A 127626-nucleotide genomic window follows, 5' to 3' on the forward strand; every position below is an offset into this window, starting at 1 on the left:
TCTGCCTCCAGTGGGGTCTTTGAGCTCCATAGCCTTTTTTAACTCCTTTCCAGCCATTCTGTGTCCTCTTTGAAGTGTGGAGTGTGACCCGAGAGCTAATATCAGTACTTAAGATGGGAATAAAATGACGTTGTAAGCATTCTGAACCGCCCCTTGGGGCTGCCCAGTGTCCTGACATCATTTTACGGAGAAGCCTCCTTTAAGGAAAAACCCCTCCCTTCTTCTTTCTCTTTTCCTTCCTCCTTTTCTCGCCATGAGGTGTGCACACCTCCGCTTTCCCTCTTCCCTCCCTTTCTCTTTCTCTCTCTCTCTTCTCTCTCTCTCCATCCCTCTATTCCTTCTATCCTCCCCCCAAAATAAACTTTCCACATGGATGCCATGTCTGCAAGGTGTGAATAAACTTTCCAATGCTCCACCCGTCGCTGCGTCTTCCTGGCATGTCTCCCTCACCCACCAGGGCACTTTGGCCCAACCCTCCAAGACCTCCTGCACCCTGTATCGTAACACCCATGATGGCCAATGGCCATGCTACCAGGGGAAATTAGGATTACTTGGTATACTACAGATAACGAACCCAACGCATGCTAATGTTGCTTGTGGACTGTGGCTTGTGAATCTACCATGGAAAGACACACATGTGTCTGTGTTTGTGACACTGTGACTCTCTACCAAGGGGCTGTCAGTGTCCCAGAAGACAAGTGGCTGACAGAATCAGGATAGTAGGGGCTGCTGCCAGAGTGACAAGCCTGAGCACTGAGATGTGCTAATGGGAAGACAAGGCATGCCGCGGAGCTGTGCTTCCCTTGCAGCTATATGATTACTGCGCAGGTGAAGACATGGGACTCAGGACTGCTATAGGGAGATGGAGCCTCAGGCAGCCACATCTGTGGACCCCAAGGCAAGAGGAGACCTACATGTCCGAGACTTCTTCTGAACAAATTTTCTATTACTGAAACTGGGCAAGAAGCAGAAAAGAGGGAGAGACTCCCAGGGTGTCCTCTGCTCATCTCTCCTTCAGGAGGAAGTATCTCTTAGGCTCCCAGATCCCTCCAGTCCAGGTCTACCAAGGAATGCCCTGTGGGGAAGGGGTGGGAAGCTCTGTACACCTATCAAACACCCAGGAGCCCTGTCCTTCCCCTCTGCCTCAGACTTAGGTGTTGTTCCCTGCACTACAGAAACTTCAGGAATGAATCAGCTGTTTAGCTGGAATTTGAACCCTGAGCTTCCTGGCTGCAGGGCCCTGTCCCACCCTTACTCCTACACTCTTAACTGGGACAGCTTCTGATTCAGTCCAAATATTCCTCCAGGGGATTAGCCATTCCCACAGACCTTGCTGTGAGCATGGGGTTGAGTAACCCAAGGGACCAGGAGAAATGGTTCTAATCACACAATGGCGATAATGGTGTTCAAGCCAAGCCCGGTGGCAATGGGCTTGTAATCCAGGTTCCTGAAAAGACTGGGGGAAGAAGGTTCCAAATGCAAGGACAGTGTGGGATAGAGAGTGAGTTCAAAGCCAGGCTGAGACATTAAGTGGGACCCTGTCTCAAGATGAAAAGTTCCGGCGTTGAAAACACAGCTCAGCAGCTAAGAGCCTTTGTTGCACAGTTATGAGGACCAGAGTTAGGGTCCCCGGAACCACATAACAAGCAAATGACCTGTGCATGCCTAGAGTCCCAGCTCTGAGAGGAATGGGGACTGGAGGATCACTGGAGCTTTCCAGCCTAGCAGAGAAAATGGAGCCCCCAGGTTCAGGGGGAGACCCTGCCTCAAAGGAATAGAAGATTGATGGAGGTAACCTGATGCCCTCTTCCAGCCTCTGCTTGCACTCCCAAACATACATGTTCATGCATGCATGTGTACACACACACACACACACACACACACACACACACACACACACACACACACGGGTGAGGCTTAGAGGTACAAAGTTTGCCTAACATGAGCAAGGCCCTGGACTCTATCTCCAACACTGCCAAACACAAGAAGTGGGGGGACTTTCATTGGAACCCTGCTTTATCTCACACTTTGGCCCCTTCCCAGCCCTTGGCTGATGCAGCCCTCTGGCCTTGTGGATTCAGGGTTCTGCCTCCATGGACCAGATCAAGGTGAGGTGCCTGGCAATGGTTTGACCTGTCCCTGCCTGTTTTTCCAGCTGCATCCTGCCCCGAATACCTGTGTGCCTGCCATCCATCAGACCCTCCTTCTGACATGCTTATGTGTGGCCGGGCTCCTGCTCTCCCACACCGTGCCAGTGTCCCCTTGAGGGAGACTGGGGTGTAGGGACATTTTCGCTTAGAATTTCTGCCATCCTCCCTCATTCCTGGGAGTTGGCAAATAACTCTGTCTCCCAGACAGCCTAGACAGGCCAGAGCCAGGGGCCTGGTGTGGGCGCCATGGGCCCTGGCCCCCGACTGGGAGTGGCTGTGGCCTTGCTTGCTTGACCTTGATCAGAATTCCTCCCTATTCGGATTCCCTGCCGGTATCCACCCTTCTGAATGCTTAAGGGAAGTTCCTTGTTGTGTATCCTGTATTTTGGGCGTTAACTACTTAGATGCTAGATGGTCGAACATTGAGTCTGGAATGTAGACCATTGACAGCGAACTTCTGCCCTCCGGGGGTTCCTCCATTTGTGCTGTAAGCCTGTACGTATTTAAGGTTTCTCCCCTCTTTCAATAAACGGCATTCGACATCCAAACGTACGAATGACTCGCTGTCTCTTGTCTCTATTTTTTAATCCGCAGCCCTTCGCTCAGACGTGGTGAACGGTTAGCGGTAACGCGGGCGTTACCGCTACAGCCTGGCTGATGGATAGCCCAGCTTGTTTTCTCTAGAATCCTGTGGGTTGTTCATTTGTTAGTTTATTTGTGACAGGGTCTCAGGGAGCCTCCACTGGCTTCGATGTTGCTGTGCTGAACTTCAAATCCTCCTGCCTCCACTCTCTGAGGACTGGAATTACTGGTGTGTTCCACTATACCAGTTTATGCCTAGGGTGATGGGGACTGATCTCAGGGCTTCCTGTGTGCTGGGCAAGGACTCTACAGACTGACCTGGGTCACCAGCACTTCCTCTGAGATTTTTTAAAAATGAAAATAAAGAAGGTATTTTGAGAAAGCTAACAGCTGGCCAGGGGAAGCAGGCTAGGCTTCCTCTTGGTTCTTTTCCAGCTTCAGCTTCCTCTGTGAGGGCTTAAGTTATGTTTTAGGTTTAAATTACTGTGCTTAAGAGAGCTATAAAAAAAAAATGCCTCTAACCCGTGAGCCCCACTTCCCAAGGACAGAGAACTTCCTGGAATGCTGAGGACTGTTGTTCCTGTAAGATAACAAGCCATGTGTTTTCACTTCTGTAAACAAGGTTGGTTGCCCCAACTGCACAGGATGTGCTTGATCACACATAGGTGGGAGGTATGTAGGCAGGAAGTATGTCAGGATGTATGCTTGCCCCTGATTGGATGAAGGCAGGAAGTACTAATCTTGTGAGGTTTGCCTTTAATAAGCCTCTGACTAATGTAATTCCAGGTGTGTACCTGGCCTGTGCTCATCATTCTGGCCAGTATTTAATAAAGCATTCTCCAACTTGGGCTAAAAAACTGTGGGAGTGGTCTTGTTCTCTAGTGTTGGGATTAACACTCTATCTCAGCACCTCTTAGGGAAGTGCTTCCAACTTAACCTGCTCAGCCTTCATCCCAACAACCCCTGACCTCCGTCCTCCTCCTCCCAGTCCTGGGGTGCTCCCCTCTCAACTGCTCCTCTGCCTCGCTCTCTTCTTTCTCCCCTCCCTGTCTCCCTTCATCTATTCCTGCTTTTTTCTCTCCCCACCTCTCCATTCTCATCTTTCCTTCATCTTCTTATCTACCAACTATCTAACCCCAGGTTAGATAGTTCTGGTCTAGAACTCACCTTGGAGCCAGGCTGACCTTGAACTTGCTGAGACACACACACACCCTTCTGCTTTGCTCTATCTGTTCTTAATCTCTCACTCATTCAGCCTCCCCATCCCATCCTCAGCTGGGGGATGTGTAAAGGCAGGCAAGGCAAGGGTGGGCTGCAACCTTTCCATCATCCACACCAATGCTGGGGGTCGGGGGGAGGGGGTCAGGTAAGAAATTCTTCTGACTAGATGAGTAAGTGAATGAATGAAGTCGCACAGCCTGCTAGGAAAGCTCATGCTATTCCTCCCAACGGGGCCACTTCCTAGATGTGTGAGCTTGAGTTACTGGCTTTTCTTCCCTGGTCCTCAGTTTGTGATCTGAAAGATGGCGTGTCTAGCTGAGAGGGACTTTTTGAGTGAATCCTCTCTCTCTTCCGGTGAGCACATCTCACTGATGGGAAGGTAGGAGGAGGCTGAGGGCAAGCTCTGCTCAGTTCTAAGTTACTCAGGTTGCCTAGAACAGTGGCTTTCTTCAGGCTGTGCTGAGGGGCTGGCGGGGTGGTCAGACAGACAGGCTCCAGGTAGATCAATGTACTTTTCCCTTAAACACCATGGCTGGCTTCTGGCATCTTCTCCGTCTCCAAGACAGACTTGGTGGGTGACCCCCTCCTCACCAGAGGAAACTGTTCTGTGGGACTTTCAAATTCCCCACTCGTGGGGCAGGCTCCTGTGGTGGGAACCCATTAGCTTCCCTTTCTCTGTGTAGATTATGCAATCCCCTTCAATAGGCCAAACCAGCAGATTCTGAGGGAGGGGATCCCCCAGCCCCCAAACATATGACAGTTTTGGCTTTCCAGATGGAGTCAGTGCTGAGACCTTGCCTTCCCTGCCTTGTTATTCTTTAAGTTGGTGGAGAAAACGAGCCCACATCTGCAACCCCAAAGAGCGAACGGCGTCACCCTGACGGCCTCCATGCCTTACCCTGAGAGACTCCATTTACAAGCAACTGTGACTCTGTTTTGAGGGTGGAGGATGACTAGGCTCCTGGGTGGACCAAGTAAACAACACCATTTCTGTCACCACCCATGCAGCAGACTGATAAGTGACTTATTCCTGGGAGTAGAAACAGAGCCACCCTATACATTTACAGGGATGAATTGAGACTGTAGGGGCACGTGGGTGTATTAAAATCATATCAGGGAAATCAGGCCCAAGAATTCATTTAATATATCAGGCTAGGGGAAGGGTGTAACTCCCTCACCTGGACCCCATAAAGTGGTGGACACCTAGCACTGCCAATTTGTGTTCTGTGTGTGTGTGTGTGTGTGTGTGTGTGTGTGTGTGTGTGTGTGTATCAAGGACCAACAGGCAGAAAACTCCCCATTGTTCCTGGAGCTTCAGTTCAACTTACCCCCCACTTTATCTCCACGATATTTTCTTAGTTTTGGTTTTTTATTGCTGTGAAGAGACACCATGATCATGGCAATTCTTATAAAGGAAAACATTGAATTGAGGTGGCTTGATTACAGTTTCAGAGGTTCGGTTCATTATCATCATGGCTGGGAGCATGGAGGCGTGCAGGCAGACATGGTGCTGGAGCTGAGAGTGCTACATCTTGACCAGAAGGCATCAGGAAGTTGACTGACTGTCATACTGAGGGAAACTTGAGCAAAAGAGACCTTAAAGCCTGCTCCCACAGTGACACACTTCCTTCAGCAAGGCCACACCTCCTAATAGTGCCACTCCTTTGGGGGGCCATTTTCTTTCAAACCACCACAGATATTGACAAAGGCCTACTCATCTGCAGTGCCCGTCCACCTGCCTGCCCACCTGGACCTGGACCCTCTGGCCACACTCCTTTTCTTGGCTACTTTGGGGTTCATTGTATCTTATCAATCCAGACTCTACTTATATTTCTGAGTCCCCTATACTCTGTTGTAGCCTCTGTAACTTGTATTCAATCTATAAACCACATATATCCAGATAGACAGCTAGACAGACAGAAGGATGATAGATAATATATTTCTGTGGAAGAATCTTTTTGTACACTGTGAATATTTGTTGCTCTCATTGGTTTAATAAATGGTTAATAGCTAGGCAGGTTAGTGGTTACCAGCCAGACACAGAGGAAGCAAGAGATGAACATACCGTGCTGAAAAAAAGGTACCACCACTGGGTAGAGTGTAGATAAGAAATATGGGTTAATCTAAGATTTAAGAGCTAGTTAGTAATGAGCCTAAGCTATCGGCCAAGCATTTATAATTAATAATAAGTCTCTGTGTGGTTATTTGGGAGCCAGCGATCCTGACAAAAAACTCCACCTACAATATATAGGTAGATAATATATAGATAGATAATAAATGATAGATAGATAGATAGATAGATAGATAGATAGATAGATAGATAGATGATTGACTGAGTGCTGTGGGCTGTGTGATTTGAGACTTAATATTAGTTATTAAAATTGGAATAAAAGTACCTGCATTTGCATCATCCAGTCACCAGAGTAGGTGGGATTATATGACAAATTGCTGTCTTTGGAACCTTCGCACCTTGTGAATTCATTGTTGATCAATCAATTCTGGGATTGTGGTAAGACACAAATGTGCTTATCCTGTGTTTATGGCATAGTGCACTCATGACAGACAGGGTGGCAGAGGTGGGGGGCACATTGGAAAGGGCTGTGTTTTGTCACCTCCCAACCTGCTTCCTCCATGAGGCATGTGAGGTGATGGCACACCTATAATCCCAGAACGGGGAGGTAAAAGAAGGAAGGTCAGTAATTCAAGGTCATTCTGAAATACACAAGTTTGAAGATAAACTCAGCTACAGGAGACCCTGCCTCAACAAAACAAACCAACAAACAAAAAACCAAAAATAGCCCTCTGCCTTTGTGGAGAACCGCCCCCTGTTTCCCGGAGGCCACTAAGTGGCAGTCTCCAGCTCGGCTGCCTCTGCCCGATTCACTTCTCAGAGAATGGGACTGAGGATGGGGTGACGTCCCATCCTGAGACGGAGCCACGATGGTCCTTGCTCAGCTGATGGACAGAGTGGCCACTTCACTTCCCCCGTGAAGCTTGAAGGGAGACTCAAGCCTGTTTCTCAGCATCCCCAGCCTTATTTCCTAAACCTCTTCCAGGCTGGCGAGAAGGCTCAGCAGGTAAGGGTGCTTGCCTTCAAGTCTGAAGACCTGAGTTCAGTCTCTGGGACCCACAGCAACAGGTAGAAAAGGAGAACTGACTCCCACAAGTTGTCCTGTGACCGCTACACATGTCCTGTCATGTGAGTGCCCCCTGATAATTAATCAATGAATTATTTAGTAACAAAACGGCTCATGTTGCTTCTGTTAGGAATGTCCCTTTTCATTTCCACAACCTCAGGATCCTCATCTCCTAGATGACAAGAAACATCCTCCCTCCCTCCCTCCTCCCCTTCCCTCTTACCTCCTTCCCCCTCCTTCTTCCCTCCCCCTCCCTTCCTCTCTTCCCCCTCCCTCCTTCCTCCCTCCCCCTCCCTCCGCTGTCCCTTCTTCCTCCCTTCCTGGTTTCTGCCTTGCTCTCCTGTACTAGGGATCAAACACAGAGCCTCATAACGCTAGACAATCACTTTACCGCTGAGTTACACCACATCCTCTATCTTTGAGCGGGTAAGTGTCAAGACAGGGCCTCAGACAGTCCATGCCTCGAACTTGATACATAGTTGAGGCTTGAATTCCTGATCCTTCTACCTCCCTCTCCCACGTGCTGAGACTTCAGGCACGTACCATCATGCCTGGCTTCCCAGTCCTTCCTGTAAGCTTTATTTTAAGATAAATTTTTGCTCAATTGCCCAGTTGTGTCTTAAACTTAGAGTCCTCCTGCCTCAGCTGAGTTCAGGAAACTGCAGTGCATATGTATGTGCTGCGTTACAGGTGTGGTATTATATGTATATGTGTGATGGATGTGTGTGTTTCTGTGTGTACATAGGTATGAGTGTGCAGGTGCAAGCACACAGGTGTGTGCATGCTCACAGAGGCCAGAAGTCAATGTTGAGTGTCTTTCTTGATCGCTCTCCACCTAGCTTCTGAGGCAGTCTGTTACTGACCTTGGAGCTCACCTAGTTGACTAGACTGGCTGGCTGGAAAGCCCCAAAGATCCTCTCCTCTCTACCTCCTCAATGCTGGGACTACAGACACACACTACAGTGCCGGGCTCTTTATATGGCTGCTGGGATTCAAACCTGGGTCCTTGTGCTTGCATGGCCAAGCACTTTATCAACTGAGACATCTCAGCCCCAGAAGCTGGACTTTGAACAGTACATACTGGAGATTCAGCTGTATCTGGCCAGGGTCACTCTCTGAAGAAGCCTTTCTCCTCTAACTCTGTACCCAACCAGCACTCACTCCACCTTCCTCCTCTGGACACCCCATCACCAGCCTGGACTGACCACATCTATCCCTGGAGCCAGGGCACAGTCACAGAGCCAAAAGACAAGATACATTGTAGCCTAAACTCCAGGCCAGTGGACTCTGTGGGCTCCTACCCCTCACCGACAGCTCACCTTGCAAGCCTCGGCCTATTGTAGGACCCTCACGGGGCCACTGAGTATTTGCCTCCTTTGTTTTATTTAAAGCCCCATCCATGCAGGGACCAGTCGTCTACAGTGGGCTGTAGCCCACCTCTCTTCCCTTTCCACTTTTGTTAATCTAAATAATTCAGTTAAGAGTTGTCGAAAGACTTGTCCAGCCCTCTCTGGTTCCTTGGTTCAAAGACTCCAGGAAATGATCCACACTTACCAGCCACCTTTGTCTTTTTTGTTGTTGCTGTGATCAAATACATTGCCAAAACTAACTCCTGGAAGAGCAAGGATTTGTTTTAGCACAGTTCAAGGGTGCAGTCCATCGTGGCGGGGAAGTCAAGGCAGCAGGCACTCGAAGCAGCTGCTCACATGCCACCCACAAGCAGGAAATGAGAGGGGTGAACGTGTGCTTGCTAACCAGCTAGCTTCCTCCATTTTATGCAGCCCAGGATCCCCAGCCTGGGGAAGAAATGGTTGCAGCCACAAACAAAATGGGTTTTCCCACACCAGTCTATGTGATCCAGATAATCACGGGCATGATCAGAAGTCCATCTTCCAGGTGATCCTAGATTCCATCGGGTTGACAACCAACATCACAGCAATGAAGGGGAACAGAGCACGTTACCCCAAAAACGTGCTGCTCTGATGTAAGGACTGTTTAACGCTAACAGCAACCGAGAATCGATAGATGTAGAAAGAGTGCTCTTGGGCTCCCCTTATCACACCAGCAAGGTATCAATTTCCCTTTGAGGAAGGAGACCCCTTTTCTCTTGTACTAGTGAAGCCAGGCATGAACATCAAGATGATTTTGCACAAATAGACCTTACAGTAGAAGCCCTTATCTTTCTTATACTTCCTAGTAACTTCCTTATACTTCCTAGTAACTTCCTCCTCAATTCATTATCCCTTGAAGCCCAAAGTTCTCTTTATTAAAGTGATATAAAAGTTAAACTTCATTTTACACTTCCATGAACGTACATGCACACACGCACACTTTATACGTGTGTGTGTGTGTGTGTGTGTGTGTGTGTGTGTGTGTGTGTGCGCGCGCGCGCTAATCTGACCTTTGCTAGTTCAATTTGCTGGTCCCACGGTGTCTGAACATAAGAGGGTAGAAAACATTTTCTCTCCAACCTTGGCCTGCAATTTCCCATCAACATTCAAGTGACTAAGGAAAAAAAAAAAAAACAAAACCCCAAACCTCGTACTAATAGAAAAATGACTAGATAATCCCGAACACACTACACAATCCTGGGGAGATGTGCTGCATGGAAGGCTGGCAGGGAAGACTGATGTCATGGTCATGTATGGAGGCTCTGAGTCCCATGAGCAGGACTGTCAGTACTGGGCTCTCTGATTTCCAGGCTGTAGAATCTTGGGTACAAGTTGTTGGCACTCCCTGGGCCTCAGTTATTACCCAGGAAGAGGAATCACGGTCCTGTCCCCACCAGTTTCGAAGTGTGATGAATTGAAGTGTGCTTTGTGGCACAGAGGCCAGTGTGGAACCCAGCAGCTGTGATCGTCATTGTTAGCATCAGCAATGGAGGCCATGGGTGATGCGTTTTATTGACACTTTTTATGGCTGTGTCCTTCTGTCCTTCCCCAGGGCTCCTTGCCACCCAGGGCAGCTCATTTGAGCTCTATGAAATGATGCAACAAGCCACAGAGAAGTGACCTCTCTGCTGTCACTGTGAGTTGGGGAGCCAAGGGTAGTTCATAGATGCCACCAATATGTAGCGCTCCTCCTGGGACAGCAGCTGCACTGTCCTGGTCCCTCGAGTTGTCCCCTGAATCAGCTACAGGGAGCCAACTTGGATTGCTTGGACTGCCCCAGACTCCAGGGTCAGAGACCCTGTTTTGGGTCCCACCTCCATCACAAATTCAAGTGCAGCCTTCCCCCAGGACACTTTCTTTCATCTCTCAGCTTCCTTCTCAATCAAGTGGGCTTCTGGGAGATTCAGCTCGGATCAGAACACTTGGAAAAGGACAATCCAGCGGTCCACACTGGACCGAATCTTTAGAATTCCCGATGTTCCACAAGGTGGCAGGCCTGTCTAGACCGAGCTATGATCTGGAAGGTAATGACAGGGTCACAGTTTGCAGCCCACAGGTTTATTGGAAACCTGAGTAAGTCCGGCGCCCAACAGCTGACTTGCTTTGATTCATGGGAAACCAGTCATGCAACATTCTGAATTTCCAGATCAGCAGTTCAGGACTGATGACTCAACGAATTTTAGACACGGAGAAAAACAATCTTCAGAGGCTCAGGGCTGGGTGCTCAGACTTGACAAGTGGCTTGGCAGGTTCCCAGAAATTCTGCAGAGAGGAATTCGTGACTTTAAAAAGCAACTGTTCTCTCTCTAAGAGTCATCTCGTGTTCTCCTAAGCTCCTTGCTAGGTTAGGGAAAGATCAGTAGGTCAGTAGCTGTAGGTAGGTGCAGGGGGATTGACCTGATGACCCGGAACCATTTAGAAAGGGTAAGAAAAAGCTAGTGAGAAGACTTACTCTGTAAGTGGCTTGCTGCAGCTGCATGAAGGAAATGAATGTCTGATACCCTAGGACCTACGTAAAATAACCCTCATGGCAGCAAACGTCTGTAAGCCCGGCTGAGGCAGGGATGAGTAGATACCTGGTGCAGGCTGTTGGTATAGTTGGTATAGCTGAATTGATAAGCTCCAGTGTAGCTGGAGTTAGTTTTCCTGCCTGGCCCACACTCCAGATTCAATGAGTGCCTCCCAGCATTACCTTCTGGCTTCGTATGCAAATGTATGCGTCGGAATATGCACATGTACACACACACACACACACACACACACACACACACACACACACACGAGGAGGTAAGGCAGTTGTTACAGTCTTATACTCTGTTTTAAAAGCAAAGAAGTGAAGATTTCGATGTAAGAAATTGTTCTATCATAACAGATGAAGAAAGTTATAAATAAACCCTTAAAAGATAAAAAAACAATGAAGTGTACCCCAAGTGGTGGATGCTTTGTCATGGTGTCTCCTGTATTCATGACCAGGATATATGCCTCCTGGGCCACCATCCCAGCTTCAGAGATCTGGAAAATTAGTGCCAGAAATTCAAGTTGTCCCAGACTCTAGATGTCTATAGCACATCCCTTGGATAATGTGAGCAACAGATGAGCTCTGTCCACCTTTTTGACTGGGAATACGAAACAGTATGCCATGTGTGTGACCTGTTTAGCTTCCTAGGACTTGTCCCTCCCCAGTGTCTCCACACTTGACCACAGGTTTCCAGTCTCTGGATCACCAGCTCTGATCACTTGGGCATCTGGTCATTCTGAAATGGACTTTCTGCCTGTGCATCCCAAGGCCACAGGATCTTAGAATATCCCTAGGGCATAGTCTTAGAATCCCCTAGGCGCCACATGGGCTGAGCTTTCTCCTCTCTGCTAGGTGAAGGGGGCTGAGCTCTGCCCCTGAACAAGTCAAATTTCCTGATCCAGAGTCACGGCTCCTCGTCGGAGGCTGCTATGGCTCTGCTTAGGTGGACGTGAGGCCCAGGGGTCCTTGGCAGGCCCCGCCTTCCTGCCCTGTCTCTTGGTTTAAGCTGACTCTTCTTCCCTTGTTCCCTCACAAAGCTAGTGTCTTTTCAAGTCACTCCCTGCCCCAACATGAATCTCCAGGGGGACAGACTGGCAGGTGTGAGTCCAGCCGAGCCTGGCACAGGTAGATGTTTAGTAAGCATGTGTTATGGGATTAACCATGGGTGCTCAAGATACAGGGGGGGGGGGGAGGGAGGGAGGGAAGGGGAAGCAGGAGGAGAAGAGAGGGAGGGAGGGGAGAAGAGAGAGGGAGGGAGGGAGGGAGGAAGAGAGAGAGAGAGAGAGAGAGAGAGAGAGAGAGAGAGAGAGAGAGAGAGAGAGAGAGAGGGAGACCAGAAGAGGAAGGAGGACCCCTGGTGGGGAAGACGGAGATGACACACTTTTCTAGAGGAAGCATTGGAGCAGAGGCTTGTGCAGAAGCCTTTGCCTGGTGAGGTGGAGCTGGAGCATCCATACAACCTGATGAACCACACAGGCAAAGGGTGGACGTGGGAATGGATAGCCTTTGGGACCGGCTGCAGGCCTGTTTACCCGGTGTTCAACTAGGGTCTCCTTGCAGGTGCTGCCTCTCTCACAACTGTGGCTTCTTCCTCCTAGGAGCTCACTAGTGCTCCCCTAAGGAGAACTACACCATTTGAGCATCACCCGTAGTCACATCCAAGAAGATGGGGTCTTGGAAAGAGAAGAGGGGTCCCCACACACACACACACCTATGGCTCATAGCTACCTCAGCTCTCCTTTCTTGTGTTTAGGGACTGGCATTGCAGTTGGAGTGCTCAGGCTTGGTTTGGTGCTCCACTCCCATGACATGCACCATTTATTGAGTGCTGACTCCATGCCAGGCAATATAAGGTATGCTTTGTACCCCACTTTATCATCTAGACACCCCCAGCAAGCTATGAAGAAGGCATATAGTAGCCCACTGGACAGCTACAGAACAAAGGCATAGAGAACAGAAATCAAAGGCCTGAGGTCACCTTGGGAGGATGTAAGCCCAATTCTGTTTTGTTTGGTTTTTTTAAGGCTGGTATTTTTAAGTGTGTATACGTGTATGTCTGTGTGTATGTGCACATGAGTCCAGGTGGCTGATGAGTCCAGAGCAGGGCAGGCATTGGATCTCCTGGAGCTGGAGTTCCAGACAGTTGTGAGTTGCCCATTGTGGGCACTGGGAACGGAACCCAGGTCATCCAGAAGAGCGCTGCAAAGCCGTTTCTCTGGCTCTTTCTTTGAGACATAGACTCAAGTAGCCCAGGCTGTCATTGAACTCTGTGTAGCCAAGGATGACCTTGAACCTGAGCCTCCTGCCTCCACATCCCAAGTACTGGGATTACAGGTATGCACCACCATGTCCAGCCACTGTCCCCTTTTGTTAATGGAAGCACCAAAGGCCAACCACATTAACACATCCAAACCAAACAGCCAGGCCCTGAGGTCCCCCGGCAAGACCTGTCAGTGAATGTCAGCAAGATGGGCCTGGATCTTCTTGCACAGCCCACCCAACACAGGAAACTCACTCCTTAAGTGCTGCCCCAGGGGTGGGGTCAAGGCATCCATGCTCCCTACGGACACTCTCAGCTCCATCTCCTGGGGGTCACTGCCCTTTGTGGGTGGAATCGCATGTGACTCCAGGACTTGGTAGATCCAACGACCAACCAGTGGTGCCTCTCAAAAGAAGGTTCTCAGCAGACTCCAGGCCACAAGGCCCCTCTAGAAGCCCCTGAGACAGCAGACCCTGTGTTGAGATGGGGTTTGCTGTTATCTAAGGCATCCTTGTGTCTTAGTGTAAAGCACCTTTCAGTTGGGCATGGTGGCACACACCTGTAATCCCTGCTTGGTCTACATAGCAAATTCCAGGCCAGCCAGGCCTATATATCAAGACCCTATCCACACAACTAGCCAAGACAGAAAGGATTAAAAGAAGGAAAGACAAGACAAATGGGCAGGTGGGAGGAAGGGAGGGAGGGAGGGAGGAAGAACAAGACAAAAAAAAGAAGAAAGAGAGAGAGAGGGAGGGAGGGAGGGGGAGAGAGGGAGGAAGGAAGGAATGAAGGCATTTTCTTCCCAGAAACCTGGTCCACCCAGCCCAATATGGGATGTAGGATGCAGTATGCAATCCTGTGGATTGAGAGATGATCCAGTTCAGGTCCCTCTGGCCAGGTCCCTCTGGCCAGGTCACGACCAGGACGGAGAGCTCCTGCTGCTGGGCCATTGCAAAGCAAGGGAGCAGTGCCATTCTGACAGCTAAAGCCAGTCTGTGACAGCTCCATGACAGGACAAGTCATGCAGCAAACATCTGTCAACAGGAGCCAGGGGACAGAGCTGGTCTGCTCTAACCGCTTCAGAACAGCCCTTCCATCTGCAGGCTCCGGGGCCCTCCCACCCCAGCCTCTCTATGGGTACCTGTGCCCTGCCCAGGCAGCAAGAAAACACTCGTGTCCCTTCTGCAGGTCTTGAGTGGGAATTTAGAGCCTCGAACTCATGGTTTCTTCCTATAAGCTCTCCTACCCCAGTTTTTATCTCACTAAAATATTCTGCCCCACCAATTACTTGGCCATCCCAGGACTCCGTGCTTGAATGGGGTATGCATAGTAACCAGTGAGGTCACTGATTGAGCCCTTGCAGGCTGTGGGAAATGCATGTCCTCTTTATCACTAAAATCCAGTCACAAATGCCTTTCAATCAAGAAGAAAAACCAATCCCAGATAATTCCAAAGCAAGCCAGAAAACCTTCCTTCGGGTTCTGTTCCTCCGGAACTACAGCTAGGAACACATTCTATGGCGTCCCGGGACTGGGCTGAGGCAGGATACCACACGGCAGCGATACACCGATCCTGGGATCTGGCTGGCTTCACATGGTGTGGGAGGGAGGCTGTTTTCCTTGTGCCTGAAGCTACTGCATCAGGGAATTAGCAGGGCAGAGAGTCAAGAAGGGAGGAGGATGCAGTGGATGAAGAGGTCCGATTGGAAACCAGGAGGGTGAGGGTGAGAGGTGCCCACAGAGTAGGCTGGAACCATGTGAGCCTCAGAGTCCTCAGCTCAGCTTGCTGTTGTTCCAGCCTGCAGAAAACCTCCTCCTCCTCCTCCTCCTCCTCCTCCTCCTCCTCCTCCTCCTCCTCCTCCTCCTCCTCCTCCTCCCTCTCTCACTGAGTTAAAAACACACCTGGGCCAGTGCAGAAGGAGAGACCCGGCAGATTCCCACCTGCCAGGCGAGAGCGAATTTGACTTCGTGCTAGGCTCAGACCTTCTAGGTGCAAAGTGAGAATGTCTGTGACGTCCCTTCTGCTTTCTAGACAAACTACACAGAACACCCCCTTCTCTTGCAAACCCAGGGCTCTGCATGGAAAGGAGCCCTGGGAAGCACAGCTTAGGTTCAGCTTACCACAGTCACCCTGGCAGAGACATGAGTCTTCCTCCAGACTTGTTGCAAGACCTGGCCCTCCCTCCCAGCTTCTGAGGCAAGCGGATACCATCTGCTCCAGCTTGAACATCAGGCAGCTGGCTGCTTCCTTCCTACCTGCCTTCCTCGGAACCTGTGTGGCCTCAGGCAAAGCACTCCGCCACCCTAAGCTTCTGGTGGCACTCTCGCTGTGGGGTGAGAACATCTGCCTAACATGTGGGTGCTCGGGGCTGGGCAGCCTCCTGCATGTACAATGCGGAGCTCAATGCACCTGCTACCACACTAGCTTGCTCAGCTTTCTTCTCCCTGCTCACTCACCACTAGGCTTCCCTTTTGTCTCCTGTTCAGTCTGGAGACAGCTATGAGCATGTACACGCACACACGTGCACGCACGCACGCACGCACGCACACACGCACTGACATCCATGTGTTCATATATTTGGCCCGTGTTGCTGCCCCATTTGAGCCCAAAGCACAATTTCAGATGCTGGCATGGATCCTGTGGTCACCGGGGCCTGCTGAGTGTGAATTCACGTTCTCCACTGACTTTTACACACGGAGCATTTCCATATCTCTTAAAGGGCAGCCATGAAATCTCAAGGAAGATGACTTATCTGATGGTGTTTCTGCTCAGGAGTGGGCAGACCAAACACGAAGAGGTTTCTTCACAGGTTTGGGGGTTCACTCAGCTCTCTGTTTCCTCAGATCTGTTTGTTTTTTTTTTTTTTAAGCTGAGGATCAAACCCAGGGCCTTGTGCTTGCTAGGCAAGCGCTCTACCACTAAGCTAAATCCCCAGTCCCCTCAGATCTGTTCAGAGCCCTGCAGGCGGACCCAAGGTGGCAATGACCATGTGCCGCTCCACAGAGTCAGGATGAATCCTAGAGCCCTGCCAGACTAACCACCCAGGGGAGAATTCAAAGGGGCATTTAGAACAGAGAAAAAAAGGGGCTAGCTTTTGCTTTGAGTGCAGGGCATCTCTTGGGAACCCCCTAGTGTGGTAGTCACTGAATTCTACTCTATTCTGTTCCTCCTTCATTGGGAGTGTGTGATGATGGGCAAAGTGAAGGCTTAGCTTATCCTCAGATCTGACCTGGGATCAGTCTCCCAGCCTCTCCTGGCCCCAGTAGATAAATAGAGGTTCCTCGTGGTCCCATCCAGCCCAAAAGCCTCCATGTTGTGTTGCTGTTTTTCTAACCTCACAGCATTCCTGGCCTGGCTAAGCATCTTTGGATAATGGGACTCAGAGCTAGGAGGCCCAGAAAGAAGGATCTGACCATCTGACCATCTGCCCTTCTATAGAACTTACCAGCAACATGACACCCAGCCTGCCACCTGACCCTGACAGGAGAAGCAGGGTCCAGGTCTCTTCATGCCATCGAAACAGACACAAACCCACTCAAGGCTGTGCTTGGGAAATGGTTCTGATTTTGAAAAAAAAAAAAAATTAATGTGTGTAGGTATACGTGTTGGTGTGTGTGTGTGTGTGTGTGTGTGTGTGTGTGTGTGTGTACTTCAATTGTCAATCTCCGTGGCTGGCTATTGAGCTAGGAATCTGCCTGTCTCACCTCCACACTACTGAGATTACAAGCACACACCACCATGCCCAGCTTTTTTTTTTTTTTTTTAAATGAGTCCTGGTGATCCAATCCAGGTCTTCATGCTTGCTCAAAGCAGACTCTTTACCAACTGCACCATCTCTCCCTAGCCTCCCCCTCCCCGATTTTCATGTGTGAAATCAGCATGTGAGACCCACTCTGGTATTGTTTAAATATAGTCACTAGCGTATGCCAAAATGTGTGAATTTGGGGTGATCTCATATAATTAACTTTATTTAGAAAATGTTCGAACACTGGAGTTCTCTAAATAGAGACCTCATGTGTCCTGCACATTTTGGAGATGTGAGTGAAGGAGCCTGGGCCCTTCCTTGGGAAGAACCCTCTTGTCATATTAGCATGAGAAAGCGCCATCTTTTACAAGGTGATAGATGAGTTGGGATTTTCAACGCCCCTGGTAAAAACTAGGTAGTCACTCCGCCACTAACCTTACTTCCAGCCCCCTTGAATCTTATTTAAACCATTTCTCCCCACTCAGTGACACCTCAGAACTCCTGCATCCCTGGATCTGCACCAGGTGAGCATTGGAGTCTCATTTTAATTAATTAATTGGTTCTCTATGAGACACAGTCTCTTGTAGTCTAGGCTAAACTCAAAACTCACTCGCTATGGAGCAGAGGCTAGCCTTGAACTTCTGACTCTCCTGCCTCCTCCACCTCCCAGGTGCTGGGATTGGGGGTGTGCACCCGTATGCTCCTAGAAGGAGTCTCATTTTATATTTTGAGGAAAATCAGAGAGATTTAGACTACCCAGAGGTTCGAGACCACACAGCCGCGGAAGCCAGGACTGGGAGCCGGATGCTGCCCTCTCTAGCCAGGGGCCCAAGGTGGCGCAGGACTGTGTCTCATCTTCCTCTAGAAGAAGCATGAGCCCCAGGTCTGGCTTGAAGGATGCCAAGGTTTAAGAAAATGAACTCAGACAAAACTCAAAAGGCATCTAAGATTTGTTTCCACTTTCATCCCTGAGGGGATGCAGGTGTCTCAGGCGTTAGAAAGGTTTAGGCAATCCTACCCCAGCCCCATCAGAGGAAATGCTGGGTGGTGTTTACTAGCCTTGAGAATGGGTTTTATTTAATATCTACATAACAGATTTATAGAGTTAATTTGGCTTCTACTCGAGTAAAAGGTCTCTGGAGGGTGGTAATGACAATTCAGTTCCAAAAATTGAAAGAAAAGTCAACATGGCGCTGGCCTGGAGCTGGGGGAGCTTCCGGGCCCAGATCCAACTTCACAAGTGCAGACTCAGCCATCCTGGGAGTTTGCCAAGCATGGATCAGAATTCCCTCTCTGGGACTCTGGAAAACCAAGTGTAGTCCTGGGGTTCTGTCCAGCCCAATGGAGCACAGAGGAAGACAGATCCAGGACCTTGGGGGCGTGCATCAGGGATACAGCAGAGGGGGGCCTCGACTGTGAGGGGCACCCCTGGAGCAGAGCCCACCCAGGGCATTAGCAGAGGAAGTTGGGGTAATACTGGTAAAGAGGATTGTAGCTCCAGAGGTTTCTCCGCAGGCAGTAGACCAGCTTCCGGTCACAGTCACAAAGCTTCCCGGGACAGTAGGACGTGTATTCTACAAAAGGGATGTCAAGGGCAGAATGAGCCTGGGAAAATTGTGCTCCCCCAACACTGACTTGCTCAAAGTCACATCAGGAGGTGGCTTTTAGTCTGCACAGACCCCCATCTGTGTCCTGCTCTGAGGGATCTCACAGTGTGGGGAGGAGGAATCTGCACCGGGGTGATACTTAAACTGATGGGAGAGCTTCAGTTCCTGAACTAGGGAGATGTGTAATCTGATGGAGGAGGCTCGGCTGCTGAGCTAGAGGCCAAGATCTTGATCAGGATGAGGTTTCCATTCAGGGAGTCCCCCATCTGGTGGAACAGACACATCCCCTTTGGGTGGAGAGCCTAGCTTAAAGGTGGAGACAGTTTCTGTGGGAGGCATTCAATACAGATGCACCTGAGGCCTGGCTTTGAACTCAGGGGCCTGGACATGAGTCCCGCTGCACACTGGCAAAGCGTTGAGCTTCCGTTACACATGTGAAATAAGGAGATGAAACCTCTACTCAGGGAGAGGACATCTGCTAGTCCACAGTACCTAGTGAATAGGGGGTCTAAACTGGGCCCACCCTTCCCTGGAAACCCAAAAAGGCTGCCAACAGTCCCATGCCCCTCACCCTCACACTGCCTCACAAGACACAGGCCAGCCCATCTCTTAGGCAGCATAACTCCCAGCCTGGATGGGAGGTCACCCTTACCGCAGACGACCAGCCCCTGTATGAATCTGTAGTCATAGGATTGGGTCCAGATGCTGCAGCCATTCTCCTCCAGTTCCCCGTAACAGCGGTCATGCATCCGACAGCACCTGTCAAAAGGAGAGATGGGGGTGCTGAGCGGAGAGGCACCCCCCTGACCTCCTGACCTCCTGACCTCCGGACCTGGGAGAGTTCAAGCCAAATGTAAACAGAATTAGAGCCAGAGGGGTGTGTGTGTGTGTGTGTGTGTGTGTGTGTGTGTGTGTGTGTGTGTGTGTGTGTGTGTGTGTGTTTGGGGGGAGCATGATGACACTGTGCTTGGCTGTTTAAGCTAAGTTCTCTCTGAAGGACTTTCTAACCCTCTCCCCCACCACCACCTACGAGAGGTTCTCTCTTTGTCCTGCATGCACCCCAAACTTTATGCAGCTTGCTGGAGAGGACAGATGCCTGAGACAAAGTTTGACTTTCTAAGACCGTGGCAGTTCAGCCAAGATGCTCTACATCAAAGGCCGGCCCAGTAACAGCACCTCCACCAATGAGCCGATGCCAACTCCTGCCTCTGGTCTCCACAACCAATGAGCTTGGTATCTGAGCAGCTTATGTAAAAGTGCTGGCTCTTGGGCTAATTAAAACTTCCCCTTACCTCACCCTCCTTGAATAGGACCGTGGTTTCTAGGGTAGCATGCATATTCTCACTGCAGTGCACCACTGTTCCAAATCAATGGCCATTCTTTGAAGATTCTCTCTGCATGTTATTTAGGCTAACGTCCCTAGCAGGTGGGCAACTGTAATCACGTCCCTCTGGCAGAAGCTGTGGCAGTGGATGTGAGCTGGCAGGGAGAGTGTCTGGTAAGCTAGTCCCAGTCACCCACTAGAACTGTCACTGGTCAGAAGTTCAGTGACCTGTTTTTGACTCCTAATAGCTAGATGGAGCGTAGGTGTGATAATGTGAATGAAAATGCTCCCCCCATAGGCTCACTGGAGCTAGCACTATTAGGAGGTGTGTTCTTGCTGGAGTAGGCATGGCTTGTTGGAGGAAGTGTGTCACTGGGGGTGGCCTTTGAGGTTTCAGATGCTCAAGTCAGCCCAGTGTTGCTCCCTGCAGATCCAGATGTAGAACTCTCAGCTACCTCTCCAGCACTGACTCTGCCTGCATGCTGCCATGCTTCCTGTCATGACGATAATGGACTGAACCTCTGAACTGTAAGCCCAAATATTTCCTTTAGAAGAGTTGCCGTGGTTAAAGTGTCTCTTCGCAGCAACAAAACCCTAACTATGACACAGAAGTTGGTACCAGGGACTGTGGTTTGCTGTGACAGGCTGAACCATGCTTTTGTCTGGAGGAACGTGGAACACTTTGGGACTTTGGACTAGAAAAGCGACAGAACACTTTAAGCGGGGCTTAATGGGCCATCCTAAGTAGGAGAATGGAAGACAGTGGTAGTGAGGGTGATTTGAACTGTGGGAGCCTGGCTTAAGAGGCTTCAGAGGAGAGGAATATCAATATGTGGCCTAGAGACTGTTCTTGTGATACTTTGGCAAAGAATGTGGCCGATTTCTGCCCTTGTCAAAAAAAAAAAAAAAAAAAAAAATCTCCCTGAAGCTAAATTGAACAGCTATGGATTAACAGCTTTGGCAGAGGCCTTTTAAAAAACCTAGTATTGACTGTGTGGCTTGGTTATTAGTGGCCAGTCTTATGAAGATCTAGAATGAAAAGGAGCAAGCTGAGTAAGGAAAAAAAAAGCACAGTTTAAGGAGAAAAGGAGCACCTGGAAGTATAATGGAGCTAAGTCCCGTGTTCAAGGAGATAAAAAGATTGAAGAAAAGCCTGATGCCAAATGGAATAAAGGGAGTGGTGACCTCAGGGCGAGACCCCACCCTGCTAAGCTTCCAACTTGTGAGAAGGAATTTAAAAAAAAAAAAAAAAGGTTTAGGGCTGGGCATGGTGGCACACACCTTTAATTCCAGCCCTGGGGAGGAAGAGGTAGGTGGACTTCAGAGTTCAAGGCCAGCCTAGTCTACAGATCCAGTTACAGGACAGCCAAGCTTAAGCAGCAAAGGAGGCCATCAAAAACCGAAAACTGGTGGAAATGTATTTGAACAAGGGGGCCATGTTCCAGCCCCAGCAAGCAGCAGAACTTGGCAGCTTCAGCCTTGTGGTTCTGTCTTTAAAGTTAAGGATACAAGAAATGGGCTATGCATTCTCCCTCCACGACTAAGGAAAGCTGCTGAGGCCAGGCATGTGTCAGGGGTGTCCCTGCATGGAGGCCTCCTAGAGGGGCCATTGCACGAAGATGTAAAGGCGAAGCCAGGATTGCCTTGGAGAATCTAAGATGTTGGAGATGCTGGAGCTGTGGGACACCTGTCAAGGAGAGCTGCTAACAGGGAGTGGAGCCAGCCCAAAAGAAAGAAGTGTGTTGCAGTCAACAAAGCTGAAATGAATTGGGGATCTGAAGAGCATTTCAACATTGGACATGGAGATGCAGAGTTTGGAGTTTGCCCAGCTGGTTTTCAGTGTTGCTTTGGTCCAGTATTTCCTCACTATGCTCCCTTCCTCTCTTTTGGAATGGTAATGTATATCCTGTGCCATGATATGTTGGAAGTATGTGATCTGCTTCCTTATGTTGATTTTACAGGGGATTACAGTTAAGAGACTGCATGAATCTCAGAAGACTTTGAACTTTGGACTTTTAAACAATGTTGAGACTGTAATAGACTATGAGGACTTATTAAGTAAGAATGCAATTCTGCGTTATTATATGACTACAAGCCTATGAGGGCCATGGAGTAGAATGTGGTAGTTTGAATGAAAATGGCCCCCTATAGGGCTCATAGGTAGTAGCACTATTAGAAGGTATATTCTTGTTGGAGTAGGTATGGCCTTATTGGACAAAGTGTGTTATAGGGGGTGGGCTTTGAGGTTTCAAATGCCCAAGCCAGGCCCAGGGTCACTCTCTGTCTGCTGATTCAGATGCAGAACTTTCAGCTATCTTTCCAACACTATGTCTGCCTGTAGTGGGTAGCTGTTCTAGCTATGACCCTGAAGCACCACCCCTAGTGAGGTAGCAGGTAACTATTACACCTGCCTACGACCTTGAAGTACATGCCCTTGGGGCATGGCCGCTCAGGACCCTTAAGACCTGAGATGCATGTATGTGCCTCTTTCTTGGCTCCCCCATGGTTTTGGATGCTGGAGACAGACCAGGCAAAAGAACAGCGTGGGACTGTGCCTCAGCCTTCCAGGACCCTGCAGTAATTCCTCTGCTCTGTACGGTGAGTTTTCCTTCTCTAATAAATTCCTTTGCCCTTTAAGAAGACTCCATGGACTGCTAGCAATATTTGGCCCATTATCTGGTACCCAACATGGGGCACGAACCCACGACCCTGAGATTAAGAGTCTCATGCTCTACCGGAAGTGCTGTGGGATGTCTTTCTGTACACTGTGAATATGTGTTGCTCTGATTGGTTGATAAATAAAGCTGTTTGGCCAATGGTGAGGCAGAATAAGGTTAGGTGTTACATTTGAACTGAAGAGAAAAGAAGAAAGAGAGTGGGGGAGAGGCTGTGAGCCGCCGCCAGGAGAAGCAAGGTCTGAAAGTACTTGTAAGCCACGAAGCCACACGGCAAGACATAGATTAATAGAAATGGGATGAGTTAAGTTCTAAGAGTTAGCTAGCAAGAAGCTTGAGCCACAGGCCATACAGTTTGTAATTAATATAAGCCTCTGAGTAATTATTTTATAAGCGGCTGTGGGACTGTGGGTGGGAGAGATTTGTCTGGACCTTGGGGCCAGGCAGAACCAGAGAAACATCTGGCTACATCTGCCTGCCTGCTTCCAAGCTCCCCTCATGATGATAATGGACTAAAGCTCTGAACTGTAAGTCAGCCCCAATGAAATGTTTTCCTTTATTGGAATTGCTGTGGTCACAGTGTCTCTTCACATCAATAAAACCCTAACTATAACAGTAAGGCAATGGTTAGACTACATTTCCCAGTTTCCCCCTGAAGGTGGGTATGATGACTGCATGGTCAAGTTCTAGCCAGAAAGAGTTGTACACGGCTTCCACACCTGCCACGAAAACCTCCTACGTATCTTCCCCTTCTCTTTCTCCCTCTTTAGATGGTGGAGATGACTCAGCAGAGGACGGCTGAACCATAAGAGGGGATGTGCTTCAGGTTTGTTAATCAGTATGAGTTACATAATACGACTGAACAAAAACTTAACTTCTAGTATGTTGTATGTGGTGGCTTTATTTGAGTATTTGTAATTTTATTATTTTATATGTGACATATGTGACGGTGCTTTGCCTACATGTGTGTTTGTACAGAACACATGTGTCTGAGGCTCAAGGAGGCCAGAAGAGGGTGTGATATGCCCTGGAACTGGAGTTGCAGACAGTTGTGTGATGTCATGTGGGTGCTGGGCATTGAACCCAGGTCCCTTGAAAAAGCAACTAACTCCTAACTGCTGGGCCACCTCACCAGCCCTGGATTTATTTATTTATTTATTTATTTATTTATTTGATTAACAGAAAACTTGAGGCCAAACAAGGAAACTCCTGGTTCCTTCTATTACTAACACCTGATTTATATGCTGCATTTGCTATAATTAATGAATTGATATGGATATATTCTAAACTAAGTAACCAATTCTGGAATTGATAATATATTATTAGTTTCATTAATTGTAAAAAATATCCACAGTTTATTTTAATTTCCTTAGTGTATTAATTACTTCTCCCTGACAAGAAAAGACCTGAGGGAGGCAGGGTTTGCTTTGGCTAGCAGTTTGAGGCAGCCCGTCATGGCGAGAAAGGCAGGATGGCTGGAGCATGGGGCAGCTGCTCACATTGCATCTACAGTCAGGAAGCAGAGTGGAGACAGAGAGTGGATTTGGCTAAGACACTTCAAGGCCCACCAAAGTGACCCTCTTCTCCCAGCTAAGTCTCACCTCTTCTTCCAGCTAGGCCCCACTTTAGGGTCCACCCCAAAGTATTCAAACACTTGAGCTTATGGAGGCCATTTTCCATTCAAACTACAATGTGTGTGTGTGTGTGTGTGTGTGTGTGTGTGTGTGTGTGTGTGTGTGTGTACACATGAAGGCTAGATAGTCATGTCGTGTGTCTCCATCAACCACTCTCCACTTTTTTTTTTTTTGAGGCAGGGTCTCTCCCTGGAATCTGAGACTCACTGATTCAGCTAGACTGGCTGGCCAGCAAGCCCCAGGAATCTGCCAGTCTCCACCTCCTCTCGAAGGAGCATCCAGCTTTTTAATGTAGATTCTGGGGAGCCAAACTCAGGTCCTCTCATGCTTGTACAGCAAGGACTTTACTGACATATTAAGCTAGACAGGAGTTTATAATGATGTGTTCAACTATAATCCATTACCACACAGGTCATTCCAGCTTTCTCCATAGAGTCCCAGTTCAACTCGGCCCCAACTCCCTGATGTCCATTTGGTGCCATCCATCATGGCACCCACTGGCGTCAGAACTGCTAACTCTGTACACTGATTTTTCCAAAGAACAACATCTCCTGTCTCACACAGTCTTCTAGAATGGCAACACTCCCTTATCAAAAGATAGAATCCAGATCCTCCCTTTCTCTTTTCAAGTTGACACTGGTACTGTACATCATCCCACTGAAACTGTTCATCATGCCGGGCGGTGGTGGCACACACCTTTAATCCCAGCACTTGGGAGGCAGAGGTAAGTAGATCTCTGTGATTTCGAGGCCAGCCTGTTCTACAAAGGGAGTTCCAGGACAGCCAGGACTGTTACACAGAGAAACCTTGTCTCAGAAAAAGAAAGAAAGAAAGAAAGAAAGAAAGAAAGAGAGAGAGAGAGAGAGAGAGAGAGAGAGAGAGAGAAGAAAGAAAGAAAGAAAGAAAGAAAGAAAGAAAGAAAGAAAGAAAGAAAGAAAGAAAGAAAGAAAGAAAGAAAGAGAGGAGGGAGGGAGGGAGGGAGAGAGAGAGAGAGAGAGAAGAAAGAAAGAAAGAGGGAGGGAGGGAGGGAGGGAGAGAGAGAGAGAGAGAGAGAGAGAGAGAGAGGAGGGAGGGAGGGAGGGAGAGAGAGAGAGAGAGAGAGAGAGAGAGAGAGAGAGAGAGAAAGAAAGAAAGAAAGAAAGAAAGAAAGAAAGAAAGAAAGAAAGAAAGAAAGAAAGAAAGAAAGAAAGAAAGAAACTGTTCATCTTGACTGTCAACTTGATTGGGTTAATAGCTGCCTAGGAGATTATAGAATCCCACCCTTGGACGTGTCTATGAGGGATTCTCTAGATTAAATTGTGTGGGCTAATGAATGGCTTCATCTACTTATGGATTCATAATACAATGGCATGTTGGGCCCTGGCCCCCCCTGTTTTGGGGTAGCTGTTGCCTTGCTTGCTGACCTTGACCAGATGTCCTCCATATGCTGATTCCCTGCCGGTTTCCTTCCTCCTGAATGGAGGTTCCTTGTTTGTGTAGCCTGCATTTGGCATAAACAGCTAGGATGCAAGTATATAAAACATCTGTAGCGAACTTCTGCCCTCGGGGTTCTCCCACTGTGCTGTAAGCCTGTATTTAAGGTCTCTTCCCTCCTTCAATAAACGACATTCGGCATTCTGCTGAGACAAATAACCCGCTGTCTTGTCTCTGTTTTTAATCCTCAGCATTACCGCTATAATGGCATTATTAGGACGTGGTAAAAGGTGGAAGTAGGACCTAGTTGGAGGAAGTGGGCCACTGGAAGTGTGTCCCTGGCGATGATAACCTTGCCCTGTCATCTTTCTGTATCCTTCTCTCTGCTTCCTGTTCACCGCGAAGGAGCTCCAGTGCCACACATTCCCACCATCATATCCTGCCTTAAAACAGGCCCAGAAACATGGATCCAAGTGGCCATGGGCTGAACCCTTTGAAACTGTGAGCCAAAATAGCTGATCACACTTTAAAGTTGTTCTGACAGTTATTTTGTCACAGTGAGAGAGAGAGGAATAACTAAGTTAACCATAACATTGTACAACCATTGTAGGGATGCAAATCACTTATCCATCACCTCAAACCTGCATTTCTTTGTGGTGAGACCATCTGAGATCTCTCTTGAGCTGCCCATCTCCTGAGCTGGTCTTCACATTGACAGCAGTCATAGAACATCCCCCGCTGCATCTGTGTACTCTTTGGCTAGCCTAGGTCTCTTTTCTTTTGAGCTTTTGTGCTGGACCAATTAAGAGAGCTATGTAGGCAACATTGTGGAGTTTTGGAGGTCTATGATAAAAATACTATCTTTTATTGTTTTTGAGACAAGATCTTGCCATGCAGCTAAGGCTGACCTAGAACTTGCTATATAGCCCACATCAACCTCAAACTCTTGCTCTTCCTGACTCTTCTTCCTCAGTACTGGGATTGCCCACACTCCCACCTCCAACTAGCCATCCTGCCTCTACCTGCCCAGTACTGGGATCACAGGCTCACGCTTCCACATCCAACTAGCCATTCTCTTTTGCCTTGTAGTTTGGCAATGTTTGTTCATACCCCCCAAGTGTCACCATGCTGTTAGAAAGTCGAGACAGCCCTGCAAAGAACATATAGAATGGGCCTGAGGCTCCACCCACAGACAGTGACAACCCTAGCCACAGCCATGAGCGGCCTGTGGTGTGGATCATCATCCAGCCCCAGACAGGCTTTGCAAAAGAAAACTGAGCAGATAGGAGCCATCCTGCCAGCCATCCCCAGATGGCAGGTGGATGAGCAAAGTAAACAATCATGGTTGCATTAAGCCAACACGTAAGGATCATCTGTTTGTTACATTTCAATAAACCAAGTGACACATTAGGCCATCGAGATCTTGGAACTCTTGGGAGTTACGTGGCATATCTTTAAAAGCTGATTAATTCATCTGACTCTTAGTTTCACTTATTTAAAAGATTTATTTTAGAAGCCGGGTATAGTGGAGCGCACTTTTAATCCCAGCACTTGGGAGGCAGAAGTAGGGGGATCTCTGTGAGTTTAAGGTCAACCTGGTCTAAAGAGTGAGTTCCAGGACAGCCTGGGCTACATAGGGAGACCCTGTCTCAAAAAAAAAAAATCTATTTTAGTTTCAAGTGTGTGTGTGTGTGTGTGTGTGTGTGTGTGTGTGTGCACATGTGAACACTGGTGCCTGAAGAGGCCTGAGGCATCAGGTTCTCTGCAGCTGGAGTTACAGGTGGTTGTGAGCTGACTAACGTGGATGCTGAGAACCGAACTCAGGTCGCCTGCAAGAGAAGTGTGCACGCCTAACCACTGAGCCATCTCTCTAGTCCCGGGCCTCGGTTGTACTTCTCATTTAGAGTAGACACGTGGAATCAGGGGAGGCGATGAGGGCAGAGCCAGAGCACTACATGTTGTGATGACATCAGCTCACCAGTCAGTACCATCCTTGGGGGTCCCTTTGCCGCCCCAGCCACAGTAGCAGCCATAGAAGCCATAATTCATTATTGGATCCTTCCCAGTCACCTTCGCAATCATGGACTTCAGTTGCAGCAAGCCCCCGGGCACTGCAGGCACACCTGGAAAACAGCCCAGCCCCCCGTGACACTGAGCACTTTGCAGCAACCCCCCCACCTGCCCCCCCACCCTCTCTTAGCCTCCCAGTTAATGGGAGGAGGGCCAGGCCGACGACATAACCTGGACTAGAGGTTAAACGTCTATCAGCCGGGCAGCACCGGTGCAGGCAGACCTCTGTGAGTTTGAGGCCAGCCTGGTCTACAGAGCTAGTTCCAGGGTAGCCAGGGCTACACAAAGAAACCCTATCTTAAAACCCACCCCCCCAAAAAACAGTTTGCACTTGGGGGCCAGGGGATGTGGCTCAGTTGACAAAGTGCTCACCTAGCATGCATGAAGACCTAGTTTTGGTCAGCAGTACTTTGTAAAGTGGGTGTGGAGCATGATTGTAATCCTAGCACCTACGAGGTGGAAGCAGGAGGTTCAGAAGTTCATGGTCATCCTTTGCTGCATAGCAAGTTCAAGGCCAGCCTTGGCTACAAGAGATGCTTTCTAAAAAACAATTTTTTTAAAAATTGAATTTAGAAGCAGAGTAGGTCATAGCTTGGAGCCAACTCCTTTGTGTTATAAATTGGGAAACCGAGCAGGAACACTCAGAAAGTCTAGAAGGAAGCATCTTGCCTAGGGTTTTCAACTTAAGGAACTAGGGGCACTTTTCCTGCCTTGGGTCTCAAGTTCCTCCTAGGACCTCCAAATAGCTGGCATGACATCAAAGAGCAGAATTACCCACCAGGTAACCTGTATGAGGGCCTATGGGGCTGCAGTGAAGCCTAAAGCCAGATGTGTTGTACCAGGCCCCGAGACCTTAGCATGACTGACTCCATGATGGAAGTACCATTCCATAAAACTCAGCACGCATGCAGCACCATCAGCCAAAACAAAAACAAAGGCCCAATCCATCAAAGTCCATCATAGTTCTGGGAAAGTCTCTAAGTGCACTAACCCTGCTCCTTGGTTTCTGTAGTTCCGCTTCTGGCTAACTGTTCTTGTTAAGTGAAGTATGTCAAACCAGAATACAGTGTTTGTACTTAAAAGCTCACGCTGAGAAAGGTTCACCCAGTGTAGCCGCCAGCCAGCTAATAAACTTTCTATTGGCTTAAACCCATGTCCAAGCAGTCTTCTCTAGTGGCTGCCCCACAACTTTTCAGAATCTCCCAGATGGGGTGGGATGCAAAAATACTGAGCAGAGAATGACTCCGGAATCAACTGGAGTCTGTCTGTCTCTCTATTCTCTCTCTATTCTCTCTCTCTCTCTCTCTATTCTCTCTCTCTCTCTCTCTCTCTCTCTCTCTCTCTCTCTCTCTCTCTCTCTCTCTCTCTCTCTCTCTCTCTGTTGTTCATTGAACCTAATGTACTGCTACGTCATAAGTGCTCTGCTTCTGAGCTGGCCCCCAGCCCGGAGCTGGGATATTTCCTAAGGATTTTGTGCTCTACTCTGTTCTTGCCATTTGTCCTTACTCTATTTTTACACGTCAGGGAAAATGTCTGCCTCCCGCATTCTTCACCTTCCCAGTCTTCGCACCCTGACCCACAGCATCCAAATCCCGCCACAGCCCCACGTCATCCAGCACAGAAGCAGGGCCCAGGGAGACCAAGGCCTTTGCTGATATCTTCGTCCGCCCCAGAAGGGTGGGGCTGAGACTCAGACACAGGTCTCTGAACCTCATCTTCCTTTCCACTACCCAGTCACTCCAAAGATTGGGGTAGGGGGCATTCAGAGGTCACGGAGCAAGCCAGGAACACTTACTGCAAGCCAGGAACCAAGTCAGTATGAGGAGGACCTTCATCTCTTGGGTTCTGGAAAACAAAACACATCCCATGGTGTCTTTGAAGTCATCACCGCCAAGGCCTGTTCAGACCCCACCCAGCACCTAACTAGGTCTGAGTGTTCCCTCCCTCGTTGGGTAATCCACGGACTGCTCCAGCCAGAAAAGACGAGGCAAAGCCTCCGGGCCTTGATCTACCGAACTCTCTGGAGACAGAGGGTCATTATTGACTCCACCAGAAAGTGGCAGTGATAAGTGGCCCCTACATTTGTCCCCCAGCAGATGTGTAAATGGATGCTAGGGGCACAAGGTTAAGGGCAGGAATTGATGGCCCTAGACACAGCTAAGAATCAGTGTGGAGGGCTGCTGGTGGGGTGGCTCAGTGGGAGAGGAGCCCGCTGACAAGCCGGTGACCCGAGTTTGATCCCGGGGACCTACACGGTGGAAGGAGAGAACTGATTCCCGCAAATTGTCTTCTGATCTCCAGGTGCACACCTTTACATATACGCACCATACACCAAATAAAATGTAAATAAAGGGTGGAGGGACCTGAAGCACTGATAAGCAGAAGGAGCTGGAGCACTGAGGGAGGAGGGAGCTGGATCACTGAGGGAGGAGGGAGCTGGAGCATTGATGGTAGATGGAGCTGGATCACTGAGGTTGGAAGGAGCTGGAGCACTGAGGGCGGAGGGAGTTAGAATCCTGAGGGAGGAGGGAGTTAGAATCCTGAGGGAGGAGGGAGTTAGAATCCTGAGGGAGGAGGGAGTTAGAATCCTGAGGGAGGAGGGAGCTGGAGCATTCGTGAGCAGAAGGAGCTGGAGCACTGAGGGCGGAGGGGGCTGACGCTTGTATCTTGTTCCTGTTGTTCATGGGGCTGACATCTCTGGGTTCTCTGAGTTATTTGAGGGCTGTAGCTGTTTCTCCCCACAATTCCCGCACTGAGAATGGCGACTAGCCAGAACTGGTGCTCTGGAATGGAGTCCAGCACCCATCCTGGCCACTGGGGACTTCACTGTGGCTTTGTGGCCCCAAAGCACACTGGAGGTCTTCTGACAGTCCTAGAGGTGTCCCTGTCCCCATGGGCCAATGGGAAGATGAGGCTCAGGCTCTGAGTGGAGTCAGAATGTGAACCCAGGTGGGCAAATTCTCTCACCCTAGGGTTCTGTCTTCCATGAAGTTCATCCTCTAGGGCTCCCACCTTAGTGTCTTTCTTGAGCAAAAACACGACTCCTGGCTGGAAGTTTGCAAGCCGTCGTAGCCATAGGCAGAGGAAACGCAAGGTTTCCAAGTGGCCTCTAGAAGATTCCTCTGCTGGCAGCTGCCTGCTCTTCTCCCCTCCCAGGATCCCTGAATCCCTGAGTGTTCCCAGCTATTCAGCTGGCCTGTGGTCAGCTAGGACTTCCTCTTGGGTGCCACACTGTCTCCAAGCCCCCAAGTGGCTGGGTCTCCGTGCTAGTGCTCTCTGCCCAGGTCCCTGGCATCCCCAAAGGCATGGCCTGCAAACACAGCATAACTCTCCTGGCTACTGAGATGGCCTTTGTTCAGGAGCACCTCTGAGTTCCAAGAACATTCCTGAGAGTTCTGTCCCCACACAGCCTCTGCTCTGAGGGCTCCAAGCACCCAGATCCAAGCGCACTAGACGATCCTTTCCACAGCAGTCTCCTCTGCTGCCTTTCTGAAGCTGTTCTGAAGCAGAGACACCAGAGACTACACACTGGGCATCTTCCATGTGCCAGACACCATCCATGTCGCCCCCAAACCACCCATGGCCTTGACAGGTACACCCTGGCAAGCCGCTGTCTCTCCCCTTCAACAGGGACTTGTCGGATGAATGGATGAACAGGCGACAGTTGTTGATTTTGCAGATTCAGGAACTGCAAGGCTCAGGCAAGGGGCTGGGGAGATAGCTCCGTGAGTTAAAGCCCTTGCTGTGCAAGCACGCACCCTCATAAAGCGAGCTGGGTGTGTTTTCACCTGCCTCTAACCCTAATGCTGTGGGGCACAGACAGGAGGGTCACTGGGATTGGCTGATGTCAGCCCGACTCCAGAGGCTCCAGATTCAGTGAGTGAGTGACCCTGTCTCAAGGGAGTAAGTGTGTGTGGGGGGGGGGCAGTAGAACAGGTCACCCAATGCTCCTCTCCAACCGCTATGCTCACATTTAGCACAGGCGCGAGCACACACACACACACACACACACACACACACACACACACACACACACACGAAAGAGAGAGACAGAGACAGAGAGCCCTCGCAGGGGTGAAAACAGTTGCCCAAAGGTTTAACCCAGACTGGTGAGTCCCCTTCTTCTACTCACTCTCCCCCCTTCTCTGAGCTACCCTGTGGTTAGCTCTGCCTTTCTTTTCCTGTTTCCTTTTTGTCTTTCTTCCCCCTCCCCCTTTCTTTTTTCTTTTGTCAGGGTGTCCTGGAGGCCAGACTGACCTTGAACTAGGTAGCCAAGGTTGATTTGAAGTCCTGATCCCACTTCCTCCACGCACCAACCATCACAGCCAGTTTATGCAGTGCCGGGTCGAACCCGGGGCCTCATACATGCTAGGCTTGCGCTCTGCCAACCGAGCTCCATTCCCAGCCCATATGTTTTATTTCATAAAGCTCTGACATCTCAATGATCTCGATAAACAGAACGTGCCCCCTTGGAGGCTGGCCAATTCCTACAGTTAGGACCTGGCTCTCCTGCGGGCATGCTTTTCACACACCAGTCAAGCAAGTCAAAAGCTTCAACCCCAGCACCCACACACTTAACTCTCTCAGGCCAGTCCAATCAGTGTCAGGCCAACTGTCCCTCGAGGGAAGCCCGGGGCTGCTGAGGCGAATCTCACCAGCTAATCCACTCTGCTCCCTTTCTTCTCATCAGACTCACTTGAACCAGTGACAACCCCACCCAGTGTGACTCAGCTTGGCATTGTAGCCCTCTTCTCCTGTGGACTGTAAACAGAAGACTCTCACATTGTCATCCTTTTTCTGACCTGCTGTCCCCACCCAGGACTCTACAGAGCTCCCTGGACCACACCATAGCTGTGGGGGTACAGCGGGAGTCCCTACAAAAGAGTTGTAAAGATAAGAGGAGGAGCTGGCGGTAGGACCTGGAGACAGCTGTCCATCATGGCTGGAGCCCAAGGCAGCCCTGGGACAAGGCTACGGCTTGTCTGTTTTTATCGATGACCACGGGGCACAGGGGCACTGTGGGATAATTTCAGAGTGGAGCAGGGCTGCGATAATGGAAGGTGGGGAAGGCCGAGGCAGACTAGAGGGACGGACGCAGAGAGGAGGAATGTGGATGTGGCAGCCAGGGTACTGCCAAGGTCATGTGAGGAACAGGTCCTTCAAGGCCACATGAGGGAGCCCCATACGCCCAGGACCCCCATTCCCATATCCTTCCTGGAAAAGAATACAATGGTCCAGGCAGCTCTGAGATGCCAGCACCCCGGGGCGGCCTCTCTCTGCTCCCCGACAGAGGGGCAGGCCCCCACTCACCCCTTTTGGGCAGCCCCAGGAATGAGAGTCTCACCTGAGGGCCCCTCTCTGTCCTCCGTTCCAGAGAATAGGCAGCAGCTGGGTCTGCTTGGTTTTAAGCCTGTCCTGACGCCTCCCACGCGCTGCCTGGGCCACCTCCAAGATTCCTGGGAACCCAGGGAGGCTCCACTTCAAGACCCCCTGCCGCTTTGCCCTCTAGATCCCTGAGGCAGGCCTCAGGGCTGGGCAGCTTTCAGGAGAGATACCCAGAGGAGTCTGGCTTGATTGACCTGGGTCCAAGGCTGTTCCCCACCAGAGATGGAGCCCCGGATCCCTCCCCAGGCACACTTCCTCTGCTACAGTAGGCCTTTGTGGAGTGACCCAGTCTCTGGTTCCTTGTGGTTTCCCAGCCCACAGCAACAGCTTCTATTTTGTTCTGTCTTCTTCAGCCTCAGCTCAGGAGCAGCCATGGGAGTGGGGTTACTCACAACCCTATCCTTCTCTTCTTCAGCCCCAACTTTCTCTGGAGCCTGTAAAGTCCCCTCTGGGGACACTGCAAGATGCCACTTCCCTAGCCCAGCTGTTGATATCTGGCTCACTCACTATTGAATCCCTATACCCAGCTTGTCCCCAGGAGCCACTTAGTAGCTGTGTGACCCTAGGAAAGTAACTATACCTCTCTGTTTCTTCATGTGAAACAAGAACACAATGACACTCCCCCCAAGCCCAGTGAGGTGGTTACTGGACAAACTATTGAATAATGTCACACAGAAAAGCATGTGGCTCCATGGGTAATGTCACAGATTCTACATCCTGGGTTCAAATCTAGACATTCTCACTAACTGAAAACATCAACTCAGGTAGTCCACCTGCTTGGGAGAGCTGTCATGAGCCTTAAATGAATCAGTCCATGTATTAACACTTGTAACAATGGTAAAGGATGAATAGTGAAGGGATGATGGAATGTTCTAGAAATGGGACATTGTGCACTTGTCCTCAAACTCATTCTCTCCCCCCCCCCTCTCTCTCTCACACACACACACACACACACACACACACACACACACACACACACATGAGTATCTCTCTCTCTCTCTCTCTCTCTCTCTCTCTCTCACACACACACACACACACACACACACACACACACACACACACACACACGAGTATCTCTCTCTCTCTCTCTCTCTCTCACACACACACACACACACACACACACACACACACACACACACACACTGCCCTCTTCACTTTTTGGAGCGGGGTTTCGGACTTGCTCTGGAGCTCCTCGGTGCAGCTCAGCTGCCTAGCCATCAAGCCCCAGAGATACCGGGATTACCAGTGCACGCCGCCATTCCTGGCTTTACTTTAACTGTAGGGATCAAAGTTGGAGCCTCGTACAAGTATGGCGGGCACTCTGCTGCCTGAGCTACCTCCCCAGCCCTCTTGGCTCTCCACCCTCCGCCCTCCCATCTCTCACAGCAGCGTCGAGGAACACTCATGACTACTTCTCTCCCTAGGACCTAACCACAGGATCTTTCACATAGCCCTCGGAACACAACTCCACACAAAAACACTTGTCTGCTGTGTGCCAGACACCGACGGGGACCCAGTGGTGAAGGAGACAGAGCCCCTGCCTTCCGGCGGGAGAGACCCTCAGTAAAGGCCCATGATCGGCAGTGACAGGTGCTGCGGCCAGGACTGTCTATTCTGCCTTCTCATTTCTCCTTCTTGACCAAGTCTTCTCCTTGGGGAAGGCTGGGCGGGGTGTGTGGCCATGGGACACGCGGAGGTCAGAGAAGAGCTTGCAGGAGTTGGCTCTCTCCTACTGGGTGGGCTCAGAGATAGACGTGACGGAAGCAGGCTTGGCAGCAAGCCTTTACCTGCTGAGCCAACTTGCCAGCCCCTCAAATTACTTCCTCTGTCACAAACCCCTGCTGGGCTTGCCATTCTAAATGAGATAAAAACTGACTAGGAAGACAAGGAGACGTGGATGCACACTCTTATATAAAACACTTATAACAGTGGTAAAGGCAGAAGAACACTGTTAATAAATGACTGATGGAACGTTCTAGAAAAAGGACATTGTGTACCTGTATGAACTATGTGTGTGTGTGTGTGTGTGGTGTTGTAGTAGTAGTAGTAGTAGTAGTAGAAGTAGTAGTAGAATGCTTGCCTGGCCTACAGGAAACTCTATGTTCAATTCTCAGCACCAGTATAAACTGGGTGTGGTGGTGCACACCTGTATCTCCAGCATTCAGGAGGTGGAGGCCAAGAGGGTCATCCTCAGCTACATATCAAGTTCAAGGCCAGCCCAAAATATTGAAACTGTGTCTCAAAAAAAAAAAAAAAAAAAAAAAAAAAAAAACAAGTGCCACCTCCCTTTGCCTCTGACGGCCTTCTCTGGCTTTCATTTTTCCTCTAAAAGTCCCATTTCTGGGTAGACGCCTCCATGCCACCTGATCTTCAACCCTCCTGGCCTGGATTCTGCAGCACCCCAACCCTGGCAGCCTGTGCTTGAGGTTCACCCCTGAGTCTCCCAGGCTCTCCCTCTGCTGGCACAAGCCCCACTGGATCAACCCCCTTCAAGATCTCCCCCAGCCTGCTGCTCCCCCCTCCCCCCAGAGACACAGGTAGACTCCCCACCACACATACACACCCTGACCTGCTCTCAGGAATGTCTCTCCACCCATCCCTGGGTGGACCCATCAGCGTTCAGGGACTCACTCTTAGTTGGTGACAGGTGTCTAGGTGGGTGTGGGGGCTGGGCAGAGTTTGGTAGGAATTCTGACTCGGCAAGACAGACTTAATGACCAAAGGACAGACTGTGGGAATGAGAGGACAGACACACTGCCAGCCAGAGAACCCAAGCTTCAGGTCACACACTCCAATTCCAATCTGCATGTCCTCACCCCAGCAGGGAGTTTAGCTGCTCCGGACCATAGTGTTCTCATAGAAACTGTAGTGAAGCTACAACCGTCTTCAGCAGTGGCAGAAAAAGCCTGGGAGATGGGTGGGGCTCACGAGGGCAGAATTCCTGCGTGATCATGTCTGATCACTCCCAAGAACAGTTTCTCACACTAAAAGGGCCCCAGGAAATCCCCCATGGGATGAATGAAGCATCTCACAACATATTCACTCTCTGGAGTTTTCTGGATCTAAGAACACCAGACCAAAGCAGGGACACCTGGCCACTCCTGCTCCGAGAACCCATGCTTCCACAATAACCCTGGCTGTGGAATATGGTTTGTGGCCCCCAGGACAGTTCATCCAGGGATCCCTGGCAGAAAAATCTGCTTGGAGCCTTCCTCCTGCAGGATGTCTTCTAGGATTCCTCCTTCTTCAGGGAACTGATGGGTCTCAGCATGCTGGATCTCACCATGTGTAACTGTCCTCTTGGGTGCTTCCTGTTGGAGGGGTTCCTGCAGATAGCGGCTCAGGAAGGAAGGTGAGGATTTAGGATTCACTGAGCGCCCACTAGGTCCAAGGGCACACCAGCATTTCCAGTCTTCTGAACCCCTCTTAGGGTCCTGGAATGCACGGTGATTCCACCCTCATAAGTAAGAATATGGAAACTGCAGGACAGATGTTAGAGAGCTTACCGAGGTCATACAGCTAGTGAAAAGGCTTCAGAACCATGAATCTGACCTGTCACCCAAATACCCAGTGCTTTCCTCTGAGACAAATGGGGAATGGAAAACTGAGCCCCCCCGTTAGTCACAAGAGCTCAAGACTCCAGGGGATGCCGAGTGACTAGCCCAGGACCTTTGCTTATTCATTTTCAGCCTGGAGTTATTGTGGAAGTTTGGATTCTCAGAGCAGGAGTAGCCAGGCATCCTTGCTTTGGTCCAGGTACCAGCCTGCTCCTTTTAGACCCAGCAAGCTCCAGAAAGCAAACGTATTGTGTGTTCTCCTAAAAGGGGCCAGGCTTAGCCTACACGGTGCTTTTTCAAAACACGCAACCAGGACGGGAGACAGCTCAGTCAGTAAATTGCTTGCAATGCAGTCATGAGGATATGAGTTCGATCCTCAGAACCCACATTTAAAAAAATAGACTGATGGCATGTCCTTGCAATCCTAGCATTAGGGAGGCAGAGGCAGGGGGTCCCTGGGGTTTGCTGGCCGCCCAGCCTATCCCACTTGGTAGTTCCAGATCAGTGGAAGAGCCTGTCTCAACAGAGAAAGGGTGGATGGAGTTTTAGGACCAACAGCCAGGGTTGTCCTCTGGTCTCCACATGTGCAGCCCTCATGTACCCATCCACACATGAACACACAAGCACACACACACACACACACACACACAAACGAAAAGATATGTAGTAGGCTGCCAATATACCAGTGCTGAAATCCTAAACAGAACTCTAAATTTCTGACCTCTCTTAAGGCATCTGACATCCTGTGTTGGCCCCAGTCTCCTTTACGGCAAATCCTCATCAATCCTTACTGCCTTTAGCCCAACTTGACTCGTAGGGTCTCACTGCTGGGGGGCATGGAGGTTCTCTAGTGATCTGTCTCAGAGTTCAAAGAGCAAAGATCATCTCTTGGGCTGTCTCACAGTTCAAGTGCTGAGCTCTGAGCCCCACAGACCGGAGTTGCTCAGTCAGCGCATAGTGCAATACGTAAGGGTATCCACTGCGGGAGGAAGAGGAGACACCTGTATGGAAACCTACAGGCCGAGTTGGTCAGTTGGCCGAGCTTTCCTACCATGCTTGAAGCCCTGAGTTCAATCCCCAGCACTTCGTAAACCAGGCCTCACCCTCACGGCACATTCTGGCATTCCCAGCACCTGAGATAGAACCAGGAAGATCCAAAGTTCAAGGTCACCCTCAGCCACGTCAAGTTCTAGGCTAGCCAAGAATCCCTATTTCTAAGGGCATGAACTCGGTGAAGGGCAGTTAAATTGAAGGGTATTCGAAGTAGAAGGAACAGCCAGACCCACAGGCACCTTCAGGGAACCGAAAATAGCTGTGGCAGACCAGGTGTTTAACTAACTGTAAAGGAAGAAAATGCTCCTTTAACACCTTCCAGGTTCTGGAGCCAAACATGTGTTCCCACAGTGGACCATCCCCTGCCACCAGCACAAGGTACCTGAATGTAGAGCTGAGAAGACATGTGATCTTGGACAAGTTACCTAATGGCTCTGTGTCTGGGTTTACCATCCGGAGTAATGGGGGCCAGCGATTTTTTCCCTGTTCTGAGATGACACAAACCAGATGTTTAGGCACACGGGAAGGTGTCGATAAATGTTGACTATTTTCAGTAGGAGGGAGGAGCACACTCCCAGTTCACTTTATCACAGAAAATTATAAGTATCTTTAAATAGTGAGTAGGGATCCCTAAAGAGATTTGGGGAGGACAGGCCCAGAATGCAGCTGCGGCATCAGAAGAGACCTAGGAGAGCAGGCAGAGAAGTTCAGTCTGCTGTCTTTTGTTGAAGAAGACCTTGGTCCAGTCTATAAGAAGTGACTCTGATTGTTCTAGGCTTGAAATGCACAAGGGGAGGGAGGGGGTGACGCAGCTCAGCCATCACAGATGTGACACCACCCCCAAGTCGGTTTCCATGACATCACCTGCAAAGGGTACCTTGAACGTGATTGGCAGAAGGACAAACTCGCAGGAACTCCAGCAGACCACAGACCACCCCTGCGGGCAGGAGGAAACCCAGGGCCCAGCCTAGGACTGAACAGGCTTCTGGAAGAGCAGGGGTCATCTGGGTCATAGGACACAGGTTAGAGGAAGTGGCTGCCTGGCCTTGTGAAGGTGGCTCAGGGAACCACTGTCTTCAAGTCTCTCAAGGGCTGAGGGCATCAAGAAGATCACAGATACACCATGGGGCTCCAATGGATGAACCGGCACCAGATTCCTCGATTTACAGAGTTGGAGTTCGGCTTAGGCCAAGACATCTCATGTGTCTGGGGAAAAGAATGAGCCATCATGGGAGACTTACTTGTCCCTATAGTGTTGTGGGACATTTGTACACTGTGTGAAGACGTATTGCTGTGATTGGTGTCATAAAAAGCTGAGTGGCCAATAGCTAGGCAGGAGGTATAGGCGGGACTTCCAGGCACAGAGAGAACTCTGGGAAAAAGAAAGGCGGAGTTAGGAGCCAGACAGAGAGAAGAAACAGGAGGTGCAGGATGGAAGAGAGGTAATGCCATGTAGCAGAACATAGATTAATATAACTGGGTTAATTTACATTATAAGAACTAGTTGAGACAAGCCCAAACTGAAGGCCAAGCTTTCATAATTAATAATGTCTCCATGTCATTACTGGGGAGCTGGCAATCCCACAAAAAACAGTCTGGCAAGAAAGTTTGCTACACTACAGGGCACTTCCTACCCGCCATCTGTCAGGAAAAGCAGTAAAGACTGGAATGTAGGGACTGAGGGAGTGGGACTCACCCCACTTCACTTTTCAAGCAAATCAAGTTTTTTCCCAGGGTTAGAAACACAGTGCTCTGTCAAATCAGCCATTGCAACGCCTCCATGCTACTCTGTAAAACTGTCAGAGAGAGACCCAGGGCTGTGGCTCGACTGGTAGAGCACTGACCTAGCACACACAAAGGCCCCTCTCCAGCGCCGCATGGATGAGATGTGGTAGTGCACACCCGTGACCCCGGCACTTGGGACATGGAGGCAGGAGGATGGGAAGTTTAAGTTGATTAGCGGACATACCTCAAGTTAAGTCCAGCCTGGGTTCTAGGATACAATGTCTCAAAGAAACAAAAACAAAAACAAAAACAAAAACAAAAAAGGAAGGAGGGGAGAATAAAACAAAAAACCTTTAAGCATTTTTGTCGCTGTTTGCTTGCTTTTCTTTCAGTATTGTGTTGCTATTGTTGTTGTTTTGTGTTTTTGCTTTTATGATCCAGGCTGGCAATCCTGTTTGAGGCTCTTGAGCATGGGAACACGAGCCTGTGCCACAACACGAGTATTAGTATATTTTATTGATATCCATGTATTTTATTATTTTATTTTAAATGTATGGATGTTCTGCCTGCACGTATAGCATGTGTAGTGCCCACCAAGACCATTAAGAAGGTGTCAGATCCTCTGGAACTGGAGTCACAGAGGTTGTGAGCCACCATGTGGGTGCTGGGAATCAAACCCAGGTCCTCTAGAAGAGCAGCCAGTGCTCCTAACCGCTGAGCCATCTCTCCAGCCTCAAGATTTATTTTAAAGAAGAAAAATCATGCACCAGTCATATGCCCTGGAGGGGGCTATTGAGCTTCATTCCCTCTGTACCCTGGGCCCCTCCCCTGCTTTTTCCTCAGGCCAGAGTCCTGTTCGGTGATGTGGAGAAGAGCGGACAAAGCAACATCCATGAAGTGGGAGCCAGATTGGGCAGCAGGAGCCCACCAGGTCTGCTGTTCACCAGTGGGGCAATTGGTTCGCTCTAGAACCTTCGAGGGCTTTTTACTCAGATTTCCTCACAGAACACCCTCTAGAATACTTAGCAGTCACAGCGCTCCTGATTTATTAACCTCCAGGCCTCATCTTAAATGCCACCTCATCCCAGATGTGTGAGAGCCGAAGTTACATTTTAAGTTTTAATTACTATGCCTAAGAGATCTACGAAACAAAAATGCCTCTGATCTGCAAGCCCCTTGCCCAAGGACAGGTAGTTCCTGAAATGATGGAGGCTGTTGTTTATGGGAGATAACAAGCCATATGTTTTTCTCTCCCTGAACAAGTTTGTTTAACCCATCTGCACCAGATGCGCTTGGTCACATGTGGGCAGGAGGTTCACAGGCAGGAAATACATCAGGAGGTGTGTTTGCCCCTAGTTGGATGGAGGCTGAGGATGTATGTGTATCCCTGATTGCTTCCGTCATGGGAAATATTTAAGCTGCTGCAAAACTTGATTCAGGGCCATTTTTCCTGGGGAACCAGGGATGGACCTGGCCAGAGTGCATCCACCTGGATAGCATTTAATCAAGTTTGCCTCAAATTTGGCTTTGATTTGTGGTCGTGGTCTTACTCTCGATCGGTGGGATTCACAGTTGCCTTCTTAGATTACCTACCTAAGGTCACCATGCTTATTTTCTTACCTTCAAACACTATGTGCTGCTTTGGTCACGACATTGCCCGAGAAGCCCTTCCTCCAGAACGCGAGTGTCACAGGACAAAGGTACATCTGTCTCCTCTACTGCATGAAGAATTTGTTGGAGTCTGGAGGAAACAGCGGCTCCACCAGGGCTGGAGCCCCGTGCGGGCCTGGCAGCCAGTCTTACAGACACACATGGCTAGTCCTCCCTCCCCCGGTATTCGTGGCTTGTCACAGTTCGGATGGGTGTCACAGCCACCGCTCGGTCGCTGGCTCAAGTACAGCTTAGCAAACATCCTGGGGTGGAATGGGTAGCCATTCACACCCTTCCCTTTGGTTATCAGGCTGCTGGAGCAATGGATCCCACAAAATTGAAATGTCCCCAGAAATCAAGGTGGGGGGGGCCTTAGCTCCAGCTGGAGGTTTCACAGTTATGACTGAAGCCCAGACAGTGGTGAGGGGCGGGGCCACACCTTGGCCAGGATGGCTTAGCTAAGCATATGTGTGTCCACCATTGAAAGCTAAACCTCATGTTAGGACCCTGAACATGGACACAGAGGACGCTCACTGGACATCTTTTTCTGATTTCCATTATCAATCATGTCAATAACTGGACTACAGAGGAGGGATGGCAAGCCTGGCTTGTTGCCAGCAGAGGCTTTCAGGGTCTAGGTTCTGACCCTAAACACAGTAACTTCCCCAACACCTTGGCCAGAGTGGCCGACTTCAACATCAGCGCGTGCTTTATCTCTGAGAAGCCTATCAGTGAAAACATCGACAGGAAATACACCAGGAATGGGCTCTACCTACAGTGTCCCCATCCCCGTGCCCTCTCCAGAGATTTGCTATGTAGCCCCAGCTGCCCTGGAACTCACTATGTAGACCAGGCTGGCCTGGAACTCACTATGTAGATCAGACTCACAGAGATCTGCCTACCTGCACCCCTGTCTCTCAAGTGCTGGGATTAAAGGAGTGTGCCCCTACAACTGGCTTATGTTGTCTTTTTCTTTTTCTTTTTTTCCCCGGAGCTGAGGACTGAACCCAGGGCCTTGCGCTTGCTAGGCAAGTGCTCTACCACAGAGCTAAATTCCCAGCCCCTACAACTGGCTTTCATTGTCTTTTTCTACAAAGATTTTTTTTTGACAAAGCCCACTTACCTTTCCCTTGTCCCTTTTCGGAGGAGGGACAGTCTTAAGAGTGAGCTTCTGCTCTTGACTACTGGTGTCCTAGATGGCACCTAGGGGTCTGGATCTCTATACCTGAGCAGCTCCGGTCCATTCCATTCAGCTCTACCCATTCCAAGCAGCAAGCAGTCCCCATGGGAGCAGCTGTGGCCAAGCCCTATCATCCTGATCCAGCAGCCCCACATCACATTTATAAGCAATGTCTGCCCTTGAGAAGGGCAGGTGAAAAGAGCCCTTCAGAACGCCTGCAGCCCCTGGAGTGACATGGACTCCTTCCCAGAACCCCTGCTCTTCTGAGAGTCCCACCTGGCCACCCAAGGTCATCCTTCAACCTCTCCCACCTCCATGACAGCACACAGCATGTCCTGCCTCCATTTTTTCTCTCCCCACTTCTAATCCTTTTTTGTCTCTCTCTCCTCAACCCCCTCTTCACCTGTTTGGCTCCTGGCTGTCTTCCATCCTCCTGCTCCTTTCGTCTTCCTAGATACAACCTACTCACTCCTCAATAACTACTTCGTAAGCACCTGAACACAGCTATGAAGGAAGCAAGCATGGGCCATCTTAAGAATGCTCCATGCCGGGGGAACAAGGGCAAAGGCCTGGGGTAGGAGTCGGTCTGTGAGCTGGAGAGACAGGCAAACCAGGTTTCCCTTTGGAGAAACCTTCCTGTGACTCTACCTTACCCTGAGCTGCAAAGTCCCCAACTCTGAGTCCTCTGGGTACCCTGGAACTATTGAGGGCTAAAGTTATATTTTGAGTTTAAACTTCTGTGCTTATGAGAACTATAAAACAAAAGGCCTCTAACCCGTGAGCCCCACCTGCCCAAGGACAGAGAACTTCCTGGAATGCTGGCAACTGTTGTTCCTGTAAGATAACAAGCCACGCGTTTTCACTTCTATGAACAAGGTTGGTTGCCCAAAACTGCACAGGATGTACTTGATCACATGTAGGTGGGAGGTACATAGGCAGGAAGTACATCAGGATGTATTCTTGCCCTTGATTGGACGAAGGCAGGAAGTATGTAGTCTTGTGGACTTTTGCCTTTATACCTGACCAACGTAACTTGTGGTCATTCTCTGGGAATCTCAGATAAGGTCTTGGCTAGTGTCCATCATCCTGGCCAGCATTTAAGAAAGCTTGCTTCAAATTTGACTCAAAAACTATGGTAGCGGTCTTCTTATTCTCGTCCAGTGGGATTAACAGAACCTCATCATACCGTGATGCCCACTCCACCAAAATCCCTAGAGACAGGAATTGTGCCTTGTTTTGACATCTTCAAGCCCAGTGTGGGGCAAATCCTTTTTTCTATAAGATAGATTCTATTGTATTGTTAAATCAAATATTTTGTCTAACGCCACCTCCATAAAGTTTTGTTCAAAGACTTCTCTGTAAATAGTAAACTAAAGCTTAACTTGACGCATAAATAAAACATATCTACAAAAAATAGTCATCCACCCAACAAGTTACAGAGCCCACCTAGATGCTCATCAATAGAGGAGTGGCAGGTATGCACAATGGAGAATTATTCAGTAATAAAGGACGTTACTCATCTGCAGGAAAATTGACAGAATTGGAGGTTATCCTGTTAAATGAAAGGACAGAGACACAAAGATAAATATCATGTTTTCTCTTGTATGTGAAATCTATCTATCCATCTACCCATCTGTCCATCAGTACTCGCCTATAATTATCCATATTACATGAAAGGAGAAGGCATTATTGAGACAAGATATAGGACCAGTAGAGGTGGGGAGGAGAAACAGAATGGGTAATGAGTGGTGAATATGAGCAGAGAGTGTGATACACGCATATAAAAATGTCATAGTGAGAGCCGGCAAGATGGTTCAGTGAGTGAGCCATCCTGGCGCTTGCCACCAAACCCGACGACCTGAGTTCAAACCCCAGGACCCACATGGTAGAAGGAAAGAACTGACTCCCACACACATTGTCTTCTGACCTCCACACACACACCACACACATACACACATACCACACCCCCCCACACACACACACACAGTGTGGCTTGTGCAGGTCTCCACATTCCCACAAAATAAATAAATAAGGAAATAAATAAGTGTCCTGATGAAATTCACCACTTTGCACAGTGAATACAATAGTGAAAAAGTAAAGAAGCAGGAAGCCAGAAAACACTGCCTATGTGAATACTTGGGCTGAAGGGCTGGGCTTTTGGTTGGTTGGGTTTTTTTGTTTTGTTTGTTTTGTTTTGAATAATCCAGTACTCGGGCCATCACAAGCTCCCTACTGTTCAAACCAGGTGCTCACAACACGATGAATTCTAGCCAGCCAGGCCTCTCTCTCTCTCTCCACACCACTTCCTTTCCTCTGGCTATAAATACAACCTGTCCCTGAGAGGGTGGGGCATCCGGAATCACTTTTGGTCTGGAGTGTAGCCTGACTCCAGTCACCACCACAGTGAAGGCCTATGGCAAGCCACTAAACTAGGCTTGTCTCTTTCCCCTATAGCAACATGCCCCTTGCAGATGAGAACAGTGGGAGATGTGAGGACCAGGAGCTGGCTCCCCCTCGATGACTCCAATGTCAAGGCCAAATACCTTCCTGAGGGGAGTGCTCAGGGAATGGAGGAAGAGGCCTGGAGGATGCGGGAGGGAGGAGAAAGGGCTCCATGTATGAGCCAGCAATCATGTGGCATCTTTCCCTGGACTGTTTGGGTTGTGTCCTCGGTGGCCGGCACACAGAAGTTAAGAGGGTGTTAACTAGATGTGGATGAACCCTTTCCCCAAAGGGGAATGTTTCCTGTGGTTTGGATTAAAAAGAAACCCAGGGGCGGAGGTGGTGGTTCATCCATACAAACATGTAAGCGTATAGACCTGAGCTTGCTCCCGAGAACCCATGTAAAGAAAACCAAACAAAAGACCGGCAGCGGGTGTGTGCCTGCCATCCCGGCACTGGAGAGACAAGGGTCTTGCAAAACGGCCAGTGTATTCAGTCAGTGAGTTCCAGGTTCAGTGAGAGCCCCTGCCTCCCCAAATGAGTTGAAGACATGATAGAGTAAGGCATCTGAGGTAAACCTCTGACCTCCACATGCATACACATATATGTGCATATGTGCCTGTACATATGTATGTATATATACATATATACATACACACAAGCATGTACATACACATACACACCTGAGAAAGTTGGACAAGCCTTCAGGCAAATACAAGCACGAGCCGTAACCCACCCTGCTCATAACCCTGCCTACCCTGGCTTTGTTCATTTCAGGAATGACCATCTGAGTACCCTTACTTCAGACATGACCTGCCTCAGGAACATCTCCAGCCCTGGTCTGACAAAGACTCACAGAAAGGATCCTGAAGCCCTAGGAGCTTCCTCTGGCAGAAACTGTGCCTACCCTTTCTCGGGCCTCTCTTGGGGTCTTCAGACCCCACCTGCCCAGATTCTCTCTCCCCAGCCCGTGGCCCCTCCCTGTCTGGGGATCTTCTCTCCCCATAACTGACCTCTTTGGCCTGGTCTCAGCTCCTGCTCCCAGGACCTGTGCCCATGAGCAGTCACAGTAGTCAGAGTCTGGATCCCCAAGTTTATGGCCTGCAGCCCAGGCGTTAGGGCCAACACGACATGCTGTGAAATAAGAGGGACAGACTCTGGGAGGTTGTTTGTGGGAGCCCACAGTGAACACTGGCCTGTAAGCACCCTGCTCAGCCCCCAGCAGCCTTCGTGATGGCAGAAAATCCAGCAAAAGCAGAGGCGGGCACCTCACTGGCCCTTCTGCCACAGGGCCCTGGATAGATACCCAGCACATTCCAGCGGGGAGGGGAGTGGCCAGGTTATCCAGGTCACTGCCTTATCCTTGTCACAAGCCTTTGCTAATCCCTTCAGTCCTGACTAACCCCCATGAGCTTGCACTGGAACTTTCTTAATTACCTGAGAGACTGCTAAGTGCCTTGACTGTCTGAGGACCCGGTGCCGTGATATGGTCCTGGCCAGGAGCGTGAGGATGGCTCCCAGGACCGTGGAGGAGAAATAGATGATGCTGCAGCCACTGGTGAGGCAAGAGTGGCTCTGGATGCTGGGCCTGAGTCCAAAAAGCAAAGGCAGAGAAGCATCAGTTTCAGTTTCGATTGCTCCGAAATTCTTTTCTGTTTAACAAGGGGAAACCCTTGTGGGAGCCTTTGGCTAGGGCTCAGATTCACAAGGGAGAGCCATGGCCCCTGGGGAACCCGGGAGTTCAGTCCTGGACACTGAACACAGCAGGCATGTCACCAAAAACATCAGCCAAGTGAGTGACAGATAAACTTAGAATGAGAGAGGGAGCTGGCAGCCACTCCTTGCCCAGCCAAAACAACAAGGAAAAGGAAGGACAGACAGACAGACAAATGAGCAAACAGAATGCTGGGTCTTCAAGGAGCCACATCTCTCCCCAAGTTTCATTTTGAAAAATTTGAAATCTGCTGTAAGTTATGAGATTTATCCATAGAGCCTTAATTATTAATATTTACTCTTCTCTCTCTCTCTCTCTCTCTCTCTCTCTCTCTCTCTCTCTCTCTCTCTCTCTTTCACACACACACGCACACGCACACACACACACACACACACACACACACACACACACACACACACACACACACACCTATTTGAGAGCAAATCGCAGAAACTTACCTGGAATCATTCCCCATCTCTCCACTAATGAGAAGACTGTATTTTACACAAACAAGAAAAACTGTGACCATGGAGAAATTTACACTAACACATGTTGTTATCTGGTGCCCATCAACTATCCAACAATCAAAGATTTTCTATTATAAGGACAGGAGCACCCTTATATATCATCTTCTTTATTTTGTCTCTGTTTTCCCCCCCAACAGAATTCACACACTGGCCATTCACTCGTTGTGACTGGTTTGTCTCCTTCAACCTGGAACTCCTCCTTGGTTCTGTACCTGACACTGGACGTTTGAAGGCAGGACATTTGTTCTGCAGAACCCCTCCACCTGGACTTGTTAGTTTCCTCACAAGAATAAAGCTAAACCTTTTTTTAGTAAGACTATCATGTGGGTCAACGTCGGGGGACCTGTGTGTTTTCAACCTTGCTAATCATTCTCTGTCTTGGTTATTTCTTATCACCGTGGTACAAATACCTGACAGAACCAACTTATTGGGGGGAAGCTGAGTCCACTGTGGAGGAAGAGGCATGGTGGAGCAGCTTCCTGGCAGCTGGAGTGCGTCACAGCAGCTTCCTAGGTCTTGATGAGTTAGGAAGCAAAATCTCATACAAGAACCAGATATTGGCAGCAGTTTCAAGGCCACCCCCAGTGACTACTTATAACTAGGCTGCTATATCCCCCAGACTCCACAAATTCCCCCAACAGCGCCACCCTCTGGAGATCAAGTGTTCGAATCTGTGGGGAACATTTCAGATTTAAATTGTAACAGTCTTCCAATATTTTTCTCAAGGGACCTGACTGTTTTCTGTTGCCGTGATATAAACACCATAACTGAAAAACAACTTGGGGAGAAAGGGTTTGTTTCATCTCACAGCTTACGGTCCATTATGGAGGGAAAGTGAAGACAGGAACTCAAGGCAGGAACCTAGAGACAGGAACTGAAGCCGAGGCCGTGGAGGAACACTACTTACGGGCTTGTTCCAGTGACGTGCTCAGCTCACTTCCTTTTATAACCTGGGACCACCTGCCCCAGGGTGGCACCCTCCACAGTGGGCCGGGGCTCCCAGATCAATCATTGATCAAGAACGTATCCCACAGATATGCTCACGGCCAATCTGATGGAGGAGGCAGTTCCTCGGTTGACATTCTCTCTTCCCAGGTGACTGCAGTTTGTAGCAAGTTGACAAAAACTAGCCAGCACACCCTCCAAGCTTACACTTCTAGCAGCAGCAACTGTAGTACTTACTCTTCTCAACGCTGTGAGATATGGAAAAGATATCAAATACTGCCAAGAGCAACACTAAAGGGTGAAGGATTTCTGTCGGCTCCTGGTATGAGGGGGTACAGTCCATTGTGGCGGGGGGGGGGGGGGTGCGTGGGCACAGCACTATGTCTTGGAGATCTGATGCTGCCTACTCACATCTCAGAAGATCAAGAGACAGAGGAGGGAGAATGTCAAGAGTTCAGCTGGTTTGAACTCAGGTCGTCAGGTTTGGCTGCAAGCTCTGTAAGGAGTGGAGGAAGCCCTTACAGAGGCTTCCCCAGCCCTGTGGAGGTGGGGTGGGAGTGGGGTGAGACTCAGAGGGAAATGGCAAAGCCTTCCTCTGCTCCCCAACATAACCGGAAAGAGGGAATCTCAGTTGAGGAATTGCCTTTATCAGACTGGCCTGTGTGCAGGTCTGTGGGGGCATTTCCATGATGGATGGTTGATGGGAGATGACCCACAGCCTGCTGCAGGCCATGCCATCTCTGGACAGGTGGCTTTGGGTTGTATAAGAAAGCAGGCTGAGCAAGCCATGAGAAGCAAACCAGCAAGCAGCATTCTTCCATGGCCTCTGCATCAGCTGCTGCCTCCAGGTTCCTGCCCTGCACTCTGGCTTCCCTGATGATGGACTGTAACCTGTAAGGCAAATGAACCTTTTCCTCCTCAAAGCTGCTTTTGGTCAGAGTTTTATCACGGCAACAGAGAGGCAAACTGGTGATACATATGTACTCAACTCTGCTGTATATAAAGAGAGGGATGGATCCAGATACAGTACTAGTGGAAGCTTTGAGTCTCTGCCTCCATCGATGCATCCATCCTCCAGGAAAAAGAAAACAGCTGAAGAAACTTCAAACTAAACCCGATAAGAGCTATTGTGCACTCTCCATCAAAATGCCAGTGGCAGTCTCCACCAAGATAGAAAACAAAATCAACAAAGGTCCCAAACTCTCAAGGCCAGCAGGACCCCCCCCCCACCACCACCACCACATTAGGCTACAGACTGCGGGACTCTAACATCATGGAAATTCTTAACATTCCAGAAAAGAAGAAACTCCCGAGAAAGTGAAAGAGGCTGGTTAGCTGGGGTAATGATTTAGATTTAAACATCCCTTAAAAAGCCATAATGATGAAGACCTGGTCCCCACCCTATGGCATATTGCGAAATGATGGAAACTTCGGAAGAGAGTGACCAAAAGGGAAATCGTTGGGACCATTCCGGGAAGGGGATATCTGAATCCTTAATATTCCTCTCCTCACCTCTCTCTCCACCTTTCCTTATCTTTTGCCCTTATGTCTTGGGGATGGCAGCCTAGCCCAGCCAGCTGGGTCAGCTACCTTTTGTCACACTAACACATACATCATCATGTTAACCAAGTGGTCCACACGCCGCCTACAGCCTGAGCTACTCCTTTTCGGCTCAGTGACTTCCACTCAAGTAAAACCACATTCCTGGCTACACCATGGGAAAGAATTTCAGGATGATGTAGAGTTGGAGTTTATTAAAAGGCATTTTGACATCGATTTTAAGCACAGGTACCCAGGAAACAGTGAGACATACCCAAGTACGGGGATGGTCTCTCAAGAGAGAGCCACTGCTTGTCTTGGCAATGGCCACACATATAATCCCTCAGCTTCCTAATTCCCATCACTAGGAGAAAATTGTTCACAGCCAGTGGAAAGGTTAAAGCATTTCCTTTTATAGGCAAAGCTGTAAAGTGGATTTATGAGGGTGTTGTCAGGAAGAAGTACCCAAAGTCGGGGTTAGAAGTCCTTTGAGCCCAGAAAAGGCACCATTTGCTTAGTTTACTTATTATCTTTAACAGTTTGGGGCTTGAGATGTGCTGAGGAAAACGCCCATCGTCTCTGCAGGCACTTTTGGCTTTATCAGCAGTGTCTGCAGCTTCCTGACTCTGCCAGCAGGAAAAACGAACCAACCAGATCTCAGGATGAAGGGTTTCTTTGCTCCCTCCCACCTCCTCGGTGTTCTTTCTATCCTGCCTCATTACGAGTGGCAAGTCCTTGTCTTGTCTTAGAAACAGCTTCAGCTTTCCATGGTCAGAACGTTGGGCTAAGGCGTTTTTTCATACACAGCCTTTAGGCTTTTATCTAATTTGTTGAGAGTTTTTTTTTTAATCATTAAAAATATATCTTAAGAAATGCCTGTTCTACATCTGTGGAGATGGCCGGATGGCTTTTGCTTCTCCCTCTCCCTCAACACACGATGCAGATACTAAATCATCTCTACATACTGGGGATGGATCCCACTTGATCCTGGGTGTGGCCTTCTTAGCCTACTGTGCATCTGGGGTGTGAGGATGTTGCTGAGGATTTTTGAGTCTGCTCATCAGAGAACACATTTTGGTTTTCATCTCCCTCAACCCGCGTGTGATTCCCATTTGAGCAGACATCTTGTCTTGTTCAGTGATGTCCAAGAGCTTAGGTTAGACACCGGTGGAAGGATCATAACTCAGTGGCCAGGATTCTGAGAAAAAGTGCTGAAGAAATAAGAAATTTAAAAAATCACATCTGCTGTCACCAGGGTCCTTAGTATTGCTGCAGTCCTAAAGCCTGGACCTGGTGGAGCCACCAGGACGTATGGAGGGGGAGGCAGCTTCTGCCTATTGTAAGTGCTCCAGAGCCTGAGAGGTTGAACGGAAAGTGAATGGTCCACCCCAGGGGATGAGGTTTCTGAGGGGATGAGATCTCCCTGAACCTTGATGTAGGCTTCGCATCAGCTCCTCGGGGAAGGACCCTAGGCTGAGAGGCAGGAGCTGGCAGAGAGCTTTGGAGGGTACATTACTTCATTGTGGCTTTCTTTCTTTTTTTTAAGGGGAGAGCACAAATGCTCCCCCTCTACCACAAATTATAGTCAAGTTCCCCCCACCCCCACATTTGGGGAAACTGCAGGGGTCAGCACATCTGGAGTGCAGTGGATAAGCCTTGCTGAGAAAACCACCTTCACGATCATGGTATCTCCTCTGCCAGGTAAGTATTCGCTGTGGCTTTCTAATAACAGCAAAGCCCCCCAAAATGAGTAGTCTAAAGGAGGCAAGATAGAAAGACCCAAAAGTGGTGTAACATAAGAAGGAAACCCTTCACCCTGTGATCTGGCTGGTTTATCCTTCCTGCTGGCACAGCCAGGAAACTCCACACACCCGCTGATAACACCAGAACTGCCCACAGAGATGAGGGGCGTTTTCCTAAAGACATCTCAACCGAAAACGTTAAAGACAAATTAAGCCATGCCTGCTTAGGGCCCAAATGATTTCTAACCTTGGATTTTTAGCACTTCCTATTCCCGACAACACTCCTTGTAAATCCACTTTGCAACTTCGTTCATAAAAGAAAACTCTCCGACCCCTCACCTTCCTGTAATTTATACTGAGTGATGGAAATTAGAAAGCCACGGGACCAAGGAGTGACTCTCCACTGAGAAGCCCATACCCATACTCGAGGATGTCTCACTTTCCCCTGGGCATCTCTCCATTAAGTTCTGTGTTTAAGGTCTATGCTTGAAGGGTCCTTGAGCTCTGCTTCATTGCTGGCTTGGCCTGATAACGCTTTCCGCTTTCCATGGCAAAGCCAAAGAATCCAGCTTCACCTGAGTGCAAGGCTCTAAGTGGGGAGGGAACTCACAGGCCGCACTTCCTGGAATGCTGACTCCACCTCCTTCACTGCTGACATCAGTAGCACAAACTGATTGGCTCAGGACTGAGGCAGAGACCAGAGGAGCCCAGGTGGTTGGGTCCTTGGGAGGCCTGAGAGAGAGTCTGTCCAGGACTCTCCTGCCTTCTGTACTTTGCTGGCATCTTGGGCTCCTTGGGGAGTAGAAATGTCACCCTGCGAACACCTCCCTGAATCCACATTTCTCCTTTGTGTAAAGACATCAAGGGATGTAGGGTCAGACTTCTAATGACCTCATCTTAACAATTCATATCCGCAATGACCCTATTTCCGAACAGGGTCATATTCGAAGGTTTGAAAACTTGAACAGGAAGTGAGGTCACAAAAGGGAGACACCATCCAACCAATAAATTATTGGGAGAAAATCTGCATTTTGATAAATAAAGTAAATTTGAATTTTCAGAAGGACATCTACTTGAATGACTCACAGTATAAGCTAAATAATGATGCAATGATTATCAATCTTGTTTATCAATAACTTCATGGGGAAAATACTTTACTTCTTACTCACACTAGGTTCTCTGAGAGTAGCAGAATGTTCCAGAATAGATGTCCTCCATTCCATGACTCAGTGTCCCAGAAGACTGCTCATAATCTCCCAAGAACACAGAAAGGTCATGAGTTGTGTCTGTTTGGGTTTGTCCTGGTCTGAACATGACCCTTTGAACTTAATTAGGTCTATGATATTCCTCTGCCATAGGCTGGAAAGAGTAAGGAATAGATGGGCTCGATTGGCATCCCACAGCATCTACTGTAGGAATGTCTGAAGGACTAGTGTCTGGTATTTTACTTAAGGCCATGGAAGCCAAATTCTTAGCACAGGTTGGAGGGCAGTGGGAAAGATGTTTACTTTAGAAACTAAAGCGCTCGAATCACTGTATCCCTGAAGCCTGGTGAATAAAGATGTCATGGACTCAGGAAGCATTAAGAAGCCCATTGCCTAACAAGTGAGGACTCAGAGGGAAGGGGTTGGGGGGGCAGTAGTTTGGTGGTTTTAAAAATTCATATGGGACTGGCAGGGTGACTCGGTTGGTAAAGTGCTTGTCCTGCAGTCTGAAGGACTTAAGTTCAAATCCCCAGCACCCATGTAAAGAACCCAGGTGTGATAGCATGCCCTTGTAATCCCAGTGCTAGGGAAGTGAAGGTGACCAGGTCCCTGGGACTCACGGGCAGCCAGCTTAGCTTACTGCACGAAGTCCAAGTCAATGAGAGGTCCTGTCTCCAAACACAAGGGGGACAGTTCCTGAAGAACAATATCCAAGGTTGTCCCCTAAACTCCACGTGCATGCACATGCATATGCACACACTCCTGCACCTGCACACACAGGCACAACCACAGACACATAAACACACGGAGAAGAAAATCATACAGGATGAGAGGGGGGAGGGGCATGAAGGGGAGGAAGAAGAGAATATGAAGGTGCTGGGCTGGCTGTTTGGGGGACAGAGGATCAACCTCATCCAATCCTTCCCGTGCTGGAGTGGACTGTGGGGGCCCCAAGAACTGGACTCCTGCATCATCCTCATCACCCCTCAAGAAGTTTGTGCAGCCTTGGACCTTCACAGAGGCTTAGTGTGTACCCTCTGTAATGGAATGAATGATGGGTGGATGAAATGAACAAACCGAATCAATGTCCTCTGTCCTCTTCCCAGATGTCGCAGTCTTTCGGAAGAGAGGAACACCCCTGGCTTACCAACACTCCCGCTCCCACCGCTGCACACAGTCCTTGCCCACTCCTGGAAGAGGCTGCTAGGAGGCGACCTGTTGGTCACTCCCAGATTGGATTATGGAAAGTTCCTCAGCCAAGAACTGAGCCCTTTTCTCGGCAGCCCTCGAGGTTTCAAAATTGGCTGGAATTTATTATGGTGTCAACTCATGATATGAAGGATTTTCCAGCCCTCAAGGCTGCCCTGCCAGATGGTAAGAGGGGGAAAAACGGGGATTACCCAGGGTACTGGGTATGCTTATCTCAGTGTCCACTATTTGGCCACGCCCCCTCTCCATCCCTGTGCCTCACCAAGCCCCAGCCCTGCAGAAGGAATAGCTATTTAAGGGCAGTTGGAGTTCAGGGAAAACAAGACAGGCCCTTGGACAGAAAACTGCAGCAGCATCCCAGAGGTAAATGCCCAGAGACTCCTACCCTGTGGCTGCATTTGAGTGCTTGTGTAGGTGGGTGTATGCATGTGTGTGCATGTGGACACGCCTGTGGATGTGAGCCCCCATCATGTAAACATGTACAAGACAGTATTTGTGTGCAAGTATGCTGTATGGGTTTGGGAAGGTGCCGAAGGAGAATTCAAGAGCATGTGCGTATACGTGTAATCTACACAGGGTTAGAAAGTCTTGCAAAGAGAATGTGCAGTTTTAGTTGGGGATGAGAAGATTGGGGATCAGACTCCATGGATGGAATTCCCAAGCCTTGAGCCTAACGTAAGGATGCAGGTGGAGTGTCTAATGGGGAGAGGCGTTACCTTCAACTTCCCGATTTTGTGGAATGAGTCCAGTCTCCCAAGAGGAAGGAAGGAGGCGTAAGGGCCGTCCCAGCATCGTATCATTCCTGTATGAGAAACCGTCCCACAGGGCCAGGAAAGGACGAGAGGCGACACTCATGATGCACTGTTAAAAGCCACTCTCTATGCTCTTTATGACTTAGCCCCACGCAAGAGCACATCTGTGCTCCAGGGTTGCTAAGTCAGACATCAGAGCAGGGTCTGGGGCAGAGGCTGAGATGCCTGGGAGGAAATGCCCAGGCCAGTCCGTCGATATTTGTCCTTCACAGAGTGACAACATGAAGGTCCTCTTGCTACTAGCAGCCGTGATCATGGCCTTGGGTAAGACCTGACCCTGAACTCCGCAGGGTGGGGGGACATCTGGGAAAGAGGCATCCCACCCTCCAGCTTTCCTTCTCATTGCCCCAGCCCTCTCTCAGTGAGAAGAGGAAGAAAGCCATTTGTGGGGCGAGAACGAACTAGAGAGACACCAACACGGAGGAGGGGGCACAGGCTTCACCGCCCTTCACCAGCCATTTCTCCATTTCCTTTCAGGCCCAATACAGACACAAGGGAGCATTGCCAATTTTTGGCAAATGATCCTACTTAAGACAGGAAAGAGAGCTGAGTCCAGCTATGCCTTCTACGGTTGCCACTGTGGCGTGGGTGGCAGAGGATCCCCCAAGGATGCGACAGATCGGTGAGGATACCCCAGTCTTCCCTATCTTGTGTTCACTCTGGCTGGGACAGGACTAGGGCAGGGCTGGTGCCCGCTGCCTCAGGGCTCTGGTGGGGATGGGACTAGGGCAGGGCTGGTGCCCACTGCCTCAGGGCCCTGGTGGGGATGGGACTAGGGCAGGGCTGGTGCCCACTGCCTCAGGGCCCTGGTGGGGATGGGACTAGGGCAGGGCTGGTGCCCACTGCCTCAGGGCCCTGGTGGGGATGGGACTAGGGCAGGGCTGGTGCCCGCTACCTCAGGGCCCTGGTAAATCCCAGCCAGCAAAATAGTCAGCACTTTGGGAACTCCACTCTAGACCATTCCAAAGTTTTTGAGTCTCTGCAAAGGGTCAAAGGTCAAGGGAAGTGCAGAGGCCCCAGGACTCCAGGGCTGTGAGAAGCCAGCCTCAATAAGACGTGTCCCCCAACCAGGTGCTGCGTGGCTCATGACTGTTGCTACTACCGTCTGGAAAAACGTGGATGTGGTACAAAATTTCTGTCCTACAAGTTCAAATACCAAGGGGGCAAAATCACCTGCGCTGGTAAGAAAGCCCCCGGGACGCTGGCAAGCTCCCCCCCCCCCCGCCCCCCGTGTGTTTATTGAGCACCCAAATGCTGGGCAGTTTGCTGGAGCAGAAGGGGAATTTAAGAACCTCACAGAAGACTCTAGCAGGAAGGCAGAAAAGGCCTTTGCCCAGCCTGAGGCTTGAGGTGGATCCTGCAAGCAGCAGGATCTCAGCTGAGTCCTAAGAGCCAGTGAGGCACTTGGCGGGAGAGGAAGGCTGGGCCATCCCCCAGGCGGGGCACAGCATGGCCAAGGGGTCTAAGAGGACCATAATAGGCTGTTCTGGGCTGCCCAGTGGACATGTGAAGATGAGTCTGAGCAGAGCGATAAGGAAGGGACAGGGTCAAGAATTCCTGGCCACTGTCTTGAGGTTTGTGGACTACAGCAACAGGGACCTGTTATTTAGTAAAGCAGCAAGAGACACTTTAGCAAAAAGAAGGCTCACACTAGCTGGGTGGATGGGGGTGGGGTGCACCAGTGAGCCATGCTGCCTGCAGGAGAGTCACACATGGTTTAGAACGGCCAAGGTCAGATTGGAAAGATGGCAACCTGTGAGAATTCTAGGGCAGTGTGGTGCCAAGTCTGGGCAGCTGCTACAGCCAGGATCAGGCCTGCTCCTCGGCTCCGGCATGTTGCCATCATCTATACTTACACTCCAAGACACACTATAGCTCCAAGAACCTTCCTAGGCTCCAGTGACAGGTGGCTTTCCCTCTCTAAGACTCTTTGGAGAGGGGAAATGAACACTTCCCAGAAGCCCCTGTTGACTTTGTCTCTTGGCGCTTCATTCAGAAGAAAGCTGCATACATACTACCTTCAGACCAATCACGGCCAAGGAGAACAGGTGGACCACACAGGTTCTCACCAATACCATCCATCCCAAGGCCAGTGAAGCTGGGCTTCCTCACACAAGCAGGTCTGTTAGCAAGAAGGTGAGGCCAGAGACAGAGCTCAGTTGGCAGAGTGCTAGCCTAGCATACACAACGGCCTGGGTTTCATCCCCAGCACTGTATATATTGGGCATGATTTAGCATGCCTGCTATCCCAGAGCTCAGGATGTGGAAGCAGGAGGATCAGAAGTTCAAGGTCATCCTCAGCTACATAGAGAGTTCAAGGCCAGCCTGAACTACATGAGACCCTGCATTTGAGGGGGGAAAAAAAACCTAGAAGAGGGTGCCCAGGAAGCAAAGCAACCCCCTGGTAGTGCCGTGCTTGGCTGCTGCGTCCCCATCAGACGGGCTGTGTGTCCCCATCAGACGGGGTTCCGCCTTCCCAGCAGCCCTAGTGCTTGTCCCAGAACAGGCAGGTCCCCACAAGCAGCCTTGGGATATTAACAACGGTCAGCTCAGTGTCTGTTTCCCCCTGATTTCAGCAAACCAGAACTCCTGTAGGAAGCAGCTGTGCCAGTGTGACAAAGTCGCCACTGAATGCTTTGCCCGGAACCGGAAAAGCTACAGTTTAAAGTATCAGTTCTTTCCCAATAAGTTTTGCAGTGGGAAGTCGCCCAGGTGCTGAGAGAGGTCACATCTGGACGCGTCTCCTCCAACACCGCTCCCCAGCCCCACCGAGTTCCCTAGTGATAAAAAAAAAAAAAAAAACACCCCTCTCCCACCCTAGAGGCAAGGTGGGGCCCTTCTGTCGCCACCCAGAACGAGACACCAAAGCCTGATGAGTTTGACTGATCCTTCCCCCCCATTCTATTACCTTGGACTGACAGATTTCCCATGTCCACCTTCCCCTTCACATCCAACTTCCTGCCTCTCAGTACCAAAGAGAGTCCTGGGAGGCTCTTACAAATAAAATAATTCATCAGCGACCATGTGTGTTCTCTTAACGTGAAATGAGATAGATATAAAGTATGCATGCTAAAAGTACAGGCTTTGAGAGATAGCTCAGCCCATAAACTGCTTACCACGCAACCATGAGGACCTATGTTCAACCCCCAGAACCCACAGACATAAAGCACACACTTGGTTTACAATCCTAGAATTAGGAAAACGAAGACAGGCGGATGATCCCTGGGGCTCACTGGCAATCAGCAAGTTCCAGGCCAGTGAGGGGCCCTGCCTCCAAAAACAAGGTAGATGGTGTCCTGAGGACCCACACCTGAGCTTGATCTACAGCTTCCTCCCATAAACGTGCACACATATGCATGTATGCGTGGGCACACGCAGAGACACAAACACACACACAAAAGAACAGACTTCCGGGTCAGTCTAGATGGGTCCAACTGTAAGTTGCCCGCCACCTTAAGCCCTGACTCTCTTATTTAAGTGGAGCCTCCTGCTAGGGCTTGTTTGAGAATTAAGAGAGGAAACAGAAGGCAAGAAGTGTCCGATCTGACTACAGCTGCCATCCCTGTCAAAGGCAGGCCTCCCTCTCCCTACCCCCAGGCCAGAGCTGTTTCTCCTGGCTTATGGGAGGATGTGGAAGCCGAAACTGGCGGAATAAAGTGGAGTTGCTTCCGTGAAGCCTCCACCACTTTGAACTTAAAGAAAACAAAGATTATGGAGGACGGCATCTTGTGCCCACACGCCTGACACAGACCTCCTCCCGGAACCCTGCCAGAGCCACGGCGTGTGCAAAGCTGGCCACCGGGCAAAAATAGAATCCTGTGCCGCCCGCACTTGTCAAACTGAGAGGCTCTGCACAGATCTTTAAAATGCCCTGACAGCTCGAGGATTCTCTTTGCCCGTGAAAGAGCAACCAGAAACCAGCGAGATCCCCAATCCTGGGTACGTCCGTGGGCGCAGGAGGACAAGTAAACGCTCTCAGCTGTCTCTCTCTGTTGATCCCTCTGCCTAGTCTGAATCTGCTAACTTTTTCATTTGTATTAAAATAAAGACAAACTGCATTTAAAAAAATTTAAAAAAAAAACAACATGCCAACCCTCAGATGAGAGTTTTTCTTTTGACATTTTGGCCAATAGAAGAAAAACTTTTCTTAATTCCTCCCACCCCCAAACAGTGATTTTGTAACTTACAACAACTCCTTGGCAACCCAGGCGCCTAAGGCACCCTTCTCGGAAATGAAAACTTGGGATTTGAGGCTTTGAGATGATGAGCTTCATGAAGTTGTTCCGTGCTTTCAAGTCACCGGATGCCGGAGTCTGAGCCTTGTGCAATAATAAGATCTCTGGCATGGAAAATCAGTTTCAAGTGCCACGCCCACACAAAAACTGCCTTTCAAAACTCATTCCCCAAAATGCTTCCTGCCCAAACTGATGAGTCCAGCAAACCATCCAAGCAAAAGAAAAAAAAAAAAAAAAAAGGATTGAGGGGGAGGGGTGTTGGTGGGCCAGCAAGATGGCTTAGTGGGTAAAGATATTTACTGAACAAGCCTGCCAACCCGAGTTTGATCCCTGGAACTGACATGGTAGAAGGGAAGAACGTTGTCCTCTGACCCAAACGTGTGTGGGGTGGGAGGCACCTGTGTGCTTATCCATGCATCATATATATATACACAGATAATTTTTAAAAGGCAGACTCATTATTATTCTTATTAAATTCAGGATGTTTGGGCAGTGTGTCATCCTCTAGTGCTAGCTAACATGTAAACTGAGTGTATTCCAGGAGAGCCAGAGCTACACAGAGAAACCCTGTCTCCAGGGAATTAAAAAAAAAAAAGTCATCCTCATGTGTCAACTGCACAGAAGCCAGACTCAACCCAGCAGATAACGCCTGTGTATATTATCTTGATTCTGTTAGTTGACGTGGGAAGACCATCTTCAGTGTGGTTGGCACCATTCCCTGGACTAGGGGTCCTGAACTGCATAAAACGGAGAACTGAGTACTGGGGAGCATGCAAACGTGACCAGCCACCTCGCGCTCCCACGCCCTTCAGGTCCCCACTGCAATGAGCTTACCTTCAGCTGTGAGCCAGAGCACACACGTTCTCTCCTGAGTTGCTTCTGTCGAGGTATCACAACGAAAGGAAAAGAAACTAAGTCAGCCCCGGAGAGGCTGGCCCGCTGTGCCCCGTTACACGGGAACCCAGGCGTGCTCCCTCGTGCCTCGCAAGCTGGCCTGTGTCAATAATTACGTTCTTTATAATTAGCATTTATACTCACCGGCTTTCAGGCGGTTTCTTGCCCTTGCCTTGTACAGCTGACACCTTCCCTTTGCTGGCGAGGCTGAGTCAGATGCTCTGTGTTGCCCAGTCAATGTCCTGTCTCCTGGTGACTGTCACTGTGGGTAGGGGGACAGAGAGGTGAGAAACCGTCCCTTTCATTGTCCCCTTTACTGCCACCATAGGCAGGTACTTTGCTCAGCACCTTGTCACCAAGCACCTGAGTCAGCAGCACTAACTGAGATTCTCATCCTGAGGCGTGACCTGCTGCCACCCTGGGAATAAGGATAGGAGAGGAAGGGATGGACTCGGAGGGCAGGAGACAGCCTGCACTGCTTTCCAACATTTCTCCTCAGGCAGTGATGTGGGACAGCTGTCGCTGTGACAGAAATGAAGATGTCTTGGACAGACACTTGTGCCCCACCCTTCGATGACGATCCCAAGAAGCTGAATGTCCCTGGGAATCTCTAGTGCCAACCTGAGGAAGAATCTGACTCATACAGTTCTGATGGCTCGCCAGATCACCTTACAGGGGTGACCAGAGCAGAGGCACTACCGGGTCAGTGATGGGCAGGGACACACCTTGACCAGGGCCCTCTCCATGTCAAGACCCTGAAGATGGATTTGGGGTTCACTGAACCTCTTCGTTCCTCTTCCCACCGTGGCTACATTGACTCTATCTTTCTCTGCTTTTCACTGTTGCTCCCATTTAATTGGCTGGCCTGTTGAGGTTGGGTGGCTGAGCCCGGCTTGTTAGGGCCGCCAGGGCCCAGCCTCTGACTCTAAGGGCTCTGGCGACATCGTCACACCTCTGGAGCTTAATCATCTCAGAATCGGGGAGCAAAACAGAAGAAAAACACAGTCTAGAAAGTTCTCTAGTTAGCTGTAGTAGCTGGGACCTGTAATTTCAGCACTCGGGAAGCTGAGGAGGAGCCTGAATCTGAGACCAGCCTAGGCTACATAATGAGAGAAAAGAAAAGAAATAGTTTCCTCCACCCCGACCCAGGGTCTGACCCTGCTCATCCTCTGCTCCAGGACCCACCGGCTCAGCTCCCCACAACTGCACCCTGTGGTCCACGTTGTCCCCAGCTTCTTACAAGGCTTGGCAGTGGATCTCTTGTTATTTCCTCAGATCCAGGCTCCTCTCTCAGGCCTGTCATTCTGCCAGACTTGTTTTGGCAAAGGAGCAGGAGCCTCTGCTAATTTACAGTCTTGGCACACACAAAAAGGGGTGGGGTGTACAGTGCAGGATCGTGTATACAATCTAAAAGCACACACAGAGTTACACAAACACTGAGTCCTTTTCAAGGAACCACGCATCTAAATAAGCAAAGGGTGGCACCAACGGTGGATGGAGGACCAGAGAGGAAAGTGAACGTAATACAACAAAACCGTGTCTTCCACCAGCCGGTGGTGAGAGTGTGCTGTGAAGAGAGACCACTGGCAGGGGCTTAAGAACTGAGCAGTTAGAAAGGTGCTTAGGGGCCAGCTAGATGGCTCAAGGTGCCTGCCGCCCAGCCCGGACCTGAACTCAATCCCTGTGATTCACATATTAGAAGAGAAACTGTTCTGCAAACCTGTCTCCAGCTTCCACACATATGCCAGGGCTCAGGGATGTGCACACTCACATAAATAATAAATACATTCAGTAATGGTTTTTTAAAGAAAAAACAAACACGAACCTTCCTTGTGGAAAAAGGCTCCAGATGTGCGGTCACGTGCAGGCACACAAACACACAAGAACACCTGGGTGTGTCAGGAAGAGGGACAGTGAAAACCAGAGCCATCTGGAATAATGGCTGGTCTTTGAGTGTCTCCCCCTTACCGCTGTGAGCAGCTAGCTGGGCCTCTGACAAGTTCACACCACCTAGCCAGAAGGAGACACTGAGTTCTCACCTCCATCTCAGCTTTGATTCTCACTGTTTAACACGAGAATCCATTTCATTCCACCCCTGTCCCCAGTTTTAGGACAAAGGCAACCTGGTCACAGGTGGAATTGAGTCAGGTTCATTCTGGGTGACACAGAGATGTGAGCATTTTCTCTATAACGTCTAAGGAGACACGTGAGGCTGGGAGAACCTATGAGACAGACATGGACGCTGTACCCAACAGAGACCAGTCTTCAGCCACTCAGAGTCACTACCACCCCTCCACTCCACCCAGCATCCAGAACACATGCTATACCCGGGCTATCCCACCAACTGGCACTGAGACATGGCACTGTGGTGTACAAACGTGTTGGACTGTGTTTGTAGCTGGCCTGGGACACATGTGGCCCACAGGCCACAGGCTGGATGTACCTGTTACAGCTTTTGTGATCTCTCAGGATGCCAAGAGGAAGGAGCATGATCAATGGGCAGCACCAAGCCCCAGGCCAGATCTTCTAAAGGAATTGTTAAAAAGATAAACTTAGGCAATTAAAATCTAGCACATTTGATTCATGCACAGATCATGCAGCTCAAGATTATGAGAGATTTAAAACATCACTGCAGGGGACAAGAGGAAAAAATCTTATACGATGTTTGAGAAATGAAAATACATTGGTTAAAATGGACAGCCACAGTGAGGGACTGGCTGAGCTTCAGGGTCTCTTTACTATTTATTTGGAGCTTCTGTTTGTTTATGGAGTGCTGGGAGCCATCCCCAGCATTGGGTGGGTCCTGCAGAGGGTGTAAGGAGTCGGCGGGAGAAGGAAGTGAGCCAGGCCATGGTGGCCGGGAGAATCTTGCAGCCTGACTGACTAGCAGCCAGAGTGTTTTTTTATTTATACAGATTTAGTTAGCAGGGATACATTCATGACGTTCCAAAACATAGATCATATCATTTTTGTTTTTGGACATGTGTTTCACTTTCTTTTGCTCATCTTTTAGTCATCATTAATAAACTATGACAGAACAGAGTTATTTCCAATCATTTCCCCCTCAAGTTTTGACATCATTAATAAACAGAGTTATCATTATTACTCATTAACCCCATAACCCAATTTTTGAGAATCTAGAGACATATGACAGCCTATGCTCAGGCTGGTTGTTTTGGTTGCTTCAAGGACATTAGACCAAAACAAAATCTTCAACCACCCTGGGCATTTTGCCATGTCTCAAGCAGTGTGTTATTAACTCTTAGTGGTCAGAGTACCCAGGAAAAATCCTCAGGCTAAAGCTGCAGTTATTACAATCAATGTTCACATTTATATCCTTATAGAATTTGTCTATATGTCTAATCCTGGCATTCTGTTGTTCCTTGGTTATATGACATTATAGTGGCTCTGCATGAGCTGACTTCTAAGAGAGGGAGGTCCTGACACCTCATACTTTCATTATCTTTCTACTCCACACTTTGCTCATCAATATGTCTCTATGTAGGGCAGAGTTGTATGCCATGTAATTGTCTGAGTGTACAGTGGGAAGAGGCTTGTAATCTGAACTGTGGCCAACTCCTCTAGCCCACCGGATCTTGTTGGCCTTTTTAAATAAATTTTGTTTTGAATATCTTGTTCCTGTGTAAGTAGAGGGACAGATGTTTCAAGAATGTCTCATAGCCTCATGAAGAGACCTCTGGCTTCTTCTTTATGTGTCACAACCTCCAAGGCATAAGGAAGACCTTCAAGTAGATAAGAATATCTCCCTCAAAGTGTGTGTGTGTGGGGGGGGGGATAGTATGTTCGGGACTTTCCTGGATAAGCTTAGAAGCAGCATTTCTGGGAGAAGGCATAAATGATCATTAAGGAGTTTTCCATCAATCCAACATCCCCAAATTGTACAAATATTAAAAGTGCCCCAAGTATGTAACAGGTGGAGATGAAAACCAAAGGTGGCATGGCAGCCATCATGTGGCTCAACTCTGCTGGATCCTTGTCAAGCAGCTGTGCTGGCTTTGTGACTTCTGCCATTCCATTCACATATGGCTGTGCCAATGGAGGATCTCAAAGTCTTGGCATTATCTCAGCTCCATGGCATCACAATTTCAAAAATACAAACAAGCAAAAACCTTCGCTACTGCTGATCAAACCCAAGCCTTAAGCTATATCATCAGCCCTAATTTAAATGTGGCTCAGTTAGTAGAGTGCTTGCCTACCATGCACAAAGCCCTGGGTTCAAGATCCGGCACTGCATAAAACAAGGCATGGTGGGGCACGTCTATAATCCCAGCACTTGGGACGTCGAGGCAGCAGGATTAGAAGTTCAAGGCTATCTTCGGCTATAGAAGCCAGCCTGGGCTACATCAGACTCTGTCTCAAAAAATATTATTTTTGCAGACTTAAGTCAAGAAATTTAGTAAATATCACACGCTTGTTTGAAACAACAGCTATGTGGCATGTTTATAAGGACAAGAAAATAAATAAAAGAAGAATATATACTAATTCTATTGGAAAGTGACACAATTTTCTCGTTTTCATCTATCATTACAGACATACTCTGCTGCTATCATTCCAAAACAACTTGTTCTCATCAAAAGCAGATTTTTGAGAGGTTTTTTTTTTTGTGATTGCTGGGTAAAATATCTGATGGGCAAAATGCAAAATAATGAGCAAAAATTCAAAACCAAGTCACTTGGGTAATTACAAAGGGCATCCAAACCAGGAGAGAGAAAGTGTGATTATCAAACTGTCAGTTTGAACACATCATGATCTTTCAGATGGAAAACCCCAAACACTCCATCAGAACTAAATAAATAAATAAAAGGCTTCAGAGTACAAAATGGAGACAGAAAAACTGGGGTAGCTTTAAAAGCACCAGCAGTGCCTGACTTGAACTGGAAATCAAGAAAGCAAACATTCATCGCAGTGGCAGAACCTAAAACCCCAGGAATGACTCTGCATGAGCTCTCAAATGGAGACTGTGAAACACTGAAGCTTTGAAGAGGACGTGGGGACAGGAGACGCCTGCGCTCTGAGGAGGAGGAGGCAGCCCCATCCAAGCGCCCTGGAAACCCAAAGGGCCCACTAGTCCAGTGCTCACTAACAGATACCAATGCCGGGGCTGACAGCTGGTCCCATGAGCCAAGTGCTCACTGTACAGGTGCGAGGACCCGGGTCTGGATTCCCAGCACCCACATAAGGATCTAGACCTGTAACCCCAACATCTAAGGGTGTCGGGGTAGAGGCAAGAGCATCCTGGGCCAGTCTAGCTGAGCTGGTGAGTTCCAGGTGACCCTGACTGAAAAGTAAAAAGATAGAGAATGATCAAGGAAGATACTCGATGTCAACCTCTGGCCGCTACATGCACATGTGTACACATATGTACAAACATACAGAAACACACAAACACATACAAATATACATGCATACCTACAAACAAAAACACAGTGCACAAGTAGACAGAACACATCAGTGATCAGACACAAACACACAGACGCAAACTAACCACCAGCATAAACACACAAATACACTTGCACACACAAACACCAATGTACAGATACATGTACACACAAACATACCTAAATGCATACATAGTCACACTATAAACACACAGGCATATAAAAGCATGTACATAGACATGTATACATACACAAGCACACATACAACAAACTCACATTGACACACAAATACAAATACAAGATCATACAAACACACAAAATATATATGCATAAGCACACACACAGCACACACATACAAACACATTGAAACCAACATGCAAATGATAACAAAAACTGCAAACACAGATGCATGCAAAACAAACCTACGCATGCACACGTGATACATGCACATGTGTACATATACATACCAAGTACACATACATACACATACACAAACACATACACATAAATATATATATGCATGCATACACACAAACACACAGGCCTACACATGTGCACAAACACATGCAATACATTAGTGTACACAGAGACACACACAAGCACACAAACATAATGTGCACACATGCAAATACAACACACACAATGTGCATGCATGTATACATACACACACAAATGTATAGAGACACCAGCACACAGAGACACACATGAACACACAGGCACAGATGCACAAACACACACACACACACACACACACACACACACATAAAGACCCCAAGTCATCTCGAGCAGAAAGACTCGAGGAAGAGGCATCACTCTGCCTATTTAAAGCTGCATTCCAGTGCTGAGATGAGGACGTGCTGCTGGCCTAACACCAGATACACGTCAGCGAAATGGAACAGACAGCCTGATTTTTTGGGGGGGTTGTTTTTGTTTTGGTTTTTGTCTTACAAAAAAGGCTAAGAACCTGCACTGGACAATCGAGTCTTTTCAGTAAAGCTGCTGGGAAGGTTGGAAACCCAGTGTGTCCGGTCACGGGTGCTGCTGTCTCACAGGTGGGCCACACAAACCTCCATCCGCCATCCCATCCGCCATCCCATCCCCTCCAGGTGACTTCAGTGCCGGCCCCTCCCCCATCCTTGAATCCTGGCATCTGATTGTGGCACGCTTATTAACCAAATCTGCTGCTTCCTGGTGCAGAAATGAATAAAAAATTTCCTTAATAAAAAAAAATTATGCTTCACTGTGTCTGTCAGGACTAAAGGCATTCGTGCTCTTTCTCCCTCCCTCTCTCTCTCTCTCCTTCCCTCTCTCCTCTTCCTCCCTTTCTCTCTCCCCCTCTATTTGTCTCTATCTCTTCCCCTCTCCCCACCCCTCCAGACCCTAGCTACACTATGCTCCTGGCTGCCTATAGCATTAATAACTCCTAATAAAACTCTCTCTTGAAGGATGGTTCCTCGCTCCTTTTTTCCCCCTAAAAAAAAAAAAAAATCGTACTCTAGGCCAGGCTGGCCTGGAACTAACTAGATAGACCAGGTATCATGATTCTTCTGCCTCTGCCTCCTGAGTGCTGGAATTACAGACATGAGCCAGGATACCTGGATTATACTTTCTCTAGCTGACACATTTAGACCAACTTGTGTGGCAGACGCTTGGTTTTGGCTGGGTGTGGTGGTGCATACTTTCAGTCTCAGCACCCAGGAAGCAGAGGCAGGTGAGTGAGAACCTGTCTTAAAAAAACAAACAAACGGAGTTAAACAGCATAATATCCGGAGACTCCTTTACAAGTGAAAATGTATTTTGTAATGAGCTGTTTTAAACTGAAAAGGGATATGTGCTCTTCTGATCCCTTTATCGTTTGCTACTTTCCAAAAGAGAAAAAAACTGGGGAGATGGAGACGGCTGCAATTCTCAGATCTCAGCAGGCAAGTGCAGTGGTCTGCAGTCACCATCCAAATTCACACACACACACACACACACACACACGTCTGCTTCCCAGAGGCGTACCGGCACAGAGGCATACCGGCGCAGCCGATCCCGTCTGACTCTTGGACTTTGGGTCTGCCACGGTGCCAATGACTGTCCGAGCACAGAACCTCAGACAGCTGCCTTTCCTTTGCAAAGCAAACCTGATTGGCGAATTGCAGTGTGGTTTAAGCTTCCATGGTTGAGACAAATTTCTTCTCTTCCTCTCTGCGCAATGACATTATTATATAAAATGACTAGCCTCTTTTTATTTGTGCCATGTGTTTTAAAGTGGCAAATGCAGCCTACAGGTTTGTTCTTGAGAAAAGACGTTTGGTCGCCCACAGCTTTAAACTGTCCCTCCATTGTTGGCTTGTGTATCTTTAAATAAAACCAAATAAAACAAAAACAAAAATGGGGTGAGGAGGTGAGAGAAGAGAAAATGGTCAAAACCAACCCAGGAGCCTCACCCTTTAGTGCATGACCCAAGACTAGATGAAGGTGGCCTGTCCTGTGCTGCCATCTACTGGGCTCTGGGCAGCCCACATCTGGGGGCAAGGGGGTGTAAATTATCTCCAGGTGCCAAGGATTCAAACCACATCGTGTATCCTTCTAATAATTCCTAATGCCTGGAGTCTGGATTGTGAAAGCAAAACCAATGGGCTGAGGGATGTCTGAAACTAAAGACTTGACGGGGCCGTTTCAGATGCTAGCTAGAAAAAGGAGCACGTCCTAGGGCCTCGGTGCTCAGGTTCTCAACCTACAGGTCATGATCCTTTGGGGATTGAATGGCCTTTTCACAGGGGTCACCTAAGACTATCAGAAATAACAGATATTTACATCATGATTCATAACAGTAGCAAAATTCCAGTGATGAAGTAGCAATGAAATAATTTTATAGTTGGGGGTCACAGCCTTAGGAAGGTTGAGAACCACTGTAGCGGACATCTTTACATCAGCAGCAGAGAACTGTCTGCTAGACCCAGAGCCAAGGAAACTTCGACACATTTGGAAGTTAAGATGCAGTTTTCATGACCAGGTGGTGGTGGTGCATGCCTTAATCCCAGCACTCAGGGGGCAGAGGCAGGCAGATTTCTGTGAGTTCAAAGCCAGCCTGGTCTACAGAGTGAGTTCCAGGACACCCAGAGAAAGCCTGTCTCAAAAAACCAAAAGATGCTGCTTATAATGAACTTGCTTTGGCTACAGATAAGAGAGACAGAGACCCTGCTTGGAAGCAAAGGCCGCTAATCCCAGCACTCAGGATGCTGAAGGCTCATAATCCTAGCACCCAGGATGCTGGGCCTGGGGGGTTGAGGTCTGACCAGTCTGGAATACAAAGCAAGTTCTCCTTTCAAAAGGGGAAACAGAAGAAAAGAAGAGAGGGAGGGATGGTGGGGAGGGGAAAGCTTTAGAAGCGTTGGATCAGGAGCTGCAGTCGATGAAGCTGCACCCCAGCAGCTGACACAGCCAGAGGAGCTGATGGGCACCCCCTCTGTGACCTCGGCTAAACTTCTCCTGTCACCCAGAGTCAGAGAGGGCCTGGTTACATGCAGGTACTTAGTGCTAAGTACATGCATGGGATCCTCCTCTGCTCTCTGGACCCATAAGAAGAGAACCCCACTTTGCTTTGTGGGACAAGAAGTTTTATTCTGCCATGGAGTCTGTAGTATTAATAACTTCTAATAAATCTGTTACCCAAATGAGCAGTCTGGGGCTGGCGAGATGGCCCTGTGAGTGCCACTAAACCTGACTACCTGAGTTGGATCCCAGGGACCCACAACATGGGAGAAGTGACTCTCCCACCCGATGTCCTCTGAGCTCTGTACACACATGCACACACAAAACTGATTTATTTAAAGCGTCCTTACCCTCTGAGCCATCTCGCCAGCCCGTTTTAAATAGTACGAATTTTGCTTTTTACATAGACACTTATTCATCATTTTTCTGTTTACACAATTGGAATTTTTCCATCCATGACTTGCCTGGCTTTCATTCGTCTTCTTGTAAGGAGTCTTTTAGAGGCAAGATTTTCAATCCTGAGATATTTTTAGAAGCTTCTGCATACGAATGAAAAGCACATCCCATTGTTTCTAAGGTGTGGAATTCCCACCTCCACCTCCAAAAGTGAAGCACTTGGGTGAGTCGTCTGGTCCTTCTGGAATGTTCTGTGTCGCAGCTAAGAGAATGCCTGAGTCAACTCCCTAACCGAATTCATTTGGTTTCAGTTACATGCTTTTATCACTAACTTTAGGGTCAGATGTTAGGTCTGGTCTAGTGGCTACTCAGGCCACACTCACCCACAGTGGCCTCTTTTCTCTCCCCACTGGCGGGCAGCCTATTGAGAGCTTCCCTGTGAACTCCTAACCCTCTATCCCCCAAAGAAGGCCTCCCAACCCATCTATCCAAGCCCCTAAGCAATCAGAAGGTCGTGGTGGAATGTACAGGGACATACACTAATTGAGGACAGTGTGACCGCCGCACATTAACTCAAGGATGAGTCTGCCCCTTCCCCTGTATTCGGGTTTCCTTTCTGTTCTGTGATACAACAACTTAGAGGAGGAAAGGATTTACTTCGTTTATACTTCCATGACCCCAATCTAGTGTCTGGGGCAGGACTCTGGAGGAACACTGCTTGCTGGCTCACTTGCTGGCTCAACCGGGAGGCTTGTAGTCTTCTTATACAGCGCAGGATCATCTGCAAAGGGGATGGTGCCCCCACACTGGGCTAGGCCCTCCTGCACCAATTAATAATCAAGACAATCTCCCACGAACTAAATGTGATCTAGGTGATTCCTCAGTATAGGCTTTCCTCTCAGTGGCCAGCTCCCCTAACTCCTGGTGATCCCTGGATTTGCAGCTTCCTGGGAATTTTTTTTTTTTTTTAATGTGAGTAAAAGATAGGCATACCAGAAAATAGACCGCTCAGTTCCTTTTAGAATGTAAGACCTCAGACTTCCCTTGCCTTCACTCTCATGTGGTTGCATAGTGTTCCTCATTGCGCAGAAATGGATGATGGGTAATACGACCACCCATTCTAAGACCGACTTAACCTAAGAATCTTCACTAAGTAACCAAGCGTGGTGACTCATCTGTCATAGCTTCAGCTGTCAGTTTGACACAAAGATAGAGTTACCTAAGAAGAGGGAATGTCAGCCAGAAAACCGCCCCCATCACGTTAGCACGTAAGCATATCTGTAGGGTTTCTTGATTTTGGGTTGATGTGGGAAGGTCCAGGCCACTATGGGCCGGGCCGTCTCTGGGCAGGTGGGCCTGTAAGAGAAGCAGCTGAACAAACATAGGAAGCAAGCAAGGAAGCAACATCCCTCCATGGTTTCTGCTTCAAGCTCCTACCCTGACATCCCTGGATGGTGGACTGCAACCTGTGAGCTGAAATTAACCCTTTCCTTGCCTGAATTGCTTTTGGTCATGTTGTTAGTCACAGCAACAGAGAAACAAACAAAGGCACTCATCCTTGACAGCCAGCACTCAGGAGGTTTGTCTGTGTGGCTCCTATAGCCTGCGGGGAATAAGAGGGGTGAGTCAGGAAGGTGGGGAGATGGCAAGGACTGAAGGAAGGGACTGAAGGTGGATATCTGAACTGACTGTTGGGGAAATTGGAGGAGGTATTAACTGGAAACTGGCTGTGTACTGAATCTGCGCAAGTCCAACTTTAATTTTAAACGGTTGCCAGAGCAACACAAAGTATAAGATTTTTCCAGAGGCTGCCAGAGCAAAGTATCACAAATGTGAGAGCTTAAGTAACAGAAATAGATCCTATCTGGAAAACAGGAAGTCTGAATACTGGGTAGGCTTCTCCCGGGGGTCTCCAGGGAACACGGAGATGCCTATCTCCTCCCTGTGTTTACCACTGCCCTGTGTCCAGATCTTTTCTTCATATGAGGGCAGCAGCCATGTTGGTAGAGGCTCACTCTAATGGCCTCATTTTCACTCAATCATTATTTAAATCCCTTACTTCCAAACACAGTCATGTGTTTTTTGAGATAAGATCTCAAGTCACTCAGGCTGCCCTCAATGTCTCTATGTAGCCAAGGACGAACTTGGACTCCTGAACCTCCTGCCTCCACCTCCCAAGTGCTGGGATCACATGGCCATAGTCACACTCTGAAACCGGAGGGGGGAGGACTTGAACATATAAATTTGGGGGGGGGGCACAGTTAAACCTTTAACAGAGAAAAGCATTATTTCTAGAATATTCATGCTATTTTAATTAGCTTGCTTTAGAATCGCCTATATAAAATAATACACTGGGAAACTCTTCATGTCTGAATTCTTCTATTTGGTGTAAAGAAATTAATTCATGTTCTGCACAAATCAGGAATGTGTTCTTTATGTTGTTTTAAAAATGCATTTATGTGTATGGCACTATGCCTGCATGCATGCCTACCTCTTGGTGGCCATGGAGGCCAGAAGAGGACAACAGACTCCCAGGACTAGAGTTACTGACAATGTGAGCCACCATATGATCTGGAAATTGAACCCAGGTTCTCTAGAAGAGCAGCCAGTTCTTAACCACTGAGCCATCTCTCCAGCCTTCCATATGTTTTTAATTCTATAAATTATGAGGATAATTATGTAAGTATATGGTACTAATACAATAATAGTATATTAGCCACTCTACTGTTACTGTGATAAAATATCATGGTCAGAAAAATTTAAAAATGAAAGACCTTATTTTGCTTTACAGTTCCAGAGGAAAAGAATCTATCCTGGCAGGAAAGACACACAGGAGGAAGAGAGAGAAGGGAGAAAGGAAGAGAAGAGGGGAGGGGAGGGGAGGGGAGGGGAGGGCAGAAGACAGGAGGTGGGGTGAGGCTATCAGTCCTCAAAGCCCACCCCCAGTGACACACTTCCTCCAGCAAGGTTGCACCTCCTAAAGGCTCTGTCTTAGTCAGGGTCTCTATTGCTGTGACAGAACACCATGACCAAAAAGCATGGGGAGGAAAAGGTTTATTTGGTTTGCATTTCCACCATTGCTGTTCATCACTGAAGGCAGTCAGGACAGGAACTCAAACAGGACAGGATCCCAGAGGCAGGAGCTGATGCAGAGGCCATGGAGGGGAGCTGCTTACTGGCTTGCTTCCCATGGCTTCTCAGCCCACCTTCTTATAGAACCCAGGACCACCAGCCCAGGGATGGCACCACCCACCATGCTGGACCCTCCCCCATCAATCACTAATTAAGAAAATACCTAACAGCTGGATCTCATGGAGGCATTTCCTCATCTGAGGCTCCCTCCTCTCTGATGACTCTGGCTTGTGTCAACTTGACGCATAAAACCAGCTAGTACAGGCCCCATAATGTCCCCCAAATGCCACCAACTAGGACCGAGTGTTTAAACACATGAACCTATGGGGGCCCTATGCATTCGAACACCACAGATAGAATGACGTATGTTTTGTTGGAGGGAAGAAGTCCCTTGGTATTGGGGAACCAGTTTTTTACCCAGGAGGTGGGTCGACCGCACAATGGCCTTGTATTATTGCTGACTCTGAAACAGGATGCCTGACACGGATGGATGACCTAAAGGAGGGAAGATTCCTCTTGGCTTGTGGCTTTGGAGGGCTTGGGTCCATCATGGAGGGGATTTCAGTTCATGGGGGCAGGAGTGTAAGGTGAAGGTTGTTTACACTGTAACAGAGCAGGAGGCGGAGGTGGGAGGGGCATGGGGGGTGCGGGGTGGGGGTAGCCAGAGCAGGGGACGGTTCCCCTTCAAAGTCTTTCAAAGTGGCTGCTTTCTGTCAGCTCGTCCCTGCCTCCTGAAGATCCCATGCCACAATAGCACCATCAGCTGGGGACAACCGGGCGACTGACAGTCCAACTGTTGCAGTCTCATTGTAGGAGTGTTGCCGTTGTCAAGGAAACAGCAAGTTACATCCCCATCAGGATCCCAGGCAGCTTCCCGGCAGAAGCCACCCTTTAAAATCCCAGAAATAGACACAGGGGAAGGAGAGAGGTGCCTGGTCAGTATCAACACTGGACACACTGTGGACATGTAGAGGACGGGGGAGTTGGCCTCTGCTTCTAGAACACTGGTTCTCAGCCTTCCTAAGACTGTAACCCCTTAATACAGTTCCCCATGCTGTGGTGAACCCCAGCTATAAAATTATTTTTGTTGCTACTTCATAATTGTAATTGTGCTACTGTTTTGAATCGTAATGTGAATATCTGTGCTTCCTGATAGTCTTATTGGGCCCTCAGAGGGGTCGAGACCCACAGGTTGAGAACCCCTGCTCTAGGCCCTCCAGGCCAGTGATGACAATGCATTCTCTCTGGATCTCTCAGTCAAGTAAAGGAGACATCCTCCCTGGTGCCCGGGAGCACTCATTCTGAGGGAGACCTAGACTCTGTCATCGAGGGGCTTTTAGTGTGATGGAGGAGACGGTCTTACCCCCACAAATGGATACATCTGATGATGGAGGCACCATGACTCTTCGGCGGAACTCCCACTATAATGGAAGACAGCCCCTTTCCCGGAAGGAGCTTCTCCTCTGTTGTATAAGACCAAATCCAACACTGAGAGGACACCGTCCTTGAATTGGAGGAACCCCAGTATGAGATAGAAAGCCTTAAAGAACCTTTCATCTTAACTGTGAGTTCTGTCATTGGGCGCCTTCAATTATCTGACTCAGACTAAAAATAATCTCCCAGCAGCCTTCCATTCTCTCTCTTCTCTTATTTATAATAGAACTTTAAAAAAAAAAAAAAGCATTTTTGTTCACCATCCAATCTTCACCTGCTCCCTCCCAAGCTCAGCAACCTGGCCTTGTCACATAGTCACAATGACCCAGGAACACCACCTTCACTGAGGCTTCTCTGGACTCAGGTCCAGCAGTCAGTTCCCCATGTGATCCCACTCTGGCCTGCACATCTGGTCTCACAGTGTCAAGCCAGTGAAATGAAGGATTCCCTAGAGGCTGCTAGAGCTGTGCTTGGGCTTGAAGGGTACATGCTCATTGGAGCACTGTGACTCTGGAGAGCTCAAGAAGCCAGTGTCATCTCGGGTTATTTGGGGGCTGGGGAGATGACCCAGCCAGGAAAGTAACTTGCTCTACAAGCGTGAGGCCCTGAGTTCAAGTCCCAGAACCCAAAGGCGTGGATGGATGCTGGGCTGCTGCATTTCATCCACCTTCCCAAGTGCTGATTCTGTGCTCAGAAATAAATTTAAGCTTATTTGCCTGTGAAGGTCTGCCCACACAGTACTCGATGATCATCTGGGCTGGGTATATTTTGTTTTTAGTTTTTAGTTTCCCATAAAACTAAATTAACCATAAAAAAAGACATAGCTGATATGGAGGGTGAGAACCGGATATGGTGGCTTATGCCTATAATCCCAGTCCTGGAGAGGTACAGACAGCAAAAAGCTCTGGGGCTGTAGGTCAGTGAAAGACTGTCTCAAAAGGAAGGTGGATAGTGCCTGAGGAGTGACCCCTGAGGAGTGACCCCTGAGGAGTGACCCCTGAGGAGTGACCCCTGAGGAGTGACCCCTGAGGAATGACCCCTGAGGAGTGACCCCTGAGGTGTCTGGCCTCCAAGTGCACTTGCACACATGTGACTGACATCCACATACACATGTAGCCCAGGATACATGTAAACTTGTACACACACACACACACACACACACACACACACACACACACCTGCCATTGGATACAATGTACACCAAGCTTGAGGCTTCTCTGGCTTGCAGGCTTGTAGCAAACTTCAAGCTAAGAGGGTAACAATGCCTGACTCTTGGCAGAGATTTTTCTTAACTCGTGAAAGACAGCATCTGAACTGGAAGACTGCCCGTGCCTCTGTGGTCAGCCCGCTTCATGACCCCACCTGCCGCTGGGTGACCGGCCAAACTGATGTAAGGTAGCCTCTTCGTGGGTAGAAGTGTTTGCCATTCTGGGTAACTTGAATCTATGTTCCCAAGGCCATGATCACTTGTGTTTGGCCCAGAAAACGCCATTTTATTATTTCTTTTAAAACATTCCTATTACCTGGGTCTCTTCATGTTCTCCTAACCAACAACTGTAGTCAGAGAAACCATACAGCCAAATGACTAACTTGTTGGTCACCTTTCCAATGACATTTTAGACATCTAACAGGTTCCCATGCACTGACCACAGAACTAGAGAAGATTCAGGAAGCCCTGAAGCCACATCCTCAGACACCACCTTACCTCCCCATCACAGTCTCCTAGCAGGAATCCAGATATGGAAGGGAACAGAAGTCATGGTCAGTCCTTACTACAAGTCATAAGCACTGACTGCGACCAGAGAATTATCCTCATGTCGGGGGCTCTGAGAGGCCCCATCATGAGCTAGCCTTGGAAAAAAGTTCCCCAAGAGTGGTGTTTGCAGAGGAAGTGAGATGGATTAAGGGGCCCACCGCTCCCTGAGAGCTCCAGGCAAAGGTTACGTGCTGGAAGACGCCATCAAACCACTGTTAGTGTTAATGATGTCTTTAATGTAAGGGCTCATTTTTAAATTTCTTTAAATCAGCTCCAAATCAGCTCCAGTGCTGGGGGTTTGGGGTGCTTTGATGCCTTGATTGACAGCTGTCAGACCCTTCCCTGGTGCCCTGGCTGCCTTGAGCAAAATACTAAGAACATGACTACTGTGAACACTCCACTAAGAGCTTGAGGAAACTACACAGCAAACACAGCTGCTTGCTGTCCAAGAACAACCCTGGGATCCAACACCCTCTTCTGGCCTCTGAGGTACTTACACACACATATGCAAAGGCACAGATACACACACACATGCACACGCACACATACACAAATAAATAAAATCAAATAAATCTTTTTTAAAAAAAACATGGAGAGCAAGTTACTTACTCTCTCTGAGCCTTCATTCTTTTCTCAGGAGGAAAATGTAACAAGGCCTCGTTGACTTTGTGAGAACCGGCTCCCATCTTGCTGCTCCCTGGGGATGGGGCGCCATCTGGAGGCAGAGCCCGGAAGCTGGCTGGCAGAAGACTGAGCTTCTGTGCCCTTCTTCATTTTCCTCATCGTTCTGGGTCTTTGTGACGAAAGAAGACACAACGGATGTCATTTGTGCTAAGAGAGGATTTATTCACTCTCTAAGTGCTCCACTCTGAGGCCAGGGAACAGGCTCCGCCATGTCAAGATGGCTGCCTGCCTGAGTAGGGCTCCTGAGGAGCAAGGAGTGCAGGTGTTTCCACCACAGGGGTCAGAGGAGGGCTGGACGTGGGTGTGTGGAAAGGCTGAGAGAACTTGGGAAGGGCTGAGCGGCCCTCCACCATGCTCTAGTAGACAAACACTCCCCGAGATGGGCCAGGAACTCTCTAGCACAGTGGCCAAGCTGTAAGCAGCAGGCCAAGACTGGCGCCAGTCAGTTGGGATGCCTCGTCTGTGGGGGCAGAAACAGTGGGGGCCAGACGTGTGGTGAAGGCATGGGGCTGCGTGGGAGAGGAGATTTCAAGACAAATGCTCTAGCCAGCAAGAACTGAGTCTCCCTTATGTGGACTGACCAAGATGGAGGCTTCAAGGAGGAAGGTTTATAAACGGGACATAGAGCTGGTGGGGGAACCACAACTGAGACAAGGCTCCCACCCTCAGGGGCCTGGGCTCTCAGTCCCTCAGAGGAAGACTCTCCGTGAGTACCATCTCCCAGGCACCCCTAGGATTATGAGAGATTGGGGAAAGGGCAAAGCTGCAGAGAAACCTACCTTCTTGGGTGTCGAAGGCCCTGGGGGGGGGGGAGGTCAAGGACGGAGGCTGTAGAGCTCTGAAGATGTCCAGGTGGTCCCCAGGATGTCCAGGACCTCGTCCCTGGAACCTGTCAGTGTGGCCTCACAGGGAAGTAGGCAGCAGTGAGGGAATTAAGGAAGGCACAATGAAGAGATTATCCCGGATTAGCAAGGTGGGTCCTAAATGGAACCACAAAGTGTCTATTATTATAGGATGGAGTCCAAGGGAGGTTTTGCCACGGAGGAAGAAAGTGGCATTGCCACTGAAGCAAGATGCCACACTCCTGGCTCTGCAGACGGAAGACGCCAGAGGCAAGGACATGGATTCTCCTCCCAGAACCTCCTGAGGAGTGAGGTCTCGTCTACACCTTGGTTTGTACACAGCAAGGCCAATCGTGGACTCTTGACCTCCACTGCTGTTATATGCAATATGTAGTTATATGTAATAATTGTTAATGTGTCACGGGAAATGAAGACAGACAGACGCAGTGGTTCCTGGGGAGGTCTGAAAGGCCAGGAAGACAAGGATTGTGCCTGTACTTGATGGACAGCTGATGCCAGAGCAGGTTCTGGGTGGAAAATCTCTGAGGAAGAAGCAGCCATCTTTCTGGTCTACCATGGAAAGAACACAGGAGATGAGCCAGGGGCAATGGCCAGGGAGGCAAACTGAGTCCCCTGTAGCAGGAGTGTCCTGGATCCTCTCCCTCAAAAGAGCTCAGGAGAACCACAGTTCTTGGCAACCTAAGTATTTTGGTAGTTAATTTGAGTGAAGAAGAGGAGGTGGGCAGGAGAAAAAGAGGAAGAGAAGGAGGAGGAGAAGGCAGAGGAGAGAGGAGGAAGGGGAGGAGGGAAGTAGCCAAGGGGCCTGTGATATGGCTCAGCAGTTCAAAGTACTTGCCACCAAGCCTCATAACCTGAGATCAGCCCTCAGCACCCACATGGTACAAGGAGAGAAAAGACTTCTGCAAGCTGTCCTCTGACCTGCACACGCCTGCTGTGTCATGCACATGAGAGTACATGCACAAAACACACACATATAAATAAATAAATAAATGTAGTCTTTGTTTGTTTGGGGTTTTGTTTTGTTTTGTTTTGAAATAAGGACTCACTGTGTAGCCCTGGCTGTCCTAGAACTCGCTAGGTAGACCAGGTTGGCCTTGAACTCAGAGAGTAAATAAATGTAACCTCTTTGTTTTGTTTTGCTTTTCCAGACAGGGTTTCCCTGTGTAGCCCTGGCTGTCCTGGAACTTGCTCTGTAGACCAGGCTGGCCTTGAACTCACAGAGATCCATCTGCCTCTACCTCCTGAGTGCTGGGATTAAAGGCGGCACCATCACTGCCTGGCTCAGCCTTACTATTTTTTAATAAACCATCTCCAGTTCTACTGTGACCCCAAAACCTGGCAGGTACCCCCCGGGGCTGTGATATCCACCATTAACACACTTGAGCAAAGCGAGACAGTGGACTAATTGTCACATTAACGCAGGGGAATGACAGTGTAGTTCCAACAAGGTGGCAGCTGTAACGGCAGAGGGCAGTGGCCAGTGTCTGGGCATACTTTGAAAGGAGTGTGTTAGGTATAAATCACAGGGCACCATTGTTTAGGCTTCTGTCCTGGCCGCAAATAGACCAGGCTCAAAACCAAAATGAGATCACCCGTGCTGAAGTCCCACAGTGAAATGAGTTCCCTGGACTTCAGAAGTGAGGACGGGGCTGATGAGATGGCTCGGAGGGTGAAGGCACTTGTCGCCAGGCCTGACAGTGTAGTCGGGGTTTTTGTTTTGGGGTTTTGTTTTGTTTTGATTTGATTTGATTTTTTCGTTACTCTTTACTTTTTGGAGGCTTACCATCCAGATCCCAAATAAATACACGGAGACTTATTCTTACTTATGAATGCCCAGCCTTAGCTTGGCTTGTTTCTAGCCAGCTTTTCTTTTCTTTGGTTTTTCGAGACAGGATTTCTCTGTGTAGCTTTGCGCCTTTCCTGGAATTTGCTTTGTAGACCAGGCTGGCCTCAAGTGCTGGGATAAAAGGAGTGCGCCACTGCCACCCGGCTCTAGCCAGCTTTTCTTAACTTTAATTATCCCACCTACCTTTTGCCTCTGGGCTTTTACCTTCCTCTGTTTTAGGTACCTTTCTTTCCTTCTTACTCCGTGACTTGCTGGGTGGCTGGGTGGCTGGCCCCTGGCATCCTCCTCTCCTCCTCCCCCCCCCCTCTTCTTCTCTCCACCTGCCAGCCCCACCTATCCTTTCTCCTGCCTAGCTATTGGCCATTCAGCTCTTTATTAGACCAATCAGGTGTTTTAGACAGGCACAGTAACACAGCTTCCCAGAGTTAAACAAATGCAACATAAAAGAATGCAACACAGGTTTGCATCATTAAACAAATATTCCACAGCATAGATAAATGTAACCCATCTTAAACTGATATTCTACAACATGTCACCCAAGTTCAATCCCTGAGACTCACATGGTGGAAGGAAAAAATAACTTGGCAAGTGTCCTCTGACTTCCACACGTGCACGGTGGCTTGCACATGTCCACATAAACAAATAAACAAACAAATAAATGTAATTTTAAAAAATGTTTAAAGAATGGGGCTAGAGAAATGTTTCAACAGTTAAGATAATTTGCTGTTCTTGCAGAGGACCTTGGTCCAGATCCCAGCTCTCATATCAGGTGGCTCACACGGCTTGTTAACTCCAGCTCCGGGGAAGCCTATGCCCTCTTCTGGCCTACCAGGGCACTACATGCATATACACACAGATTCATGTGTATGCGTGATCAAAAACTTAAAATTTAATGAATTAATTAAAAATAAATAGGACAGAAACGCCAGCCAAATCTCCCAAACAGACCGGTCCGGCCAGCACAATCATGCCGGTCCCTCTACTAAAAGTGACTTAACATCGCCTGGTGTCAACAAATCAGCTATTTTTCTGTTCTCACCCTGTTCCTTTTCAGCTGTCCTGGGCCATCCTCTGTCTACAAACCCAGCCTCCTCTGCTCAGCCCTGTGGGACCCTCATCCTGTTTTCTAAAACAATCTAGTACCTGGTTCCAGACTCCCTAATGGGGCCAATGAAGAGCTTTAAACTAAATTGTTGTCCTTTTGACTTGTGACCACACCAACAGGACCTGTTGACAGATTGCATGTGGGGTGTGAGGGTGAGATGGGTGTTCAGGACGGCTGCAAGGTTTTCAACCCAAGCAACTGGGCGTCGGCGGTGCTGCTAGCAGGGTGGGTCGCGAAGACGGCTTAATCGCGTTAAGCGTGAGATGCTTACTAGACAGGCCACTGCATCCCAGGTTAGCTGGGCTGTGTGCGGGGCTGAGTTGACAGTTCCCGGCCCTTTGGTGGCATTTAAAGCCATGAGAGACGCGTATCTCCAGGAGAGTCTGCATGAAGAGACAGGATCCAAAGATAGTGGGGAGTGGCTGGGAGGAAGAGGAGGGGAGGAGGAGGAGGGTTAGAAGAGCTGGAGGAGGAGGAGCAGCTAGGGGACCAGGAGAGCAGCCCGAGGGGTTGGGGAGGGTGAGGTCCTAGAAGGAAAGAGCTGTGAAGATGATGGGTCAGAGAAGGGGGGGGGGTGACAACGTGTGGCCCTTCTGACCTTTGAAAGAGCAGCCTGATGACTTTCCCAGAGTGAGGTGGCTTGGTTGGTAGGTGCAGATAATTCAAGGTCTCCCGGGGAAAAGAGGTGTCCCTTCAAATGCGGTGGTTCAAGAAGACTAAATAAAGGTACTGAGTAAGGATGGGACGGGGCAGGGAATCCCAGGGAACAGGAAACATTGAGACCAATATTACTGTCACCAAAAGAGTCCAAGGAAAAGAGACCAGTAGTGAGGGCAGGGACCCAAGGGCTGGGACCCTCTGTGGAGGAGCACAAGCTACACATTGTGACAGGCTTCCCCAGCAGGGATGGGCCCTAGAGAACAACCCATCCTCTGGTATCAAGGAACCCTGAAAATGCAGCTTCTGGGGACTCAGGTACACGAGGCAGAATGGAGACAGACTGAGATCAGAGGTCTAATGAGTGACATCAGAACAGAGGAGGTTCCTGAGAGGAGTGTGTGCCGTGTTTCTGATGAGTTGTGAGGCATTTCTAGAACATTCCAAGTCCACAGTGTCCTAAATGCACAAAGTCTACCAGAGGGAAAAGAAGTCCACAATTGTGACTGAGGTGGTAAAATTGTGAAGGAATGAATCTTTCAATAAGCCATGTCCAGGGCTAGAGAGATGATTTAACACATATTGTTCTTGCAGAGGACCTGAGTTCAAATCCTTGTGCCTACATCAGGCAGCTCACAACTGCCTGCAGCTCTGACTCCATGGGATCTGACGCCCTCTGACCTCCTCAAGTAGTTGTGGGCATGCGTACGTGCATACATACATACATACATAATTTTTAAAACAGACTGTTTCCAAAGACAAAGAGAAATTGGTAAGTTTGGCCAAAGAGGCCACCAATCTCTCCTCCATCAGGTCTCATCCCACCCCACCCCACTTTGAACCAGGGCCTCGAGCGCCCTCCGCCAGCTCAAACTCTCTATGTAACAGAGGATGACCCTGAATTGCAGGCATGCACCATCCAGGTTTAATGTGGTGCTGGGATCAAATCCTGAATGCTAGGCAAGCACTCTGCTGTTAGAGCTACAGCACCACCACCACACCACCCCCAACCCCCGCTGCTGTCTCCTCCCTTTGATCCATCCTGCCTCACTGACTCTCCTTCCATCTCCACAGTAGGCTTCCTCCCCTACTTAACCCCGGTCCCCTAAGCTTGGCCCTAGATCCTTATTCTCCCCCACCATCTTTTCTAAGATGGAATGTGGACACAATGGCTGGCTCTCAGGCAATCATACTGAACCATGAGGTGCTGCATATCTGACGGCAGAGCAGTAAAGAAAGGCACTGTGAGTTCTGTGAACTCAACCTTTGTGTTCAAGACTTTCTCCCCAAACTTTTCTTTATTTAATTATGCTTTATGTGTGTGTTTGTATGCAATAGGTAGATGCATGCCACAGCACATGTGTGAAGGCAGAGAATGATTTATGGGAGTTAGCTCTCTCCTTTCCCCCATGTGGGTCCCAGGAACTGAACTCAGGTCATCGGGCTTGGCAGCTCTTACCCCCCAAGCCATCTCCAGAGGGCTACATATACTTATACAATGTTTAAGTCACTGTTATCGGCGATATCTATTATTCATAGCTTGAGTGTGATCCAGGTAGGTCACCCCAACCTGGAAGCTGGAAATACAATCCATATTTTATTTCTTCTTCATTGCTCAGGTGAGCTGATTCATAGTCCGCAATCACTTCAAATAACGTGAGACAGTACTCCAAGGGAAGAGCAAACCCACAAATGAGCTGACCCTAGTTAAACATGAGCCCTCTCATCGTCCAAGGCTCAAGAAGAGAGAACAGCCTGGAAAGTGACCTAGTTCACATATTAACAGTGAACACCTTGCCCTGGTTTTAACGTCTCTACAGCCTGCATGTATCTTCAATCAGTGTCCTACAGTCATCTGGCCATGACACTCATGACCAGGCTGTGTGCAACCTTCAAACTGTATATAGAAAGAGCCAGCAGCTGCTGGGTGTGCTGACACACCTTTAATCCCAGCACTCGGGAGGCAGAGGCAGGTGGATCTCTGTGAGTTCAAGGCCAGCCTGGTCTACAGAGTGAGTTCCAGGTCAGTCTGAGCTACATAAGAGAACGTCTTTAAAATTAAAATTTAAAAATGAAAGAACCAGCAGTACAGCATGCTAGGTGAAGAAAACGAGGTATGTCTCCAACAACTAAAAGCCCAAGGATTGAGATTCAGTTTATCCTCCCCAGCTTCTCATTGGCTCCACCTCGGCTAGAGGATGCTGATGTCTGATTCTTAAGATCTCATTTGGAGCTGGGCAGTGGTGGCACACGCCTTTAATCCCAGCACTCGGGAGGCAGAGCCAGGCAGATCTTTGTGAGTTCGAGGCCAGCCTGGTCTATCTACAGAGCGAGATCCAGGAAAGGCGCAAAAGCTACACAAAGAAACCCTGTCTCGAAAAAACAAACAAACAAACAAAAAAACCCATCCCATTTGGAGACTTTGGAGATGATTCACTGAGTAAAGTTCTTGCCACCCAAGCATGAGAAACTGAGCTCAGATGTCCAGCACCCATGTAAAAGAGGAACAGATGTGGCAGTGTGCATCTGTAACCCCGGAAAGAGACAGGAGAATGCCAAGGGCTTGCTGGCATGCTAGTCTAGTCAAAAAAGTGAACTCCAGCTCAATGAGAGACCTTCTCTCAAAAAGGAGGATGGCAAGCCAGGCAGTAGTAGCGCACACCTTTAATCCCAGCACTCAGAAGGCAGAGGTAGGAGGATCTTTGTGAGTTCGAGGCCAGCCTGGTCTACAGAGCGAGTTCCAGGACAGCCAGGGCTACACAGAGAAACCCTGTCTCGAAAAACCAACCCAAACAAATAAAAAAGTGAGATGGTGAGGCAATTGAGGGAGATGGCCAATTATCAAGTCCTAGCCTCTGCACAGGTCCACAAAGGTGCGCGCGCGCGCGCACACACACACACACACACACAGAGAGAGAGAGAGAGAGAGAGAGAGAGAGAGAGAGAGAGAGAGAGAGAGAGAGAGAGAGAGAGAGAGAGGCTTGCTTCCTCTTGTTTCTTGTCATTCCTGGTACGTCAACCTTTCTCTTGGTCTTGACACATGGGTGAGCATCAGAATTACCATAATGAGCCAGTAAGTTTTACTTCCAGGGTCCAATCCACAGAGCTTCTAATTCAGCAGGTCTGGGTAGGGCCTAAGAATCTACATTTCTACTAGGTCCCTGGGCTTATAGTTTCACTGCTGGGATAAAACACCAGACATAAGCAAGTTAAGGAAGGAAGAGTTCACTCTGACTTGTGGTTCCCAGGGACACTGTCCATCATGGTGGGAAAAGCATGGCCCCTGGAGCGTGAGGCAGCTGGCCACATCTGGTCCATAGTCAAGAAGCAGAGAGATGGTGTCCACTGACTTCCTTTTCTGTGTTCAGTTAGGACCCCAGCCTAGGGAATGGTGCCACCCACATGGAGGGTGGGCCTTTCCACCCCAATCAGTCTAAATCATCTCTACTAACATTCCCGAAGATCTGTTTCTATGGTGATCAAGTTGACAGGATGAACCATCACAGCAGCTGATGTTGATTCTGCTGGTAGGGGACCGTGTGAATCTCTTTTCCTGTCTTCCTGTATTTATTTCATTTTCCTTCATTCACTGTTCCTGTTCAGATCCTTTTTTTAGAAAAAAAATAAGTATACTGAGTCACACTTCTCAAATCATTCTGGTCTCTTTTTAAACTCCCTACGCAATCTGGGTCTTAGAGGCAGAATAGTGTGGCATTGGCTCTTTTCACTTCCTGACCCTCAAGTCAACAAGATCCTAACTTAATGGCATTAATTCCCGTGCCTCAGTATACGTCAGATGATACATTATATTTATACATAGAACATTCATAACTTTTTTTTAACCTTCCATGGCGGAATCTGGCAATTAGTTGCTACCCGCCTTCTGTCATCAAGATATCCAGAACCAGCATTCTTAAAAATTATTCATGTGTGTGTATGGATGGATGGATGGATGGATGGATGGATGGATGGATGGATGGGCACACGTGCATGTGGGTCCCCAGGAAGGCCACAGGAAGGTGCTGGGTCCCTTGGAACTAGAGTTACAGGTCTTTGTGGGGCACCAGCCCATGTCCTTGTCCTGAACCACAAGCTCTCTGACCCACTGAGCTATCCCTCCAGCCCCAGGGCTCGCCTCTGATTTCTAGTAGAATCGATCACAGGATTAGATGGCTCTCTGGATGCCAGTTCATTCCCATTGTGTTGAGTGGCCTCCAAGATAATGAAACTCTAGAGCATTGTTCTCAACCAGGGGTGACTAGCTGCCCTGGGGCACTTGGAAACATCTGGAGAACATGTATGTGGCAACTGGGGAGGGTGTTACTGACATGGCTGGGTGGAGGCTGGGAGTGTTGCTAAGCAGCCCATGAAGTTCAAGAATGCCCCTACAGCAAAGATGAGATGGTGTGGAAGGTGGTCAGGATGAAAAACTACCTTTTTTGACAGTCTTGGGGAGGGAGCTACCTTGGTACCCACAGTATGCCCACATCTCAGTCTTCAGTTCAGACCAAACGGACCAGAATGGACATCCTTAACAAAATCCCCATCACACTTTGGGCAGCCCTGTCCTTTATAAGCATATAGGAATTTAGTTGACCTTAAAGGTCTAGCCTGGCCGGGCGGTGGTGGCGCACGCCTTTAATCCCAGCACTCGGGAGGCAGAGGCAGGCGGATCGCTGTGAGTTCGAGGCCAGCCTGGGCTACCAAGTGAGCTCCAGGAAAGGCGCAAAACTACGCAGAGAAACCCTGTCTCGAAAAAACCAAAAAAAAAAAAAAAAAAAAAAAAAAGGTCTAGCCTGAAGTCATTGTCCTGCCCCCAGAGGCTGCTGCAGATTTTGCAGACAGAAGGCTTGCTCAAGACCGCAAGTGGTCCTTACTCCCCAGCTCCAGTTGTCCCCCTGAGCTTGTGCTCAGGCCAGCTCTGTGGAGTTCAAGATCAAGTTGCAGTGACTTAAGTACTAAAGCCTGTGGATTCCACGCTGTCACTCACATTTTGCTCTGCCCCTCCCCGTGACCCTGCCATGTCTCCCGGGATTGTCTTGGAAGCTTACCTCAAATGCCACTTGCACTTGGCTTCCCCAGGTGGCCTCCTTGTTTATTAAGCTCCCAGATCAGTCATCAGCTCAGGGGCTTGGAGACAAGGTCAGTGAAGAATGACACCTTGCTTCCCTGTCTAGCACTGGACCAACTGAGAGACAAGTGAGTCAGTCGAGTAGAGATAAATTACTCCCGACTTCAAAAAGTATTGACTAAAGCTAAATTGGAGGAGGTAGCCGATGACTGTGGAAGCAGTAAACTTCCTAATTCCACTTCCTCAGAATTAGATGACTAACCAGCCTGGCCACAAGCACTCCTGAGCAACCAGAGTGTGAGGGCCCTCTCCAGCTAAGCTGGCCATGCAACCCAAAGAGAGCCAGGGACAGGCCTTCTGCAGGTAGGCAACGTTGAGCCACCAAGGAGAGAGGGGATGAACTGGACATACCCAAAGTCCTCTGTCAATTTTGTCTATCATGGAAGAATCAGGAAGGAATAAGGGCATGGGTAATGAGAAACCCAGAGGAGTTACACCAATGGATGGTCTACGCATCGGAAGGAAACATCATGAGCAGGGCTAAGTGTTCCCACATAATAACACTCATCCTCAGGCTGGGGATGTGCCTGGCATGCACAAAGCCCTGGTTTTGATTCCCAGGACCCAATAAAATTGGGCATGGTGGCACATAGCTGTGATCCCAGGACTCAGGAGGCAGAGGCAGGAGAATCAGAAGTTCAAAGTCATCCTTGTTGACATATTGAGTTCTAAGACAGTCTGGGATGCATGAGACCCTGACTCAAAACAACACAAACAAACACAATTAAAAATTAAAGTAAAAACAATAACCACCCATCCCTTGCTACAACATGAAAGTCTACTTCCAGTTTGCATCTCTTCCCAGTGCTTGAGAAAGTCTCCAGTGAAGTCATATGGGCCATGTGCATCTTAACAATAAAAGCACTTAGCAATCTTCTTCTCTTCTTCCGCTAATGTATTTGGGATCCCATTTCTATCTTTTGTGAGGTGTCCTTTCTTCCGTGGCCATCATTTGTGAGCACAAGGAGCTCCTGGCTGTGGAGTACTCTACGGGTCTGCCACGTGTCCATCAGCACTGCAGAGTGACTGAGTGTGGTCTGTGGGTTTGTGCCTGTGGGGTTTTAGCCGACAGGCGTCACCCATCTCTGTTTGTGGAGGCTTTGTTCATAATGGACACAACTCTCTAGCCATGATCTTTAAAGTGATAGATTTTGCTTTCAGTACAACAAGGACCAACACCCCTTGATTTAGGGGAATTTAGTTTATCTTCAAAGTGGCAACATATGAAGTTATGCCGCATTGCTATGGAAGCTTATATAGTGATTCCTATACCGTGGCCACTTCTGGAGATATCTTTGCATATTTTATTTTTGTTTTCCATTTAGAAAACTTCTGCAATGAACAGTCAACCTCCTGTTAACCCAGATCTGAAAGAGCATGTCACCTTACTAATGTATTCTTTTTTTTTTTTTTTTTTTTTTTTTTTTTGGTTTTTCGAGACAGGGTTTCTCTGTGTAGCTTTGCGCCTTTCCTGGAACTCACTTGGTAGCCCAGGCTGGTAATGTATTCTTTATCATATATTCATGTGTGTTAGCCTGAGCATATGTATGTTGCTCCACCTACATGCAGTACCTGAAAGGACCAGAAGAGGGCATTACAACTCCAGGGAACTGAAGTTACAGGCAGCGTAGGCCACCCAGCGTGGGTGCTGGGAATTGAACCCGGGTCCCCTGCAAGAGCAGCCAGTGCTCTTAGCTGCTGAGCCATCTCTCCAGTCCCATCACCCAACTAATTTAAAAAAAAAAAAATTCAACATACAGACTACAGAATTTCATCTCTCCCTCTCCCATGTCTCTTATGGCTGAGTAGTTAGTTAAAAATGAGCAGGGTTGGAGGTCCTTGAGGAAAAATCCCTCTCTCGTAATCAGCCTCCTGTGTCCTGCTGCCACTCAGCCTAAAGGGAAATGCTGTGATTGCTTCTCCTCAGAGTCTGGGCTGCCATGGGAAAGGAGGGAGGTCATGTCACCACTGAGCTCTGTGGAGACACACCTGGGCCCTGTTCTCAGTTCCTCCACACTGGGTGAAACAGCAACGCTTGGGCAGCATTTAGTTCCATTTTGAGCAAAAATGCAGGGGCTGGTGACTGTGTTATGTGCATGCAGACACACCCTGTCCAGCACCACCCAGGAGACAATGGGCAGATAATAACTCATTCCCAACAGTTACAAAAGCCCCACCTACCTACTCACCAAAGTACATTGAAAACTCATGGGTACATGAATGAAACTGACCAAACACACCAGACCAACAGAGGACATGACACCCTCTTCTGGGTCCCATAAAAAGAACACCTAGTACAACAATATCAATAATTCTGCTAACCTGTCATCCAGCTATCTGGTGTGTGTGTGTGTGTGTGTGTGTGTGTGTGTGTGTGTGTGTGTGTGTGTGTGTGTGTGTTAAAGAACCAATAGACAGAGAACCTCCCCCCACCCCCGAAACTGTCTCAGAGGCTTCAGCTTAGCACAAACAGTGGGTCCTTGATGCTTGATGTGGCCCAGTTCCAGCTGCCATCTACCTGTGTGCCCATCCATCTGTCCCTTTATCCGTTCAGACAGTCTGCAGCTCACCTCCATGCTGCCACACCTCTGCAGTTAGGATCAACCCCTGTTGATCAGGTTTGGTCAGACCCAACAACTCGGGACCCCAGGTCAGCTCTGCCTATCTCCCAGAAGTTCTCCACGTAGACATGTTAATATCTCATCCTCCTGCAGTGATTCTACATCTCTGTCAGATTTCTGCCTCTGCCTCCAGTAAGGCCGCTTTCTGTAACATATTTACATATATGTGTGTGTGTGTGTATTTATAGCATATATGTAATATACCTATTAGTACACACATGCACACACACATATTCAACTGTGTAGCATGTACTGTGTGTTCTGGGTTAATATTGGTTACTAAGATTATAATAAAAGGACCTGTGATTGCCAACAGCCAGCTTTCCAGGGAAATCAGGACTACTTGGTAAACTACAGTCAGTGAAACCAGTGACGCCTGTGAATTTACTGTTATTCAACAAATCCAGACATTATGGAAAGATCTAGATGTACCCATCTATGTTTCTAGTGGACCATGCTCATGACAGTTACCCTAAAATTTAAATTTCTAATTCTATGTGAAGGGACAGCTACAGATTACAGACTGGACAAGAGGGAGGACAGCGGGAGGGGCAGGCCTTTGCTGAAACCGTTCAGGGAAGACCGTATCATCCCAGTAAATCCTAACTTTGTGTGCATGCCTATGAACACACACACTCACATGCACAGGCGCTTGCACACACACGCTTCACTGTGCTGGCACATGTAGAGGTCAGAGTTGATGTGATGTTTCCTTCAGTAGCTCTCTCTCACCTTAATTTCTGAGACAGGGTCAGTCTCTCACTGAACCTGGGGCTCACCAGTTCCCAATGCTGGGGTCACAGACACACGCCTCACACTTGCATGTAAGAGAGTGCTGGGAACCCAAACTCGGGTCCCTGCGCTCAGCACCAGCTTGCTCCTGAGCCATCACCCAGCCCTATGCATTACGTATGTATTTAATTTCTGTCTTTCTTTAGTTCGTTTAGATCTGTTCTGTGGTGGGGCAGCGGTGGCGCACGCCTTTAATCCCACCACTTGGGAGGCAGAGGCAGGTGGATCACTGTGAGTTTGAGGCCAACCTGGTCTACAAAGCAAGTTCCAGGACAGCCAGGGCTACACAGAGGAACCCTGTTTCAAAAAATCAAAAAACAGAAACAAACAAACAAAACCATTCTGTGGTGTGATTTTCTTATTGGAAGAATAGGATCTGAACTGTACGCATCGCTGACCCTGGGTGGAGTCATGACTTTCTGAACTGTCAGGAAGATCGTGAGATTACCATCTGGCAGGAGGCTTTTAGATGAAGAACAAGGACAGGTCATCGTCCCCTCCCTTAAGAGTTAACTCCAATAGGCCTGTCAATCACCAAGAGAGAAGACACTGCTAAGGAACAGGCCTGTGCTAGTGACTTGGGATCGGAGATCAATGAGCTTGCTGTTCTCAAGAGGACCTGAATGTGGTCCCAGCGCCCACACCAATCAGTTCACAACCTCCTGTGATTCTAGCTCCAGGGGACCTGATGCCTTCTTCTGGCCTTTGTGGGCACTGCACCCGGCACATAAACCCCCACAGAAACACACATACATATGCGTATGCATGTAATTAAAAATAAACTCCCTAACCAGGACAGTGGTCTGGTGCTGTGACCATTGTCACTCACTCTTCAGAACAGTGTCAGTCTCTCCAGTGGCCCCTTTGATCATCGTCCAACCTGGAGTTACAGGTGGTTGTGAGCCACTCAACGTGAGTGCTGGGAACCATTTTTGGGCTCTCTAGAACAGCAAATTCTCTAAACTGCTGAGGCGCCTCTCCAGCCCCCTCTCATACTGTTTTTGTTTGAGGTCGTGGGGACTCAAAAGCCCAGGACTGTTTACCTGCTACACAAGTACTCTACCACTGAGCTCCATCACTCACCCAGCGTTTACATCGTATTTACCCAGTGCTACCCAGCGTTTACATCGCCTCTTGCTGGCACTTCTTCCCATGCTCACCATTTCCCTTTGAATAAAAGAATTCAGATTTTCAGGGGCTTGATTAGCAGGGTGCTACCCAAGCCATTCTTGGAATTTTGACTTCTTGGGTGTTACTTACATATCTCCCAAAACTTACCAGAGTGATATGTGGATTGAAACCTAGGGCTTACCAAAAATGTTTCCAGAAGGGTTAGAGAGCCAGCTCCGTGGTTGAGTGTTTGGTTCCCAACACCCACACTGGATAGCTCCCAACTACATATAACTCCAGCTGGGCCCTGAAGGACAAGCCAACCAGCTTCCATCCGCTGCCCATTGCAATTAGCATGTTGCCAAGTTGAGTCCATGGAACAAAGCCGAAGACTTCTGAGGACTGGAGAGGGTCGGCCTTCTCTGTTTTCCCCAAAAGAGAGGAGGAAGCCAGAGGCCCTTCGACACATGCGACTGTCTTCCAACCATAGACATCAGCGTCAACACCAGAATGATGCTGAGAAGGAACAGGGGAGAAAGGATGGAAAGGCATATAGAGTGTGTTCCATGATCCAAGCAGGCCTGAAGGGTCCCATACTTCCAGAATTGTCACTGGCCGTGACTGGCAGGGACCCCTCCTTTCTTTTGCTCTCCAGTGTATCCCCAGCACAGAGTAGGTTCTCAGTTTCATTTGCCAACTGAAGAAACATGAATAAGATCACCATGCTGTGATGGCTCATCTTCATCATCACCTTGACAGGATTTACAGTCACCAGGGAAACACTTCCGGGTATATCTCGGGAGAAACTTTCAGAAAGCTTTAACTGAGGAGGGAAGACCCATCCTGAATGTGGCTGTCACCATTCCAAGGTCTGGGATGAACAGGAAGGAGAAAGGGAGCTGAGCGCCAGCCTCCATCTCTCTCTGCTTCCTGACTGGAGACGTGATGTGAGCAGCTGCTTCACGCTCCTGCCCCATGCCTTCCTGCCATGACGGACTGTGCACCCTCGAACTGCGACCCAGAACAGACCCTTCCCCAGTTAAGTGGATTTCTTCAGGCATGGTGTCACAGCAACCAGGAAGGTGGCTGACACAGCCACTTCGTTCAGAGGGCTTCACAGGGTCCTTAGGACTCGAGGAAACATCAGAAGCCTGTGGCAGCCAGTGAAGGGCGACAGTAGGCTCGCAGCACAGTGCTCACGGCTCTGAAGGGAATGAGTAAACTGTAGTCTTTGATTTGATGATTGCACTGACTTCTGAGCTAAAAGAGGGGTGTGTGTGTGTGTGTGTGTGTGTTGTGCACATGTGCTTTCAGGTATACACACCCATGAATGTGCATGAAGAGGCCAGAGGAGGTCAAGTGTCAGCTCTACCACTCTGTACCTAACTCTTGAGACGGGCGCTGTCTTTGAACCTGGAGCCAGGCTGGCAGCCAGCCAGCCTCGGCAATCCTCCTGTCTCTACCTCCCACAGCACAGAGGTTACAGGCATGTACAGCACACTTGACTTTTTATGTGGATGCTGGGGATTTGAACCCGGGTCCTCATGTTAATGCAGCAAGCACTCTTGCCCACTGAGCCATCTCCCTCTTCCTTTTTATGTTTTTTTAGACATGTAGCCCACGCTGGCCTTGAACTCCTATGCATGCAAAGATGAGTGTCGGCTTCGGATCCTCTTGTCTCTGCCTCCTGAACCTCCTGCTGGGATTCCCGATGTGCTCCCAACACCCAGTTCATGCAGAACCGGTGACCAAAGCCAGAGCTTCACATACGCCAGGCAGGCATTGTACCAACCTGGCTGCATCTCCAGCCCCACCAAAGATGAGGACTTATACCAGGAGCAAGAAGCGGTGCTAAGGGTCTGAGCTCTTCATCCCCTCCCACGTCTTCATCCCGACCTCCATGCCCGCACCTCCGCCCATCCCCCTGTACCTCCACCCCGCCCCCACTCTGTCAAGTAGCAACAGTGGTCCCAAGAAACGCTGGACACACCGGCTGCCTGTGTGCCTTACCCGGGTGGAGTGAGCACCTTCAACTCCCCACAGACGTTGTCTCCTCTGGACTCAGGAGGGGGAGAGAAAGAGGGACGAGAGAGGGGGACCCAATACTGATGATGGTTTCCCCTGGGGGACAAGGCTGCCTATAAAAGGCCTTTCTGTCTTATTTCCTTTTCATCCGGCATATACCCCTAAGAGGTCAGTCTAATTATTTCCATTTTTATAGATGATGAAGCTGGGCTCAGAGAGGTGATAAAACTAGCTAATGTCGTTCAGCTCCTAAGGGAAGGTGCCACCATTCAAGCCCTGGCCTTACTGTAATTTCTGCCACATTGTACCAGAGGTGTGAGGCCCTCACACCAACGCGGCCGGGATGTCTGACCCCTGCAAGTCCAGCTTCCACCAGCACTTCAGTGTGGGAGCCTCCTCCAGGCAGGCAGCCCAGATTTCCCCACCACAGGTACAGAGCTGTGGCAACTTTCAGGGTCACCAACTTGCCCCGGGCCAGGATTCAAAATGGATCACAAAAACAACTCTCTCAGAACCAGGCTCTTCTCCCGCTTCGACCCTGCTGAAGACCATGCTTCTCGGGGACGAAAGCGATGTCAGCCTGTTGTTGGGAGGTAGCTCTTTCCAATGACTCATGGTTTGAGGCCTCATGACCCAGGCCAGAAGCTAGGGACTGCCAGGAGAGCCCTCATTAAAATCAAAAGGAAATGGCACGAAAGGGGACTGGTCTTAGTAAACTGTGACTCACAGCTGCAGGGGCAGGTGGACTCATCTCTGGCCCCCATCACCTCTGCAGTGGGGACAGAGCTCGGAGCACCCAGGGACCAGGGAGGGGGGTGTGGGGGTGTGTGTGGGGGGGGGTAGGGATAGTAGCAGGAAGTGGATGGGCAGGGCTGGAGGTGGGGCTGTGGCCCTGTGCCCTGTCTTGTTTACAGGGCTTCACTCCTGTGTTCAAAACCTTTCTTCCCAAATCACACAGCTCAGGGAGCCCTCTCCTCCTGACTCCGTGGAGAAGCTCCCCAGGGACTGGGGCCTCTGGCCCGGGGTGTCTGGGTTCCTTCTCTTGAGGCCCAGCCAAGGCCAGGGAGAGAAGACAGCTGAGGCTTGATGTTGTGGAGAGGGGTCATTGGTCATGCACCCTAGTCACTGCCCCAGACTGAAAGAGAAATCAACTATCGGAAGCTAGGTTTTATAATCGTGGTAATATAAAGTCAAACATAGTCCAGGCTGTATTATACTAATTCTTCTGATTTTATAATAAGTCATGTCCTGAGAAGCACTGTGCTCCCCCAAGGGGCTAAGTTGACCTTGGTTAAGTCCTTCGGGGTTGCCTGGGTCCACATTTGTGGCTCCCCATTTACTGAGGTGTGTGGATCTGTTTCCTCCTCTGTGACTGGAGAATAAGGGAAGCCCAAGTCATTTGGGGCTACTGAGGGCATTGCTTTGGCCTTATTTATGAGTGGCTCACCTGGGGCCCTGCACATGCTCAGTGAGGGCTAGTTCTCCTGGAGGAGGTGAGGCAGGATACCTCTGTCTCTGTAACATAGACAAGAACACTGGTGTGCCAAGCAGGGGCAAAGGCCTTGTGATCGGGATGGACTCAGAAGGCCCCGAGTGATGAGTGAAGCTGATGGTCAGGTTATCTCAGTCAGGGAAGGAGGCAGAGGGGGCCCTTCTGCCATGGAAACGGGACAGACTCGGTGCTTGGCCCTGTGAGAGCTTCCGCGTGTCCACCACACTGGGTCTCATCCACTGAGTTGGTTTACACGGAATGGGTGCAGTACCAAGCATGGGAAAACAGAGCGCAGCCACGGAGAGCAAGGATTACAGCTTTGAAACGTGGGGGTCTGGGAGGTGGGCAGGAGGAAAGATGGCCACAAGACTGCCCCACCCCTGCTCCCACACCCCCTTGGAGGCAGAGTCCCAAGGGCACTAGCTGGCCCCTCCCCTGGGAACTTGGCCAAAGTGTCAAAGCTGGAAGAATTATTGCATCACTGGGCACTCAAGGGTTAATGACGGGGAGTGGGCAGGACCTGTGTATTTAACTAATTGGGAGGTGACCTGAGATCAGAGGCCCCTGCCACTTCCTCCCACCGCAGCAGGCTCCTGTGCCCCGTGCCCCCTGCTTACCTGCCCCAGGATGAAACCTCCCCTTGCCCTGGCCTTCCTTTACCTGCTGGGTAAGTGACCTTCATGACCTCCCCGCTTCCCAGCCCATCTGGCAATAAGAAGCTCTCTGGATGCCTGAGCATGGCCCTGCAGAGGGCATCATGGGTACGAAGTGCTAGAGGCCACCTGGCTTCCCACCAGCCACCTGGTGGCCCTGAGGCGTGTGCTGCCTGAGCTAGCACTGACTGAGGGGGGGGGGAGGCGGGGGGGGGGGGACAGGGGGAGCTGAGGAGAACGCAGTGGGAAAGGGAGTGGGGGCCATGGCATCCCCACTGCAGATGGGCACCTCCCCACAGCTCCATCAGAAGGGCATGGAGGAATTTGGGGAGGTCCATAGAGGTGGCTAAGGAAACAGGCACAGGGGGTAGGTGATGAGCTCTTTGTGGGGAGCAGAGTGCTGCTGGGGAGACCAGGGTGAGGTCTGGGGCAACTAAGATTTCTCTGAGAAAGACATAAAGAGTCCGTGGAGAGCCCTGACAGCATGAGCAGGCAGAGGGGAGTGAGGAGCACCGGGTGGGCAGGAGACTACAAAGACAGGCAAGCATGAGGACCAGAGTTCGAATCCCCAAGACCCACATAAAAGCTAGGCATTGTGGCATGCATCTGTAACCCCAGTGCTGGAGGACAGAGATAGGCAGATCCTCCTGGCTTGCTGGCTAGCCAGTCTAACCAAACAGGCAACGTCCAGATTCACTGAGCGATCCCGACTCGAAAACTAAGGTGTGAAGTAATAATGACATTCGATACCAGCCGGGTGGTGGTGGTGGTGGTGGTGGTGGTGGTGGTGGTGGTGGTGGTGGTGGCACACACCTTTAATCCCAGCACTTGGGAGGCAGAGGCAGGTGGACCTCTGTGAGTTCAAGGACAGATTGGTCTACACAGCAAGTTCCAGGACAGCCAGGGCTACACAGAGAAACCCTGTCTTGAAAAAAAAAAAAAGACATCTGATACCAAGCACTGGCCTCCATGGATATGCACATATGGGTCACACACACACACACACACACACACACACACACACACACACACACGGGAGTGGGGAGGGAGAGAGGGAGAATGACAGGGGTGAGATCTAGGGGATTGAAGCTCACCATTGGGGTGCTGTTATCAGTATCATAGTTATTGTTACTGATAACTGGATGCTTTGGGGAGGAAGCTTAACTGAATAGTTGGGGAAATGTCTGGTGTCAGATCTGAAGGTGCTTCGTGATAGGGCCTTGGATGAGAGGCTCACTGGCCCTGAAGGACCTTATGGCCTCTGCCTCCTCTGCTGCAGTGTCCCCAACCGGCGGGAACCTGGTCCAGTTTGGAGTGATGATCGAGAGGATCACGGGGAAGTCTGCGCTGCAGTACAATGACTATGGTTGCTACTGTGGTGTCGGTGGTTCCAACTGGCCAGTGGACCAGACTGACTGGTGAGCGGGAGGAGCAAGGAGGGGGGGGGGCAGGGAGCGGGAGGAGCAAGGGGGGGCGGGGAGGCAGCCAGCGAGGAAGGAGGCGCCAGGGGCACCCAGGCCAAAGGGACTTGAGTCCTGGGACCCCAGCAGCTCCTGCTTCCAGCCCAGTCCCACCCCTCTAGGTTAACTATGACCTCACAGGTGCTGTCACGCCCATGACTGCTGCTATGGACGCCTGAAGAAGCTGGGCTGTGAGCCCAAGCTGGAAAAGTACCTCTTCTCTGTTGGTCGGGACACCATCTCCTGTGGTAGGTGGCCAACCCAGGAATGAGCCAGACCCTGGGTAGGCAGGAATCCCTCCAGCTGGTGACCTTGGTCCTTGTCACAGGGCCAGACCCATTAGGCCTCCCGTTATCACATAAGAGCGGCGACGCTTGTCCATCTGTTCCTATTCTTACCGGGCATCTGGGCCCCACAGTGGTGTGTGACCCACCACTGTAGCCTGTGCCCTGCCTCAGCCTCTGGGAGGTGAGCAGAGAGGACTGAGTGGAGCCACACTTGGAGCTGGATTCACACACCCTTCCCCTGGGAGGGGCCAGGAGGAGCTTTGACTCTGGACAGCGGGCCCTGTTCTCACAAGCTGTTCGCCCCTACTGGGGCTGCGGGGCTGGGCCCGCCTCCTCCTCCTCCTCATTGCCAAGTTCAATGCCCATTCGGCCCTGTTAGCTTCAGCTGGGGAAACAGCCAAGCGCAAGAGTGCCCAAAGGGCACTTAAATCAGAGGGTCCAACTTTCTTCCCAGTGCAAAGTCAGGATGGTTCAGGGTCTGGTGGGTGTGGGATGCAGGGAAGGACCCAGGCAGTCCAAGGAATGGGCTCAGCACACAACTCAGAGGTCTGTGCCCAAGTGAGCCAAGACCAGCATCACTGAGGCCGAGTTGACTCAGACTGTCTTGACCTGCAGCAGATCATCCCTCAGCAGGGCAGCTGAGTCCTTGGCAGGCAAGGGTAGGCTAGACCCCAGGTGAGATGGTGCTGAGAGGATGTTAGGGCAGGAGTCAGGTGGAGGGGACGCGTACTGTGCCTCGTGCCCACCGCGGTACTTTGAGCAAGGGGACGAGCTGTGGAAAGCCTGTATGAGTCCTTGCCTCTTATACTGAGATGGCCACCCCATCTCCCCAGCCAACCACCGTCAGGACCTCAGAGCGCAGTCCTCTCAGAGTCCTGCTGAAACAGCAGGTGTGGGCAGAATCCTGAAGGGAAATGTTCATCTGTGAGGGGGAAATGAGGCACCAGACCCTTCTAGACAGGGAGGTGGATTCCTGGGGACTGAAGAGCCAGAGCCACTCTGGGCAGAAACAGACAATCACCATGGATTGAAATAAGGCTTCTAGGCAGCTGGCGCCTGCCACGCTGATGCCATCTGGCTCTGGGGGGAGGTGAGGGGTGGGGCAGTCTGATGCTCAGGCTAGGTGCAGGGTCTGTCTACTCTGACAGAGGCAAGCCCTGAGAAGGCGTTAGCACTAGTCTAATAGCCTCCAGCCTGGACTGTTGACTGTCTATTGACTGTCACTAATGATATCCTCACAAGGGGAAGGGATGTTATGGCCCCGGCCAGAGGAAGAGGAGAGGTTGTGAAGCTAGTGTCCTCTCGAGACAGGAGAGGGTTAACGCCGTGTGAGTGGGCTTGGAGAGGAAAGGAAAACCCAGGGCAAATTTTGGCTTTTTTAGTGTCTTGGGCCTGGCCAGCCAACCCCCACCCAGTCCTTAATTGGCAAAAGTACGGGACATGCCCTTGAGTGTGGGCTTCCACAGGAAGTGGGGACGTGGCTGAGGATGGGGCTGGGGAGCTGGACCGCAGAGTAGCCAGGAGCCACGCCCATCCAGTGGCTGGGGGCCCGAGGCTCCATCCCAGTCCCCGGCTTGTTTGTTTCTTCCGCCCTAGCTGGTAGGAGCTCTTGCCAGCGGCAGACCTGTGAGTGTGACAGAAGGGCCGCGCTCTGCTTCCGCCACAACCTGGGCACGTACAACCGCAAGTATGCGCACTACCCCAACAAGCTGTGCACCGGGCCCACCCCACCCTGCTGAGGCCCCACTGGTCTCCCCAACCACCCCAGGTGGCTGCTGTCCCAGGCCAGGAGAAGCTCGGAACGCAAACCGCTCTCCTGCAAACCCGACCCCCCCCCCCCCTCAGAGCTCACAGGCCCTGGCCTCTGGGACCACACCTGCTCCCCAGGATCAGCTAAAGGAGCCACGGGACCCTTTAGCGCCCACAAGACCAGCTAAGTCTCCCCGGCACCTCGGTTCCCTCTTCTAAACAAGAGAATTCTATTTCCCTGCAAGTCTAGCATTCTTCCATTGCCTTCCCAGAATTTAGACGGTAGTTTCCTTCACTCACGCGTCCATCCATTCAGTCAGTCATCTGCTGAGCACCTAGCCTGGGCCAGTGCAATGCTAAGCACCGCCGCGCAGGAGGGACAGATGGGACACCGTGGCTCCTGCCTGCAGGGCCGGCAGTAAATCCTTTGTTTTCTACAGCAGTAGGTTCCCATGCATCCATGCTGCTCAGTCCACCGCCTGAAACTCACTATGTGGACCAGTCTGACCCTGAAATCCCATAGACCCACCTGCCTCTGCCTCCTGAGGGTTGGGATGAAAGGTGTGCGTCACTACACCTGGGATGGGCTCCTTTTTTTTTTTTTTTTTTTTTTTTTGTCTACAGTCTTATCCAAGACTGTCATGTTTCTCTCTGGGAGGAACATTTCCGGCCAAATGGCTTACTGGGAGAAGCATAAAAAATACCAACCTAAAACACTGTCCCCATTGTCATCATCCTCAAAACGCCCCCACCAGCAAGGACTGATGTGGATGGGAAAGTTGCCTTAGATCCATCTTGCCCAACTCTCACTTAAAAAAAAAAAAAAAAAAAAAAAAAACTTGTTTGTTTTTTTTGTTTTTGTTTTTTTGAGGCAGGGACTCGTGTAGCCCAGGCTGGCTTTGAACTTGCTATATAGTCAACAATAACCATGAACTTCTGATCCTTCTGCCTCCACCTCCTAACTGCTAGGATTACATGCATGAACTATCATAGCTGGTTTTACGAAGTGCTGGGCATGGAACCCCAGGCACCCAGCACTTCATGCATGCTAAGCAAACACTCTATCAACTGGGCCACATCTCTAGTCCAATTCTTTTTTTTTTTTTTTTTTTTTTTTTTTTTTTTTTTTTTTTTGGTTTTTCGAGACAGGGTTTCTCTGTGTAGCTTTGTGCGTTCCTGGAACTCACTCTCTAGATCAGGCTGGCCTCGAACTCACAGAGATCCGCCTGGCTCTGCCTCCCGAGTGCTGACGGATGGGTATCTGAGGGCCAGAGAGCACACACTCTTCCCAAGAGGTGTCCTCTCCAGGTCGTCCCCTGCTTCAAGCAGTTGGCACCAGCTACCTCCTCACCCCAGTCTGGTGTGGCTGTGTTGATCGGACCTAACAGAGGCCAAGTCCAGATGTCCAGGCAGGTCAGGTGAGCACACACAGCTGGCTCAGGCTCCTAACAGCAAGAAGAGAAAGGAGTTCACCCCGCTGGGCCCACTAAAGGATTCCCAGCGGGAGAGGCCTGCAGCTTCTCCGGAAGCAAGGTGCTCAGGCAGATTTTACCCCCAGCTACAGCTGTGATACCTCCACCGCCTGTAGCAAGTGAGCAGTAGCCTAGGGTTCGAGAAGAGCCTGCTCCTTCGCACAAAGCCGCGTAAACACTGCGCAGGGCGAGTCTCACAGGGGACACTGGATGAAAAACATCCACTCCCTTTGTCCTTTTCATGGTACAACACGATCTCTGCCAGCGTGACATCAAAGGGATGCGTCATCGGGGAACTTTGAAGGTGACGCATCTCATTGCTTGAAAAGACAGAGGTGGGCGGCAGGTGCGTCTGTTGTAACCAACTCTAACCACCGGGGAAACACGGCCTTAAAGCAAAAGAAGCTGGTGAGGGATGCCAGCCTGACCCTCATTCCGCAGGAAGTGTGGTCCCATGGCGCCCTCTGGTGTCCATCTGCTTAGATGGTTAGGAAGACTATCACCGGCTCTGGTTTATACCGGGGTTTCCTAACCTTTATCAGGTGGGCAAAGTGCATGCTGGGCTAGCGACGCTCTCAACAGTTAATATGCCAAGAGACCACCGAAGGCGGCCTCAATAGGATGACGATGGACCTAATGAAATGGGCAAGTCCAGCAATGGAGGTTGCAGGGTGCCATTCGGGCGGGAAGGCCAGAGGTTATTTCTGGGCATGGTTTGATTTGAGGTACAATGGGATGTTCTTGACAGATTTATAATGGTATAACTATCCCATAAGTGAGAGACATGAAAACAGGACTCCTGAGTAAGCAGCCTGCAGTGACCCAGCTCCTACCTTAGACCAGGCCGTGAGCCTGTGGGCCAGAGGGCCTTTCTGTTTTCCCAGGTCTCAATAAATATCCAACGAGTGAGCTGAGGAATCTGTATAGATCCCATTTGCATGTGTGTGACCTCGGTACAAACACTGGACACCGGAGCTCAAGACTTGTGGAAATGGCTGGCAAAAAAAAAAAAAAAAACCTGACCTTGAAGTACACACCTGTGTCCTTCCACTTCCCAGAAGCAGAGTCTAGGGCAGTGGTTCTCAACCTGTGGGTCCTTCGGCCCCTTCAGGAGTTGCATATCGGATATTTACATTATGGTTCATAACAGCAGCAAAATTACAGTTAGGAAGTAGCCATCAAAATAATTTTATGGTCGGGGTCAGGACCACATGAGGAACTAGCTATATTAAAGGGTCACCACGTTAGGACCATTGAGAATTATTGCCCCAGGTCCCTGATTCTCCAGGAGGCTGATGGACAGACAGCAGCAGCAGCTGCAGCTGTGACAGTGGGAGCCACATGGCTATCGATGTCAGCCCTGATGCCAGGCCTGCTGTAGCAGAGTCACTAGGTTAACAGGACCCTCAGGTGTGTAGGAAACCTAGAAGCTGCCAACTGTCACAACCTAAGTGTCGGCACAAGTAAGATGGAACAGCACAACAACCCTGTGCTAAGGTTCAGTTAAATATATATAAAGTACGTTTATATGCCTACCATATAAACAGGCACTTGTGTCCTAAGAACTGATGGCTGTCAGAATAGCAATGCTACCTAACATTAAGCAGTTGGCATTTACAGAATAGCCCTTGAGTGCTTTACGTGAATTCGATGGATGGATGGATGGATGGATGCATGGATGGATGGATGGATGGATGGATGGATGGATGGATGGATGGATATGTAGATGGATGGATGGGGAGATACATGAATGCGGGGGGCGGGGAGTGAATGAATGGATGGGTGGGTGATGGATAGATGCATACATATGTGGGTGTGAGGAGATGAGTTGATAGATACATGGGCAGATGGACACATAGATGTATGCATGTGTGCATGGATGAGTGGGTGGGTAGACAGATGGGTCCATGGAGGATGGGTGGATCCATGTTTGTGTTGTGGTAGGGGTCTCTGAGAGCCAGGGGGGGAAAAAAGCAAAAAAATAGTCACATGGGCCACTCAATGTCCTTGAATATACATAAACGTGACATTTCTCCTGCACCCTCTCCTTGCTTAGTAAGCCTTCCCAGAGATTTTGAAAGTTGGAGAGACTGCCATGTGGTTTAGTCTCTGCCAAAATGCTTATGTAGGATCTTGTGTGGTGGTCTGAAAGAAAATGGCTCCCAAAGGGAATGACACTATTAGGAGGTGTAACCTTGTTGGAGGAAATGTGTCACTGTGGGGTTGGGCTTTGATGTCTCAAGTTAAACCCAATGAGACAGACCACTTCCTGTTGCCTGCAAGATGTAGGGCTCTCAGCTACTTCTCCAGCACCATGTCTGCCTGCAGGCCACCATGATGATGATGGATTAAATCTCTGAACTATAAGCAAGCCACCACAATTAAATGTTGAACTTTATGGGAGTTGCCGTGGTCATGGTGTCTTTTCACAGCAATAGAAACCCTAACTGAGACAGAAGTTGGTACCAGGGACTGGGATATTGCAGTGATAGGCCTGACCATGTGTTTGTTTGGAGGGATTTGGACTTTGGTACTTTGGGGTAGTACTTTAAGTGCTACTTAATGAGCCATACCAGCAAGGGCATGGAAGACAGTGGTGCTAAGAGTGATTTGAGGGGCTGGCTCAAGAGGTTTCAGAGGAGAAGAATTTTGGTATGTTGCCTAGAGATCATTCTTGTGATATTTTGGTGAAGAAAGTGGTCGTTTTTTGCCCTTGTCCGAAGAGTCTGTGTTAATCCCACTGATTGAGAATAAGACCACTACCACAGTTTAAAGCCAAATTTGAAGCAAGCTTTAATTAAATACTGGCCAGGTAGATGGAATCTGACCGGGTCCATATCCAGGTTCCTGGGAAATGGCCCAGAATCACAGTTTACAAAGGTTTAGAAGGAAACCCACAATTCATTGCATTTCCCATCAGGCCCAATTAGGGACAAGCATACATCCTGCTGTACCTCTAGCCTACATCCAATCAGGGGCAAGTGTACATCCTGATGTACTTTCTGCCTGTGAACCTCCTACCCACATGTGACCATGTGTAGATGGGTCAAAAAAACTTGTTCAGGGGAGTGAAAACATGTGACTTGTTATCTCTCATAAACAATAGCATTTCAAGAACTATCTGTCCTTGAGCAGGAGTTGCAGATCAGAGGCATTTTTGTTTCATTGATCTCTTAGGCATAGTAATTACAACTTAAAATGTAACTCTGGCTCTTACATTCCCCGCTTCAGTTGTATCCTGAGTCAAACCCTTGACTCTGTGATGGGTACCTGTTTATATTGGGATTGAATAAACATCAACTTAATGGTACCCAAACAGGAATTATCATTTAGTTAAGGCATCAATTACTGAATTCCCCCCAAGTGCCTGCCTTGAGGAGATTTATACCAGGGTCAAGAACAGATGCCACAAGCAGCTAAGGATTCTAATCTGAGGGATATTCAATGAATCTAAGCACACTGAGTTCGTTAGTCCATTCACTTTATTCTTCAAAGTCAATTCTACCTACTCAGTTTCTTTTCTGTTCTCATACTTAGCTCCTCTTGGTTCCTCCTGCTCTCAGTCCCTCCTGCTGTTCTCTCATAATTCTACCTAGTTCTTTCCATCTCCGTCCTCATCTTTGTTCTTCTCCATCAATTCCCTCTTCTGCTGTTCTCTCATATCTACCTAGTTCTTTCCATATTCCTCTGCTCTTTATTCCCCCCCACCACCACCCCAAGCATATACATATATATATCCATTCATTAACAACTTGTTAGTAAAAACTACAAAGTAAACTCTCAGGGATAAGTATTCTGATAAGAGTCACACTTGGCAAAGACTTGTGCTGTGGATATCATTCTGTATAAATAAAACACTGACTGGCCAGTGGCCAGGCAGGAAGTATAGGTGGGACAAGCAGAGAAGAGAATTCTGGGAAGTGAAAGGCTGAGTAGGGGGGACCTGCCAGCCGCTGCCATGACAAGCAGCATGTGGAGATGCCAATAAGCCACGAGCCACGTGGCAAGGTATAGATTAATAGAAATGACTAAATATAAGAGTAAGAGCTAGACAATGATAGGCCTGAGCTAATGGCCAAGCAGTTTAAATAATATAAGCGTCTGTGTGTTTATTTTATAAGTGGGCTAAGGGACTGGTGGAGCTTGGCAGTAGCTGGAGAGAAATTCTCCAGCTACAGACTTGGTTAAATTAATTGGTGACTAACAACAGCTGTAGGCTGTAAAAACTTCTGGCTATCTCTTAAAGGTTATAAAGAAGGAAATTAAACCAATGAGAGATTTAAGGAAAAGGCAAAGAATACATGTATTAATTTATGTGATTAATAATATCCAGATATGGTTAGTCAATTAGCAGCCTTTTTCTGTTAGTCACCTGAATGAATCTCAGGACCCATATTTGATTAGTGTACTGAGCCTAAAATCTTGCGTTAAAAACTGGTGTAGAAGTATATGCAAAGTGTTAGTTTTTTTTTTTAGTTAGAGGTGGGAGGTGCCGGTGGAGGAAGCGTAGGGCAACATAGGTGCTGTTGATCTCTTGAAGGACTGAGATATACCAAGGCCAGACACCTATACTATCATTTCTGGTTCACTATAATTCTTCTGAAGAGTTTTGATCCAACAAGGCCAGGCACCTGCAGTTTGGCTCTGTGAAAGTTCCACGAGGACACTTTGTCTGGCCAGTATTTCCCTTGTCAGTGGCTAAGGAGGGAGAGTTAGACTTCTAAGTGTCTATAGTCCACATGGGACAATAGACCTAGTATGAAGCATATTTTAGTATGTTTCTTGTAGCTAGAGTTTTCCTGCCTGGCCACAGTCAGGACAAATCTCTGTCATCTGCCAGTCCCACAGCCGCTCAGACCCAACCAAATAAACACAGAGACTTATATTGCTTACAAACTGTATGGTCATGGCAGGCTTCTTGCTAACCTTTCTTATAGCTTAAATTAATCCATTTCCATAAATATATACCTTGCCACGTGGCTCATGGCTTACCGGTATCTTCACATGCTGCTTGTCATGGCGGTGGCTGGCAGTGTCTCCCTCTGCCTTCTTGTTTCAATTCTCCTCTCTGTTAGTCCCGCCTATACTTCCTGCCTGTCCACTAGCCAATCAGTGTTTTATTTATTGACCAATCAGAGCAATTTAACATACAGACTATCCCACAGCACTTCCCCTTTTCTTTCTTTTTTTTTTTTTTAAAAAAAAGAGGAAGGTTTTAACTTTTACACATCTCCAAAGCCAGCTTGGTATATTTGGGAATTTGGGTGTAGCTTCTTTTACTACTTTCTGCTGGAGGGGGATGCTGTATCTTATGGGGACACAAAGAAAATTTTAGGATTATGGAGTAGTCCGTGAGGGTGTATCATCTGAGCCAGTTGCCTTGAAACAGTTTTGGATGTTGGATCATCTGGGCCATGGTGCCATCGGAGACCTTTCAGGGGGTCTTGGTTGGTCAAACCTGATGTACCTTAATCTGGAACAAATTCATAGCCTCTGGCTTTCTGTGGAAACAAAAGCAGAGCCTCTTTTCCAAAGCATATCCTTATATCCAAATTTTGAAGTCAAGGTACCTTTAAAATATACATTTTGGCATAACTCAACAGCTTTTGCAAGCAAATGTTTTTCTTCAGTTACAAATATCAAAGAGAACATAATCCAGATTCTCTGTGTGGTAGCCATCTTTACGTGGCTTATTTTTTATATTACCTTGAGTCTATTGCTTTAAACTGCAGCATTCTAAGACTGAACCGGTGTTGTGGCTGCTGGCTCTGCCCACTTCAGCTTCCCAACATGGCGGTGGTACGTTTTCTGCCAGCTCTGGGAGCCCTCAAGTCTCAGAAATAGTGGGTCTATGCTTTTATCAAAGCAGCGTGTAACCCAGAAACTTCTTTTATGTTTTGTACTAGCAAAGGCTAAATCCACCACACAGCTTAATGTGCCACTTGCAGAGGCCTCATTCGCACCATACTGCAGGTTGAGCGTGCACACCAGGAACCTGCCGTAGTAGATAGTAGGTCAAACATGCAGGCTGCCGCTAACTTGAGAGAGACAACTAGGAACTGTTTTTAGCTCCGTTTTAGAATCTTTTTTTCTTAGGTTTTAGGTGGAAACTCTTGCCAACACGTTGGGCGCCATTTGTAGCTAGAGTTTTCCTGCCTGGCCCACAGTCAGGACAAATCTCTGTCATCCGCCAGTCCCACAGCCGCTCAGACCCAACCAAATAAACACAGAGACTTATATTGCTTACAAACTGTATGGTCATGGCAGGTTTCTTGCTAACTGTTCTTATAGCTTAAATTAATCCATTTCCATAAATCTATACCTTGCCATGTGGCTCATGGCTTACCGGTATCTTCACATGCTGCTTGTCATGGCAGCTGGCAGTGTCTCCCTCTGCCTTCTTGTTTCAATTCTCCTCTCTGTTAGTCCCGCCTATACTTCCTGCCTGGCCACTGGCCAATCAATGTTTTGACCAATCAGAACAATTTAACATACAGACTATCCTACAGCTTCTATTCATAAAAATTATACAGTTAAATAAGAAATCATCTTCTAGACTATCCACAATTATGTGTGCCCATAAGATTGAGATGCAGTCATGAGATTACATGTACACATAACATCGAAGTACATGGTAAATGGGGAGAATCATAGTTGTTATTGCACAAGAAACACCCAATTCATTCAAAAGGCAGTAATTCCACAATGCTTTGCATGATGGTTTCCTCTAATAGAACCCTTAGTTCTGATAGATTGACCTTCTGAACTCTAGTTGTCACTGCTGTATACTCCACAGTCTTTTGCTACCAGTGGCTCTCAATAATCAATGAGGAAAGAGCCAACAGCAATTAGCAGAAGCAGAAGCGACAAAGGTCTTGTGATGGCTGACATCAGAGTTACTATCTAGAAGGAACCTAGAAATGAGAATAGGGATCAGTTATTTATTTCATCTCAGGTCCTCTTTTTTACAATGTTTTATTTTTCTTTTTTAAGTACAACTAGATTATTTCTAATGACTCCTGAGGGGTTTATATAGAAACAACAATTTTCTCTTATAGCTGTAGAATAACCTCTCTGTTTTATATAGAAAGTAGGTTGAGTGCCCTATCATAGCCCTATAGAACTATTTCAGCTAATGAAACTACCTGTTGATGGATCTGGGTCTACTTGGTTTTAACAGGTACCTTTCCTGGTATGCCAATAGACACTGGAGGTCGGTATTTTGTCCCTATGACAGGGAGTTTCCTTTTGATCTAGCATTTCAGCCTCTTGGGGGACAAGGGGCAACACACTCTCTTCTGTAACTACTTCCTGTTGAAACTAGGATGTTGTTGTCAGGGCCCAGGAAGTCTGCAGTGCTAGTCAAAGGCAAAGAGGGGATTCTTGCAATGGGGCATTCATCAGAAGCATCTGGTTCAATGCCCCAGCTGAAGAGACAGGAGGCAATCACATCAGCTGGAATGGTCCATATCAGCCTTCAGCAAGTCCAGGGCTCTCAGTCATTTGAAGCAGGTTATAGTCAGCAGCTGATGCTTAGATAGTCAGCCAAGTGGAAATCTGCTGAGACAGATATAGACTAGGGACAGAAGCTAAAATTTAGGAACTGAAAGGAAAATGTTATATTTGGAACTTTCAGGTCCATAGTCCTAGTAATTGGAGAAGGGGAGGTGTCTCAAGACCAGAAGAGAGAGAAATATTACCCTCAGGAATAGACAGGTAGGGAAACTTAGACTGTACTTATCTGGAGTCCTTTTGACCTGTGAAAGTTGATTCAAGTCTTATGACTTCTCAGATTCTCTGAAGCTTACATGAATTTTTCAGTTTATAAAAAGACATAAAAGTTTTAGATATATTAGCATTACCTGTCTGTACTGAAATTCACATTGGGGAAAAAGCAGCTAACAGGTATCTGTGTAAAACAGCTGGAATTGATTCATACCTTTGAGTCCTAGCAAAATCTATAGAGGTTAAAAAGCATGAACATTTTCTTTATGTCCAGAGAGCCAAATATGGATTGGACTGAAATATCTTTAGCCCAGTGAGAAGCACCTTTAAGTCTATATTTAGAAGATAACCAAAAGAAATCTAAAATCTTGACCTGGTGACTGAACTGTAAGTAGTCACTGCTCTACCAGCTTATCAGAACTCTATTAATGTTAAACTCTAAACTTTTATACCACAGAAGGGGAAAGAAATCTGAAACATTTCACATATCTTAAATCATTCATTTATACCTTTACAACTTGCTTTTACATCTTAAATCATTTTTCTGAGATCCTCAGAACTGATTTAAGCTTTCACATCCTCAGACCTTTCTATATCTTATACCCTCAGAATTTACATAGACTCACATATCCTCAGACCTTTATATACCTTAGAACATTTTCTTAGACCCTCAAAACTTGCATAGACTTTACCATTCTTTCTTTCATTCCAATCATTTACCAGAGACACAAGCAGTTATTACTGAGAACAGTCATGTCAAATCATACTCCTTTCGTGGAAAGTTGTACCTGTTTATCTTTTAATATGAAGCCTATTAGGAAGGCAAACCTGTCTAACTTTTCTCAACAGAAGACCCAGTAGCTCTAGAAAAGGCAAGGCTTGAGTTTTACATATAAAATGATCTAACAAGCTGCCTTCATCCTTGGGGAAGAATCTGGTTGCCTGCTGCCACTAAGCTGACAAACCTATATAGCTAGCCTAGCTGTCAACACTATCAGAGATCTGAGAAGGATAAATTATGGCATAATATTTTCCTTTAAGTTCCTAAATTTTAACTTCTGTCCCTAGTCTCTATATCTGTCTCAGCAGATTTGTACTTGGCTGACTATCTAAGCATCAGCTGCTGACTACAACCTGCTCCAAATGACTGCAAACTCTGGACTTGCTGAAGGCTGATATGGACCATTCCAGCTGATGTGATTGCTCCTTGTCTCTTCAGCTGGGTATAATTCAAATGGCCTATGTATCAATTAACAGACTAGTCCATTACCTAGACAGTCATCCCAGGCTCCTGCAGTCTCCATGGCCTTGGGGGAAGAGGTACCAGGGCAGCATCAGTCTTCAGCTGCCAGGTCCAGAAGGTGAGAGACTTTCCTATGGAGGAGAAATATGGAGGAGACAGACCTTACTTTATCTAGGCAAAGTGGGGCACTCAATTCTCCAGTGTCCTGCTTGTCCACAGTTTGGGCAGGGTCCTGGCAGCAGCTGTGGCATTGGGGCAATCTTGCCCAATGGTTAGCATTACCAAACCCAAGTAGAGTCATTGTGGTGCCATGTCAACTTCTTTGGAGACCTCAGGGTCACTACTAGAAGGTGGGAGTCTCTGTCATAGTAAGCTTTCTCAATTAAACAATTTAAATGTCATATTCATCAGATCTCTGACAAGTTGAGGACCATTATCTATTAAGTATATCAGAGCTAAACAAACCTAGGCTTAACTTTGAAAACATATCTAACATGACTATAAGTTTGATTATTATTGGTGATTACTAACCCGTATTTCTTAATTATACATTACATTTTTAAATGTGCTTCACAGGTATAATACCTTCAACAAGAGTAGAAACATATATACAGTATAACAAAATAACCTTAAATTTGTATCAGTATACAAAAATCCATACCAATGTGAAATATTTGAGACTAGTAGTTTTTTAGTCTAAAAGTAGATTCAATAATCCACCCTTTCTTGTATCTCACCCCCCTTTTTTTAAAAGATCCCTGTGGTGGTATTGTGTTCCCCAAAATATTGTGTACTCTAATAAATTTATCTGGGGTCAGAGAACAGACAGCCACTAGATACAAAGGCTAGAAAATGGTGGCACTCACACCTTTAATCCTAGCATTCCAGAGATAGAAATCCCTCTGGATCTCTGTGAGTTCAAGGCCACATTGGAAATAGCCAAGCATGGTGACACATGCCTTTAATCCCAGAAAGCCAGCCTTTAATCCCAGGGAGTGGTGGTAGAAAGCAGAAAGATATATAAGGCGTGAGGACCAGAAACTAGAAGATTTTGGCTGGTTAAGCATTTTGGCATGGTTAAGCTTCAGGCTTTTGAGCAGTAATTCAGCTGAGACCCATTCCAGATGAGGACTCAGAGGCCTCCAGTTTGAGGAGACAAGACCAGCTGAGGATCCGGCGAGGTGAGATAGCTGTGGCTTGTTCTGTCTCTCTGATCTACCAGCATGGACCCCAAAAACTCGCCTCAGGTTTGATTTTATTAATAAGAACCTTTAAGATTCCTGCTACAAATCCCTGAATCTAATTTCCTTTGTTTAGTTTCTCCTTGACCCTGACCAATAACAGCTTGCAACCAACCCTCCTTAAACAATGACAAACATCCACCGAGTGACCAGAAACCACCGGACCCACCTCTTGGGAATATGGGCACCGTGTTCTCTAGACTGTCTCCTGTTGTCTGGGGGTGACAGCATCTCTAGGGGACCCTGAGAAAACTGAGATAATGGTCAGGTCCTGGGAGAGCTAGCTGTTTGGTTTTTGTTTAGTCTCTGTGTGATGGGAAAGTGTAGAGCTTATCTGAAGTCTTGGCTGGAGTAGTCTGTGAGGCTGGACCATCTCAGCTAGAAGCTTTGAAGTTGTTCTGGGTGTAGATTTTTGAGGAAACTGTAACTGAGGCATTCCAAGAGGCTGGATCATTTGGGCTACCCATCTTGTCTTTATTTGTGTCTGGTCCTTTGTTCTGAAAACATACAGACTTTTAAAGATAATATACATATCTGTTAACACAGGTATGGAATGCACAGTGAGCACAAGTCAGGTAAAGATTTATGTTTTATGTTTGAGCAGGTAAAAGGCATCTGTCAACTTTATAGGTCCGTTTGGACTGTATAACCAAACCATTATAAGGACTCAGTAATTAAAAAAAGTTATCATGCCTCATCCAGTCTCAGAGTTGTTCCCATGTGGAAGGATCAGCACACAGGTCACCTGTCCTGAAGTCTTTTCTGGCTTCCTCCCTTACATCTGCAGCCAAGATTCTCAGGAGGTGTCCTCTGGGTAAATCCGATCTTTATTAATTTTGGAAGAATCTGTAGCTTTTGTTTCCTGTGGAAACAAAAGTATAACCTCTCCCTTGATGCAACACATTATCTGACTTCCATTCTCAAGTCAAGATGTCCCTAAAGTGTATAGGCTGGTTTAATTCCTCAGTCCTTTATAATAACTTACTAGCTTTCATAAGACTAGGACTTGTAAACAGGGACTAGGGGAGCCTAGAAGCTAGCATTATCCTTGACAAGTTCATAGACACCAGTCATATGTTAATGGAAGGGCCACAAGTTCCTTTTGCCAGAGATAATGAGAATGACTCCCTTTTTAGCAAGCAGGAATTTTCTTCAAACCTCTGAGGGAATGGGAGCTTTATCTAAATGTGTGATCTTGAGAAAAGCACTTTATAGCTTTATCTCTGTTAAGTTTGAGTCTTAAAAAACAACAATTTCTGAACTGAAGTTCCTTTTATTATCAAAATAAAACTTCTAACTCATAAACACAGTCCACAGAGAATAAAATATCCTGATCCTTTTATAGTACACCATTACAAAATATAACAGTTTCTTATATGACTCAGTTTATCAAAACAGCTTAAGCTTAACAAAGTTAGCAAAGACAAGGAGGTTAGATACTAGTGGCCATGTCAGAGAGCAGCAGGTGGCAACTAAAGTTCTGCTAGAAGGAAACTCTCTAATGGGTGAATCTCAGATAGGCAAGGCCCAGAGACCACAGACCCCAGCGTGTCTTTTGCTTCTGCAATGCCTTTATATGTTTGCCCCTGCCATCTTCCTCTGGTATCTGGCATGGTGTGAATGGGTGTGGGGAGATCCCCACTGCCTGTAATGTAGTGTATTTATCTTATGGAAACATCCTGTTCTACTGGGCATTTTATCTGTAGATTGTCATGAAGATGATTCCTTCCTAAGCTGTACTGCCTAATTGATAATAATAATGATAGCTTATACAGAGCTTTGATGAATAAAAATAAATACAAGATGCTGGGCGGTGGTGGTACATGCCTTTAATCCTAGCACTCGGGAGGCAGAGGCAGGGGGATCTCTGAGTTCGAGGCCAGCCTGGTCTACAGAGTGAGTTCCAGGAAAGGTGCAAAGCTACACAGAGAAACCCTGTCCTGAAAAACCAAAAAATTAAATAAATAATAAATAAATAAATAAATAAATAAATAAATAAATAAATAAATAAATAAATACAATGAAGTGTCACACAGCTAGAACACATGAGTTTCTATTGAGGAGCTGTATAGACTGTGGTTTAGGTTAATGATTAAGAAAAACAGTTGAGTCCCAGTAGCCCAGTTAACTTAAATTCTTTTAACCTTTATGTTGAGAGATGTGTTCACAGGTTTCAGGTGCATCACAGCTGAAATAAAGCTTTGAAAATAACTTAAAGTTAGACTTAGATGTTTTTGTCAAATAGCTTTGAGGTGAAAAACCCAAGAAGATAAGTTTAAGTTTGTGATTCCTTTAAGATTCCTGATAAGATTACCTTTCAAGGTAAATAATAAAGTAATTGGCCCCTTCTTTGTAACTGCAAAATGCAGCCTGCCAGTAAAAGACCTAACTAAGGAGAATACCTTGCTTGTCCACATGGTTAACCTACAACAAGTTGCTTGGGTATGAATGTTCGTGGGTTCTTGGGATAATTTGTTTTTCACCTGTAATAAGTAAAATGTTTAATCATGCAAGTGATATGGAAAACATGCTGGTTTTTACTGTTTGTTTTGTATTCATTGTAATCATTCACTTGAAAAACAGTATGCAACCACATTGTAATTTTTATATTGCTTGAAAAAGTTTGCTGGGGTACATAAGCTGTAAGAGAAAGAATAAAGATAAAGAGTTAAAATGGGCTAGAAGGAAACCATCAAGAATGAGAGAGTTAGAAGGAAAATATCAAGAATAAAGGTAGAGTTAGAAGGAAAACATCAAGAATGAGAGAAGGAAATCACCAAGAAAATAAAGAATAGAGAATGCAAAAGAAGAATAAAGAAAAGGTCTGAAAGAAACCATCAAAAGAGTGTGTGAGTGTCTTTTTCCCTAACCCTCTCAGATGGAAAAGTTTTAGTATATTCCTTTTGAGCCCTGGGCTGTCTGGAGGCTGGACCCTCAGGCAGCAATAGATGGATATACATTCGCAAGTATGAAGAGACCTTAGGTAAGGAGACACATTCTCTAAGCCAGTGGCTCTCAACTTCCTCAATGTTTCAACCCTTCAATAGTTTCTCATGTTGTGCTGACCCACCCCCCTCCAACCATAAAATCACTCTTGTTGCTATTTTTACAACTGCAATTTTGCCATTGTTATGAATCTCAATGCAAACATCTGACAGGTAGGTGGTTCTAGGCTACCCCCATAAAAAGGTCTTTCAACCCCCAAAGGGCCCAGGCTCACAGGCCGAGAAGCTGCTCCAAGCCCTTTGCCAGACTGCTTGGGTCATTGTTTTGCTGTATCACAAGAAATGAACACCCCAGTTTCTGGTGTTTAGTATTTGGTGCTTATAGCTATATCCTTAATTTTCAGCCTTTTATTTATTTTAAGTTCAAATATTAACAATATAAAACACTTTATAAACTTTAAAGTGTCCCATAGCCTTATAAATTTAAATATTTTAAAAACTATTCCTTAAAAAATATCGTTTTTTAAAAATTTTCTGTAAAAGTCTAAAATTTCCTTTTAAAAAAGTTTATAATCACTCAATTTTATGCTCCTGCAATGTCAAAAATAAAGTACCTTTTTTTTTGTTTTTTGTTTTGTTTTGCTTTTTGTTTTTACTTTAAGAGGAAAGATACATGGCATAACCACAATCTGCATAAGGCAAAACCAAGCTCCAATAGTGCGAACCATCCAAAGCTCAGTATCTGGGATCATTCACAGTCCTTTGGGTTTTCTCGAAGGGCTTGGATCACCTCTTTGGCCCCATCCTCTGCAGTATACACATAGCCTGCCTTCTAGATCCCAGCCGGCTCCATTTCATTGTGGCTGGTGTTACTGGTAACTATCACATGGCACTAACATTTCTAAAACCGCTAAGGTCCACCATTGCAACCGGGCTATCTTTATGAACGCTAACCCTGCCACAATTTGCAAGCCTCAGCTGTTCCCCATGATCCCTTCATATCTGTAAAACCATTATTACCTGGGTGACTCTTAAATTACAAAGTCTAGCTGTCAGAGCAAGGTACAGTCTTGCATATGAATGCATGGAGATGCAGCTTTCATGTGTTATTAAACAAGCATTGTTTTCAATCCTCTGTTTTAAATCCCTTGTTTTCAGGACAAGGCAGGAATTACCATATAAAAATCCATCCCAATCTGAAATATCTTGGAGACCTGTTGTTGCCTCCTTGGTAGGCCCACTCCGTGTGGCCACCTTTAATCAAGATGGTGGTGAAATCACATGACATCCATCTTCTCTAACCCTTGCAAAGATGGCTGCCAGCTATGTGAGTGCCTAAAGATGGTGGCAATCCAAAATGGAATCATGTCACAGGGTTCCTTTAAAATTACTCATGCATTGATTGGTTCCTTTAAAATTATCCATGCATAGATTTTTTTTTTTTTTTTTTTTGGTTTTTCGAGACAGGGTTTCTCTGTGTAGCTTTGCGCCTTTCCTGGAACTCACTTGGTAGCCCAGGATGGCCTCGAACTCAGAGATCCACCTGGCTCTGCCTCCCGAGTGCTGGGATTAAAGGCGTGCGCCACCACCGCCCGGCCCCATGCATAGATTTTTATCAACTCCCAGTGTTACTAATTTTAACCATTCTTTTCAGCTTTTACAGATTTCTAACCATATCCAACAAAATAAACTTATAAATGGTAAGATACTGAATGTTCACTAAACAAAGTCAATTTTTTGGCTGTTCTACTTTTATTTCTCTCCCCTGTCACTGTGTCAGGGGCTCAGACTGACAGTGACATGGAGGAAACTTTTAAACATGCCCGAGTCTAGCGAAGGGAGAGCCATAGTCCAGCTCTAGAGCCAGCTTTCAAATAAAATAGAACAGCATAAAACAATTTTAATATTATCTACACCAAAAAGACATTTGAACTCCTGCTAAGCTGAATCCAGTGACCAGAGAGCTCAAAGATAAATTCTGAAGTTTGGCCATAAATGCAGCCATGTGGTCACTGGTGGCTGGCACACAGAAACAGAAAAAAATATCTGACCCATTTCTGTCTCAGCTCCATGCTTGCAACAAAATGTACAAACACACCAGAAAACACAGGGAGACAAAACTTTCCAATGAAACAGCATAGACAACTTTCTCAAGAAATAGACAAAACTTTTCAAGGAAAACAAACAAAAACTTTCCAACCAGAACCAAATGAGCAGGTGATGTCTCACATATGCCCTGGACAGGAGAATATTAAGGTCCTGTCAAACTGCCTCCACGTCCCAGGTAGGGATCTGTAGCGCTAATTCTAATTGGTCTTAATAATAAAAACCCGGAGTCTGATATCGGGGTAAATGCCGAAAGACCAGAGAGACAAAGGAGCAAGCCACAGCCACCTCTTACCTCGCCAACAACTCAGCCTAAGAGGGTCGAGCACCTGTCTCCTCCCACCTTATATTCCTCTCTCCACCCAGCCATATCACTTCCTGTTTCCTCCTCCCTAGTGCTGGGATTAAAGGTGTGTGCCACCACTGCTTGGCCTCCATGGTTAACTAGTGGCTAGCTCTGCACTCTGATCTCCAGGCAAGCTTTGTTAGAGCACAAACAGAAGATCACATTTCCCCCTCTTTGTCTAAATTTTTTTTTAAAAGGTTATAACTAATGTAAGAAAAACTATATACAATAAGTACAATAACTACATACAATATATACAGGCAATAAATACATCAACAATGTCTAGTCCATAAACATTTGACAAATCCAGAGAAAATACTCCATATCTACCCTATCTTGGTGAGTCCTAAAGGTTGTACCCAATTCACTTTCTATTCTAACTTGTATTACCAAAACTATCTTTTAATGTCTTTCAACCTTAGACACTTTACACCTCTTTAGTGAATTTCTTTTCTGAACCTGGTATCAAGGAAAACTATAACTAGCATTTATAAATAATATTAAGCCTCCTAGTCAATTATTTGGGAAGTGGCTGCCAGGTATTTGTGAATTGCTGTGGAACAGAAACTTCTGCCTACATGTGATGCCCATATGTTTGGCAAGAATTTCCACATAAAACCTGAGAAAGCTTAAAAAAGGATTCTAAACACACAAAAATGGAGTCAAACAAAGCTTCCTGGTAACCATCTTTTCTCAGGAGGCCTGTTTGCTGGCAGCCAGCAGAGGCATAGCTCCTTTAAGAGATGGTTTCCTGACTCAGCATTAGCCCCCAAAACTGCGTGACTCTTTTAAGAGGCTCTGCTGCCAAACTCTTAAATGGGGTTCATGAGCACTGGGTGGCACACTACTTGGTGGTGATGTGACCCCAAAACTCCCCGGAGTTGGAACAGTAAACATGGCTTGAGCTGGTGGTAAATGTGCCTCTGCCGTGAGACTAGCTTCTCAAGGAACCACACAGCAGCTTAAATGCTTGTGTGGTCAGAAAAAGATAGAGATATGCAGTAAAGACAGATTAAAAAACAAAAACAAAAACTACTCTAAGCCGGTTACAGTGTTTAAAAATATGTGTAGACTTGGGAGAGTAAAGAGAAGGTATAGACGGCCGTAAAAAAGAAATACATAGGTTTCAAATAATAAAATCCTTAAGAAGGGAGTAAAGTAATATAAAAAGCCACATAAAGATGGAAAGTACACAGAGAGTCCGGATACTGTATGCTGTTGTATTGTATGAACTGTTTGACAGCTGAGGAAGAGACATTTGATTATAAATGTTGCTGGATTAATCCAACCCCTATATTTTAAAAATGCCTTGACTTCAAATTTTAAGTCAAAAGATGTGTTGCTTTGGATAAGAGATTATTCTTTTATTTCCACAGGAAATATGAGGCTGTGAATTCATTCTGGGTTAAGAAAACTAAGGTTTGATCAGGGAAGACCCCCTGGAAAATCTCTGATGGGAACAGATGGCCCAGATGATTCAACATTTCAGAGCACCTCTGTTGCAGTTTCCTCTGAGTTCTGCATCCAGAACAACTTCAAGGCTGAGATGATCCAGCCTCATAGACTACTCCAGCAAAGACTTAATCATTATCCTAAATTTTCTCAGGGTCCCCCTACGATTATCAGCACCCCAATGAGGAAGTAGTCTAGAGAACTATGCCCATAATTCCCAAAAACAAATTGTGGATATTTGTCATTATTTAAGGGGGTTGGTTACAAGCAGTTATGGATAATGATCAGGAAAAAAGCTAAACAAAGAAGATTAGATTCAGGGATCTTGTTCTGAAAAGAAAATGGGGATATAGAAATGATAGGATAAAAAGGTAGATGAAGCCGGGCGGTGGTGGCGCACGCCTTTAATCCCAGCACTCGGGAGGCAGAGGCAGGCGGATCTCTGTGAGTTCGAGGCCAGCCTGGACTACCAAGTGAGTTCCAGGAAAAGGCGCAAAGCTACACAGAGAAACCCTGTCTCGAAAAACCAAAAAAAAAAAAAAAAAAAAAGGTAGATGATTGAATCTACTTTAATCCAAAAAAAACTATTAATTTTACATATTTTATATTAGTATGGATTTGGGTTAATTGATACAAATTTAAAGTTAATTTTGTTATACTGTATATATATTTCTACTCTTCTTTAGGGTATTATGTTTATGCAGCTCATTTAAAATCTAATATATAATTAAGAAATACAGGGGCTGGAGAGATGGCTCAGAGGTTAAGAGCACTGCTTGCTCTTCCAAAGGTCCTGAGTTCAATTCCTAACAACCACATGGTGGCTCACAACCATCTGTAATGAGATCTGGTGCCCTCTTCTGGCCTGCAGGCATACATGCAGACAGAACACTGTATACATAATAAATAAATAAAATCTTAAAAAAAAAAAAAAGAAATACAGATTAACAGTCATCTATATTAGCAAACTTGTAGTCATGTTAGGTATGTTTTCAAGGTCATACAAAGATATATTTCAGATAGATAGGCAATCTTCAAACACTTCAAAGACCTACAGAACATGGCATTTAATGTTTAATAACCTAAGGCTTTTCATGACAGTGAGACATGTCTGCTCCTGGCAGCACCAATCTACTTCAGAGAAGATGATGGGCATCAAAGAAATTCCATATGGAGTTTGTTTTCTTTATGGCAAATGCTAGCCATGTGGGCAAAGAACATGCCTTTGCCTCAACTGCTGACAGTTTGTTGTACAAATTGGACAAGAAAGACACAAAAGAAACTGACTGTAGAACTTTGTCAAGACAAGATCGGACAGTTCTTCAAAAATCCTGCTTCACAGATGAGTCTGTCAGATATACTAGGCCTATAGGTCAAAGATGGATACCCCAATGTTGCAGAGGAACTTTGGGTGACTGTCCAGGCAGCTCGAGGTCCCTGTCATTCGATAACATTTCACCCTTCTGGAGTCTTTGATGGAGTTGAAGACAAAATAGTTATAATTATTGTTTTCCTTAGTTCTAAAAGAAAGTAAATTAGATACAAAACTTTAGACTCACCAAGATAAGGTAGATAATTAAGCATCTTCTCTAATTTTGCCAAATGAAAGTAGATTAGATAGTGTTACTGTAATTCTTACTTAATAACTGTTTTTTGTTGTATATAATCTTACTACGTTAAAGTTAAAACCTTTTTTAATTAGACAAAAAGGGGGAAATGCTGTGGAATAATCTTTGTACATTGTAAATGTGCATTGCTCTTATTGTTAATAATAAGTTAACAGGCTGGTAGCTGGGCAGGAAGTTAGGCGGGAAAGCCAAACTGAGAATGTTGGGAAGGAGAAGGGTGGTGTCAGGAGTTGCTACCCAGGCACAGAGGAAGCAAGATGAAAATGCCACACTGAGAAAAGGTACCAAGCCACATGGCTAAACATAGATAGGAATTATGGGTTAAGTGTAAGAGCTAGTTAGTAATAAGCCTGAGCTACCAGCCAAGCATCTATAAGTAATATTAAACCTCCGAGTCAATTATTTGGGAAATAGTTGCTGGGTATTTGGGAGTTGCTGGTGGGACAGAAACTCCTGGCTACAGGGATCCCACAGAACAGAACCAGACTATGACTAACCAGGAGGCCTCCGGAGATGCTTGCTGCATTTCTCAGCATGGCAGTTCACTCTGATAGTCTGCAAATTTCAGGCAGTTTTGGAACCTTGGAACATCTCAAAGCACGTGCCTTCTGAAGTGGGCCCTCAGCCGTGGAATTCTGGAGTGAAGGTCCAGCTTTAGAATTTGGATGGGTGGTCTGAATCTTGCTGGGGCCTCCAGAAAATGTTAATCCCACCAATTGAGACTAAGACCACTACCACAGTTTAAAGCCAAATTTGAAGCTGTAATTAAATACTGGATAGGTGGATGAGATCTGGCCAAGTCCATACCTAGGTTCTCAGGAAATGGCCCAGAATCACAGTTTGCAGCAGCTTAAGAAGGAAAACCCATAATTCTTTGCATTTCTCATCAGGTCCAATCAGGGACAAGCATACATCCTGACATACCTCCAGCCTACATCCAATCAAGGGCAAGCATACATCCTGACATACCTCCAGTCTATGAACCTCCTGCCCACATGTGATCAAGCACATTGGTGCAGATGGGTCAAACAAACTTGTTTAGGGGAATAAAAAACATGTGACTTGTTATTTCCCATAAACAATAGCTTCCAGCATTTCATGAACTATCTGTTGTAGCTAGAGTTTTCCTGCCTGGCCCACAGTCAGGACAAATCTTTGTCACCCACCAGTCCCACAGCCGCTCAGACCCAACCAAGTAAACACAGAGACTTATATTGCTTACAAACTGTATGGCCATGGCAGGCTTCTTGCTAACTGTTCTTACAGCTTAAATTAATCCATTTCCATAAATCTATACCTTGCCACATGGTTCGTGGCTTACCAGCATCTTCACATTCTGCTTGTCCTGGTGGCGGCTGGCAGTGACTACTCCTGCCTTCCTGTTCTTTCTTTTCTCTTCTCTGTTAGTCCCTATACTTCCTGCCTAGCCACTGGCCAATCAGTATTTTATTTATTGACCAATCAGAGAAACACATTTGCCATACAGAACATCCCACAAAATCTGTCCTTGGGCAAGAGGCTTGTCGATCAGAGGAATTTTTGTTTCATTGATCGCTTAGGCATAATAATTAAAATTTAAAATGTATGGTTGACTCTCACATCTGCCTGAGATGAAAGTGAAGAAATTTGGATTAATTCCATTGGCAGAGGAAATCTCAAAACAGCCTAGTATTGACTCTGTTGTGTGGTTATTACTGGTCACTCTTATACAGATTTATAATAAAAAGTAGCAAGAAAATGTAAAATTTGAGGCAAAAAGGAGCACCAGGAGCTCCAGTGGAATGGAGCTAAATCCTGTGTTCAAGGAGATAAACAGATTAAGAAATGGAATAAAGGGAGTGGTGACCTCAGGGCAAGATCCCACTCAGCTAAGTTTCCAACTTGTGAAAGGAATTAAAGAAAAGCTTAGAGCCAGGTGTGGTGGGGCACACCTTTAATCCCAGCACTCATAAAGCAGATCTCTGAGTTTGAGGCCAGCCTGGTCTACAGATCCAGTTTCAGAACAGCCAAGCTTAAGCAGTGAAGGGAACCATCAAAAGCAGAAAGCTGGTGAAGATGTAGTTGAATGAGAGGGCCATGTTCCAGCCTCAGTAAGCAGCAGAGCTTGGTAGCTCTGGCCATGTGGTTCTGGCTATAAGGATAGAAGAAAGGGGCTATGAAATTTGCTCTGTGACTAAGGAAAGCTGAGGCCAGGCATGTGTCAGTGGTGTCCCTGAATGGAGGCCTGAAGAGGCCATTGCGTGAAGCTGTGAAGGTGAAGCCTGGATTGCCTTGGAGACCCCAAGATGTTGGAGATGCCAGGAGCTGTAGGATAACTGCCAGGGAGAGATGCTAACAGGGAGTGGAACCAGCCCAAGAGAGAGAAGTATATTGCAGTCAACACAGTTGAAAGGACTTGGAGATCTGAAGAGCGCTTTGACATCAGACATGGAGATGCAGAGTTTGGAGTTTGCCTAGCTGGTTTTAGGTCTTGCTTTGGTCCAGTATTTCCTCACTATGCTCCCTTCCCTATGTTTTGGAATGGTTTTTGTGCTGTGGGATGGTCTGTATGTCAAATGTGTTGCTCTGATTGGTTATTAAATAAAACACTGATTGGCCAGTAGCCAGGCAGGAAGTATAGGCGGGACTAACAGGAGAATTAAGAGAACAGGAAGGCAGAGGGAGACACTGCCAGCCGCTGCCATGACAAGCAGCATGTGAAGATGCCAGTAAGCCACAAGCCATGTGGCAAGGTATAGATTTATAGAAATGCATTAATTTAAGATATAAGAACTAGATAGCTAGAAACCTGAGCCATTAGGCCAAACAGTTTAAATAATATAAGAGCCTGTGTGTTTATTTTATAAGTGGGTTGTCAGACTGCCGGGGTTTGGCGGGACCAGGAGAGAAAACTCTCCAGCTACAGTTTTGTATATCCTGTGCCATTATCTGTTGGAAGTATGTGGTCTGCTTTTTTTTTTATTTTGATTTTATAGGGGATTACAGTTAAGAGGCTGCATGAATCTCAGAAGAAACTTGAACTTTGGACTTTTAAACATTGTTGATACTGTGATAAGACTATGGGGGCTTTTGAAATTGGACTGAATGCATTTTGCATTATGATACTGTTACAGGCTTTTGGGGGCCAGGGAGTGGAATGTGGTGGTTTGAAAGAAAATGACCCCAAAGGTACTGGCACTATTAGTTTATGTGGCCTTGTTGGAGTAGGTGTGGTCTTTGTTGGAGGAAGTGTGTCACTGTGGAGGTGGGCTTTGAGATCTCCTTTGCTCAACCTACACCCAGCGAAACAGACCACTTCCTGTTGCCTACAAGATGTAGGACTCTTAGCTACTTCTCCAGCACCATGTCTGCCTGCATGCCACCACGTCTCACCACAATAATAATGGACTAAACCTCTGAACTATTAGCAAGCCACCTCAATCAAATGTTTTCCTTTATAAGAGTTGCTGTGGTCATGGTGTCTCTTCACAGCAACAGAAACCCTAAAGAAGATACCTTGCTACATTCCTGATCAGCCTCCCTCCATATCAGGGCCTCTTTGGAATTCCACCTTAAAGGTCAGGCCCTGTTTTTTGTTTGTTTGTTTGTTTTGTTGTTGTTGTTTGTTTGTTTCTTTGTTTTTGTTTTGGTTTTTTGAGACAGGGTTTCTCTGTGTAGCTTTGGAGCCTGTCCTGGAACTCACTCTGTAGCCCAGGCTGGCCTCGAACTCACAGAGATCCACCTGCCTCTGCCTCCCGAGTGCTGGGATTAAAGGCGTGTGCCAGCTCAGGCCGTTTTATTGTTATCAGTCCCTTGGTTTTTGTTTTTTTCAACTGAGACTGTTAACGTGATTAAAGTCTGTTTTCCTGAAGCTGCTTCCAGGTCTCATCTCTTTGTTCAGAATCTCACAACAGCGTGTGCATGGATGCATGTCTGGGTAGGAGCAAGGTGGAGGATGGATGGATGGATGGATGGATGGATGGATGGATGGATGGATGGATGGATGGTTCTGTGACTGATGGATAGATGAAGGGATGGATGAATGAGTAAATGAAGCAAGGGGCTACATCAAGGCTGGGCAGGGGGCACGGATATTTCATAGCTTTTCTCTCCAATCCTGATGTGAGCATCTGGATTGATTTTCCTTTTGTTCCTACTGTGCCCCTAACACAAAGTGCTCCATTAAATAACTGCTGAATAAGTGATTATAAAACACAACAGAATTCCTGAGTTATCTGAAGAGCCTAATTATGATATCACAGACATTCATCTGCTTCTTTGGGTTTCTTTGCAGTTGTGGGTTGAAGGCTCAATACTTCATTCACGTTTATTCTTTCTTCCCATGATGCTGTAGAGAGAGGCTAGCTACAGTCAAGTGGCAGACAGACACCTCCATCCTCCAGTCTCCATCCTACCCGCTGATACCCTCTTTGATTTCTACTGTGTCTCTCTTTTTGTTCCTCACAATTCCTCAGCAGCTCCCTGTGGTCCCTCAGCTCCTGGTATTTAAGGCTTGGTACTGTTAGATCACAGGCTTGTCCTTTGAAGACAGTGGTCACTCTGAGGTCAGATCTCACAGCCTGAAGAAATCAGGCCTCACCCCACCACAGCTCTCCTAGGACAGAATTAAGAAGCCAATCTATGCTGTAGTTTTGACAGTCCCTAGTTAATGGTCTTACCTGTACCTAGCGCCTCCATTCTCTGGTCATGTAGGCTTATCCCCATACATCATGTAGGCTATCCTTGTAAATCATGCAGGCTATCCCAGATTAACTCATGCCCCATAAAACTTCCTGCCAGCCCCTGAAAACTTATGGAAGTCACATATCCTCTGTTTGTGGGATTTCTATGATACCACACCCGACAGGATGCTGTCCATGGTGGCTCTACCTTATCTTCCTTTAAGCTCCTAACCAAGCTCCTCTCTGGGCTGAAGGGAAAGCCTCCCTGTTCCTTTAAGGCCTGGTGTGCTTAACTGATTTGAATGTATCGTTCCTCTTTAATACTCTCCCACCTCAAGGCCCAGTCATGGTCTGGCGGTCTTTTGCTCCTGCAGAGCATTTACGGGTCTGCTTCCTCTCAGAATCACCCAGCCAAGGCTGGGACCCCTCTCCACATCCTCACCGTTTCCAGGACATGCCCACGGGCTGCTTGTTGTCGGTCCACTGTGCAGCAGCTCCCTCAACACGGAAGCACACGTGTTTCCATTCCAGTGCATCCCAAGTCCCACCTTTCCAAACTGGAGTGGGTGTCTTCCTCTGCCAAACTGCCAAGCTTGTGTCCGAATCTTGCCTAGTGCCACTCATCCCAGTTATCTGGGTCCCTTTATGGTAGGCAGCCTTGGGTCCACATCCTGCCTCTGCTCCCATCTTTGATCTTGGCCCAGTCTGTTCCTGTCTGTGCTGTTGCTCCTAACAAAAGCAATGTACCATGTGCTGCATTAAATAGGTGCTGAATAAATGAGCAGACGTCACAACAGAATTCCTGCATTAACTGAAGAGCCTAATTATGATGGGGCAGATCCACAAGCCTCCCAAGAAGTTCTGAGATTGAAATTAGTGCCTGGGAGCCGGGTGGTGGTGACCCACGCCTTTAATCCCAGCACTTGGAAGGCAGAGGCAGGTGGATCTCCAGTACCCAATGAAAGAGATAGAGAATTCTAAAAGCAATGTAGCTCTGTTGGTAGAGTGCTTGCCTAGCATATAGGAAGTCCTGGGTTCGGTCCCTGCATCGCATAAATCGGAGATGGTAAAGCACGACTCTATTTCTTTTCTTTTCTTTTTTTTTCTTTTTGTATAGCTCTGGCTGTCCTAAAACTCACTCTGTAGACCAGGCTGACCTTGAACTTACAGAGATCTGCCTGCCTCTGCCTCCCAAATGCTGGGATTAAACGTGTATGCCACCACTTCCTGTCACAAGACTGTATTTCTAACACTCAGAAGATGGAAGCAGAAAGGTCAAGAGTTCAAAATCATCCTCAGCTACATAGTGAGTTTGAGGCCAGTCTGGTTTGCAAGAGAACCTGTTTCAAAAAAACGAAACAAAACAAAACAAAAAACCCACAAACAAACAACAAAACAACAAAAAAAGCCCAAAACAGAATGCCAAAGAGCTGAGAGGAGATTTAAATAACAGCCTGGGAAGAGGAACAGAGTGGAGGCCTCATGACCCCACACTGATCTCGGGAATGCTGATAAGAGCTTGACATTTAAACAGAGGAATAATTAGGGCAGGAGGCAAGAGGCAAGTGTGAGCAGTGCTGGTTTAAGGTGTGGGCCTGTCCATCATGGCCTCAGTTCTGGTCCTGAATCTCTTAATTCCTGCTATCACCAAGGGTCCAATCTGGTCTCTACAGGATGCTCTATTTTAGGCTGCAGCCTCTACAGGACATCATCCTTTGAGTTCTGTGTCCTGCACGATTTGTTCTTCCTGGAATCCAAGGTGACTGCAGATTTAGACAGTGGCCTTTTGGTCTTGAAGGGAGATGAGACAGGTTTAGGCAGACAGACACACCGCAGAAACCGACTGGTCCCTGCAGTCAAGCAGGAGTCTGAGCCAGAGTAAAGGAGACAGACACCAAATGAAGGCAGGGATGCTGAGTTTTCAGCTGCCGCTGAGTCCCAGTTTTAGAGTCAGTGCTCTTAGCAAAGCCAGCTTCTAAATGCCTGCTTCAGTTGGAACGGTTTGTGGAAACAGGCACCATACGCCGTTGGTAAAAACCACACCAATTCACTTGGCCAGCCCCTTGGCTCCCTACCATGGGGGCAAGAACTTAAAGTAGATGCATATTTGAGAGCCTTTAGCCTTCAATGCCTTTGAGCTGATGTCCCCAAGGCAGACAGGTGAAGCTGCCAGAAGAGATGCTGTGGGAGTTCTCCTGGAGGGCTGCCACCTGCCACATCCCCAGAACACGATGCAGGAGAGCTAAGGGCACACCCCCAACATAGAGCCCAGCTGGACCTAAGCATGCTCCTCTTTAGACCTCACCCTGGAAGCAGCACAGCACTGGTCTGCCAAGAGGCGTTTGACGAAATGTTTCTAGTCTCCCTCCAAACTTGCCGTGTATTCTAGATAAGCCCTACACTAAAAGCTGTTTCCCGACTCGGGGCTTGGTTTACGCTGGTCCTTTGCTACAGAACACTTTCCCTATTTCTGTTATCTACCTCCCCTCTCCTGCAAAAACAGAAAGCTTCCCTCAATTTCTCTCAATTCCTGAGCCATCTGGTCTTCTATAGGTCATGTTTGGTTTTGTGTGTTTGGGTTCCTTTGCTATTTTGTTTTTGAGACAGGGCCTCATATAGCCCAGGCTGACCTTGAACTCCTGATTCTCCTCTACCTCCCAAGTGCTGGGATTATTCTACATGCACCTCCATATCCCTTATGTGGTGCTGGGATGGAACCCAGGGCTTCATGCTTTCAAGGCAAGCACACTCTCAACTGAGCTACCACTCCACACGTTCTCCTGGGTCATGGTTATGTCTGCTTTCATCCCCACACTGGAAGCCTTTGGCAAACAGGGTCCCCGGAGAGAGTATGTCACTGTAGGACGGCTTCTCAGATGTTTGGATGGGTGACTAATCTTGTGGTGGTTTCAATGTATGCTGGCCCCTATAAGCTCACAGGGAGTGGCACTGTAAGGGTGGCTTTATTGAAGTAGGTGTGGTCTTGGAGGAAGTGTGGGCGTGGGCTCTGAGGTTTCATATATGCTCAAGCCACATCCAGTGACACAGACCACTTTCTTCTGCCTTCTGATCAATATGTAGCCAGCACCATGGCTGCCTAGAAGCCACCATACTCCCAGCGGCCATGCTTCCCGCCATGATGATGATGGACTGAACCTCTGAAATTGTAAGTGAGCCACCCCAATTAAATGTTTTCCTTATAAGAGTTCCATGGTCATGGTGTCTCTTCACAGCAATAGAAACCCTAACCAGGACAAAACTGAACACAAACAGAATACCCAAACCCCTCTCCCATGACCAGAGCCGTTTCCTTCTGCAGAGCCAGAATCTACGAAGCAGTTGGACTAGTCTCCATCCTCCTAAGCCCAAAGCTCTCAATCTGCATCAGTGTGGTCTAAGAGCAGACATTTCCCAAGCAGCCCAGCCAAAGCCGAATCAGAACAGGGCAGCTGATGAATTCTGTTGAACAAGGCACGTAGACTGTTTGAGTGCCCTGAAGGGCAGGCAGTACAAGAGGAAGCCATGCTGGTGGTGTCTTGCAGGGTTTAATTCTCAAGGTGGCATACTGCTTATCAGACTTGTTTTGCGGTGCCAGTAGTTCTTTTGTTTGTTTTTGTCTTTGTTTTTTCGAGACAGGGTTTCTCTGTGCAACAGCCTTGGCTGTCCTGGAATTCACTCTAGACCAGGCTGGCCTCGAACTCACAGAGATCCGCCTGCTTCAGCCCCCTTAGTGCTGGGATTAAAGGTGCGCCACCACCACCCGGCTGCCAGGTAGGTCTTCACAATGGTCTGCCCGGCCATGAGATGGCCATACTGCATCCATGCTACCTCTGCCGGGTCCCAAATGACCACCCAGGTGGAACCCCTAGTCTAAGCACCTACAACCCCCACACAAAGGTCTCTGCAAGGACACTTCCCAACATGCTTCTCAGTCCCTCTCACTAAGTGGTGGTCGGACACTGGTGAGAACACCGAGTCAGGGATGCAGCTCCACGGCAGAGTGCATGCTTCAAACACTCCCAGGCAGCAAGCAAGCAAGCCAGCAAAAACCAACTGACCTGAACTCTGCTTTTAAACTAGAATTTATTGGTATACAAAATCCATTTCAAAGATAAAGTGGCACGTCTCTGCGGCTTCTAGTGCACCAAGTGTAGAAGATCAAAAACACAAAAAACATTTGGTTCTTAAAACACTGCAAATAGCCAAGTACAGTACTTTGGTAAATAAAATATAAAATGATTCAGATGAACACAATCTGTGTAAAGAGACAGCCTAGGGAAAATGGGATCCAGATGCCAGAAAACAATTAGTTCTCACCTCTATGCTCCATAGCTAAGGCAGACTTACTAAGTCTATGGGTCATGACCCCAAGAAGAGCTTAGATATCTCTAGACTGAAGCCAGAACAAAGACAGTGCAATTAGAAAACGGAGAAGGCAGACACACTGGCCCTCTTTCTAGAGGGACAGACAAACACCAGCACTCAGGACAGAGAGCAGGGTGGTGGGTGTTGAGCCCGACCCAAGGCCCTTGTCTCCCCTTCTCCTAGCTTAGTGCTTAGTGAGGGATGCTGGGGAGGTAGCCACCATGGAAAATGAGCCCCAAGAATAGGAAGACTTAAAGAGCCCCACACCAGCAGGGCTCAGGTTTCAACAGAGGGCTGTCAGGGCTCAAACCACAGGCAGAGGGCTGATGAATTTCACTGACTGTTGGGGTGGTCAAAACGGGGGGCCTGCAGGATGCTCATGTGCAAGGAAGGATCTGAGCCAGACCCCAAAGGCTCAGGACAGAGCAAAAGGAGCCCTGGATCGCAGGTATGCCCTGCTTACATAAACTCACTGTGCAAGTGTGCAGCTATGTGGAGAGTATCCTCTGCACGGCTATCAGCCTTCTCCAGTGACCGTGAGGAGATCAACATTTCAACTGAGCTATACAAAACGAAGAGAGAGACTCTAGAAAGAACCAGCTGAAGAAACTGTCAGAACTCTACCTGGGACAGAGGGCCAGGCTGTCCCAGGACACAGCTCTCTCCGAGCCTCACACCCAGCACTCCCACTTAGGACAGAGGCATGGTATTGCCTCCATTCAGCAGGAACGATCAACTGAGCCCAGCACTCAACTTTTAGAATCTAAATACGCAGCTCTAACTTCAACTCAACAATGACCTTGGACACGGTAGATCTGTGGATAAGGGA

At 48.0% G+C, this 127626-nt stretch overlaps 4 protein-coding genes and 1 non-coding gene across 15 annotated transcripts in view; 3 read left to right on the forward strand and 2 right to left on the reverse strand.

The window, feature by feature from the left end:
• Pla2g2d (phospholipase A2 group IID) overlaps nt 1–414 on the forward strand; it is a 5551-nt gene extending 5137 nt beyond the window's left edge. Inside the window, exon 3 of the mRNA XM_076565522.1 lies at nt 1–414. This exon is cut by the window's left edge and continues 3416 nt beyond it. The gene's annotated coding sequence lies outside the window, so the exon portion shown is untranslated.
• Nucleotides 415–17093: 16679 nt separating this feature from the next.
• On the reverse strand, nt 17094–93885 carry Pla2g5 (phospholipase A2 group V). 10 transcript variants are annotated; one of them, XM_076565524.1, is made up of 11 exons: nt 76602–76939; nt 75748–75931; nt 59686–59803; nt 59482–59526; nt 58603–58731; nt 46157–46307; nt 45733–45853; nt 29523–29572; nt 27636–27780; nt 19264–19370; nt 17094–18578 (listed from the first exon to the last, which is right to left on the reverse strand). In XM_076565524.1, the coding sequence occupies exons 5-11, from the start codon at nt 58684–58686 to the stop codon at nt 18457–18459; spliced, it is 780 nt and encodes a 259-aa protein (XP_076421639.1). In that variant the 5' UTR covers nt 58687–58731; nt 59482–59526; nt 59686–59803; nt 75748–75931; nt 76602–76939; the 3' UTR covers nt 17094–18456. The 10 variants fall into 10 exon arrangements, with proteins under 10 accessions (XP_076421639.1, XP_076421638.1, XP_042128121.1 ...); XM_076565523.1 differs by having other exon boundaries at nt 58600–58731; XM_042272172.2 differs by lacking the exons at nt 45733–45853; nt 58603–58731 and having other exon boundaries at nt 17095–18578; nt 76602–76936.
• Nucleotides 50988–51153, reverse strand: LOC121827786 (U1 spliceosomal RNA). The gene has a single exon (XR_006070082.1). It is a non-coding gene; the product is annotated as a U1 spliceosomal RNA (small nuclear RNA).
• On the forward strand, nt 53873–57432 carry Pla2g2a (phospholipase A2 group IIA). Its single transcript, XM_006980900.3, has 5 exons — nt 53873–53963; nt 54625–54676; nt 54890–55034; nt 55484–55593; nt 56989–57432. Exons 2-5 carry the CDS (start codon nt 54634–54636, stop codon nt 57129–57131), a joined length of 441 nt encoding a protein of 146 aa, XP_006980962.1. The 5' UTR covers nt 53873–53963; nt 54625–54633; the 3' UTR covers nt 57132–57432.
• A 90-nt stretch (nt 93886–93975) lies between the features above and the next one.
• Pla2g2e (phospholipase A2 group IIE) lies at nt 93976–97857 on the forward strand. Of its 2 annotated transcripts, XM_042272188.2 has the most exons (5): nt 93976–94131; nt 95397–95535; nt 95719–95825; nt 97461–97551; nt 97633–97857. In XM_042272188.2, the coding sequence occupies exons 1-5, from the start codon at nt 94092–94094 to the stop codon at nt 97799–97801; spliced, it is 546 nt and encodes a 181-aa protein (XP_042128122.2). In that variant the 5' UTR covers nt 93976–94091; the 3' UTR covers nt 97802–97857. The 2 variants fall into 2 exon arrangements, with proteins under 2 accessions (XP_042128122.2, XP_006980963.1); XM_006980901.3 differs by having other exon boundaries at nt 93981–94131; nt 97461–97857.
• The last annotated feature ends 29769 nt before the right edge of the window (nt 97858–127626 follow it).

Source organism: Peromyscus maniculatus, chromosome 2, assembly GCF_049852395.1.
Source record: "Peromyscus maniculatus bairdii isolate BWxNUB_F1_BW_parent chromosome 2, HU_Pman_BW_mat_3.1, whole genome shotgun sequence".
Taxonomy (NCBI): Eukaryota; Metazoa; Chordata; class Mammalia; order Rodentia; family Cricetidae; genus Peromyscus; species Peromyscus maniculatus.

Excerpts from the sequence above, each read along its gene's own strand:
- Pla2g5 (XM_076565523.1), bottom strand. The coding sequence starts at position 58,686 with ATGAAGCTCATCATCTCAAAGCCTCAAATCCCAAGTTTTCATTTCCGA. Across the intron at positions 46,308-58,599 it reads TGGGTTGCCAAGGAGTTGTT|GCCCAGCATCCAGAGCCACT; the intron begins GTAAGTTACAAA and ends TTTTGGACTCAG. Across the intron at positions 18,579-19,263 it reads ACAGGGGCTGGTCGTCTGCG|AATACACGTCCTACTGTCCC; the intron begins GTAAGGGTGACC and ends TCCCTTTTGTAG.
- Pla2g2a (XM_006980900.3), top strand. The coding sequence starts at position 54,634 with ATGAAGGTCCTCTTGCTACTAGCAGCCGTGATCATGGCCTTGG. Across the intron at positions 54,677-54,889 it reads AGCCGTGATCATGGCCTTGG|GCCCAATACAGACACAAGGG; the intron begins GTAAGACCTGAC and ends ATTTCCTTTCAG. Across the intron at positions 55,594-56,988 it reads GGGCAAAATCACCTGCGCTG|CAAACCAGAACTCCTGTAGG; the intron begins GTAAGAAAGCCC and ends CCCTGATTTCAG.
- Pla2g2e (XM_042272188.2), top strand. The coding sequence starts at position 94,092 with ATGAAACCTCCCCTTGCCCTGGCCTTCCTTTACCTGCTGG. Across the intron at positions 94,132-95,396 it reads GGCCTTCCTTTACCTGCTGG|TGTCCCCAACCGGCGGGAAC; the intron begins GTAAGTGACCTT and ends CCTCTGCTGCAG. Across the intron at positions 95,826-97,460 it reads TCGGGACACCATCTCCTGTG|CTGGTAGGAGCTCTTGCCAG; the intron begins GTAGGTGGCCAA and ends CTTCCGCCCTAG.